We start from the raw sequence: 121,896 nt of genomic DNA, 5'->3' as shown, positions 1-121,896 counted from the left end.
TAACTGAGGCAAAGAATGATGTAGAAACTGAAATAATTCCCCACACTATCGTCAATCAAATTCACAGCACACATTCTAATTCCAAGCTCTCTCTACTAATCAGATCTCAGATGGGGGACGATATTAAGTGACCAGCTCAGAAAACCTTTTTTAAATAAAGCTTCTTTTCAAGTCCATTATGGGTTGCAACATGATGAGTACAAGATCATAAAAATGCAAGTTGCTATATTGAGAAAGTCCGGGTTTTCATAGATGATTATTGTGATATATGAATTTCAAGAGACCTTTGTAAATAACACCTTATCAAGATTATAATATTGCATTTTCAAGATGACAGTTGGTCATTTCAATCAGCAGTTGCTTGATGACAACAGTGACATGAGAGGCCGCAGATGCTGGAATCTGGAGCAGCACACAATCTGCTGGAGGAACACGGCAGCTCAAGCAGCATCTCTGGGGGGAAAAGAACTGTCGATGTTTCGGGTCAAAACCCTGTATCAGGGCTTGAATAGTTACTTGATGTTTGTTCATAAAAAAAACTCTTATAAAATATTTAGCCTTCTGTAACTGACATAGATCTTGGTGAAGGCTTCATCACCTGGCATTGCTTCCATGTTACAATCTACTTGAAATGACATATTTGCGCAGAATGCGTAGCATAAAAATGCACCATATGGCCCAACCGATTTACACTGGTATCTGTGTTCCGTGAAAGTTTCCTCCCAACCCAACTTCAATTAACCTGATCAGCACATCTCTCTATGCCATCCTCCCACATGTATTTAAATGAATCCTAGTCTGCAACAGTAAGCACTTGATGTATTTTAGTACTGTGCACTCTGCTCTACTACTAAAAGTTCAGGTCAGCAGAATTAGACCAGAACCAGAATACAACAAATTACAAATTGTGTTTAACACTAACAACCTGAAATGAATTTCCAGGCTATCTTCTTTACACCTCCAGCTACTAATCCCATTCATAAATTTAAAGACCTCCATTAAGTTGCCGTTCAGGCTTGTACTTTGTTTTTAGGTTAATTTGCCTGCTGTAAATTAGCCGGTGTAGAAGGAAGGTAGGAGAGTCAGAGGGGCTGAATGAACATGCACGTGAGGGTAAGTTACAGGGAAATAAAAGGGGGAATGGGTTTGAAGGGAGTCCTCTGAAAGCCAGCATAGACTTGAAGGACCAACGGCCTCTGCCTATGTCATAAGGGAATATAAGAACATGAGAAGTATTTTCCTTTGGAAAGGGCTATCATCTGATCAACTCTTCCTGATAGGTATATATATTATGCAATCCTCCAGTTCTGATCTCCTGAGCAATCCGTGCATTCATTGACTCACTCATTGCCTTGGTACTAAGCTTTGGGTCTCCCTGTCTCACCACATCTCCTTCTCCAACCACCATTTTGACCAAGTTATCTAGCTTAACCTTTGGTTGTTTGGGACCACCCCTGTGAAGTGCTTTGGGTGACAATATCTCAGTGAAGGTGCTACATAAATGTATGTTGACGATGGTGCTGATGAAAAGTAGTATTAGCCAGAAAACAGAAATAAGTTGAAAGTCATCAATGAAATGTAGTTTTATTTAAAATTTCACAAAATATGATTATTCCTTCAGACAAACAAACAAGTGGAGCATGGAATAAATAAAACTGAAATCAGTCATTTCAATCATGGAACATCAACATCAATGGTTAATCATCAGATTGATTCAATTTGACAAAATAATCAACCTTAATGGTAAATCTTTAATGGTTCATTTCATTCAATAAAGTGTTTTTCATTAGAAACATGATGCATGAAGTAATCACATTAGCGGCTTTTCAGAAAGATTGCATGAAATGAACCAATAAGGAAGCCAGTTCACTTTTCTAGAAAGAAGCCACCTGACAATGCAGCTCTTTAGACTGCATTTATGAGCAATCTCTTAAAGCTAATTCCACTGGAAGTTTCTTGCATCATAGACAGAGGCTGGAACAGAAAGACAAAACCTGTTTAATGATGCAGAGTGTAGCTCAAAGAAAGAACATGGTTCTCTGCACTGCTTTCATAATGATTAAAAGAGTTTATAACCAATAAGCACTTTGAAGTGCAGTCACCCAGTCATTCTTTTAATGTAGGAAGTATCACAGCCAAAATGCACACAGCAAGCTCCCACAAGCAGCATTGAGATAATGGCCAGATAATCATTCATTGTCGGCTGAGGAATAAATGTTGGCCAGGACACTGTTTTGCTCTTTAAGGTGATGCCATTGAAAGTTTTGAGAGACCAGAAGGCACCTCAATGACTTATCATGAAGAAATTCACACAAGTGCCACAGGTAACTAGCTGAGAGCAGTTACTTCCTAAGCACACTTTTTGTTATTGCTGCGATTGGAATAAGACCATAAGACAAAGGAGCAGAAGTCAGCCATTCGGCCCATCGAGTCTGCTCCGCCATACTATCATGAGCTGATCCATTCTCCCATTTAGCCCCACTCCCCCGCCTTCTCACCATAACCTTTGATGCCCTGGCTACTCAGTTACCTATCAATCTCTGCCTTAAATACTCCCAATGACTTTGCCTCCACAGCCGCTCATGGCAACAAATTCCACAGATTCACCACTCCCTGGCTAAAGAAATTTCTCCGCATCTCTGTTCTGAATGGGTGCCCTTCAGTCCTGAAGTCTGTAAGTTCTACATCACTGAGAAAAAAAAAGCATCTTTAGAGACACAGTACAGAACTAGTTTTAAAAATCACTCGGGTATGATTGATGTCCTGGAAACCCACCTCTGGGGCTTTATAAAGAAGGTGTGACTATTCTACTCTCACCTTCAGCAATGGTACCCAGTTCCCCTGGGAGAATGAATGTAGCTCAAAAGATACTGCTCTTCCCTTGTGAGTTTTTACATTAGTTATAAAGCATCAGATTACAGTATGTGCTTTTGTTCCAAATACCAAATCTCACCATCATTAAGTTGAAAAGAATGTTTCGGAATTAAAGTTCACCACTGAATTATGACAGCACTGGCGGCCATTCAGCCTGTTGTTTCTGGCAGCTGCTCATAGAGCATTCCTGTCAGTTTCAATCCCCTGCTTTTTCCCTGTAACCCTGCAAATTTTGCTGACCATGAGCTTACAGTTTAAACTATTGCTTGCCGTTCATATACCATTCCCCATTACCAGCATTTACTGTGAATCCAGGTATAAATTATTCAATAATTAATGTTTTCCCAGCATTGCCATATCTTTGAAACATACATGTGTAGGACAACAAAATATGCATAGAGCAAAATCACAACAATCCACATAATTTGATACAAGGCACAGCAGCAAGCTCTTAGCACAAAACACAGAGACTTTAATAAAATGTGCTCTTATTATTTCTTTAATTCACTGACCAAATGTCATAACTACAGCCTGAGGAGAGAGTTCGATGATTGGTGATGGTGTGGTAGTATAGATGAGTCTTATTGACCCATATATTCATGAACACCAAATTCTGGTTAGGATGGGACTATATACACATTATAAAGACTAGTTTGCACGTGGTAACAATGGGCACAATTTTATTTTAAGAACATGAGAAATAGGAGCAGGAGTAGGCCATTTGGCATTGTGAATTTGCTTCACCACTCAATCAAGGCTAATCGTGTATCTCAACTACCAGATTGGGATAAAATACTTTCAGTTCAGAAATGTCCCTTGGAAACAAAATAAACCATCCTGACCCGATCTGGTCTACATGTGTCTCCAGATCCACCAATGTGATTGCCCTCTGAATTGACCAGCAAATCAGGCAGTTCATGGAGCCAGTTTGGGATAAATAATAAGTACCAGCTGAGCTAGTGAACAAACAAAAAAAATCACTTTCCTACCTAATCCCTATGTTCCTTGTATCCCGTCGTTCCAAAATTTGATTGATCTTAGCCTTCTGAATGCTCGACTACTGAGCACGCGTTACCTGGGCTGGAGAATTTGAAAGATTCACAGCACTCCCAATCCGGATGACAGCAATGGACAGAGTTGCTTCATCTGTAGAGTGAGTTGGGGATTGGTAGCAAATTTCATGTCTGCATTGTAAAGGCAGCAGCAGGAGTAATTGCTCTGTCAAATATTAGTTAATTTCTATACTTATTTAAATTGACCAGCTAACCCGGGTTTGCCTAATGATCAGTTATGACACAAACTGTTTTGGTTTTATGTTCTAAACAGGTTAAATATTGATGAAGGCAAACTATCCCATAATTTGCCTTGGAGAATGCTGCTTGACAAAGATGTCCAAATCAAGGTATTTGTAAAAAGAACTTGCACTAGTTTCAATCAATTTGAAAGAGATCCATTGATTTAAAAGAAAGCAACGCATTACGGACAGGGCAACTTTGGTGTTGTCAAAGAATGCAGAGAAGGGATAATGATCAAACCAGAAAACTACTCAACATTTTAGGGAACATCTGTGGCAAGAGAAAACTCTGCTCCTTCCTCCACATAGCAACTGAACTGTTGAGCATTTACAGAAGCTCCCGTTTTAATTTAAAATTTCCAGAACCCACAGTATTTTGTTTTTGAAAATAAAAGGTACGGTGTCCAGTTTTGTTTTCCAATGTTTTGCTTTTAAGTTGACGAAAATTATTTTTCACTAGATAGAATTTTTATGTGGGAGATTCACGATTGACTCCCTGTCTGCAATCTGATTACAGCCCCAGCTCCCAAGTCTGCATTGGTTGCCTGGTTCTTTCTAAATTCATCCACAGACAACACTAAAAGCCTAACCTCAATGCACTCCAAAAAGGCCTATAAATGGAACATTATTGCTACTGCCCAGCATAGTGGTTCTGAACTAATATTTCTTTTACAAAGATGATCAAATATCAAACCTTAACAAAAATGATCATAAATCTACAGACAGGGAAAGATTGGCTACAACACATACAGCAATTAAGAAAATTAAATCTTTCCATGCAGTTGACTTCAGACTATGATACAAGCACAAATTAATAATTTAGTTCTTTTGCAGCAATCTGAACCTATTTCTGTCTACATGGGGTGTATTTGCCATTCAGTGAACGTAGTCTAAAAATAAACAAACAATCATGCAGTACTAGAATCCATCATCTGCAGGGAATCATCATTTAAATATGATGCATTAAAATCTCTATCATTAGCTGGCTAGCAAGCGAATGCATGGTAACACAAAGGAGAGGAATTCCCACTGGTTTTAACTCCATGCAGTGAATGGTTATAAATAAGCCATTGGCTAGATTGGAAAATATACCCTGGACTATTATCAATGCTTCTTGTGATCTGTCGTAGGAACGTTGCAGGAGAAACAACAGGACAGTTCACTTCTCCTGGACATTGCTCGGACACGTAATGCCATTTGGCAGCTTTGTTGAGGGTTGACTGAACTTGAGCAAAAGACTTGATGTGGCAGGAAAGTTTGGCAGTCATCAGATGGATGAAGAATCTTCAACAGCTATCTTGACTGCTGCAGGATGTTGAAACAACCTGCTCAGTTGCATGAATCATCTTTAAGGCCCATCTGATCCACTGGTTTCATAATAAAAAAATACAGGTGCATCCTATAGATTAGAATGCCAAGCATCACAATGACCCATTTGCTGGACCAAAGATTCACCCTATTCAAAGTAATTCTCCATCTCTAAAGCACTGCAAGTCTCTGAATGATGCGATACTACATAAACTGAAGAACATCTTTTCCTCCCTAGATGAGTTAATCTCTCCTCTTTCTCTTTTACTTATCACTTAATCACATAGCATTACATTTCTCAGAACAACGTGACCGAAGATTGACTTAAGCCAGAATAAGTCGCGTTTGCAAACATTTACAAGTCAAATCACACCGATCGGGTAATTTGATGGCCCACTTCCAGTTGTGAGGCACACTTGCAACTGCGGCGCAATGTCGACACACGTGATGACGTCATTCTCACACAACACTGGACTGCGGTGGGCCTTGGACCACGCGTCCTGCAACTACCCATCCGTGGGCATTCCCAGGAGAACTAGTTGGTAATCTCACAGCTCTGGTCTGGGAGGCCTACAGGTAAACTAAGCACTTACTCAAATCCTCAGGCCATCCAATGTGTCATCTCTGAAACAAACACTCAATTTGCAGCCTGTTGCTTGAATTGTTGATCCATACCCCCATCAACCCCGTGATCCCTTCCCCCAACAAATCCTTTACTAGGTCACCCCCTTCCCCTTCATCTGCACACTAGCCTTGTATCTCAGTCACATGTAAATTTTGATGTGATTGGACAATGACTACAACAATCATCTCCAGCCCCTCTGCTTCCGAGGACCGAAATATGAAGTTGATGAGTAATCAGTCTATTGAACAATTTGGAAAATTATTACAGCAATTACATCACCTCACTTGAACAAAACCTTTGCGTAATCTCATTGTCTGAGCAGGTAATGGGTAAAGTTAGCTGAGGAGTTTTTAACGTTATCCAAAGCGTCATGATGCCCTGGGAATCAAATCAGGCAAAGGTGAACTGGATTGTTTTGGTGACATTTAGAGGCATTTATAACCCTGATCCTGAGTACACAGGATAAAAGGCAGTGTGAAGAATTGTGTTAAATAAAAGCTACTATTTGGTGTAACTCTGTAAAAGATGGAAGAACAACAGGGCTAGCTTGTTAGTAATAGATGTGCTGTTGAACAAAGGAGTGGGGGCAGGAATCTTTAAGCTTCAAAATAGCACCATATCAGCATAACGGATAGTTTCTATCAACACAAGCTGAAAAATAAACAAGATTGGATGTGCAGTTTTTTCTTCCCAGGACTAATGCAGCAATATCTGGAGTTCAGCGTTGCAGGAAAACATGTGAGCTGTCCTGCAAAATCAAGAAGATAGCTGGAAGGCGAATGACACAGGTCCTTTCAACCCAATGACTGCATTTTCCACACACCACTCACAATCACCTGGACTCTATTCCAATGAATCATTCTCCCCTGAGGAAAATTTCTGCAGAGGTATTTCTTACTGCAAGATATTTTCCTCACCTATACATCCACTATTTCCCTGCCACACTTCATTGACAAGTTGGAGGCGATAAGTTGAATGGCCTCCTTTGTAAGAATTGAAACGAGGGCTCAGTGGACGGTGGATGCTCAATTGCTAAAAATATTCAAAGCTAAGATCAACATATTTCCCAACACCAAGGAACATATGGGAATCAGTGAGAAAACAGATGGGTATAAGGATCAGCTGTGATCTTATTGAATGGTGGAGTAGGTTCGAGGGGCTGAATGGCCTATTCCTGCTCCTATTTCTTATGTTTTTATTCCATTGCAACTTTTTACTTGGCCCTCATTTGACAAGAACCACCATGGTCTTATGGACTACATGATCTACTTGTACTCAGCATGCAATTTACAACAACATATTTCTACTGGGCTTTGTTAGACTTATCTTTCACTGATATAGCTTACTATTGGAGCAGAGGAGATTTACCAGGATACTGCCTGTTTGGAGAGTATGGATTATGAGGAGAGACTAAGGGAGCTAGGACTTTACTCTTTGGAGAGAAGGAAGATAAGGGGAGACATGATAGAGGTGTACAAAATATTAAGAGGAATAGATAGAGTAGACAGCCAGCACCTCTTTCCCCGGGCACCAATGCTTAAGACAAGAGGGCATGGCTTTAAAGTAATGGGTGGGAAGTTCAAGGGAGATATCAGAGGAAGGTTTTTTACCCAGAGAGTGGTTGAGGTATGGAATGCGCTGCCTGGGGTGGTGGTGAAGGCAGGTACATTGGTCAAATTCAAGAGATTGCTAGATAAGCATATGGAGGAATTTAAAATAGAGGGATATGGGGGAGGTAGAGGTTAGATAGTCTTAGGCAAGGTTTAAAGGTCAGCACAACATTGTGGGCTGAAGGGCCTGTATTGTGCTGTACTGTTCTATGATCTATGATTAGTTTGCTAAGAAAGTTCACACTGTCCTACATGATGCATGTATGTGTTGAAATGTGTTTAATATTTTGTTATCAGTTTTGACAGTGGCCAGATTCAAGTTTATTAATATTGATGGTGGTCTCCTTGATGAATCCTTGGTATTTCTTTTTGAATTCTTGTACTATTTAAATATTATTTCTTTTAAAGGAAATTAAACTAGTAGCATGCAATCAAAAGCTAAAGTTTCTTAAAACACAAATGGTCACCAACTCTAATTACATGCACAAAACAAGGAAAAGATTGTCAAAATTCTAACCTCAGTTTATATAATCCTAAACTATATTTGTACATCATATTTTTCCATTAAAATAAAACAATGTTCAAACTCCATCGAATTTCATTAATATGTAAAATAGATTTGACTCACTAAAGAAAGGAAACTATTCTGCACATTTGAGTCCTGTAAGTTCAGTCTGGAAGTACAGCTCTTGATTTCTTTACAAGTTTCAAAACTCCAAAGAATCAGAATGGATTTTCCAAGATGGTGTCAATCGACTAATTTATCCCAAATTTAGAAAAATGTTCATTTTGGATTTGCTTATGTATAACGTAAAAAACTTTTGCAGTGTCAGTGAAAGTCTCCCTTCTTGATCCAATGCTCGCTTATGCTTTTTGTTTATGATTTGCTATTTGTGCATCCTGTTGTTGAGCATTATAATTTACTGAAGAGGCCTAATATTTTCACTTTGCAGTGCTTAATGCTTTATGTTGAGGATTCTCAAAATCAGAAGAACAAATCTACTCAAAGAAAGATCTGGACACTGGATCAACGTCCCAATACTGAGTCCACATGTCTTTGCACTAGACAACTTGGAAAGCAGCCTGAGAAATAAGAGCATGAGACTATAAGGCCCATCTGGTCCACAAGTCACTTGTTATCTCCTGGGCTCTATTCCATTGAATCACTATCCTGTATTTTCTATGGTAGTTTGCCCAAGTGATGGTTCTTAACTCGTAAGCAGTGAATATAGGGATCACGTATGATGTGAGACTATGAAGATGACCCCACCCTAGGCACATCACGATTATGCCTGATTTTAACCTCACCAAGTATACACCGGAGCTTTCAAGCAAAGTCAATTGATGCTCACCAGATCTCTCCATTCTAACTCTGCTGTCTTTGGTTTCCTAATTTGTTCCAACAAAGATCAACATGAGTTTGAGGAGCAGTATTTCATCTTCTGACTGGGCACATTGTAGCCCTCTGGATAATATACTGAAAACAATTCTAATAATCAGCATTTTTATTTCAGATTTCCAGCCTTCAATGTATCTTCCTCCATTTACCCTTCTCTGCACTGAATTTTTGTTCCCTTACTCTTAGTACTCCCTTCGTTCACTGTGCTATGCAATCTCTCCCACTTTCCACCCCATCATGGACATTTCCTTTTGTACACTCCTTCTCTCCCCTTTTTCTCTGCATCTTAAAACTTTATCTTTTTGCAGTTCTGTTGAAAGCACTCCCCCCCCCCCCCCACAGACCTACTAAAGATTTCCAGCATTTCTAGTTTTTGTCTTGGATCCCAATCAGAATTGGGAATCCCAGATCACCCCAGTTCAGTGGAATTGAGACCTGTTTGTAGCACTTAAGTTGCCACCTTGATTGCAATAAGTTTAATCATCATGGGCCATGGACTGAATTTGACACATTCTCAGTTGAAAGAACATTGGGGATAGAGATAGGGTAAATCAGCCTTGCTGGTCTTCTCTGCTATTGAATTAGATCGTCGCTGATTTGCACTATAGATCAATTTGCCTTTTTGTTTTGCATTCATATCCCTTGATTTCCAATTCTAACCAGAGCAGACTAATCTCAGTCTTGAAAGTTTTCACTGTCTTTACTGCCTAGGAATTCATCCCCAATTGGTATAGTAAAAATGCTGTACAGTTGTTATCAGAAAGCAGTCTGAGATCAAATGAGATTAGGCCATTTTGCCCTTCTCGTGCCCAATTCACTCACTAACTCAATTGCACTGAATCACACCCCTGAGTGGAAGTCCTCTGATTTCAATTTTATCTCCAATCTTAACTCCAGAACTTTTATCCATTCCCATATTTACAATATTTAATGCTGAACTACCACCAACCTTCTCTTTTAAATTGGTGTTAGCTCTTGTTTCAAGAATAAGTCCAGGTAAGTGATAGACGTCTGGAGATAAATTTGATTATTTTTCCAAACCTCTCCTTCAATGGAACTGATGAGACAAAGTGCAAGGTGCTGTCATTCCTATATAATGCTACCGACCAGAGATGAATTTCTAGGGAACAGTGTTTTGTAGCAGAGAAATGTAGTGTCCTTTCATAGCGTTTCCTAATTTGACTCTTAAGTGACCAAGCTCTAAGATTACAAGTCCTCATTTGCCAATGATCTTCCTTCAGGAAAAATAATTTCTCTGTATCTACCATTTCAAATCCTTTCAATATTTTAAGCTGTCACATCTCCCCCTCAATCCCTAATAGTTAATGGAATTTACCTTGTTAATGGCACCATTAGAAGACATGAGGTCTCACTGAAACTATACCTTTAAATGTTAGTGGTATTATGCCAAGCTGCATTTACTGTAGACTGCTCCTATCGTGTTCATTTGTTGCTGGGCTAACCTCATTGAAGTTGAAATCCATTTTTTAAAATATAATGATCACTGCAAGATTATGATCGAAAATTATTAACATTACCCAATTGCTCCTTATTCAATAATATGAACCTTCTCACCTGAGGTGGACTTTTGCAAACAAGTATATCAAGTCTTCACCTGAAATTTAGAAATACTACCCAAAGTATGTCAAAGAAGTACCCGCAAGATTAATAAGCAAGATGCAGTTACTCATGGAGACATAATATGGGGTTCAGATCATGTGTGTAGCTTATATTATCTGTTTATATTTAAGTATTACTACAAGGATCTCTTTCTGTAGTGAATCCTCTAAATGCTGGTGTTCTTTGCAAGGGTTGGCAATAAAGGCTCCACCCAAACTCAGCCAAGGATCAATGGGGATGATATCAAAAGGTTTCTATTTTGGTGATTGGAATTATGAAGACAAGCATGGAAACATAGCAAAAGCACATGTTAATCTATCCACTCATGCTAATCCATTCACATACAATGTCATATAGGAACCTGAGCAACAACAGGTAAGCACAGCCCTTTCCAATGGCCACCTCTTCAAACCAGTTCAGCATCAAGTGCCCTAAAAGCAATGTTTCAGTTTAAGAACTTTAAAACACTTAGAAAACCATTTACAGATACTTGTGATAAGGGAATCTGAATTGATGAGTGATCTTATTGAATGGCAGGGCTGGCTCAAAGGGTTCTATAGCCTACTCCTGCTCTTAAATCTTTGGATTACGCCATTTAGTGAGATTGAATTGCTACTTCGCATAGATTACGCCACGGAGTGTAAAAGGGATACTGAGTCATTAAACCCCAAATGTAAATCATTATTTCTCTCTCTCTATTTTCCACACTCTCCTGCTTCTGTTATGATTCCTTGGAGTAGCTATCTTCCTCGTCACTGATATGGACCTTCTCCTCTGACAGGCCACTCTCATCAATGTTCTCCAGCGAGGAAGCATGTTGCAGTGATAGGTCTGAGAGGCTGACACTGGGCAGGGTGTTCTGCTCTGGGTAGACCCAGGGCTTGAAGTGTGGGTTGTGTTTTTGCTTCCAATCAGGATACTTCAGACAGGCTTTATAAATCCGTTTCATGGCCTGAATAATACAGAGAAAAAAAATTAAGACAAATAGGCTGGGCACAGTTGACCACTTCCTTCAGACTAAAATGGAGCATCTGCAAATTGAGTGTGGGTATGGTTTGGACCAAGCAACAGCATAGGTCTATCCATCAGAATTATTTAACAATGATGTATTATGAGTTATGTGTCCCTTCAAAATCTGGAAAATATTATTTGCGGCACACATCCATTTCTGACACCGCCTGTTTTATCATTCAGAAGGAATGCAGGTTGATTGATTAAAAAATAATTTAAAAAATAACGATGAGTTAATTTTGATTTTAATCACACAAAAAAAATCAAAAATAGAGTGCCAATATTCTTTGAATGGTCCGAAGTGCTTTTCCCTTTAATTCTAGATGGTCCAATAGTACATGCTTTGCCTTAGTAACTTCAAATGATGTACTTTAAAGTTCTTATGTGTCCAAATTGCTCCCTGGGTTTACTGCTGCCTCTGTAACCTCTTCCAGACCTCTAAGCCTGAAATTCCTCCAGTTCCAGCTTCTTGCATATCCTGAATTTTCTTACATAAAATTCTATTATTATGGTCACCAATTTCATTCCCTCTTCCACTATTTAATGGGCTGTTCCTCAACTTGAGGCCACATTTCAGTACTGTTCCTGACCATTGGCCATCCAGAGCTGAACAGAACTCACAGGTCAGAGAAACTTCCCAGGGTACAGACAAGGTGGCCAACTACGCAGGGTGGATGTGACCTGCGGATCATTCTGCTTATTTGCTTCTCTTTTTCAGTCTTGTCCATGTACAGTTATCTCTGGAGAGGGAGCATGCTGTGTTCACCCTCACAAATGAAGCCTGTGGTAACTAATTGCTTCCACAGGGACTGGACAATATAGTGAATAGTAGTCAGAATATTACTATCCAAGTTTTACTCTGGCCTTTGTATCATCCATTTTCAATCGTATTACCATGGTCAGCCATGCCTTTGATTGTCAAGTTTCAAAACTCTGGAATTCTCTCCCCTTTCTCTCCCTTGCAATTTCCTCTTCTTCCTCTAAGCCACACCTAGGCACCTGCTCTAATATCACCTTGTGGATCAGTATCAAATTTTATTTGACAATGCCCGTAGGTGGTGTATAATTGAAAGCAAAATAAAAAGCTGTTTGAGGAACTCAGTGTGGGTCAGGCAGCACTTGAGGATGGAAGTGGACAGACTATGTTTAGGGTCGACACCCTTTATCTAGACTCAAGAAAGACCAGATGAAGTCAGATCCGAGTCCAGATGAAGTGGGTCAATCAGAAATGTCGACCATCCATTTCCCCATACAGATGCTTCTTGACCCACTGAGTTCATCCAGCAGCTCATTTTTTTTGCTCCAGATTCCAGCATCTGCAGTCTCCTGTGTCTCAAATATAATTGAAAGTTGTGTTCTGAATCTGTTGTGTTTAAAAGTAGTACTTCATTAGGCATTTGAGGAGATTTGGTATGTCACCAAAGACTCTTGTAAATTTTTATAGATGTACAGTGGAGAGCATTCTGACTGGTTGCATCTCCGCCTGGTATGGAGGCTCCAATGCGCAGGATCAAAAGAGGCTTCAGAGGGTTGTAGACTCAGCCAGCTCCATCACGGGCACAACTCTCCATGGCACCGAGGACATCTTCAAGAAGTGGTGCCTCAAGAAGGCGGCATCCATCATTAAGGACCTTCACCATCCAGAACATGCCCTCTTCACGTTACTACCATCAGGGAGGAGGTAAAGGAGCCTGAAGACCTGCACTCAACATTTCAGGAACAGCTTCTTCCCTTCCACCATCAGATTTCTGAAAGGTCCATGAACCCACGAACACAACCTTGTTATTCCTCTTTTGCACTATTTATTTAGTTTTGTAACTTATAGTAATTTTTATGTCTTGCACTGTACTGCTGTCACAAAACAACAAATTTCATGACATATGTCAGTGATAATAAACCTGATTTTGATGGTGCAAGGAATGCTTCTGTTTTGTAGCTGGCGACATTGGGGCAAATTCAAACCCTCCTTGTATTATTTAGGAAAAGGATACCCGTTTCCTTCTGATGAATCTTTCACTGTCTCCAGATGAGTTCAGCAGAAGGAATCACCACAAAGTGCTCTGGAAGTTTAAGAGGGGCATTACACAATGCTTACCTTGGGAGCTACAAACTGCGAAACTCTATTCACAACCCATTTCGGTAACGACCCTGAAAAACATGAAGAGCATCATTTAGTAGAAACAAGATAGTTAATTTAGTCATCAATGACCATGTACTACCTTTAACAGCAGAATCATTAAATCCTTCCACGTACCCGTGTTTGAAATGAAATTCTGCTGGCAAAATAAATGCATAAGATTAAATTGAAAAGTTAATAGCTCGGAAACTGCAATGAAAATCTGTATACTTTCCCCAGCTTGGTTTCACGGTGGACATAAATTAGAAATATGCAGTGGGTCCAACTATCTGAAGGAGAAAGGAACAAAAGAGATTATTAAACAGTTATAAAACTGGAAACACTCAGCGGGTGAGGCAAAATGTTCTTACAGAGAGTCTCGGACCTGAAATGTTAAGTTTATTTCTCTTTCCACAGATGCTGCCTGACAAACTGCGTTTCCAGCATTTTCTGTTTTTATTTCAGATTTCCAGCATCTGCAGTTTTTTTTAATTTTCAGAATATTAAACAAACCTGGAACTCATGGTATTGGAAGTAACATACTGGTATGGATAAAATCTCTGAAATTCTCTACCCCACAGAGTTGTGGAGGCTGGATCATTGGGGGTACTTGAAGAGAAGCAGATAATTGTTAACTATTGGTAATTGGTTTATTATTGTCACATGTACCAAGATACAGTGAAAAGCTTTGTTTGCATGCCATCCAGACAGATCATTCCACACATAAGTATATAGAGTTTGTCCAAAATAAAATAAAACAAAATGCCGAATATAATGTCATGTTATAGAGGAAGTGCAGTGCAGGGGGAGAAATAAAGTGCAAGGGCAATGACGAGATAAACTGAGAGATCAAGAGTTCATGTTCAATGAATTGAGGGCTGTGGGGAACTGGCAGAGGAGATGAGGCCTGGGGCAAATCAGCTACTATCATTTTTAATGGTGGGGCAGGCTTGAGAGGCCGAGTGGACCCTTCGTGCTCTATTTTAGAAGGAAAATAGAGAATAGGAACAGAGAAACAAAGAACTGCAGATGCTGGAATCTAGATGAAAAACACAATATTGCTGGAGGAACTCAGCAGGCCAGGCAGCATCCGTGGAGAAAAGCAGGTGGTCAACGTTTCAGGTCAGGACCCTTCTTCAGGACAAATGGGGAATAGGAACAAACGGAGACCTGAAATTTTGACAATTCCTCCCCATGCCACCACCACCCCCCCCCCCCCCAACAGATGCCGTTTGACCCACTGAGTTCCTCCACCAGATTGTTTGCTGAGTAGGAATAACTGGTTCACTTTTGGGTTGAAAGGCTGTGAACAGGGGAGCGCCATAGGGATCAGCGCTGGTGCCTCAGCTGTTCACATGCTCCATCAACAGTTTGGATTGGAGGGGCAGTTGGGGGTAGTGTTCAAGTGCAATATTTCCAAGTTTGTTGAAGATACAATGGGGGACGGCAATATTGGTGATGAGAGGATGCAGGGAGGCTCCAGGAAGATAAAAGACAGGTTAAGTTAATGGGCAAGGACGTCACAGACAGAACATCACCTGGAATAATCTGAGGTCATCTACTTTGGAAGCAATGTGGAGTTGTTTTTAAATGGTGAGAGGTCAAATGTTCAGCTGGGTCCTTCTACAAAATCACTAAAAGCTGACAGGTAGGTACAAGCAACTAGGAAGACAAATAGTGAGTTGGCCTTTATTCCAAGAGGATTTGAGAACAAGAGTAGGGACGTCTTGCTCCAATTATACAGGGCCATGGTGAGACTGTTTCACGAACACTACGTACAGGTCACATCTCCCAACCCAAGGAAGGACATCCTTGTGATTTTGGGAGTGCAATAAAGGTCCACCAGACTGATTTCTGAGTTGGCTGTTTTATCATACGAGGAGAGGTTCAGCAGACTGGGTTTATGTTCTCTAGAGTTTAGAAGAATAAGAGGTGAAGCATACAAAATTCTTCTCGGGCTTTACAGGGTAGATGAAATGACATTTCCCCTGACTGGACTTTTTAGCCTGATCAGTCTCATAATAAGGGGTCTGTCCCTCTGGACAGAGAAAAAATATTTTCACCAGAGAGTAATGAACCTTTGGAATTCTCGACTCAGCAGGGCTGTGGAGGCACAGTCATTGAGTATATGCAAGAAAGAGGATGATAAATTTTTAGATATTAGGGGACATGGTACTACTGCAGGAAAATGGTGCTGAAGTGAAAGAACAGTCACTTCATGCCAAATACCCTTCTCCTGCTTCTATTTCTTACATTCTTAAAGGCAGAATGATGGTTTAAATGGATCAGAGCTTCAGTGGTCCCAGGTTAAACTTTCAGAACTTTTTAAAATGTTTCCTTTCTCTGGCTTGCATTTTCTTTTCTCTGCCCTAAGATTTCTGTTGTCCAATGTTCTTTTTTTGCTGTTTAATTCAACCAGTCAATGCCTTTTTCCTATGTTCCAGCACACAACAAGATCCCATAGGGATGACACATTCAGGCAGGATGGATTGACAGCATCTGTCTTGTGATGATTGCTGTGGTTGCTGAGAATCTGGCCATGTAAAAGATTGTTACCATGGAATGAAATGCATGCCACGTAATGATGCTGGAATGGCTTTGCCTGAAGTTATTTGCATACTTTAGGCTTATTATTGTCAACATAATAGTGAAGGCTGCAGTCTGTTCCAAAGCTGACTTACTCACATGTGGGATGTGTTGCGACTTCTGATGTGAAATTGCCCGACTGCAACTGTATACTTTGAGGTGGAGTCTTCATTTTGTGTTTTATTGTGAGTTTGAATTCAGTGTTACATGACCATCAAAGTTAGAAGAAGGTGGACTACAGTTAAGAGTCACATAACCACACAAAGCACAGTATAAGGTACATGAAACTTGTATCTTACCACAGGCAGAAGTTTGTGCCAATGCAATTGGAAAGTAGCACGATGAATAACTCACCCATCAAGGGAACTGTGCAAACCCTGGCAGGGTCTCATGAGTATTTCTGATCTGTAGTTTTGAATAATTTTGTAATTTTGAGGATAGTGTTCAGGTCGATAAATAGGATGCTGGCACCATGACAGTGCAAGACGAGGAATTGCCTTCAGAAAATAGCAACACAGCAAAGATACCAGTCCAACCACACCCGTGCACAAGCTAAAATCCACATGTGCTAATTAATGTAGAAAAATCACTGGCTATGTTTTCCCTCTTAGTTTTGCTTATGTTGTTAATTCCCAGCCATAGATGCTTTGTGTTAGTCTAATCAATAATACAGAAATATTTAATGCTGAAATTAATGCAGTGCACTTGTTGCATTCCGTGTATTGTGTGTGTTTGTGGTTCATGTGTTTTGTGAAGGTGCTTTCCCTTTGAGTTAGTGGCTTACATATGTTGCTGACTACCTCCTCTATGAGGTTCCACTATTGAAGAAAGAAACAAACTGGCTGCTGGGTTTTACTGACCCAACATACCGGTTTTAGAAGAATTAGAAAAATTTACTTCAATGGAATCAAATTTCAGAAACAGAGTTCAGTGAGCATATATTACATTGTGTATTTAGTGCTGACAACTGGGGTGAAATTCTACCCTAGGTTGTCCATGGCCTCTCAGAGGGGCACATGGAGGAACACTTTTAATTTGTAAGTCATTTGAGTCATGAAACATTTGTCTTAATTGCAGGGTTAGTGAGCAACACATTTGCGATATGTAAACTGAACGAAGGCAAAGTTCCATAAAGCGAAACACAAATATGTCAAAAATTTGAGTGTAAGATTGATTAAATGATAAGAAAAAACTGCAGAGCCCAACTCAGAATTCATTTGTAACTCATGAGGAAGTGGAGTGTTTGATATCAGGTCTGATGTTGGTCTCCCACTGCTTTTTTATAGTCTTGGCTGCCCTGAATTAGCCTTTAAAATGTAACCAATGACATATGGGAATTGCATGGAAAGAGACAGTTCTGTGTTTCTGTATAATTTACTCACCAAGGTAGAGGTTGTCTGGGTTAACAACCATGCTTCTTTGAGGGCAGATTGAAAGACAAAAGAGAGGGAGGCAAAAGCTTGCCTCATAAACATTGCTTTGTAAGTTCAAAACTTGATGATCAATTTTAATTTTAAGTGTTTCTCGGCCAGATGGAGTTTGAATGGTGTGTAAACAAGAATAAGAGAAGCTTTGAAATCGAAGAGAGTTTCACCCCTTTGGTAGGTTGAATAACTGCCTGGTGGGCAGTACTTCAAATAACAGAGAATCTACAGAGAACAATGTGCGAGGCCATGACTGACAGATGGTCCATTGTCACCTTTGTTTCAACTGATGAGGTGGGGTGGATGTATAATAAAATGTGCAACAGTTTAATTGTACACCAAAGCCAATTTGCGGAGAAGGCAAAGTCCGATAAATGGCAGAGGGAACAACTTACTACAGAAACTATCACAACTTCTCCCAGCAAAGCACGATGATTTAGGAGACACAAGAGACTGCGGACTGTTAACCCAGCCAACCTCTACCTTGGTGAGTAAATTATACAGAAACACAGAACTGTCTCTTTCCATGCAATTCCCATATGTCATTGGTTACATTTTAAAGGCTAATTCAGGGCAGCCAAGACTATAAAAAAGCAGTGGGAGACCAACATCAGACCTGATATCAAACACTCCATTTCCTCATGAGTTACAAATGAATTCTGAGTTGGGCTCTGCAGTTTTTCTTATCGTTTAATCAATCTTTGTGGAATCTGGATAATTTTTCCCGTAAGAAGAAGCAGTAACTGGGGAATGTAGATTATGTCCACAAAGTGAATCCTCGTCATTTACAGCAGTGCGGGCAATAGGCTTAAGGGATTGAACCATTATTTCCACACTGCTTACTTAATGAAAATACCTAAGCTTTCTGTCTATTAAGTTTCTATTTAACAAAACAGACTAATGCATTATAAACCGAAAGTATCAGAGAAACAGACCAGGGCAAAGATCACTAACCATGGAATTGAAACCTTGACTTTGATATTTATTAAACCACAAGAGAAACAGTGAAGTGAAAAGTTTTCATTTTGCAATGCTTAATGCACAGCATGAAAAATGAATAGCTTTGAAGAAGCATCAGCAGTTATGTAGAGCAACACATGCAGCTGGCAGATAGCCAAATTTCCACAAAAAGATGAAAGACCAATTAATTCACCTTTTGAAGGTGCTGGCTGAGGCAGATTGTTGGCTAAGTGTTCTGGAAAACTTTCTACCTTGATCTTCCAGAAAGAACCCAAGAAAGAAATGGGATTTCAGCTTAACAACTCCTTCGATGGGCAGTGTCCTCTTCTCAACACACTATTTCCCCTGCCCCGTGCTCATTTGTAAGCCTAGATTATATACTGAAGAGATAATTGGGACAGAGATTCATCTGCAATCACTTGCCATATGTGGTTGCATCTGTGAATAAAACACCTTTGACAGCAATCAAATTGAATTTCAGAAGTATATCCATGTAAATACTGTAGCACTGTAAACACCATATATGCAATTAAGGATGAGTTTCAAACTCAATGCATGAAAAGTGATGGAAACCCACAGACTATGGGAGAGATTCATGTCACCACTGCTAAATACATGGGAGAATATCGACTGCTGGTTGTCCTCAGTTCCGCCAATTTAGTTTGAATAAATTCAATGATATAAAGGTGAATACAAATCAGGAACTCATTCCTCAGAATGTTGTGGAGCATCATTCAAATGATATTCCCATCATTTAGTTTGTTAGTTAAGAATAATGTTGAGCTATGATCTAATTAAGTGATAAAGGTTGTAAACAGCTAAACTGGTGAGTTCAGATTGCAATGACTTTTAATTGGCCGTAGAGTAATACGCTATGGAAACAGGTCCTTCAGCCCAACTCATCCAGGCTGACCATGGTGCCTATGAAGTTAGTCCCACCTTCCGCCATTTGGCCCATATCCCTCTAAACCTCTCCTATCCATACCCTTATCCAAATGTCTTTGAATGTTGTTATTGTACCTGCCTCAACCACTTTCTCTGGCAGCTCATTCCATCTACACACCACCCTCTGCGTGAAGAAGTTGCCCCTCAGTTCTCTTAAATTTTTCAGCTCTCACCTTAAACCTATGCCCGAACCTAATTGTCAGAGAATGAGTAAGGGTTCAACAACCAAAATCTACACAGAAAACTTAACCTTCAACAGGTAATGTTTCAACTTCACCTCTAATAGGTAAAGTCTCAACTTTGGTGAAATTCTCTCCAGAAGGCAAGAATAAAATGCAACCTATATTTGGTGCAGTGTTTTGACTACTCTCTTCTTGCTTGTTCAGGAGATGCCAGCTGAAGGCAGTAGTAGCCACATTTCATACTACAGACCTTGTTTTGTTAAAACGACGGTGTTATACAAATGACGGATACCACAGTGGATGCTGGACATAGACACTGTCTTTGTTAACTGGAAACAATTAGAATTTTGCCAGTCACAAAGGAACACATAGTCAGTTTATCGCACCAATGGAGAGTGGAGCCTCAGAGGTAAACTTTGTACCTGTGTACTATGGATCAGAAATAAGGTTTGCTGGAATACACACTTCGTCCACTGATAATTCCAACAATTTTTCCTCTCGAGTGCAGATCCAGTGATCAGGCATTCCAGTGTTGTCCCTATTTTCCATATCCTCCATATGACTGTAACAATTGGACAAATTATTAACAACAAATAAAAGGCATCTGGACAGGTACATGAATAGGAAATGTTTAGTGTGATATGGGCCAGACATGAGCAAATGGGAATCTTGGTTGGCATGGACCAGTTGGGCCGAAGGGCCTGTTTCCATGCCGGATGATTTTGCAATCTAGGCCACTGTGACATAAGTGGTTCTAAGGTTTAAAAAATGTATTACATACACAAAACAAGAGCATGTCAGAATTGGATATTTTGCACAAAAAGCCTCAATTGGCTGGAATGTGGAAGTAACCTCACTGCCTCGATCTTTGGCCATCATGAACATGATGGACCAAATAACCTCTTCCTGCACTGTAAAGTTCTAGCATTTAATGAGTCTATCAACTACTGGCTCTCCAAAACCAGAATATCAGTATTAAGATGAGATTGTCTCCACTTCCCTGAATTAAGACCAATCCAACAGATCTCACTAAGTTTAGCAACTTCCAAGAAAAAAATAATTCTCTTAAATGGCTTCCCATCTACTACCCAAAATATTTGGTCCATCCACCCACTGACACACTGTGGCTGCACTGTTCACCATCTACAAAATCCATTTGTAGATCAATCCATCAATTTGCCAGCCCCTCTCACACCTATGATAGCTATACCTCTTGGAAGGACAATACAATAGGTGTTTGGGGGTACTATCAACTTGTAGGTTCCCCCTCATCTCCACACCAAATTGGAAAAGTATCACAGTTCCTTCATTTCTGAATCTTGGGGGTTCCGTACCTGACAGTAATATGACAGTGTCCGCATCACAAAGACTACAAAGTGGTTCAAGAAGCCAGCTCACCACCAGAAACTTCTCAAAGGCAATAAGCAATGCATGACAGACACAAGAGAGACTGAAGATGCTGGAATCTGGAGCAACACACACAAAATGCTGGTGGAAATCAGCAGGTCAGGCAGCATCTCTGGAGGAAAAGAACAGTCAATGTTTTGGGCTGAGACCCTTCATCAGGATTGGAAAGAAAGAGGGCAGAAGCCAGAATAAAGGGGAGGGGAGAGGGGGGAAGAACACAAGCAGGTGGGTAACAGGTGAGTCCAGGTGAGAGGGGGAAGGTAGGTAGGCGGGGGGGGGGGGGGGGGTGGGGGGAAGGTTGGAATGATAGGAGAAGCTGGGAGGTGATAGGTGGAAGAGGCAAAGGGCTGAAGGAGGTGGAGTCGGAGAGGACAGTAGATCATGGAATAAAAGGATGAAGGTGGGGAACCAGAGGGAGGAAGGTGTGGGTGATGGGCAAGTCTGAAGGTGGAGTAGGGGAAAGAGAAGGGGTAAAGGGATAAGGGAAAACAAAGGGGCAGGTGGGGGGGGGACAGAGGGGAGTAGTTAGAGAAATCGATGTTGATGCCTCAGGTTGGAGACTACTAAGAAAGAATACAAGACGTTGTTCCTCCAATCTGCATCTGGCCTCAGTTTGGCAGTGGAGGAGGCCATGGACAGACATATCAGTGTGGGAATGGGAACTGGAATTAAAATGGCTGGCCACCAGGAGATCCTGGCTGTTATGGCAGATGGAGTGAAGGTGCTCATGTTAATTGCTGGTCTTGCCGACAACGCTCATGTCCCACGAGAGAGTAAAAGAAATGTTCACACACAAAAAAAAACTGCATCAGATCTTCCAAGGATGAGGAAAATGAGAAGAAATTACATTATTCCAATAAAGAATAGTACCATAACAACAAAGGCAATTAATCACAGAGATTAGATTAAAGATCTGGCAAATAAAAGGAGGTAGAGAAAAAAAACAAAGGGATTCAATAGACAATAGGAGCAGAAGTAGACCATTCAGCCCTTCCGAGTCTGCACTACCATTTTGAGATCATGGCTGATCCTCAACAATCAATATCCTGTTCCTGCCTTGTCCCCATATCCCTTGATTTCCCTATCTATAAAAACCTATCTAGCTCCTTCTTGAAAGTGCCCAGAGAATTGGCCTCCAATGCCCTCTGAGGCAGTACATTCCACAAACTCACAACCCTCTGGGAGAAGAAGTTTTTCCTCCTCTCTGTCCTAAATGGCCTAGCCCTTATTCTTAAATCATGCCCCCTGGTCCTGGACTTCCCCAACATCTGGAACATATTTCCTGTCTCTATCTTGTCCAATCCCTTAATAATCCTGTATGTTTCAATCAGATCCCCTCTCAATCTTCTCAATTCCAGCGTGTACAATCCCAGTCTCTCCAACCTCTCAGCATAAGACAGTCCCGACATCCGCGGAATTAACCTCGTAAACTTACGCTGCACGCCCTCTATAGCCAGGATATCCTTCCTTAACCCTGGAGACCAAAACTGTACACAATACTCCAGGAGTGGTCTCACCAGGGCCCTGTACAAATGCAAAAGAATCTCTTTGCTTTTGTTCTCAATTCCCCTTGTAATACAGGCCCACATTCCATTAGCCTTCATCACTGCCTGCTGCACTTGCTCATTCACTTTCAGTGACTGATGAACAAGGACTCCTAGATCCCTTTGTATTTCCCCCTTACCTAACTCCACACCATTCAGATAATAATCCGCCTTCCTGTTCCTGCTCCCAAAGTGGATAACCTCACACTTATCCACATTAAACTTCATCTGCCAAGTATCTGCCCACTTACCCAACCTATCCACATCACCTTGAATTCTCCTAGCTTCCTCTACACATGTCGCACTGCCACCCAACTGTGTATCATCAGCAAACTTGCTAATGTTATTCACAATGCCTTCATCTAAATCATCAACATAGATCGTAAACAGCTGCAGTCCCAGCACCGAGCCCTATGGCACCCCACTAGTCACGGCCTGCCATTCTGAGAAACATCCATTCACCCCTACCCTTTGTTTCCTATCCGCCAACCAGTTTTCTATCCATGATAATACCTGCCCCCCAATTCCATGAGCCCTAATTTTACCCACCAATCTCCTGTGCGGCATTTTATCAAATGCCTTCTGAAAGTCGAGGTATACAACATCCACTGAATCTCCCTCGTCTATTTTCCTGGTTACATCCTCAAAAAACTCCAGTAGATTAGTCAAGCATGATTTGCCCTTGGTAAATCCACGTTGACTCGACCCAATCCTATCATTGCTATCCAAATATGCCGCTATTTCATCCTTGATAATGGACTCTAGCATCTTCCCCACCACAGATGTTAGGCTAACTGGATGATAGTTCCCCGTTTTCTCCCTCCCTCCTTTCTTAAAAAGTGGGATAACATTAGCCATTCTCCAATCCTCAGGAACTGACCCCGCATCTAAGGAACATCGGAAAATGATCACCAATGCATCCACAATTTCTAGAGCCACCTCCTTTAGTACCCTGGGATGCAGACCATCTGGACCTGGGGATTTGTCAGTCTTCAGCCCCATTAGTCTACCCATCACCATTTCTTTCCTAATGTCAATCCACTTCAGTTCCTCTGTCACCCTCTGCCTTTTGTCCATCCCTACTTCTGGGAGATTTCTTACGTCTTCCCCGGTGAAGACAGATCCAAAGTACTTATTAAATTCGACTGCCATCTCCCTGTTTCCCGTAATAATTTCACCCGATTCGGTCTTCAAGGGCCCAACGTTGTTCCTAACTAACTTCTTTCCCTTCACATACCTAAAAAAGCTTTTGCTATCCTCCTTAATATTCCTGGCTAGCTTGCCTTCGTACCTCATTTTTTCTTCCCGAATTACCTTTTTAGTTAAATTCTGCTGCACCTTAAAAATTTCCCAATCTTCTATCTTCCCACTCAGCTTGGCTCTGCCATACTTCTTCCTTTTTAACACAATGCTATCTCTGACTTCCTTTGTCAGCCACGCTGACCCCTTTCCCCTCTTTGAGTCTTTCGTTCTCTGGGGAATAAACTGATCCTGCACCTTGTGCATTATTCCCAAGAATACCTGCCATTGCTGTTCCACTGACAATTCTGCTAGGATGCCCGCCCAGTCAACTTTAGCCAGCTCCTCCCTCATGGCTCCATAGTCTCCTTTGTTCAACTGCAAAATTGACCCTTCTGATTTGCCCTTTTCCCTCTCCAATTGCAGATAAAAACTTATCATGTTATGGTCACTACCTCCCAATGGCTCCTTTACTTCAAGTTCTCTTATCAAATCCTGCTCATTACACAGCACTAAATCCAGAATAGCCCTCTCCCTGGTCGGCTCTCGTACCAGCTGCTCCAAGAATGCATCCCGGAGGCACTCTAAAACTCCCTTTCCTGGGGTCCAGTACCAACCTGATTTTCCCAGTCCACTTGCATATTGAAATCCCCCATAACTACTGTGACATTACCCTTGCCACATGCCAACATTAACTCACTATTCAGCTTGCACCCAATATCCATGCCACCGTTTGGAGGCCTGTAGATAACACCCATTAGGGTCTTTTTGCCCTTACAGTTCCTCAGTTCTATCCACACTGACTCTACTTCTCCTGATTCAATGTCCCCCCTTGCAAGGGACTGAATCTCATTCCTCACCAACAGGGCCACCCCACCCCCTCTGCCCACCTTCCTGTCCTTACGATAGCATGTATACCCTTGAAAATTCATTTCCCAGGTCTGATCTCCCTGCAGCCATGTCTCCGTTATCGCAACAACATCATACTTACCCATTCATATCTGAGCTTCAAGCTCACCTACCTTATTCCTGATACTCCGTGCATTCAGATATAGGATTTTTAACCCATTTCTCCTCTCTCCATTCGTATTAATGTTCCGAAATTGTGTAGTTCCTACCTGTCCTCTACCCTCTATCTCACTATCCTCTCTCTCATTCTGGATCCCCTTCCCCCGCAAATTTAGTTTAACCCCCCCCCGAGCAGCATTAGCAAACCTTCCTGCAAGAATGTCAGTACCCCTCCAGTTCAGGTGTAAACCATCCCGTTGGAACAGATCCCACCTTCCCTGGAACAAATCCCAATTATCCATAAAACTGAAGCCCTCCCTCTCGCACCATCCCCTCAGCCACGTATTAATCTGCCTAATCTTCCTATTCCTCTCCTCACTCGCATGTGGCACAGGTAGCAATCCTGAGATTGTTACCCTGGATGTCCTGCCCCTCAACTTAGCACCTAACTCCCTGAACTCCTTACGCAGGACCTCCTCTCTTTTCCTGCCCACGTCGTTAGTCCCCACATGGATCACGACATCTGGGTTCACGCCCTCCCTCCTGAGAATAACCTGAACCCGGTCTGAGATATCCCGGACCCTGGCACCAGGGAGGCAACAGACCATCCGGAATTCCTGATCATCCCCACAGAATATCCCATCTATCCCCCTGACTATAGAATCCCCTATCACTACCGCTCTCCTCTCTTCCTTCTTCCCCTTCTGAGTTGAGGGTCCACTCTCGGTGCCAGAGACCAGACCTCCGCAACTAGTTCCTGGTAGGTCATCCCCACCAACAGTATCCAAAGCGGTATACCTATTATTGATGGGGACAGCCACAGGGGTGCTCTGCTTTCTCTGCCTGCTCCCTTTCCCTCTCCTGACAAGTTACCCAGTTACTCTCCTCCTGTCTTATCGGTGTGTCTATAATTGGGATTCTGCTGGTACTTCGGTATGGAGACAGCAGTTAGTGTTGCTGGCTCACAGCTCCAGGGATCCAGGAGCAAGCCTGACCTCAGTTACTTTCTACGTGGAGTTTGCACATATCCTTGTAAATCAGTTACATTCTCACTGGGTACTCTGGTTTCCTCCTACATCTCAAAGGTATGCTGGTAGGTTGATTGGCCAGAGTAGATAAATAGTAAAAGAATCAAAAGGTATGAGAGACAGTACAAGTTGTAGGACTACAGGGGAATAAGGAAAGGGCGATTGGGCCTTGGAATTGAGCTACTGGGAGCTGTCATGGGCCAGTGGGCCAAATGGCTCCTTCTGTCATAATAAGTAAACTTAGGTTTCAGCTGAATACTGGGATATTTCTGTACTTCAGGAAAAATGTGAGGCCCTCGAACGAGTGCAGAGATTTACCAGGTAATCCAATAGAGGTCGTCAAGATGATTCAGAGGTTTTGATAATGATAAACAATTCCTTCTGGCAATTAGGTCAATAACCAGAGGCTGTGGTTTTAAAACCATTGCAAAATCACTCGGCAGAAAATGAGGAGGGATCTTTTCACTGATAGGTGTGTCAGGATCTGGAATGCTTTTGCTGAAATGTTAGTGGAAATTGATTCCATAAGTAATTTTAAATGCGAGTTAGAGAGATGCTTTGGAAAGGGGAACACGTGAGTCACAGACGAAAAGCAGGGCTCAGCACAACTGCTTTTTCAAAGAGCCAACATAGGGCCAAAGGGCTGAATGGCCTCTTGCTGTACATTTCAGTGACCCAATGAAATGTTTATTAGTATTGGTTTATTATTGTTACTTGTACTGAAGTACAGTGAAAAACTAGTCTTGCATACCGTTCGTACAGATCAATTCATTACACAGTGCATTGAGGTAGTACTGGGTAAAAACAATAACAGAGTACAAAGTGTCACAACTACAAAGAAGTGCACTGCAGGTAGACAATAAGGTGCAAAGTCAAAGAAGGTAGATTGCGAGGTCAAGAGTCCATCTCACTGTACAAGGGAACCGTTCAATAGTCTTATCACTATGGGGTTGAAGCTGTCCTTGAGCCTGGTGGTACATGCCCACAGACTCCTGTATCTTCTGCCTGATGGGAGAGGAGAGAAGAGGGAATGATCTGGCTGGGTGGGGTCTTTGATTATGCTGACTGCTTCACCAAGGCAGCGAGAGCTATAGACAGAGTCCATGGAAGGGAGGCTGGTTTCTGTGATGTGCTGGGCTGTGTCCACAACTCTCCGCAGTTTCTTGCGGTCCTGGGCAGAGCAGTTGCCGTACTAAGCCGTGATGCATCCAGATAGGATGCTTTCTACGGTGCATCGATAAAAGTTGGTGATCGTCAAAGGGGACATGCCAAATTTCTTTATATTCCTGAGGAAGTAGAGGCACTGAGAGCTTTCTTGGCCGCAGCATCTACGTGGTTGGACCAGGACAGGCTATTGGTGCTATTCACTTATATTCTGTGTATACCATACTGGATACAGAGTATTACAATTACAATGGCACCAGGGATTTAGGAGCAAATTCAAGGTCATTCTGGTTGGAAACTCCTGAACATCATCTCCACATTTGTGCACCTGACATTGTAGCATCATGTCGTCCACAATGAATTCTGTGGCCCAAGAAGTCTACTTTTCAAATAAATGTACCCTGGCTCAAATTTCCATTAGGATAACTCTTCCAAGATTCACCAGAGATTCAGTATTTTGGTTGGCACAAAATACCTTTGCATAATGTTCTTAAAAAGCATAGGTTTATAGAAATTTACAGCACATGAAGAAAGACAAGAGGCTCATCATGTCCATGCCAGACACAGATAGAATATTCATGTCGAAGTGGAGCAGAACTTGCCTGTGCATGGTTTCTTTTAACTTGGGCTACCTTTACACACCAGCTGTCATACTGGCTTCACCTTGCAAGGTCTTGATCCACAATGTTGCATCTCACCTCCAACAAACTTTCTGTGGGAACAGTGCTAATCTTCAGAGCTAACTGGACACCTTTCAACCTACGGTGACAACACCCCAAAACCAGGGTCAGCTCAATCTCAGCAGCTGAGCTGCAGAATGCAGATGTGCTTGTGTTTGGGAATGTTCAGCAGCTGAGCTCCAAGATATTGTCAACTCATTCACCAAAGTGTACGACAGGATGGACCTTATACACGACATCCACAGGATCAAGATCCTCTCCCAACCTGCCTCCACTGTCCTCCAACAATAAAGATTCATGGGAAATCAAGGCCAGTCCTGATGTAAGGTTTCGAGCCGAAACATCGACAATTCCTCCACCCCCTCACCAACAGACACTGCTCAACCCGCTGAGTTTTTCCAGCAGATTGTTTGTTACCCACCCATCCATTTTGTCTGCCACCTCCTGGAACAGTCAGCAGTCCCCATGTCATCAGCCACCTCACATTTCTCAAGTTCAGGGTGGACGTAACTCAACCTCGATCCTGAGGGATTATGTAAGGAGAATTTAGTCACTCCCTCTTCCTCGCTCTTGGCCCACAGCCCTGTCAGCTTATATCTCTTCAATTCCTCATACAGCTCTTCCCCAATGTGATAAGGATGTCCGCCTCCATTACCCCTTCAGAGAGAACTCCATACCCCCACCGCTCTTTGGGTGAAATTATTGTTCCCTCAAGTCCTTCTGCCAATTAACCTAAATCTACGTCCCCCTAGTTATTGTAATGCATGCCAAGAGAAACAGATCCTATCTGCTCCCCCTGTCCAGCACTCTCATAATTCTATTGACCTCATTTGTACCTTGATTTTTATTTTGTGTTCAAATGTCTTAAATTTGGTCAACAGGTTTAATTAAATGCACTTGGCTCAATGAATTCAGCTCCATAAAGTGCACCGTCACACCATCTGGACATTCACCTAGTGAGCAAAACACCTATAGCTCCACCTAGAGGTTATCAAATAGACGACAGAGTTCGGGATAGATGGAAGGACCGAGAAGAATTCTCCACTTCACAATTTCAGTAGTATTAAGGGTGCTGGGAGACGGGTGTGGGGAAGGTGGTTAGAAGCAGCAGCTTCGCCATAAGGAGGTGTAAAGGTAAGAATCAGGTAAGCTTTAATAGACAAAAATAGTCCACAAATATATAAATATTGCGGATCTAACTACAGAAGAACAAATGGAGACACGGGAGACTGCAGATGCTGGAATCTGGAGCAATAAACAATCTGCTGGAGGAACTTAATGGGTCGAACAGTATCCGTGGGGGAGAAGGAATTGTCGACGTTTCAGGTCAAAACCCTGCATCATCTGGAAGGTTAAGCTGGAAAGAGTGCAGAGGAGATTTACGAGGACATTGCCGGGACTCGAGGGACTGAGTTATGGAGAGAGGTTGAGCAGGTTGGGACTGTATTCACTGGAGCGTAGGACAATGAGGGGTAATCTTAAAAAAGTGTATAAAATCATGGGGGGGGCATAGATAGCATGAACGAGCATAGTCTTTTTCCTAGGGTTGGGGAATCAAGAACTAGAGGACATCGGTTTAAGATGAAAGGGGAGTGATTTAATAGGAATTGGAGGGGCAACTTCTTCACCCAGAGGGTGTTCTGTATATGGAATGAGCTTCCAGAGGAAGTGGTTGAGGCAGGTACATTAACAACATTTAAAAGGTACTTGGATAGGTATGTGGATAGGAAAGGTTTAGAGGGACATGGGCCAAACAAGGCAAATGGGACTAGTTTTGATGGGAATCCTGGTCGGCATGGACCAGTTGGGCTGAAGGGCCTGTTTCCACGTTGCATGACTCTAGGACCCAAATCGTTGATAATTCTTTCTCCTCCCCCCACAGATACTGTTCGACCTGCTGAGTTCCTCCAGCAGATTGTTGGCTGCTACAGATTTTGGGAATGCTGGAGTGATTGGGGGAATTTGCCCCTCTCAGTACTGGAGGAGGAGTGATGGGCAGAGTGGGGGTTTAATAGTACCCCTCCGACAGCACCTCCCAAACCTGTGACCTCTAACCCCAAGGAGGTCAAGTAACGAATCGCTGGCATCCAACTGCCTGCCTGCTGGTGAAGCTGGTCTCTCCACCATCTCGCTTGGAAATGAATCTACCATCCTGTGCGTTGTTGGGCAGCCTCTACTTCCAGGGATCCAGGCTCTACCAAGGCATTTGCGGCACTCCCAGGCCACTGAGTGACACCCGGGAAATGCATGGGGTTTCTGACTCACTTTGAAGTCTGAGTTGGGGTAAGTTACTTTCATTTTAGTATTTTATAGAACATAGAAAACCTACAGCACAATTCAGGCCCTTCGGCCCACAAAGTTGTGCCGAACATGTCCCTACCTTAGAAATTACTAGGCTTACCCATAGCCCTCTATTTTCTAAGTTCCATGTACCTATCCAAAAGTGTCTTAAAAGACCCTACCGTATCCGCCTCCACCACCGTTGCCGGCAGCCCACTCCACACACTCACCACTCTCTGAGTAAAAAGCTTACCCCTGACATCTCCTCTATACCTACTCCCCAGGACCTTAAACCTGTGTCCTCTTGTGGCAACCAATTCAGCCCTGGGAAAAAGCCCCTGACTATCCAAATTTACTTCATGATTCCATTTTATATTTATTCATTTTTATTTATATTTATTTAAGTTAGAAAGTAAAAAGGTTGCAATGGCAAAGACAGTGTTAGTCAACAGCTCTGTCTATCAGAAGACAGCAAGCACACTGCCCACAAATTTCCATTTATTCATTTCACCATCTACAACCACACAATCAGAAAGAAAATGTCTTGAAACCACATGTTAAAAGAAATACAACTAATAGAAACAGCCCTTGCTCCACAGTACTGAGATTGTTCTTATTGATTGAAATGTGAAGCTTATGGATCAAGCTGGTGAGCACAGGGGATACATTACTGTTCCGTGTGGCTCCAACAACACAACAAAATAGGTGGAGTAGGCCACTCAGCCCCCAAGCCTGTTCCGCCATCCAACATGATCATGGCTGATCAATGCTGCCCTCAACTTCTCTTGTTCCCCACAGCCTCAATTCCTCAAGCTTATCTATCTTCACCTTAAATATATCTAATGATCTCCACTACCCTTGGGGGCAGAAAATTCCAGAGATTCACTTCCTTCTGAGAGAAAAAAAATCTCTATGCACTTCTACGGCTCCTCATTTTGTAGCTCTGTCCTATTGTTTGTGACTCTCCCACTGTTTGAAACATCTCAACATCTACCCTGTCAAGTCTCCTTCAGATCTGATATGTTTCAATAAGGCCACCCCTCATTCTTCTAAGCTCCAAGGAATGCAGACCCAAACTGTTCTAACCTCACCCTGGTAAAACATTCAGGGTTGCTATAATGGTTTTGTTAAATTAATGAATCCTGCCTGAGAAGTTCAAAATTACATTTGTACTACTTGTACTGTATGAGGGCTGTCAGTGAGTGACAGTTGTTAAGGCAGGCACACAAGTAAACAGATAATAAGAGATAGAGTGGATTCTTGAGTAAGCAGCATTTGGTTTACTGGCTTGCCGCTAAACATGTACAGTGCTTCAAAGGACTGTACTTTCAGTTCAACAAGTCTGTAATTCTCGGATTAAAAGCCCATCTGCAGAGAGTATGACAGGAGTACATTAACTGCAAGAAGAGTACAGTAATTGCACATTAAAAGTGATTAAACTTTTGAAGTTTTTTTGAAGCTTATTTACACAGCTGATCTATATCCTAACGTCAAACTTCTGTAAATGTATGTGCAAACCTCTGTCAACGGAAATGTGTGGTTTCCACACACAGAGTGTTTGAGAAGCTATAAAAAATGTAACACTGCAAGACAACTTGCAATTGAACAAACATGACCAATTATTTAAATAAACAAAGAAACAATAACCTAAGTACTGCATAACTTGTTTGATGCTATTTAATATGTTTTTCATTTTCCAGATTTTTGCATCATCCATGGAGGGACTCCCCTCCATTAACTTGGCGATGGGTGGATGAAAAAGGACTGATAAAAGGAAAGTCTACTCAACACATTTGTGGTGTTTGTGGTGTTGGGACCTTAGGACTGAAGTGCCAGAAAAGTTGTATGTCAAAATTCTAAGGCAAGTCATGATTATTATGTCTTTGGAGGGGTACAATATAGAACAGTACAGAATAGGAATATCAGCCCACAATGCCTCCACAATATCATCTGATATTATTTGTTTCAAGACAGATCTCTGGTCCCTGAAACAGAGGTTGCCTTATTGATCAGGATGGGTAGAACACAAACAGCTTGGCCCTTATTTGACAGTACGCCTCAAAATCATTGGGATTGAATGTTGGCTGGTTGTTTGATGGGCAACCTGACAATGGTCAAACTTGAGAGTCCAGATATTCTGCTCATTATTGGGAGATGAGGTAAAAATACCCTGTCACGGGGAACAATGCACCTGTTTGGCTCTGGTCATTTTCTATATACAATTCCTGGACATGCAGCTGAAGACAAATACCTGCAACTCATTTAGAATTCTCTACACAACTCTCCGCCCTGGCGCCCTGTCCTTGCCGTTATCACTTCCCTACATGTTCCCTGCAGAGAGGTGTGGACACAGCTCAGCACATCACGAAAACCTGCCTCCTCTCCATGGACTCTGTCGACACTTCTCGCTGCCTTGGTAATGCAGCCAGCATAATCAAAGATCCATCCCACCCCAGACATTCTCTCTTCTCCCCTCTCCCATCGGGTAGAAGATACAAAAGCCTGAAGGCACACACCACCAGGCTCAAGGACAGTTTCTATTCCACTGTTATAAGACTATTGACCTTATTGGTCTATGCACCTTATTGTCTGCCTGCACTACACTTTCTCTGTAACTGTAACACTTTATTCTGCATTCTGTTGTGGTTTTACCTTGTACTACCTCAATGCACCGTGTAATGAATTGACCTGTATGAACAGTGTGCAAGACAAGTTTTCACTGTAGCTCAGTACATGTGACAATAATAAACCAATTTACCAATTTTAATTTACCATTTTCCTGGAGTTACAGACCCACAAGTTGATTACAAACATCCATGGCACTGTTGTGGATAGGCCACACTTAATAAGGCATACAATTTCTGTATAGAATGCCACATTGATTGATATAAATGGTGATTCATAGCAATAACTTTTTTAATGTGTTATTATTTTGTGAAGTGACTTTGACACTGATAAAAAAATAAAGGGAAATACAGGTGTCTGCATCGCCTGGGAAGTTGAACGACCCAGTTTTTAGGAGGGCGTGTGCTGTGCCTCTAGGCTGACATCATCAGCAGGGGCCAATTATATCACCTCCTGTATGCACCAATGAGCACAGTGAGGCATAGGATTCAATGGGTAGAGGGATCACTGAGCTCCAGCAGCAATCTAAACAAGGCCACTTCACTGACTGCTGCCATTCCACAGGGAGTCCTGAAAACATGAAAAGTACTTCCCAATTGACAGACTTCCTTTCATTGTATCCATGTAACCCCCTTGAATCATGGTCTCACCCCTACCAAAGATCTCCTCTGACCCATGCTCCCTCAACCTGCAATAATTCTCCCCCCCACAACATATGGTCTACCGATGACTCTCGATTTTCTTTCCAGTCGTAAACCTCGCTTTGCCAGGTACGTTCACTCTCTGGTCCATGGTCTGAAGCTCCTCCCTCTCCCTGCTCACCTCCACAACCAATGATCCACAATATTCTCCAAGCCAAGATCCGAACATCTGACGTCACCCTGAACTGTGACCTGACCCATCCCACACATGATGTCTTTTCCTTTTCCATGCCCTCTTCCTTTTTCTTTTATTCCCCAGCCTCAGCCTCCTTGTTTAATGACTTGAACGTAAGTACGGTAGAATCTAACCTGAGGGTCTGAGCTTATTCACTTGGGGACAGAATCAGGAATCACACAAAAAACATAAGGACATGAAGCATGAGCAAGAGCAAGTTACTTTGTCCTTTAACTTTGCTTTGCTAGTTTATAATATACAGAGTAATGCAGAGTTGGAAATATACAGAGAATAGAGGGAATATGGACATTGTGCAGGGAGAAGGGACTAGTTTAGTAGGATTTTAATTTCTAGTTTAATTAGTTCAGCACGGCATCGTGGGCTGACAGGCCTGCTCCTACGTTGTACGGTTCTATGTTCTATAAGGTCATGGTTGACCTCTGTCTCACCAGCTCTTATAAACATTGTTGTCCCACATCTTTTTCTATAACCCTGAAGGCCATTTGATCCATCAAGTCTATGCCAGCTCTCAAGAGTATTCCCGTCAGTCCCACTCCCTCACGTTTCCCTGGAGCAAATTCTCACATGCCCATGAACACCACCCCTCACTATACTAAAAGCCACATACAACAGGGATAATTACAATATCCAATTAACCTTGCAGCCACACTGGCTTTGGGATGTGGGAGGAAACCTTAGCACCTGGAGCAAGTACAAATGGTCACTGAAAGAACGTGCAAACTCCACACAACCAGCACCAGAGGGCAGGATTGAACCCAGGTCACCAGAATTGTGCAGCAGCAACATTACCCGCTATGCCTCTGTCCTGGTTTCCCTCATTATCTAAAATATCTCAGTATCAGTCTTGAATATGCCCAATGACTAAACACCTGAAGTCCTCCGGGATGGAAAATTCGAACGAAGGTGGAAACGATTCCTTTTCACCATCTTAAATGGCCAACTCCTTCTCATATATTTGTAACTACCATTGCTGGACATTACAGCGGGGAGAAACATATTCTCATCCACACTTTAATTATTCCATTTGCTTCAATGGGATCACCTCTCATTCTTTTAAATCCTGGAGAATATAACCCCAATCTGCTCATTCTCTCCTCTTGGACTCCAGAGTAATGGAAATTTGGAACTTTCTTCTGACTGTTGACAATGAAGCTTTCGAGACAGGATTGACAGGCTAGTGTCTCCACTGCCAGATTTTAGATGGGCAAGTATATAAGGTGGTTGAGCAAAGGTGAGAAACTTGAGCTGAGGTAGAGATCAGCAAAGATCCATGGACTGGAGTCACATTCTTTCTGCTTTCGTCATCCAATGCTGCCTGTGCCCAAGACCAGTGGTTCCCAACCAATGGTGTGCAACCCCTTGTGGAGGTAGCACCGATTACAGATAATCCATGAGGCCTTCTGAAGTTTGAGGCAATTTCAATAAGAAAGTTCACAATGGAAATAGAAATATACCCATTGTGCTAACTGCCCCAGCTGTAGGGCTGCTAGTGGTCCTTGGGAATACACAGGACAGCTCCATCTCCTTATATGGAGGTCTGCAATACCACTGGGAATTTATAAGGTGCTGAACATCAACAAGTGGAGTTTTCATTCAAAGACTTTGGGAACCATTTCACTAAAGCCACGGAGGAAACAGGTTTTCAAACCAATCTGTTGAAGAGGATCTGGAGAGATCTGGCCGTACAGTTTAGCTAAGTTGTTGCACTAACCTCGTGGGTCCACTTGGGTCAGGTAGTACAAGGTACAGCTGTTGGCTCCATTGGATTTAATGAAGTATCCAGTCTGCAGTGAGACAGCCCGTACTATGTCCTTCTTTGGAGGATATTTCTGCAAATAAAGCAGCACAAACAAGATGAATTAAATGCATTCCGAAAAAATAAGACTGACATTTATGTGGTGCTTTTCGCATCCTTTCAGAATTTCCCAAAATTATTTACAGCCAACCATGAAGTATAGAAACTATTACATGTAGGGAATGTGATGCCTAGTTTACACGCAGTAAACTTCCAATAAAGGAAGAATGAGCAAATAGTCTGATTCTTAAATAAAAAGAAAATAATCATTCTGGAAGTGTGAGCAATTGATGGAAATCTGAAATGAAGGAGAATGCTGGGAAGACATTCTGTATCTCACAGTTCCAGCACATCTTTCCTTTTCTCATCTGCTCATTCACTATTTACACCTCCTCAGGCAGATTAGCTGTTTATAACAAGTCTTCATCACCCTCTCTGTGTGTCATCCACCTTCTCTTGGTCTCCACTATAACGCAGGTATTCCCATTGTTCTTCCTACTCCACTCTCTCTCTGCAACTTAAAACTTGTCTGTGAAGGCCAGTTAAAAGCAGCTAATCTGTCAGAGGTAGAGACACAGGTAGACAGGATGGTGAGAAAGGCATATGGCATGCTTGCCTTCATCGACCGAAGCCATGTGTACAAGAGTTGGGACATCGCGTTACAGTTGTACAAAATGTTGCTTAGGCCGCACTTGGAGTATCGTGTGCAGTTCTGGTCACCACAGTACAGGAAAGATGTGATTAAGCTCAAGGGGGTGCAGAAGGGATTCACAAGGATGTTGCCTGGACTGGAAGCGTTGAGGTATCAAGAGAGATTGGATAAGCTACGTCTGTTTTTCCTGGAGTGAAGGAGGCTGACTGGTGAATAACAGAGGTATATAACATGAAGGGAGGCATAGATAGGGTAGATAGCCGGAGTCTGTTTCCTAAGGTTGGGGTGTCGAGAAGGCAAAGGTTTAAGGTGAGAGGAAGGAAGTTTAAAGGGGTAAATTTTTCACAAAAAGTCATTAGTTGAGCTGCCAGAGGAGGTGGTGGAGGCAGGAACAGTAATGACATTTAAGACACATCTGGACAGGTACAGGAGGGAATGGAGGGATATGGAATTAATGCAGCAGGTGGGATTAGTATAGGCAGGCATGATGGCTGACACAGAAACAGTGGGCTGAAGGGCCTGTTTCTAACGCTGTACAACGCCATGATTCTATGAATAGAATATGAGCAGTTGAGAGACAAATGAAAACCATACTGGAACTGTGAGATACAGAATGCCTTCCCTGCATTCTAACTTCTCCCAGTTCTGAGAAAAGGTGATTGATTGGAAACATCAACATTCCCTCTCATCACAGGCGCTGCCTGACCTGCTGAGTATTTCCAGTATTTGTTAATTTCAAATTTACAGCCTCTGCAATTTTTTGCCTTTTGATTCTTAAATTGTGCGCTAATTATTGACAGGACACCAGGGGCCTATGGCTTTCTCCTAAGTAATGCTACTCTTGTGGTCATCTGAGAGAACAGATGGGGCATTAGTTTAAAATTTCATCCAAAAGATAGCATCTTGCCAGTATGGCACTTCCTCAGTATTTTATTAGGACTTCAACTTTGATTATTGTGCTTTGATCTCAGGGGAGGGACTGGAATGTGGATCATGTTAACTGAAAGGCCACCAAGTGATCCATTGTACATGAGAAAGAGAACAGGGAATAAGTTCGACGGAATTTTTCTGTGAACCGGCATGGATTTGATGAGCTGAATGGCTGCCTATGTTGTGAGAAATATTAATAAAAATTGATCCAGAGTTGAAAGAAAATATCTCTGGCAATCAGTGAGCTGTTCATCATCTAGGAGACAAACACTTCACATTAAGAGCTTACCCTCATGCCCACGAGTCACTGAATAGTCGCTTTCTCAAACTGATTCCAGATTCTTTATTTAGCTGCAACAACAAGGTGCTGGAAGAATTCAATGGGTCAGGCAGCATCTGTGGCGGGAAATGGACCATTGACCTTTCGAGCTGGGACCCTTCATGTGGACTGGATGATAGAGGAAAGGTAGCAGGAATCACATACTCAACGACACAAGGGAGTTGCGAGGAAAATAATTTGCTTTGGCAAAATGGTTTTGATCTGGGAACTCTGATTTTGTTTCTGATTTTGATCTGGACCTCTGATTTTGTTTCCACCACCTGAAAGGAAATCAGAGCTTTTGAAAGGTAAATGGTCAATCACTTGAGGTAAAAAATAGTTTACAAGGTCATGGAAAAGAATTGGGGGAATTGGGCTGAATATATTGCTCAAGCATTCTGGCTGGTTGCATCATGAAGGCTCCAATGCACAGGATTGTAAGAGGCTGCAGAGGGTTGTAGACTCAGCCAGCTCCATCACAGGCACAACTCTCCCCACCACTGAAGTCATCTTCAAGAGGTGGTGCCTCAAGAAGGTGGCATCCATCACTAAGGACCACCACCACCTGGGACATGTCCCCTCCCCTGTTACTACCATCAGGGAGGAGGTACAGGAGCCTGAAGACCCACCCTCAATGATTCAGAAACAGCTTCTTCCCTTCTACCATCAAATTTCTGAATGGTCCATGAACCCACAAGCACTACCTCGTTATTTCTTTTTTTTGCACTATTTACTTATTTTGTAATTTATAGTAATTTTTTGATTTTGCACTGTACTGCTGCTGCAAAACAACAAATTTCACATCATGAGACAGTGATAATAAATCTGATACTGATTCAATAATATGGACTGAATGGACCAAACAAACTCCACCTGTGTCATATTGATTCTATGATTCCATATTTCTATAACCAGCTGTTAGCCTGTGAAACATTAAATATTCCATACAGTTTCATGGTTTCATTGCATTTATGTTTAATTGGCCATAATTTACTCACTGTAAAATATCCCTGAGCTGAAAGTAGCCATAAAATTTAGGGCAAGAATCAACTATGTTGCACTTCAAGTCTGCTCTGTCTTTTGTTAAGACCATGGCTACCTCAAAGCCATTTTCCTATACTATTCCCATATCCCTTGATTCCCTTAAACTCTGCTTTGAAAAAACTCAATGTCTGAGTTTCCACAGCCTCTCAGGGTAGAGAATACCAAAGTTTCACCACCCTTTGCATAAAGAAATGTTTCCACATCTCAGTCTTAAATGGTCCACCCCTTACTCTGAGACTGTGAGACCTGGGCTTAGACTCCTCAACCAGAAGAAATATCCTTCCTGCATCCATTCTGCTGAGCTCTGTAAGAATTTTACAAGTTTTTAAATAAGGTCTTCTCTCATTCTTCTAAACTCTGGAGATTACAAGCCTAGTCCACTCAATCTCTCCTTATGTGACAAGCCCACCATCCCTGGAACTTGGCTAGTGGATCTTCACAGCATTCCCTCTACGGAAAGTGTAAGGAGATCAGTACTATACACAATACTTCTGGTGTGGTCTCTCGAAGCCCCAATGTAATAGCAGTAACACATTTTTACCCCTGTAGACAAATCCTCTTGGAATAAAAAAACTATTTACCATTTGTCTTCTAATTGTTCAGAGTCATAGAGCACTACAGCACAGAAACAGGTCCTTCAGCCCAGGACGACCTGATCTTCTGCCTCGTTCCATCTACCTGCACCTGGACCAGATCCCTCCAAACCCCTCCCAACCATGTACGTTTCTAAACTTCTAGAACATCAAACATAGAACTACAGCACAGTACAGGCCCTTCGGCCCACAATGTTGTGCCAACATTTTATCCTGCTCTAAGATCTATCGAACCTTTCCCTACCACATAGCCCTCCATTTTTCTATCATCCATGTATCTGTCTAAGAGTCTCTTAAATGTCCCAAATGTACCTACCCCCAACAACTTCTGCCGGCAATGCGTTCCACGCACCCACCACTCTCTGTATAAAAAAACTTACCACTGACATCCCCCCATACCTTCCTCCAATCACCTTAAAATTATGCCCCCTCATGTTAGCCATTTTTGCTCTGGGAAAATGTCTCTGACTGTCCACTCAATCTATGCCTCTTATCATCTTGTACACCTCTATCAAGTCACCTCTCATCCTCCTTCGTTCTAAAGACAAAAACCCTAGCTCGCTCAACCTATCCTCATAAGACATGCTCTCCAATCCAGGCAGCATCCTGGTAAATCTCCTCTGCGCATTCTGAAGCTTCCATATCCTTCCTATAACGAGATGACCAGAAGCAAACGCAATACTTCAAGTGTAGTCTAACCAGAGTTCTATAGAACTGCAACATTACCTGGCAGCTCTTGAACTCAATGCTCTGACTAATGAAGGCTAACACACCATACGCCTTCCTAACAACCCTATCGACCTGCACGGCAACCTTGGGGGATCTATAGACGTGGACCCTAAGATCCCTCTGTTCCTCCACACTGCTAAGAGTCCTGCCATTAATCTTGTATTCTGCCTTCAAATTCGATCACTTCACACTTTTCTGGTTGAACTCCATCTACCACTTCTCAGCCCAGATCTGCATCCTATCAATGTCTTCTTGTAACCTACAGCAACCTTCTACACTATCCAAAACACCACCAACCTTCGTGTCATCTGCAAACTTACTAACCCACCCTTCCACATCCTCATACAAGTCATTTATAAATATCACAAAGAGCAGGGGTCCCAGAACAGATCCCTGCGGAACACCACTGGTCACCGACCTCCAATCAGAATACGCTCCATCTACAACCACCCTCTGTCTTCTATGGGTGAGCAAATTCTGAATCCATGCAGCCAAGTTTCCCTGGATCCCATGTCTCCTGACTTTCTGAATGAGATTTCATGAGGAACCTTATCAAAAGCCTTACTAAAATCCATGTACACCACATCCACTGTTCTACCTTCATCAATGTGCTTTGTCACATCCTCACAGAATTCAATCAGGCTTGTGAAGCACAACCTGCCCCTCACAAAGCCATGCTGACTGTCCCTAATCAACCTATGCTTCTTCAAATGCTCATAAATCCTGTCTCTAATAATCTTCTCCAGTAATTTGCCCACCACTGAGGTAAGACCCACTGGTCTATAATTCCCAGGGTTATCCCTACTCCCTTTCTTGAACAAAGGAACAATTTTTGCCACCCTCCAATAATCTGGCACTACTCATTTGGCCAGTGAGGATGCAAAGATCATTGCTAAAGGCACAGCAATCTCTTCCCTCACTTCCCATAATAATTTTGGATATATCCCATCCGGCCTCAGTGACTTATCTATCCTAATGTTTTTCAAAAGTTCCAGCACATCCTCTTTCTTCATGTCGACATGCTCTAGCGCATCAGTCTGTCGTACCCCATTCTCACAAACATTTAGGTCTCTCTCACTGTTGAATACTGAAGCAAAGTATTCATTCAGGACCTCCCCTACCTCTTCCGACTCCAGGCACGTTTCCTCTTTTATCCTTGATCGGTCCTACTCTCAATCTAGTCATCATCCTATTCTTCACATACGTGTAGAACGCCTTGGGGTTTTCCTTGATCCTACTCACCAAAGACTTCTCATGCCCCCTTCTTGCTCACCGGTCCATTCTTAAGCTCCCTCCTGGCCACCTTGTAACTCTCCAGAGCCCTGCCTGATCTTTGCTTTCTAAACCTCAGGTAAGCTTCTTTCTGCCTCATGACAAGATATTCTACGTCTCTTGTCAACCATGGTTCCTTCACTCGACCACCCTTACCCTGACCTATCCAGAACCCCATGCAAGTACACCCTAAACAACCTCCACATTTCTGTTGTGCACTTCCCCAAAAACACCTGTTCCCAATTTACGCTCCCGAATTCCTGCCTAATAGCATCATAATTCCCCCTCCCCCAATTAAATACTTTTCCATATTGTCTGTTCCTATCCCTCTCCAAGGCTGTGGCAAAAGTCAAGGAATTATGGTCACTGTCTCCAAAATGCTCTCCCACCAAGAGATCTGAAACCTGATCAGGCTCATTGCCAAGTACCAGGTCCAGTAAGGCCCCTCCTCAAGTTGGCCTGTCCACAAAATGTGTCAGGAATCCTTCCTGGACACTCCCTACAAACTCTGCCCCATCTATCCCCTTTACACTAAGAAGGTGCCAATCAATATTTGGGAAGTTGAAGTCACCCATGACAACAACCCTGTTATTTTTGCACCTTTCCAAAATCTGCCTCCTGATCTGCTCCTCAGTGTCTCTGCTGCTATTGGGGGAGGGGGGGGTGGTCTGTAGAATACTCCCAATAGAGAGATCACTCCCTTCTTGTTTCTGACTTCCACCCATATTTACTCAGTGGACGATCCCTCCAGGACGTCCTCCCTTTCTACAGCTGCGATGCTGTCCCTGATCAGCAAAGCCACTCCCCGACCTCTTTTACCTCTATCCCTGTCCCTTTTGAAACATCTACACCCTGGAATATCCAGCAGGCATTCCTGCCCTTGTGACAGTCAATTCTCTGTAACGGCCACAATGTCATGGTTCCATGCTCTAAGTTCATCATTCTTGTTCCTGATACTTCTCACATTAAAGTAGACACACTTCAGCCCATCCAACTCTGCAATTTTGCCTTTTCAAATGCCTATCCTTCCTCACAGTCTTTCTACATGCTATATCTACTTGTACACTAAATGTACCAACCTCTGACCTATCACTCAGGTTCCCATCCCCCTGCTAAATTAGTTTAAACCCTCCCCAACAGCTCTATCAAACCTGCCCACAAGAACTTCTTGTAAATGTTACAATTGAACCTGCATCCACCATTTCCGCTGGCAGCTCATTCCACACTCGCACCACCCTCTGAGTGAAGTAGTTCCCCCTCAGAATCCCCTTAAATATTTCACCTTTCACCCTAAAACCTATGATCTTCTAGTCTCACCCAACCTGAGGGGACAAAGCCTGCATGTATTCACCCTAACTATACCCTTCATAATTTTATATACCTCCCATCATTCTCCTGCGCTCCAGGAAATAAGTCCTAACTTATTCAACCTATCCCTGTAATTCAGGTTCTCAAGTTCCGGCAACATCCGTGTAAATTTTCTCTGCACTCTTTCAAGCTTACTGATATCTTTCCTGTAGGTAGGTGCCCAAAACTGCACACAATACTCTAAATATGGCCTCACCAACATCTTATACAACTTCAACATAACATCCCAAATCCTGTACTCAGTGCCCTGATTTATGAAGGCCCATGTGCCAAAAGCTCTCTATACTGCTCTACCTACCTTTGATGCCACTTTCAAGGAATTATGGATCTGCATTCCCAGGTCCCTTTGTTCTACTGCACACATTAGTGCCCTACCATTTACTGTGCGAGTCTTACCCTGGTTTTCCTCCCAAAGTGCATCATCTCACACTTGTCTGCATTAAATTCCATCTGCCATTTTTCAGCCCATTTTCCCAGCTGGTCCAGGTCACTTTGCAAGCTTTGATAGCCTTCCTCGCTGTCTTGGTGTCATCTGAAAATTTGATGATCCAGTTTACCACATTATCATCTAATAGAGATGATAAACAACAACAGGCCCAGCACTGCTTCTATTGGCACACCACTAGTCACACAGGCCTCCAATCAGAGAGACAACCATCTACTACCACTCTCTGCCTACTCCCGCTAAGCCAATGTTGAATCTAATTGACAACTTCATCCTGAATGCCAAGCAACTTAACCTTCTGGACCAGCCTGCCATGCAGGACTTTGTCAAAGGCCTTGCTTAAGTCCATGGAGACAACGTCCACTGCCTCTTCTTCATCCACCTTCCTGGTAACCCCCTCAAAAAACTCTATAGGATTGGTTAGACATGAGCTACCACGCACAAAGCCAGGTTGACTATCCCTAATCAGGCCCTGTCTATCCAAATACTTACATATCCTGTCCCTCAGAATACTTTCCAATAATTTACACACGACTGACATAAGGCTCACTGGCCTATAATTTCCCAGCTTATTCTTAGAGCCTTTCTTAAACAATGGAACGACATTAGCTGTCCTCCAGTACCTTGCCCGTGGCTAAGGATGTTCTAAATACCTCTGCCAGGGCCCCTGAAATTTCTGCACTAGCCTCCACAAGGTTCTACGTTTTGTTGCACCTATGTTGGCTTCAGTAATTTCTGCACACAAACACTCAAGTCCCTTTGAACAGCAATCTCACCCAATCTCTCTATTTAAAAAAATACTCTGCTTTTCTATTTCATATGTCAAGATGGATAACCTCATATTTTTCTACATTATATTGCTTCTGTCATGATCTTGCCCTCTTAACTAGTCTACACCACCTTTAAGCCCCTTTACACCCTCCTCCTTACTTACAGTCCCAATGAATGATTTGTATCATTCGTTGGTGTTATTGAGTTTTACATTTGTTACAGTTATATACGAGTTCTTTTCAAATCAATGATCACTCCATCTTTCACAATGACAGGCAGATCTCCTCTCACAGCAATACTCACCGGGTGCTTCACCGAGTAGTTGACAATCATGTAGTCATTACCTAGGGGAAGCCAGGATCGTAGGGTAACAAAGTCTCTGTTCTTCAATGGACTTGGACATCTCCCTAACAGATAGAAAGAGCACACAGCTCATTAATATCTGTTACATGTGGACAGTACATTAAACAGCACTTTAATTAAATGAATCTGCTGATCGATTCTGCAGCTCTTGCAGAATAAATGACACTTAGCAAGGATATTGTATGTGGAATGTATATTTACCTGACTACAGAAATTACTCATAATATATCTGCCATTCCATATTGCTGCAAAACATCATTAGCCATTTTCAATAGCATATTTTTTTTGTGAAATTTGTTTCACTCAAATCAAACTTAACTCTAACACAATCACCAGCCATCCAACAACTAACTGCCAGCAGCAGGAACCATGTTTAGAATTTATCAAAAATTTCAATTGTAATTTTTATGGTATCAGCATACAGATGGGGCAGTCATTCTGAAATAAGAAGGGGTCCATAAAAAGTCAATAGTGCAATATTCAATAGGTCTTTCATCTGGTTCCTGACATTGAAAGAGTTATTACAGTTTTCATTTATGAGGGAACTATTCACTCCCTCATAATATATCAGTCAAAAAGTCCTCAGGCTGACCTTTCAGCAGAAAAGTCTTTGACCTGAAATGTCAACTTTGTCTTTCTCTCTCCACACATTGCCTGACCTGCTGAGTATCTCCAGAGTTTTCTGATTTTATTTCATCTTTCCAGTCAGAGAGCCTCAAACAAGTAAGGGTCCAGTCATTTAAAATAGAGGTATGCCGAAATTTCTTCTCTCAGAGGGTGGTGGATCCCTGGAATTCTCTGCCTCCGAGAATGGTGAGGGCAAGAACATTAGATATATTTAAGGTGGAGATGGATAAATATTTGAAAGATTGAGGGCTATGGGAAATTGGAATATTATTGTCACTTCTACTGAGGTACAGTGAAAAACTTGTCTTGCATATTGTTCATACAGACCAATTCATTACACAGTGTATTGAGGTAGCACAAGGTAAAACAATAACAGAGTAAACTGTCACAGCTACAGAGAAAGTGCAGTGCAGGTAGGCAATAAGGTGCAAGGTCATAACAAGGTCAAGAGTCCATCTTATCGTACTAGGGAACTGTTCAATAGTTTTATAACAGCAAGATAGAAGCTGTCCTTGAGCCTGGTGTTATCTCCTGCCTGATGGGAGGGGGGAGAAGAGAGAGATTATCTGGGGTGGGTGGGGTCTTTGATTATGCTGGCTGCTTTACCAAGGCAACGAGAATTGTAGACAGAGTCCATGGACGGGAGGCTGCTTTCCGTGATGTGCCGAGCTGTGTCCACAACTCTCTGCAGTTTCTTGCAGTCACAGGAACTGACACAGAAGAGGATTTGAGGCATGATCATATTGAATGGCAGGGCAGGTTTGAAGGGTCTGGTGACCTATTCCTGCTCCTATTTTCTTGTGTACTTATTTTCATATTACATTTCCACACATTTGCAGACCATTTTTACTCTCCACTTCAGATAACTTTTTACACTGAGTTAGTGATTAAGCTGTTTCACTATGCTAGTTTACACGCAAAATAGTTATATCACATGGTAAAAAAATATCTGGTCTTTGTGGTAACTCACAGGAGTAATACCCAACATCTGCATTCACCGTTAGTCGGCCAATATCGTAAGTCTCAATCATATTGGTATCCCATTTCTTTCTGTAGTGCGTGTCATGAAGAACATCATACAGGGTCTCTGCTGGAACATCCTTGCAGTTAATTCTCATCTGGAATAAGAAATATTGACAGATTAGCAAGATGTATGGCAGGTTTCTAAAATCAACACAGAACCATGCAAATCATAAAGAAAGACTTGCAATTATTTTCCAACTTCCACGGCCTCTTTATTCGAGGTATTTTGCAACAGACAAGGTGAAGCCATTATTGTTATGCAGAAAACATGGCAAGCTCCCATAAAGTGCAACATAACAGTAGTCAGATAAACTCTTTGCAGTGGTGATTGTGGGTTTAATATTGGTCAAGACACCAGATATCATTCCACTCTTCTCCTGCAAGCTAGTCCTATGAGATCTTTCACGTTCACCTCAAAGAGCAGCTGACGTCATGGTTTAGTTTAAGGACAGCACCTTCACTAACGCGGAATTCCCTCTGTACTGAACTTTATTTTTGAACTCAAGTCTATGGAGCAGAACTTAAATCCCACAACCATCCGACTCCTAGGTGAGACTCCTACCATTAAGCCACAGCCAAAATTAAAACATAATACCAATTTTATAGCAGTAATTTTTTGATATAGTTGTGTCTGTACTCATAGTAACATAATTCTGATCAACACTGTTTAAACCTCTTCCAGCTTTATGCCACCATGAGAAATGGGTGCTCGAAACGGAAACATAATGGAAGAACGTTCAAGTGTTAGTCCCTCCTGTGATTATTATGTTGCTCACTATCACATTTTAAGTGACCGAACAATGATTCTGAGGTTGAAAAGCACAAGCCAGGCAATCCGTCACCACCTTTGCAAAATAAAGCTCACATAAGCTGTTTGTTAATTGGTTTGTCTTTCTCAATGAAGCTAATTAATAATATTTCACCATTAGATAGCTGTTTTTTTTTTAAATCAGTGGGAGATTCTTCAACAAATATATTTAGATTTGCCTTGTCTTAAATTCATTTGGAAATTACAGATTATTTAAATAATGAAAAACAGACTGGCTATAATTCTTTCTAAACTCAAAACAAAACAACTGAGATATTGCTCCAAATAAAACTATCTTATTGTCCTATTAAATAAAAGACTTGAGTTGGCAAGTTCAGTTCATGCAAACTGGGGGTTATTGATATATTCCTGCCATTAATAATACAAACTATGGTCTGATTCCATGCACAGCTAAGCAATATAATTTACTGAGTTTCTCTGTTGATACACGGAAAGTAACTAATGTCTGGAACACAAGCTGAGACTTCCATCATGAAGCACAGTTAATAGTTAATAAAATAACTGGAGTTTGCTCAGTGGAAAACATTGCCTTGATCAGTATTGAGTAAAGCTCAAGTCACTGCAAAGATATTCTTCGATAAATAAATAATATTGCCATGGCGACAGGGAGAACTCCATGTGGCGTTGGGACTAAGATTCACTCCAGCTAGCCCGCTTGGGTTTTGATCTCAGCTGCACCACCACAGGTGGCATGAGCAAAGGGAGGGCTATCACTTGGCTGCTGTCTCACACATCCTTGCATCCTGCTGCCCGTGGCAATTAGATTGGAGGAGGCACTTGCCAACTGCTGCCAAGTTCACCAATGGTCCTGCTGGGTTTGTATCACAGAATAAGGTGGAGGGGCAGGGGAGGAAGTCATAGAGTCGGACATCACAGACAGGCACTTTGAGTCCACACCAACCATCAAGCACCCACTTGAACTAATCCTACAATAATCCCATTCTATTCTCCCCAGATTCCCTATTCTTAATCTTAGAGAAACCTGGCCTGCTGAGTTCCTCCAGCATCATAGTGTTTTTCATCCTAATCCTACCTCAGCAACAGAACACTACAGACCACCTTTTGCACTACCACAGACTTGTCTCTGATTGTGTTTTTCACACTAATGTCTTGTTTTGCTGTCTTTTTCTTCCCCACTATCTTGTATAATTTATGTTCTGTGTGTCGTTGTCTAAATCTTTGTACCCGTGATGCTGCTGCAAGCAAGCTTTTCACGGTATGTGCACCAGTGAGGTGCAGATGACAATAAACTCGACGTGACTTCAGATTCTACTGTTCATCAACAATTTATAGTGGCCAATTAACCTACCAACCCGCAAATTTTTGGGATGTGGGAGGAAATTGTAGCACGTGGAAGAAAGCCACACGGTCACCGGAAGAATGTGCAAGCAGTACAGCACCGGAAGTGAGAATTGAATCCAAGTCACTGGAGCTATGGAGTGAAGGAAACATGTCAGGGTTATCATTCAATTGTAAGGGGAAAACTTCTAGAATTAAACCACAATATAAAGTGAATCCATCATATAAAAACCTGGCTGCCACTCCAGGAATGAAGCACATAAAGATTTTTTTTGTTATTTCACATCACTCAGGATTTATTTGTTCCCGGGATGAAGGCCAGTATTTATTATCCATCTGTAATTGTCCCAGACTGAAAAGGCAGGTAAGAACCAATTTTATTGGCAGGTCTGGAGTCACATATAGGATAGGCAGGACATGAGTGAATGGGCAAAGGGCTTTTATGATGACACTTAAACAATACACGATGAATCTTTGACTTCAGTGCAAGTAACACTAGATATACTGCGAAGGTGACAGAGAGTTTGGACACTGATAACTCAATTACATTTGCACAATGTTAAATCATTTTCTTCTTTTAAAAAATGGCACAGAGTGTTGTACACGTCATGACTGTTACTTCAAAGCTGATTTCCCCTTTAAGGATTGAATTATGTGACAGACTGCTCTCTGGGTTGAGACAATATTTTGCAGGAAGTTGCAGAGAGGTGGCCTCTGAAGACCTGTTGAATAAATACACACCTTGCTTGAGCTTCACTTGTCTTGTGTACAAAGTCTTCGATGGACTTTGTTAGAGGTTATGAACTCACTGAGCCACACTATGAAGAACAATATCTTCCAACTTCTACCAAATCTATTCGTGCCTTAGAACAGAAATATCATCTTTCAGAACCCAGGCACTTGACAAGCTTAATTACATACTAGTTAATCACCAAATAATAAGGGTACATTTGTGTTTCATTGTGTTAAGAAATATATTTACCTTGCCACTGGAATGAGGAATTTCAGAAAAAGGTTACATCTGAGAAGCTGAAATTAGATTGAAGCAAAGAAGCTTGAGAGAGGCCTTGATGGAGGTGTGAATGATCAGGCAAAGTTTGAACAAGGACAGGAGTTCCAATTAGTGGATGGTTCAAGGATGAGCGGAAATCGATTGAGAGTTAGAAGCAAAAGATACAGGGATGCTGTGAGACAAACTATTTTGTGTGTAGTGAGTGGTGATGATCTGTGGCTCACTCCCAGCAAGTGTATAGAAACAGCCTGAGGGTTTTCAAAAGGAGAATTGAATAGGTGCTTCAGGGAAAATAATTTTACAAGACTATGGAGAAAGAACAAGCGGATAGAACTGAATTTCTTTACAGTGCACCAGCACGGAGGAATGAGTCTGCTGTGGCAAAATAATCCTGTGATTTCTCTGGCAACATATTTGATGCGAATGCTACATAAAACAAATTAAAAATGAACAAAAAGCATCAATAACACGAACATCCCTATTCCCAAATACATACCACCTATTCTGTTCCTTATTGGTTGGTGTATCTACTTTGACACTTTTGATTTCCCCCAAGTGAGTTTTGGGTATATCTGGATCCTATAGTTATAAAACCCATTCAATGTTTGTTTTCACACATTGTAGCCATATTTTTAGATACAAGAGGGCCAACTAAAGACAGGTAGATATAGAGAAAGTGTGGGTGAAGTGGAATAGACCACAAGACATAGGAGCAGAATTGGGCTATATGGCCCATCAAGTCTGCTCTGCCATTCGATCATGGCTGATCTATTTTTCCCTCTCAACCCTATTCTCCTGCCTTCTCCCTATAACCTGTGATGCCCTTACTCATCAAGAACCCAGCAACCTCTGCTTTAAATATACCCAATGACTTGGCCTCCACAACCATCTGTGGCAATGAATTCCACAGATTCACCACCCTCTGGCTAAAGAAATTTCTCCTCATCTCTGTTCTAAAGGGACGTCCTTCTACTCTGAGGCTGTGCCCTCTGGTCCTACATTCTCTCACTGCTGGAAACATCCTCTCCACATCCACTCTATCCAGGCCTTTCAATATTTGGTAGGTTTCAATGAGATCCCCACTCATCCTTCTAAACTCCAGCGAGTACAGGCCCAGAGCCATCAAACGCTCCTCACACGTTAACCCTTTCATTCCTGGGATCATTCTATTAAACCTCCTCTGGACCCTCTCCAATGCCAGCACATGAAGGATGGGGTTTCAGAGGTCTTAGATATGGGGCCCAAAACTGCTCACAATGCAATGTTAACTGTGATCTTATTGAATGGCATAACAGGCTAGAAGGGCCTTGTGACCTCCTCTTACAGACTGAGTTCTTTTTTATTTGAATTTTAGTAGCTTGAAACTACCGTTTGTTTAATAATTCTGAACTAGTGTGCAAAATTGGACACCACAGGAATACGGACATCACTTTTTCCAGTTGCTGATTCTTATATCACACCTGACTATGTGGAAGAATTTTTATGCTGTCGTTTAGTACAGGAGCAGGCCAGGCTATTTTACATATTCCCAGAAAAAATGGCAGGACTTCAGTTTAAGTTCATCTAACAGTGCAACACTCAGTTTTACCCTTCTAGAGATATTCCCCCTCCCTGACACTCCTGAGAGCTTCATGAGCTTCTTTTCTCTCCTTCCCAGTTCTGATGAAGGGCTTTTGATCTGAAATGTTAACTCTGTTTCTCTTTCCACATTTACGGCTCGACATTCTATGCATTTCCTGCATTTTCTTTTTTGTATTACTCCCTTTTCATTGTACTCTGGAGTGGACTGGATTTTCTGCTCAAGACCCTGGAGTGGGTTTTGAACCTGCAACCATATGTTGCAGAGGTAAAGGCATTGCTGCTGTGCCATGCCTAAAACTGGGCAGAGAGTAACTGCTTAACATACTTAGAACTGGTCTTACCTCTAGCCAAGCCACTCCAATGCATTGTAACACCAGCAGCCACCTGAGAATGGGGGAAATTTTCTTAGTAGGTCCAGTCCATGAATGATAGAAAAATAAGGGGATATGTGGGAGGGAAGGGTTAGACAGATCTTAGAGCAGGATAAAATGTCGGCACAACATTGTGGGCCAAAGGGCCTGTACCGTGCTGTAGTGTTCTATGTTCTAAGTCCACTAAGTAAACAGGCACTCCACTCTCAACTATCAGCAATATGATTAAAGGTGTAATTGTCAGTGCCATCAGGCACTTATTCACCAATAACTTTATCATGGATACTTATTTCGGGATTTAGTCAGGAACATTCAGCTCCAGTTATCATTATGACCTTAGTCGAAACACGGGTGAAAGAGCTATATGCCAAATTAAGCTACAAGTGATTGTCACTGGCATCGAGGGAGCATCTCTTCGTAGGCGGTTCCAAGAGCTCTGGTAAAATTGAAGTCAATGAGAGCCAAGGAGAAATCCTCCACTGAGTCTGACAGAGGCATTTAAGAGGCTCTTAGATAGGCAGAGAATGGAGGGATATGGACCTTGTGTAGGCAGAAGGGATTAGTTTAGTTAGGCATTTAATTACTGGTTTAATTAGTTTGGCACAACATTGTGGGCCGAAGGGCCTGTTTCTGTGCTGTACTGTTCTATATTTTAGAAGTCAAATTACAAAGGAAAATGGTCATGGCATCTTAGACATAGGAGTTCCTTAGGTGCCTCAACTAGGACATTCCCTTCATCAAGTCAGATGTGAGATGGTCACTGAAGACTGAGTTTTCATTAGCAAAACTTCAGGCAATTAAGCTGTTAATTCTGCAAGACCTTGGCAACACTGAGGCTTGTGCGGATGCAGCAAGTACCTTCACACCAATCAAGTGCCAGGCAGTGTCCATTTCCAACAAAAGGAAGCCAAACCACCTTTCAATGGCATCACCATCACTGAATCACAATAAACACCCCAAGGATTTCTGATCAGTCTCTTTCCGATGCTTAAAATACTATGGCAACATGATCAGGCCAGAGGCTGGGCTGCCTGCCGTGGGCTACTCATTTACTAAATCTCAAAGTCTTTCATCATATGCAAGGCACAAATCAAAGGTGTGGTAGAACATTCTCTAACACCCTAGATGATCCCAGTTCTAGCAACACTCAATATGTTTGTTATCATCCTGGATAGGGCACCTTAAGTGTTTACAATGGAGACACTAGAGACTGCAGATGCTGGAACCTGGATCAACAAACAAACAGGGTTTTGAACCGAAATGTTGACAACTCCTTTCCTCCCACAGATGCTGCTTGACCTGCTGAGTTCCTCCAGCAGATTGTTTGTTATATTACATACTTACTCCAGCACGGTGGCAGTCCTTGATATTACCTACATGTACAATGTATCGAAACTTCTTTGACTACACTTCCCAAACCCAAGACCCAAAAACAAAGGCACAGTCCACATGGGAACACCTGCAAATCCCCCATCCTAACACTGAAATATATCATTGATCCCCAAAGTCACTGGATCAACATCCTGGAACTCCCTACCTAAACAGGAAAGACCAGGGGAAAAAATTGGCTGAATCCTTCCAAAAGCTTTATAAGTACATACAGGCTTTACATCTCCTGTGCTGTATGATCTTCCTGGTGAGGTGGGCTGGACTGGACTGAATTTGCTTCTGACTGTACATTCCATAGGAAACCACCAACAGCATTTCCTTGTGGTCAGCCTGACCTTGACTTTGAAACATGGAAATTAGAAATGAGATGCTCTGCCACTGAACTCATTGGTAAGTGGGGTGAGGGGTGACGTTATAGAGGTATATAAAATCATGAGTGGCATAGATAACAGGGATGATCACAGACTTTTTCCCTGGGTAGGGGAGTCTAAAACTAGAGGGCATAGACTTAAGGTGAGAGGGAAAAGATTAAAAGGGACCCGAGGGAAACTTTTTCACCCAGAGGGTGGTGGGTATGTAGAACGAGTTGCTAGAGGAAGCTGTTGAGGTGGGTACAATTACAATGTTTAACAGACATTTAGGTAGGTACATGGATAGGAAAGGTTCAGAAGGATTTGGGCCAAAAGCAGATAAATGGGACTAGCTTGGATAGACATCTTGGTCGGCATGGATGAGTTGGGCTGAAGGGCCTGTATCCGTGCTGTATAACTCTATGACCCTAAGAGGGAATGGAACACTGATGTGCTGGGCAGAACATCTGGATGCATTATGTCTGGATTGAATGGTATTTGAATGTGGTCTCTGAAACTGAGTAAGTGTGGATAAATGGTCTATTTCATTTTGTTTTACTTTATCATGATATTTTGCATTTGTTTTAGTATGATTTTGATTAAATTTAGAAATTAAAATAAAACTTTAACGTAAAAATGTTTGAATTTAAAAAAAAATTGTTTCTGAATGTTAGGAACATTTAAAAATGACTCAAAGGGCAGTGACAAGCTGTCATAAGATGGATAGGGCACTGTGGAGCCAAGTCTTCAGAATCCATCACCTGCGGTCTAATCACTGCTCTCTGCATCATGGCACAAAGATCAGATCGGCTGGCCTTGTGTGAACAGATCAGGGTAGCGTCTGTGGGCAGGGACCATGGGTGGCGGGATAGATCAGCCTGATCCAGCCCACTACTTCCATTGGGAGAAGGCATTACACACAGGGCACAAAATGAAAATGCTCACAGGGCCAGTTTTAAGACATGGAGAATTTTTGTTTTGACAGTGTGTTTGGAGTGGTAAAAGTAGACCATTCAGTAACTTAAGTGAGAATTATATTTCAGATGAAAAGGAAAATAGATTGCAAGACTGTGGGAATATCATGTGGATATGAGAGAAACAGGTAACCGTTAAGGGACAGCAGAACATGTACATGGATTGGAAAAGTTTAGAAGGTTATAGGCCAAACAGTGGCAAATGGGACTAGCGTCGATGGAGCATCTTGGTTGGCATGGACCAGTTGGGACAAAGGGTCTATTTTTGTGCTGTATAACTCTATGAACTCATTGGTGATATAAAAACTGAAAATGCTGGACACACTCAGCAGGTCAGGCAGTCAAAAAACCTCAACCATTAACTTTATTTCTCCCTCCATAGATACTGACAGACTTGCTGAGTGTTTCCAGCATTTTTTGTTTTTTTTTCACCCCCCGCCCCCCCAGATTTCAAGCAATTTTTGTTTTCAATTCCCAATTCTTTTGGTGAGGTACCAGAGATTCAAAAGGCAGAATAGACTCATTCTGTGCTTTATGATTTGATGGACCATTAATTTAATAAAAGTTAGCATGCACAGGAGGATGGCTTTCAATACGATGCATGAGCATAGCCTTAACATCACTGTGCATGATCCTGGCTGGAAGTCAATCAGTTTAACGTGTGCCAGTGAGTGCTTTGCTGGGTTTAAGAACGAGCTCAGGAATGACAAGTGAGGAGGAGGGGAGGTGGGAGCTGCCCTTTAGTAATCCTGATGGAAACCTAGGCAGCTTTATTTTTGTAGAGCGATGGCAGTGACAGCAGTAATTAACTCCTCGCTGCTCAGATTATAGGGAGCACATCGCTCTTTGGGGAGCTGTCAAAGTGCATAGTGGGTGGATGGACAAACCAGGCAGCTTAGCTGTGATTCACTAATAAACTAGCTGCAGCTGGCCGCTTAAAGATCTCACAGCTCACACCACCTGTGGTGTTTCTTTCAGTGAAATTCAGACACAAATTTTAAAAGGATTATGCACTATACTGTCATGTCACCTGGTTTACTATTACAAAGTGAATGGGGAGAACTAACTGATTATAACCCTTTTAATTCTTTCTATCGTCACTTGCTCTTATATTTCTGGTTGTTATTTTCACCTTTTTCCCAGTGAAGAGCAAAATTCAACACAACTTTGTAGAGAAATCATTTTAATGAACAGTGGCCAATGAAGGATGCACTCTTTTGATGTTGATTGCTAGACAAGCCTCAACTCTTTCCATTTCCCTGTGGTTCAATCTATCACCTTTTGATAAGCATAATCCACCTGTACCTCTTAACACACTATGATTTCTGGACCCACACGATCAACAGCCAGCAAGGTGATTTCATCCCTGGAAAGTCAAATGAAACTCAAAGGAAGTCACAAATGAGCATTCGGCAAATGGAATGACACAGCAAGTTCATGGATTTGATCTTCAACGTAGGTTTATGGGTATTTCTGATCTGTATCCACAGATAGAAAATATGGATCATTGATGCATAAAAGGAAAATTAAAATCTTCTCCAGCATTTGATGGTGGGAAAAGAGGGATGGGGTTCATATGAACTCAGATCAATGTCCTAGCCAATAGAATAGCTGTAGATAAGGCTTAAAATTAAATAGTAGATAAGAGGAGATTTAGAGAGCTCAAGAGAAAGGACAAAGCAATACCGCAAGGCAGCAAAATAGGGAATGATAATCAGAAACTCTCAGAAAGGGACAAAGAATACAAACAAGAATTTATCTCCATTTAGAGTCAGAACAGTGAAAAAGGCTAAACAACAACATTTTGGGCTGTTTACCTGAATGTAGGCTCCATTCAAAATAAGACTGATGAATTAATGGAACAAATTGAAGTAAGTGGTTATGATCTAACAGCTATTGCAGAGATGTGTTTTCAAATTGACCAGGGCTGGAAAATGAACACTTGCCTTCCTGAAGAGATTGGCAAAATGGGAAAAAAGAGGAGATGTGATTCTGATAATAAAGAATGGGATAAGGGCAGTAGTGAGAATGGGTCATGGCTCAAATCGGTTTGTGCTGAGTTAAAAAACAGTAATGGGCAAAAAAAAACATTCCAATTGTCTAGGACTAGTGGTATGTAGGGCATAGTATAAATCAGGAAATTAGAGGTACATGTTACAAGGTTAATATAGTAATCACTGGGGACACAATGTATAAATTAGGCAAAGCAAATTAGCAGTAATGCTATGAGAATGAATTCATGAGTGTAAAAGAAGATGGTTTTGTTGTAAAACTATCAAGGAAACATTTTTTTTAGATCATGTATTACACAATGAGAAAGGGTTATCTGGAAATTGAGACCTTTAGGTAATAGTGATCTTATGAAAGAACTTTATCAAAAGATTTACGTTGATTTAACTCAGTCTGAATCTCAATAGACTAACAATGAGTTGGCAATGGCAGATTGGGATACTACATTAAAAGGAATGACAGTAAGCAATCAATGGCTGGCAATTAATGAAAACATACATGACTTGCAAAACAAATATATTCCTTTAAGACACAAAAAACCCATTTGGAAGCAATGATCTGACTGTGGATGAGTGGTGAAACTAAAGGCAGTATTAAGTCCAAGGAAGAGGCTTACAAAGTTACCAGAAACAGCGGTAGATATGAGGATTGAATGCATCTTAGAACTCAGCAAACAACCATAAAATTGATTATGGGGAAGACAGACGATGAGAATAAACTGGTGAAAAACTTAAGCAAACGCAGACTAGGTGACCATTTCGCAGAACACTTGCGCTCTGTCCATAACCTCCATCTGCATCTCCCCACTGCCAGTCACTTCAACTCCCCCTCCCACCCGATCACAGATATGTCAGTCCTCGGCCTACTCCACTGCCAGGAGAAGTCCGACCGCAAACTGGAGGAACAGCACCTCATTTTCTGTCTTGGAACCTTGCAGCCTAACGGCATGAACATTGAATTCTCCCACATTAGGCAATCCTCAACCCCCTCCCTTCCTCCTTCCTTTCTCTTCTTCCCTTTCCTAGCTTTTTTTTCTACCTTTTTTCCCCTGTCTCCTTACCTTTGACCCATCCCCTGGTGGATCTGCTCTCCCCTCCTCCCCCACACCTGCCTATCACTATCTCTTAATTGCATCTACCTATCACCACCCTGTGCCCACCCCGCCTCCCCTCTTTTGTCCGCCTATCACTGCTCTGCTTTTCCCTCCTATATACTGGGCTTCCTCTTTTCCTATCTTCAGTCCTGAAGAAGGGTCCTGACCCAAAATGTTGACCGCCTGCTTTTCTCCACAGGTGCCGCCTGGCCTGCTGAGTTGCTCCAGCATCATCGTGTTTTTGTTCAAGCAGACAGTAAACTCTTCTACGGACAGGTAAAAAGGCAAACAAGAATTAATGTGATTGAAACAGAGGAAATTGTATTGCAGAATAAGGAAATAGTAGAGAAATTAAACAACTCCTTTGTGTCTGGACAGGAAACCTCCCAGAAATAGTGAAGAACAACAGGCCTCGAATGAATGAGGAGCTGAGAAAAATTAGTATTGATTATAAAAGAAATGGTAGAAATTAATGGGACTGAATGTCAATAAATCCCTAGAGGACTGATATCCCAGAGTTTTGAAAGAGGGGGCTATGGAGATACTGGATGTCACCTGGATGTGCCCTGGACAATTCTCCCCTTCACTCCATCTCCCTCCCAGTTCCAGCCCCTGCTATGTTTTCACCATCTCTTCTGAACTTCCCCTCTCTGACCCTGAACAATCAATGCTCAGCAGAGCCCTCAGCTTCATCCCTTCCCATCCTCACATTATCTGCACTGTGTAATGAATTGATCTGTACAAACAGTATGCAAGACAAGTTTTTCACTGTACCTCGGTACAAGTGACAATAATAAACCAATACCAATACCAACACAGAACAGGAACAGGTCCTTCATTATTATAGATATCCCTTCTGGATTATAGGGATATGGACTATGTGCAGGCAGAAGAAAGTGATGCTGGGGTTAAAGTTCAGCCGTAGCAAGCATGGGAGGCAGAATAGCCTGTGCTGCTTCTACTTTTATCTGCATTGCCTGATGCGAGGAGATTATTGTAGTCACAAACTCTGCTGTCCCTTACACCACTATTGAGCTTAAACATCTAATTATAAAAATGTCGTCACTGCTCCAAACGTGCAGAAGACTCCATCACAAATTTTTATCAATGTTTTGGGAACTGAAGTGAACACAGAGGGTATCAGCATTTTCAGCCCATTGCAGCTTTTTGATTCCTTTACTCTTTTTAACTATTGTTTTTACTCCCTCAGGATTATCTGTCCTTTTCACCCAACGATCAATTTTCTTAAGCATACTACAGTAGAGATGATTTCACTTAGATTTCAACACTGACCTGGAAAGTTTGGGTCAAATACATGCCTCCATTCAGTGTTTTTTTTTAAAAATGGAACTCAATATTTGTTTTCATTTCATTCTCAGAGAATAATTAACAATTGCACCAATCCCATGACCAGGACTACTCCAATTCTCTATCCTGACAGTGGACAAAATTAGCTTCACTGAAGAATTCTGTCCAGTCTTCACACCGGAGGTGGCCCAATTGGGTAGCTTGCTCTCAGTAGGGTTTTCAGTAAATAGATTGATGCCTACAGGAGGCCTGGTCAACCCTGAGGCCCGGACTTCAGTACCACTGGCTGCAAGTGGAGCACAAGAACCACCCAGGACACCAGGCCTACTCCAGACTTCCAGGGTTGGAATGTTATGTTGCAGTAGTACACAACATTGACAAGGACACATTTGGAATATTACGTTCACTTTTGGTCACCCTGCTATAGGAAAGATGGCATTAAGCTGGAAAGAGCGCAGAGGAGATTTAACGAGGATGTTGCTGGGACATGAGGGACTTGGTTATGGAGATTGAGCAGATTGGGACTTTATTCACTGGAGCATAGGACAATGAGGGGTGATCTTATAGAGGTGTATAAAACCATGAGGGGCACAGGCGGGGTGAACGCACAGTGTTTTTCCCCAGTGTTGGGGAATCAAGAACTAGAGGGCATAGGTTTAAGGTGAGAAGGGAGAGATTTAATAGGAACCTGAGTGGCAACTTGTCCACTCAGAGTGTGGTCAGTATATGGAATGAGCCATATGGAACATATATGGAATATGCCAGAGGAAGTGGTTGAGGCGGGTACACCAACAACATTTAAAAAGGTACTTGGACAGGTGCACGGATAGGAAAGGTTTCGAGGGATGTGGGCCAAACGCAAGCAAATGGGACTAGCTTAGATGGGAGCCCTGGTCAGCATGGACCAGATGGGCAGAAGGGCCTTTTTCCATGCTGTATGATTTTATGAGTGGCAGGTGGTGTTGCCTGTCAGTGTGATTTGGGCCTTGGACAGGCCAATGGGAAACTGGCTTACTGCAAAGTGACAGCAGCCTTGGTCTTTGTCCAAAAACTAGTACATCCAGTCTGTAAAAGTAAGTTAAAGTAAATCTCTGGGCTCCTCTTCAATCCATCTGAGATTGGCAAGAAACTGCATGGCGCACAATGCAACCCAAGCATATTATAGAACCCAGATTTGCATGTGGTGCAGGTCTGATTCATACCATCTATCCTGGTCACAACATTTTAGTGGTCAGTAACAGGACCTGCATGTTCTATTCTGGACAGTCTGTGTCATTCTCATTCTGTTTCGTATACCTGGGAATCCCAAATAATAATTCTCACCAAACTATTGAACTGTAGAAGGCAGTGCAGCTGAGTACAGTCTCGGCCTTGCCTGATTACGGTGTCTGAACTCTATCTGATGGGAAACACTGGAGACCAGGGATCAGGAAGGAGAAGCCACCTTGCTTTATCCCACTGGCCTGGAGACATTTTGGTGAATTATAGCAACCACATGGCTCCCCAGTGTGCAATCTGCCAGATCTACACAAACTGGGTATCGTACCTGCAACATGAATCTGACTGAGCCCTGCACAAACTGCTACATTAATCTCCTGCAACACACACACACACACACACACACACACACACACACACACAAAATGCTGGACAGGTGGCATCCCTGGAGGGAAATAACCAATCCACGTTTCGGACCGAGACCCTTCATCAGGACTGGAAAGGAAGAGGGCAGAAGCCAGAATAAGAAGGTTGGGGGAGGGGGAGGAGCACAGGCTGGCAGGTGATAGGTGAGTCCAGGTGAGAGGGGGAAGGTAGGTGAGTGGGGAAGGGGGGATGCAAGGGTGATGCAAGCTGAGAGGTGATAGGTGGAAGAGGCAAAGGGCTGAAGGAGGAAGAATCCGGTAGGAAAGGACAGCAGACCATGGAATAAAGGGAAGGAGGTGGGGAATAGATGGGCAGGTAATAAGATCTCATTATTAGCCACATGTACATGGAAACACACAGTGAAATGCATCTTTTACGTAGAGTGTTCTGGAGGCAGCCCGCAAGTGTCGCCACACTTCCGGCGCCAACATAGCATGCCCACAACTTCCTAACCCGTATGTCTTTGGAATGTGGGAGGAAACCGGAGCACCCGGAGGAAACTCATGCAGACATGGGGACAACATACAACCTCCTTACAGGCAGTGGCTGGAATTGAACCTGGGTTGCTGGCGCTGTAATAGCGTTCCGCTAACTGCTTCACTACTGTGGAAGTGACGAACCCTCACTTCCATGGTAGTGTAGTGGAACATGAGGGCAGGGAATGGGAAAGGGAAGGGGTGAGGAGGCCACAGAAATGAGGCAAAACAAAGGGCAAAAGAAAAAGGGGCAGTGGGGAAAAGAGGGAAGGGGTTACTGGAAGTTAGAGAAATCGATATTGAGGTTATCAGGTTAGAGACTACCAAGGTGGAATATGCATTGTTCCTTCAACCTGTATCTGGCCTCAACGAGGCAGTAGAGGAGGCCATGAATAGACATGTCGGTATGAGAGTGGGAGGTGGAATTGAAGTGGCTGGCCACCGGGAGATCCTTGCTTTTGCGGCAGAGGGAGCGAAGGTGCTCGACAAAGCAGTCTCCCAATCTGCGCCAGGTCTCACCGATGTAGAGGAAGTCTACTGTCCTCTCCTACTGGATTCCTCCTTCTTCAGCCCTTTGTCCCTTCCACCTATCACTTCTCAGCTTCTTACATCACTCCCTTTCACCCCCTACCCCACCCACCCCCACCTACCTACCTTCCCCCTCTCACCTGGACTCGCCTATCACCTGCCAGCCTGCGCTTCTCCCCCTACCTTCTTAATCTGGCTTCTGCCCTCTTCCTTTCCAGTCCTGATGAATGGTCTCAGCCCAAAATGTCAACTGCTTATTTTCCACCATAGATGCTGCCTGATCTGCTGAGTTCCTCCAGCATTTTGTGCATGTTGATCCAGATTCCAGCATCTGCAGAATCTCTTGCGTCTCTGCATTAATCTGACTGCCAAGAACCTAATAGACATTTTTTTCTAAATCAGCAGTTACCTCTGCATTTGCAGCAATTACATTCAGTCCCTGAAAAGATTTTTCCAACATTTCTCACAACGTTAAATCACAAAGCAACTGACCCATTAACCAAAGGAGGGTCTCCTTCAGAGCAATATTTTTAACTTAATGACTGGAAATTCATATGTGAAATTAGCTGGAGCGCTGACGTCCATCTCTGATGCCGTGCTCCCATCAAGCAAGATGCCATAGCAGGGATGAAGATAAACAAAAAAAAAACTGCAGTTAGCAGTTTGGGGGCCCTCTGTGGAAACAGTTAACACTTCAGGTCTGAGACCCTTTACTCGGTCCCGAGTTAGTTTTACTCGGGAAGTATGTTGGAGGCAAGGTGCAACATTGCAGTGAAAAACTGGGAAGAGTGTCAAGGGCAACGATGCAGCTTTTTTTGACAGCTCTCTTCACTGACATTTTTTCTGTCATAGGCCATTGTATCATGGCTTGTGTGCTGTCACAGAGCAAATGCAAAATGGAGATGAATTTCTGTGGGCAGCCAAGATAACGGAGGATATTCAACCACCCCTCCAGACTGATGGAGTTGACAGCTTCAGTGCGGTGGAAAGGGCCATGTACGGTGGTTCACAATGTTCCCTCCATTTTTCTTAGAGTTATTGTGTGTTGAAGATCATGCCCTGGTTGTAATTAATCTTGAGCCCAGAGGTCTTGAAATCAACTGTCAAAATGTAAATCTTTTCTTATTTCTCAACCAAAGATTCAATCAGTTCCACTCCACAAAACTTGACCTCAAATGTTAATTTCCTTTTGATTTACACCCTCCCATTCTGTTCCATTTCCATGTTAAGGGTGATGCACAAGAGCAAGCAGTCATTACCAGAACATGACTTTGCAGACACTTCACCAAATTAATTCTTTTTGAAGCAGAGTGACTTTGACACACATCTCAAAGTCACTGGCCTGCAGTGTCTTGTATCTTGTAAATAACTTCCTTGTTGCATGGATCAACAATTGGCAATTCTGTGTAAATAGCTTGGTTATTTATTTATTTACATATTTTTGATAACCAGTTTCTTTAAAAAAATACTCAGGGTACTTCCACTCAATTTTCCAAAGCACAGAATGAAAATTGTGCCATCTGAAATTTATCATCTCAGTCTACTTAACCTGTACAGTAGACTTCAGAGCAAAATACAATGGGGACCCCTAGCTAAAGCAACTAAATGCAGTGTACAGCATAGTAAAAGCACATTCACTCAACTGCTCCCTCCAGCATACAGTCCAAACAAGCCTTCTCCCATCTTTTTTGTCTAACAATCCTCCTGTTCCTATCTCCTTCATTTGTCTGAATAATTTAGCCTTCAATGTGACAAGTTTAATAATAAAAATACCTTCAACCATTTAGGAGCTGCAGCAGCAGTTATAGACTGTTGGTGGCAATAATAATTACAGAACAAATTATAATGCTTCTATCCAGCACTTCAGTTACATGTTAAGATTGGAGAAGCTGCGATTGTTTCCCGGAATTGTGATGGATAACAGAAGCTTCACTGGAGATGCTTAAACAAATAAATGTTGTTTTTGACAGATTGTGGTTCTCTTCTGAAAAGAGCCTAGATAAAATACTTAATGGCGAGTGTAGAGTTATCCAAAGAATGGGGTCAATATTCAATGAAATATATTGGTTCATATTTCTCCTTGGACTATGGGATTGATACCTTCAATGTTGAAATAATGAATAGAGAAAAATAATGATGGTGAGGGGGAAAGATTTCTGTACTAGTGTACCTTTCAGGTGCTGGGATAACATGCCATGAAGTCCAGCACCACCAGCCCTCCATTCCCCACCCACCTCTTTCATCTAACCCCACACTTCCTCCTGACCATTAAATTGAATAGGTGACAAAAATTAAGAGCTGGGATGTGTATAATTTCCCAATATGTTCCCTGTCATGTTCATGAGGCTGTGGACAATCTTCAGCAAACTGTTCAAATATCTTGATTTAAAATTGTGGCTTCAGTGGGATTTACTGTGCAGCATTTGTTAGGGCCAGAAAGTTACTCTATGAACGAAAAAAAACAAAAACAAAACTCCTAAAGGCATTCTTTCAATTAAAACTGAGCCTACAATAAACATCAACCAGGCAGAATTCACATTTTCATTCATTTTGCATTAAGATGCCACAGATTGCTATCAAAACATTCAAATAAGTTAATCACCTATCCCATTTGTCAGTGGGACATGCTTGTCAGGGGTATGGTGGCTTAAAAAAGGCTGTAAAAGTACGGGTGGAAATGAGGCAAAAAGCAAAAAGTGCTCATGATTATATGAAAGAGGATGAAGATTTTATGGAAGCATTATGACAAAGGTTGAACTGGCCTGTCACCATAATTATCATTATTGATTTTGATTTATAGGGACTGAATCTTGATGTATTTTTGAGTGTTTTTTTGTGTTAAACAAGCAAAAATAGCTGATTTTGCTGAATAATGATAACTCTAAAATACTGAATGAAAAAGATTCATGTTTTAAGCATTGAATAATATTCATTAATTTGACATTGTTCTTAACTTCCTGATTTTTTCACAAAACGGAGACTTATGTCAGACACTGTTTCATTCCACACATTCCTTTCCTTTGAATTTGTACCATTCCATAAGTCAAAATATCGAAGCACAAAAATACCAAATTTCCTCTCAATCTCACCCTCATACTCATCATAATTGACCTATTTCCCTTATTTTACAGGAATCTATTGAGAAAGGCAAAAAAAAAAGTCTGCAAAACAAAATCTCAGGCTCAACATGGAGGAGAAAAACAAAAAGTAGCTCTGGAAAATTCCTCTCTGACCTAATCAGTCACTTGAGCAATTTAGATGAGATGCAATTCTTAGAACTGAGAGCAGTGGAGAAGGGACATCAGTGACCGCTGAATTTGAAGAGAACTACCCACAAAGTTTCAACAATTTCTACGGTGTGGATTTTTGTTGTCAATTTCATTCAATTCAAGATAATCGCTGGCATCTAACAGCAAAGTCATCAAGCAATGTGACAAGCCAACCACATTGAGCCATTCTCATGGACAGAAAACACGAACTATTGTTAAACAAATATTTAAGTGAAATAAAGACTGAGGCATACATATACAATTAAGGAAGATGCTGAAATATCATAAGCAAACTTAAAAAAAATTGGCAGTTTTAATCACTTTAAAACACAAGAGATTTTGAAATAATTATTGGGGGATTTGGACATCACATGGAAAATTAGATTTTAGGCTTGGCGCACCATTTAACACTTCATTTTCAAGGGTGTTCAAAGTGAGAACAGTGCATCTGTAGGAATTTTAACAACACATTCTTCAGAGGAAGGAGATATACACGATGGTAACTTCTCCATTTTGTAATTATGAATACTTAGACTTCAAAAGATGCTTTCACAGTATGATAACAGCAAAAGATGGCAGTTTACCACAGCTCAAGGAAGGCTGTATATAATATATTAAGTCGAGCTGTAACTGCCTTTATTTCTATTTTATGTGCTCTGTATGGAAGGCCAATGTTTGAGGGCTGTGGAATTATCTGCCAATTCCCATTATCTGCTGTGGGTAATTACAATAATGTCAGTGTTTACAATTGTGAGCTGAATATATGCCAAAATAGGATTCTTCTTAGTATGCTACAGGATAGAAGGAAACCTCGCACTGGAATACACATCCTGTTCTTTCATCTCCTCCACCATCAGGATGTCATTAAGCTGGATATGGTGCAGAGGATGTTACCAGGACTGGAGTGCTTCAGTTATAAGGAGAGGCTAGATGGGCTGGGACTTTTTCCCCTGGAGCTTAGGAGGCCGAGAGGTGATCTTATAGTGGAATGTAAGATCATAAAGGGCATAGATAAGGTGGATGGTCACAGTCTTTTTTCCATAGCAGGGAGTCTAAAACTAGATTTAAGAGGGAAAAAGTTTAAAAGGGGAAATTTTTCCACACAGAGGGCGGTAGACAGTGGAAAGAGCTGCCAGTGGAAGCTGTGGAGGCAGGTACAATTACAATGTTCAGAAGATATTTAGACAGGTACATGGATAGAAAAGGTTTAGAGGAACATGGGTCAAACGCAGACAACTGGGACTATCTTGGAAAGACATCTTGGTCAGTGTGGACAAGTTGGACCAAACCCCATAAGCTCAATGACATTTTCAGACAGAATATTCATCTGCCTTGACTACTGATTTAGTTCTACCTTATCGTCGACATTGCAATACGTTTTCAGTTACATGCGGAGACCTGAGCAAACTGCACAACGTTGATGAGAGTAAATTTAAATAAAACATTTTCCATTACTTGAATGAGGAACATCTATTTGGTAGCTGTCTGCATCAGAAAATTTAAAAGTTTGACCACTGTTTTCTTTAATTATTAATTAATTAATTATTTTTTTAAACAGTTGTATACAAGTATACTCACTAACCTTTTTTAGAAGCCCCAAAAGGTTTGAGTGGTGGTCAGGTTAAGTTTGTACATCAGTCTGACTTGCACAAACATGAGTTTGTCTGATAAAGTAACACTTAGTAGGACATGACATTTATTTTTAATGTTTGTTCATATTTTACAAAGCTTTACTTGAAGTCATTAAATTATAAAACATATGACAGGACATTATGAATGAAATAAATAGGGTTTCAAGATTTGATTTGATGTTTTACATTAGTAAACTAAAGCTTTTGGGGGAGAAACTAAATGTACTTCAGTCCCAAGAAGGTTGCTCTCCTCGAACTGATGTCCGCTAAAGGGGGAAGGGACATATATTAATGCTGTTTACATTCTAATTTTTATGGGGGTATATGTATTATTTTTAAATCAGATGGAGCAGGAACATAAGAAAGTAGGAATCAGAGCAGGCCATTCAACCACTTACAGCTTGCCACTGTTTAATCTGATCATATCTAATCTGTTCTGGGCCTCATCTCCTCTTCTGTGCCAGTTACTCATTACCCTCAATTCCCTTATCTTTCAAATATTTATCCACTTCTTCCATAAGTACCCTAAATCCACAGATTTCCCGACATTCACCACCCTCTCCTAGAAGATGTTCCTATGTACCTCAGTTTTAAATGACTGCCCTTTAGTCCTGTGACTATGTCCCCTTGTTTGAGATTTTCCCATTTGTGGAAACATTGCAACATCAACCCTGTCATGCTCCCTCAGGATCTTATATGTTTCAATAGATATCATTTTCCAGCCCTCCAATTCTTAGAAAATGTTCCATTTACTTCTCTCTGGGTTTTTGTGCAGTTCCTACCTCCCAATGTCCAAATTTGAATCCCATTTCAAATGCCTTTCATTTTACTCATCTATTGTGACACCGAAAACAGGATGTTTTTGTTTGTTGGAGGACAAACATCTCAGTTGCAGAATTCCGCTGCAGGAGTTAGTGATGGGAGTGAACCTGGCCCATGTATTACCATCAGCTTCACCAATGGCCATCTTGTCAGGATTGAGCTTCGTTGATAGTTCCACAGTGTTGAAACATTTTGGTAATTCTTTTGAAAATCAAGATATTCATGTCCACACATAGTAAGACCAGGACAATATCCAGGTTAACTCGGAATGACGTGTAACATATTTCAGAGAAATGAGCCGATCATCTCAAACAGTCCATTCCGAATTCATATACCTCAAGTCTCTTCCCACACTTCCTCATCCAACACCATCACCAAAACCCTCCATTCCTTATTCTGTTATATGCTTATCTTGCTTCCCTCGAAGCTACCATATTTTCCCCAACCACTACCAGGAGCGAGTTCCACATGTACACCTACTCTGCATAAGAAGTTAAGAAAGAGATATGGGGTGATAAATAAGGATTTGTATCAAGTACTCCCCAGGAAATGAAACTCTCTGATGAGAGATAATCTAATCACTTACTTCACAATGAATGGTAATAATAACAGAAATCCTCTACTATCAATATACTAGACAGTCTTTAATTGGATTAGGCAAAAAGCATTGGCACAGCAACAGATCAGGTCTGAGACTGGATGTTCTGGGTAAGAGGGACTTCTCTGAATCCTCCTAGCCTTTCCACCAAGAATTTGAAGGCATGCCAGGAGTTTGATGGAATACTCTCCACTTGCCTGGATGGATGGACAATGAACGCCAAATGAACAACTGTATCATCTAGAGCAGAACAGATGACTAATACCCCATTGACAAGCTTAAACCCCCCCACATTCTCCACTGCTGGTGAACTATGGCTACAAGTCACCAAGCACTGCTGAGGCCCAACACAACACTAGGTTAGTGAAAGCACCATCATCTCCAGGTTACTTTCCACCCTGAGCTGGAATGATGACATCAATCTTTCATACACCCCGCTGACTGCAGCAGTACAAAAACACGGATTGCCACCACTTTCCCCAAAGGAAATCAGGAATGAATATTCTCTATTCCAGCAATATTAAGACTAGAAGCATGATCAAAGAACAAAAAAGTGCTGTGCCCATAAACTTACCATCACTTGAACCCCTTCCCACCCAACACCCATCATTGCCCCTATATTTTCATCAAGGTTAATCCTTCCATTACTGTTAAATAATCCATGTTCTCCACAGCAGGGGGGAGTTTATTTTGTTTCCCACCCTGGCTGTCAATAGTTACTCTTTTATGGCATTAATATTGTTTGTAATCTTTTAAGTTTCTATTGTTGTAATGAATATACAGCCAATGGTAAGTTTCTATGCCCAGTAGGATGACAGAAGCTGGCATAGAGGCCCTTCTCTGTACCATCTTGCCACCACCATTACATGTGGCTTTCAACTGTGCCACAACAGTTAAAATGTCAGTGCAGGTAAATGAGACACTAGGAGTTGCCATTTTATTACACTACACTGAGGCTATTACCTGAAGCTCAGTTGGCACCAATCTTGTGCCTCTGTGCTGAAAGATAATGTGTACAAATCCCACACCAGGTATTTCCACACACACAAAAAATAAAACTAGCCTGACAATTCAGTGCAGGTGTGATACTACTGGAGCAAAGTCTTGTGAATGGAATGCTAAACCAAAGCGCTCTTTGCGTCTTGAGATGGCTGCAAGTAAAACAATCCAATAGCCAAATCTGAAACAAAAGCAAGAGAACTATTCCTGGTAATGGGAACCCTAGTTATCCCCCCAATAAATATCAGATTACTTGATCCATTCAGCAAAACTTCATTAAGCATAAAAGGTTTCTGAGATGACCAGAGACCAGAAAAATACAAAATACATTAAAATCTGATAATCTGGCATGTTCAGAAGTTGGTGGTGCCAGACTGTCAGATTTTCCAGACTATTGGATGCTACTTGCATTAATACCCAAAGATACTTTTATTTCACTTTCTTTTACATGCTACACTGCAGTATAATACATTTCCCAGTGAATTTAAAGAAAGCAGAAAACCAACAAGCACTCCAGATCCCACAAACCTACCCAGATTCCTGACCCTGGTGTTCAGACCCGAACCCTGCCACAACTGCTCGTTCAGCCCACTGCCCTAACCCTGCCTGGACACCCCGTTTCCTCTTTGGAGCTCTGGTTCTCATTCTGGACCAATGAGCGAGCCAGTTGCCAGACCGTCAGGATTTCTGAACGAGCACAACAAACAATCTGCCGGAAAAACTCAGCGGGTTGAGCAGCATCTGAGGGAGAAATGGAATTGTTGGCATTTATTGAATTGTCAACATGAAACATTGACACTTCCTTTCTTCCCACAGCTGCTGCTCGAGCCACTGAGTTCCTCCAGCAGATTGTTTGTTGCTCCAGATTCCAGCATCTGCACTCTCGTGTCTACTTCCGTACAATCGAATGCTGGATTACTGGAGCTTAACTTTATATCCTTGCCATTTTCCCCTCTGTTTTTAATAGAGAGGTTACATGATCGCACAAACTACAGTGTAAGCACAATGTCAAAAATGATTTCTGATGGGAGCTTTAAGTTGCATTCCTGAGCTTACCTCAATGGTAACACACTGGAGTGCCATACAACACGAGATGTACTGATCTGACAGTAAGCCATTTACAATTGTATAGTACACAAACTTGACATAGGGGTACAAAAACAACCATTGTTTTGTGCTGCTCTTTAAGGCTCCTTCCCCCAATCACACATGAAACAGCACACAGTATGTGCTAAAGATGCAGGCAATGAAGATTAATAATAGATGCATCTGTCACTTGTTAATACCAAGAATAAAAAAATCCCTTTGAAGGTTTATTTCATTTGCATTAAAATTCAAACAAGTTTCCGGCTGTACGTCAGCTGTGCCTGACCTCAATTGTCACTGAGCTGGGCAGATTGGTTTTCAGTAACACTGAGTGGACACAATGTTAATGAAACCTTAGAACAAGGCATGATATTGTGACACCACAGAAGAATGTATCATTGATGAGGCTTCTGTATAACTCAATGTGACTTAGCAGCATTTATTAATGGAAAGGTTTGCAATATCTTTCTTCTGCATTCAATAGGGGTTGAAATATTCATTAATGAATAGATGTCTCATTCCAAAAAAAGCCAAATTAATAATAAAGCCCCATTGTTTCTCTTTTGTTTAACATGTCAGAAGCTTCTCATCTCTCCTGGGGGTCAAATTAGGATCATCTGTTGTGAAGTGTGAAGGGTAATTTATTCCTTCTGTGTTTAGTCTCTGGGCTTTTGAAAGAAAACAAAGATTGGATTAGATTGATGAGTTAATTTTTTCCTGCCAGAAAGCATATTCAGGTTTTCCAGATTTTATGCTGCACTTTAACTACTTAACTAAAGGAAGCATCTAGTTGTCAACATTAAGAACCTACATTTATTGCCTTTAAGAAGGTGGTGATGAGGTCAACTTTTTTGGTTAACTACTACAGTCCTTCTGGTGCTGTGCATTAGGGAGTTCTAGGATTTAGATCCACCAACAATAAAGAACTGGTGATATATTCTGCAATCAGGATGGTGCAGAGTTCGGAGAGGAATCTGCTGGCGATGACATTCCCATACACCGGTTTCCCTTGTCCTTCTTGGCGTTCGAGGTCACGGATTTGGGAGATGCTGTTGGAGTAACCTTATGCAAGTAACTGCAGTTCATTTTATAGATTGTACACAATGCAGTTACTATGTGCTGCTTGTGGAGGGAATGAATGTTTACAGTGATTGATGGGGTGTCAATCAAGACGTCTGCTTTGTCCTGGAGGTTGTTGAGCTTCTTGAGAGTCATCAGAGCAGCACTCATTCAGGCAGGTGGAGAATATTCCATCACGCTTCCAACTTGTGCTTTGTAGATGGTGGAAAGGTCTTAGGGTATCAAGAGACGAGTCACTCATCACAGGATACCCTGCCTCTGACCCGTTCTTCAAGCTATGGTATTTATTGATCTGGCTGGTCCAATTGAATTGGGTGCTTGATGGTCAATGTGGACTCAGTAATCCAAAGCACCTCTTTCAGTGATGTACAACTCCATGACTTGACTAGCTAATGCAACCAAGCCAGTCTTGGTGATGGGTATTGACATCCTCCACCCATTCTGTGCCCTTGCTACTTTGAATACTTTTTCCAAGTTTTGTTCAACATGAAGGAGCACTGATTCACGAGCTGAGGGAGGATGGTGGGTTTTAATCAGGAGAACGTTTCCTTTACCATGTTTGATAATGTATAAATTGAGGGTCAATAAGCAACCTGCTGGACGAACTCAGCGGATTGACCAGCATCTGTTGGGGGGGGGTGGGGTGGGGGGATGGGGGAAAGAGAGGAATTGTCAACGTTTCGGGTCAAAACCCTGCAGTCCTTTGACAATTTGTTGATAATTCCTTTCCTCTCACAGGTGCTGCTTAACTCAGAGATCCTGCAGCAGACTGTTGCTCCAGATTCCAGCATCTGCAGTCTCTTGTATCTAAACTGTGGGTGTCCGTCATCAATATTGAGGATTCCAAGAGCTTCCTCCTGCTGTGCAGTCCAGGCTTATTCTTTCTCTGTGCAATGCAGTGTTGGAACAACTGAATGGTTTGCTCAGCAGTTTCAGAGTCAATTAACAAGGGGTGGGTCTGGAGTCACATATTGGCCAGACTGGTTAAGGACAGTAGACTTCCACCTGTGAAGGGCATGAGTGATGGTGGGTTTGTGTAACAATTTTTGTGGTTATCATTGCTAAGACTGATTGTTGTCTTCCAAAAACCCCCATCATGAACTACATTTGAATTCAAAGGTCTGGATTACTAACACAACCACTCTAATACCTCCATGTCCTCTGGTGATGGATGCAGATCCAACAGTAACTTTCAAAAGGGAGTTGCACCTACAAAGGACAATTTTCAAGGATGTGGGAAAGGGACAGGAAAGCGATCCAGCCGGTAGAGCTGCTGCCTCACAGTTCCAGTGACCCCATTTTGATCCCGACCTCCCGTGTTGTCTGTGTGGAGTTTTCATTCTCCCAGTGACCGTGCAAGATTCCCCTGGGTGCTCTGGTTTCTTCCCACATCCCAAAGGTGTGCGAGTGAGATGGTCAGTTTATTGGCCACTGTAAAGTGTGGAGGTGAGAGTGGTACAACTGGGGAAAGTTGATGGGACCGTGGGGTGAGAATGGAGATAGGTGTAAATGGATGCTTGATGATCGGTGCAGACTCAGTGGGCTAAAGCACCTGTTTCTGTGCTCTAAAATTCTGTGACTCAGTAGGGAAGAGGCCTTAACTGGATAGCTCCATTGTTGGCTTCCTTGTCAGTCTTTGATAACTTTTAATAAATTTTACTCCACTTACTTTCATCTTTCCTCCCTTTCTTCTGAATAATTCTTACTGTGATGTGCTTCACTAGGCACCTCATGCAAGTGACAATTTTCAACACATCTGACAGGAAAGGCTAGATACCCACAGGCTGCATCACAGCCACTGCCCAACACCACTCTCTCCTTTCTATTAGACTGTAGAACTAGGAAGTGTGAGGAACAGCCCGTCCCATCTTATCTTTCTAAACTTAAATGTGGGAACCGTATTGTTCCTTCATTTGGGATCACCAAGTTCAGTATAGTCCTGGGATTTAAATGGGGGCTCTTCTCGTTAGTATGGCTCAGTGGTTCACTGCATTACACAGGGGCTAAATGTGTTTAATCAAGTTAAAAGGTACAGAAAATTGCATTTAAAGTGATTAAGTGTGTTTAACCTAGTTAAAGGGTACAGAAAATTTCTAATAAAAGGTTGAAAGCTACTTGAGCTTGTACAGTGCAATTCTCACGAGGCAGGAATTCATTCTCTACAGTATTTGTTTAATATGAAATGTTGTAATCCAAACAAAGAAACAGGAGGATTAAACCATCTGTCCCTCTAGCCTGCTCTGCCATCCATCAAGATCATGGCTAATTTTCCTCAGCTCAATTCTCCTATCCTTTCCCCTTACCCATCGAGTCCCTTGATGCCCAGAAATCTAACGATATCTGTCTTGAATGAACACAGAAACAGAGCCTCCACAGGGGGTGTCGAATTCCAAAATGAAAACAAAATAAAAATGATGGAAAAACTCAGCAAGTTAGGCAGCATCTGCAGAAAGAGAAGCAGGAGGTACACAAAGTTTTCCCCACTCTTTTCTGCTTTTGTTTCAGATTTCCATTGTCTATAATTTTTTTTTGTTTTCAGTTACTGGAGAACTCTCAAGGCTCACAGACCTCTGAGAGAAGACATTTCTCCTCATCTCATTCTTAAGTAGCCAACCTGCTATGTACACGTGTTCAACTCTGTTTCAGAAATTTAGTTCAACTGTAGTTAATGGAATTGAATTTCAGAAGTGGAATTAAACATGCAGACACTAAGTGCACAGCAAAAAAAATTCTATCCCACAGAAAAGAATATTGTAAGCATTTTACGAGTGGGTGAGTCAGATGGGGAAATTAAGCAATTTAGTGTTTTTAAATAGGTTTTAAAAAGGAAGAGAGGGAGTAAAGTGGAATGTTTGGCACTTCTTTACAAATCCTCAGCCCATTAGCATTTCTCTTTCACAAAACATGGAGTGAAAATTTAATACACCACACATTACAGGGACAATCATAGCAATCTAAGCAGTACAAATTCATTTTACTTCTCAGTAATACTGATGTTATGAAGCAAAAATATCCAATGAAAGAATACAACATAACTGCATTACGTTGTGACAGTGGGAGCAATTTTTCTTCTGCAGTCGAAAGTCTTTTGGTTCACACTCCATAAACCTGATGACAAAATTTAGGCTGGCACACAAGTACAAAGCTGAGAGAGGTTATTTTTCAGATAAAAGATTCAGAGATCCAACCTGCCCTTTCAATTGGATATAAATGTCCCATTGAGTTAATTTGAAGAAGGGTGGGAGATCACCCTGGCGTCTTGGCTAATGGTTATCCCTCAGCCAACATCACTAAGACAGTGTATCAAGTCATCACATGACTGCTCCCGAAGTTACAGTAGTGGCCACACTTCACTGGCTGTAGAGCACCAGAAAGAATTCTTTTCACAAATTGTTTATAAAAGTCTATCTTTATGTTTTTATTTTTTAAAATGTTCATAAGACATTAATGCATCTTTTCAGCAGAATTCACAACAATACAAAAACTGAAAATGCTGGAAACACTCAGGTCAGGTCAGGAAGCATTTGTGGAAAGTCTAACAGAGTTAAGAGCTCAGGTTGAAGACTCTTCATCTGACATTAACTCTGTTTCTCATTCTACAGATGCTGCCTAACTTGTTTGCAGCATTTTCTGTTTTCTGTTTTTATTTCAAACTTTCAGATTTTCACAACATATTTCTAGGCTAGGCTTTAGACAAGATTTATGCATTGCCTTCAAAACAACTATGACAACACTTCATTGGTAGTGTGCAGAAGTGTAATTAGGTTTTGGCAAGACATGTAATCAGATGGAACTCTAAGCAGACCAAATGAAAAGAATTAAGCAGCTGTAATAGCTGCTTCATGACCCTCTGGGTTATATGCATACATATTCTGGAAAGAAAGCTTCCTTGAATTGTATGTGTGTTGACTTAACACCAGATTAAGTCTGCGGTATTTAGTAAAGTTGAGGCCTTAAAATAAGCTCAACCAAACTTTCTGCAAGATTGCTCCTACCTTGGGATATCTTCAAAACACATCAGGCACTTTGTAAATATAAGCTCTTCTTAACTCTCTGTGAACCAATGTTCTTGATGTAGCATGGTGTTAGTATTGGCAACTTGAAGTCAGTGAACTCCTCAGGACCTCTGTACTAAAATTAAATCAAAACTGATGGGGAGAAAATTTTGCTTACGAGCTGACCCTAGACTCTGACCCAGAAAGCAAATGACCAAAAATTTTACCTGAATGGATGTGGTAATGTAGAATCAATTTAAAATCTAATGAAATCTATGATTGCAACATACCTCAAGGAAATAGTAAAACTGCACAAATCCACATCGGAAAATAAAACATTTCAGCAGATGTGGGAAGTCACTTGGGGTGTTTCTAAGAGATATGGTATGTATGGGGAAATAAACACAAGTCCTTCTTCTAATTGGAGTATCATGGCAGGTGTGATAAAACAAGAATATGCTGGAAATACGCTGTCGGCCAGGCAACGTCTGTGTGTGAAAGTCAACCCGCACTGTAATAAGTCAGATAACAGCAGAACCAAAGAATGTATGATTAAAACTTTATTATTTTAACGCTAGCGGGAGTGAGGGATACAGAGAAAGAATAAATAATGTAACCTGAGCTCTGTACTGATCCCCACTTGGAGATTTACCGGTTAGTGTCCCTACTTTTATACCCACTTCATGGGAAACCTCCGTGGGAAGTTACACTTACTAAGGCAGTTGCTTACAGCAAACTTGTAGCAAAGCAAGATATGCCTTAAACATTTCTTTGTTTCTCACCAATGTTTGCAAACTTGTAGCCATAACTATGGTCACCCCATGGTTGAAGCAATATCACGCCATGGTAAGAATAGCTGCACACCATCAACCCTTACATTTCCAGTCATTAACCCTTACATTTCCAGTTATCTTTTACATGTGGAAAGAGAAGCAATTAACTTTTCAGGTCTGGGACCCTCAACAGAGCTGGATAAATTAGCTTTCAGTAACAGAAAAGGTGGGGGAGGGATGGTTAGAACAAAGGAAATATCTCTGATAGGGCAAGACCAAGTGCGTAAATATAGCAGTTAAGTGGCAGTTAGGATCAGTTTGTGCTTCTTTGTCTGTGTAATGTGTTGTTAATACCAAGATTACGGGACAGACTCAGCAAGCCACAGATATACAAATGGAAAAAGAAAAACTGAGCCAAATTGATTACAGGCAGAAATGACCAGTTCTGATACAGACAGAAAGAGCAAATTACCTAATGTTAGAGAATTCAATATTGAGTCCTGAAGGTTGCTTGGAAGAAAGATGAGGTATTGTTCCTCAAGCTTGCATTGGGCTTTGTTGGAACTGCAGGAGGCCACAGATAGGAAGGTCTGAGGGGGAGTGGGATTGTGAATTGAAGTGGTGGGCAACTGGAAACAGGTGCTCTGTAAAACTATCACCAGTTCTTTATTTGGTTTCTCCAACATAGAGGAGACCACATTGTGACCTCTGAATGCAGTGCGCTAGATTGGAAGAACAGCAAGCGAATTGCCACTGCACGGGGAAGAACTATTTGGTTCTCTGGATGGGGAGACGGAAAGAGGTGAAAACACAGTTGTTGCGTCTCCTGTGATTGCGTGGGAAAGCACAAGACGGGGAATGGTGGGTGGGCACAGAAGTCACAAGGAGTGATACCTTCAAAATTTTGAAAGGGAAAGGGAAGGGAATACGTGTCTGGTGGTGGAATCTTGTAGGAGCTGATGTCAACATTGCTTTGCTGAATGCAGAGGCAGTCAAGGAAGTTGTCCATTATTTTCTGCACCTCCGCTCTCACCCCTTCTTCTCCTGGACAAAGCAAGAACAGAGTTTCCCTGGACCTGAAAAGTTAACTGTTTTTCTTTCTGCAAGTGTTTCCAGCATCTTCCGTTTTTATTGTCAGACTTGCATCTGCACTTTTTTATTTCTGATTGTTACATTGTCCGGTATAACTTTTGCATGTTATTTCCTCCTGGAGAACAGTTTCCTCCAAGGGACATCTGAAGTAAAAAGACAACAGCCGGATCAGTCTCAGCGTGAAGGTCTCCAGAAGGGGATCACAATGCCTGAACCCCACCATAAACCTTATCAATTCCAAGGCAATGAGCTACATCCAAAAAAGTTCCAAGAATGCAAAGTGGCATCTTTTGCTTTTCCTGAATGAAACCACAAAAAACAACTATAAAACTACCAATTTTCAGCACCTAATGTATTCAGGCACCATAAATTAGTGATTATGGGGACAGCTGCATTTTATATACTACACACAGGTGCTTTTCCCTCTTCCGAGACAAAGCTCAGAAAAAAATGTCATCTCAAAATAATGTGAATAGGTAATGATACTGAAACTTGACATTCAATCACTCTAAACCAGTGACCCTCAGATTAATACATATCATAAAGACAAAATACAGAGTGGAAAAAAACTGAGTTTTTTGTTAAAGAAGCAGTGAAGATTTGTTTTTATTTAAATAGGATCATAATAATTAATTATGTATCAAATGAGAAAGAGATATGAGGGGGGTGGGAGAGGGGGGGGGTGAGAGGGGGGGGTGAGAGAGGGGGGGGGTGAGAGAGAGGGGGGGTGAGAGAGAGGGGGGGTGAGAGAGAGGGGGGGTGAGAGAGAGGGGGGGTGAGAGAGAGGGGGGGTGAGAGAGAGGGGGGGTGAGAGAGAGGGGGGGTGAGAGAGAGGGGGGGTGAGAGAGAGGGGGGTGAGAGAGAGGGGGGTGAGAGAGAGGGGGGTGAGAGAGAGGGGGGTGAGAGAGAGGGGGGGTGAGAGAGAGGGGGGGTGAGAGAGAGGGGGGGTGAGAGAGAGGGGGGCTGAGAGAGAGGGGGGGCTGAGAGAGAGGGGGGCTGAGAGAGAGGGGGGCTGAGAGAGAGGGGGGCTGAGAGAGAGGGGGGCTGAGAGAGAGGGGGGCTGAGAGAGAGGGGGGCTGAGAGAGAGGGGGGCTGAGAGAGAGGGGGGCTGAGAGAGAGGGGGGCTGAGAGAGAGGGGGGCTGAGAGAGAGGGGGGGTGAGAGAGAGGGGGGGTGAGAGAGAGGGGGGGTGAGAGAGAGGGGGGGTGAGAGAGAGGGGGGGTGAGAGAGAGGGGGGGTGAGAGAGAGGGGGGGTGAGAGAGAGGGGGGGTGAGAGAGAGGGGGGGTGAGAGAGAGGGGGGGTGAGAGAGAGGGGGGGTGAGAGAGAGGGGGGGTGAGAGAGAGGGGGGGTGAGAGAGAGGGGGGGTGAGAGAGAGGGGGGGTGAGAGAGAGGGGGGGTGAGAGAGAGGGGGGGTGAGAGAGAGGGGGGGTGAGAGAGAGGGGGGGTGAGAGAGAGGGGGGGTGAGAGAGAGGGGGGGTGAGAGAGAGGGGGGGTGAGAGAGAGGGGGGGTGAGAGAGAGGGGGGGTGAGAGAGAGGGGGGGTGAGAGAGAGGGGGGGTGAGAGAGAGGGGGGGTGAGAGAGAGGGGGGGTGAGAGAGAGGGGGGGTGAGAGAGAGGGGGGGTGAGAGAGAGGGGGGGTGAGAGAGAGGGGGGGTGAGAGAGAGGGGGGGTGAGAGAGAGGGGGGGTGAGAGAGAGGGGGGGTGAGAGAGAGGGGGGGTGAGAGAGAGGGGGGGTGAGAGAGAGGGGGGGTGAGAGAGAGGGGGGGTGAGAGAGAGGGGGGGTGAGAGAGAGGGGGGGTGAGAGAGAGGGGGGGTGAGAGAGAGGGGGGGTGAGAGAGAGGGGGGGTGAGAGAGAGGGGGGGTGAGAGAGAGGGGGGGTGAGAGAGAGGGGGGGTGAGAGAGAGGGGGGGTGAGAGAGAGGGGGGGTGAGAGAGAGGGGGGGTGAGAGAGAGGGGGGGTGAGAGAGAGGGGGGGTGAGAGAGAGGGGGGGTGAGAGAGAGGGGTGTGGAGAGAGGGGTGTGGAGAGAGGGGTGTGGAGAGAGGGGTGTGGAGAGAGGGGTGTGGAGAGAGGGGTGTGGAGAGAGGGGTGTGGAGAGAGGGGTGGGGAGAGAGGGGTGGGGAGAGAGGGGTGGGGAGAGAGGGGTGGGGAGAGAGGGGTGGGGAGAGAGGGGTGGGGAGAGAGGGGTGGGGAGAGAGGGGTGGGGAGAGAGGGGGGGAGAGAGGGGGGGAGAGAGGGGGGGAGAGAGGGGGGGAGAGAGGGGGGGAGAGAGGGGGGGAGGGGGGGGGGAGGGGGGGGAGAGGGGGGCTAGAGGGGGGGAGAGGGGGGGAGGGGGGGAGAGAGGGTGGGGAGAGAGAGGGGCAGAGAGGGGGGGAGAGAGGGGGGGAGAGAGGGGGGAGAGAGGGGGGAGAGAGGGGGGAGAGAGGGGGGAGAGAGGGGGGGAGAGAGGGGGGGAGAGAGGGGGGGAGAGAGGGGGGGAGAGAGGGGGGGAGAGGGGGGGGAGAGGGGGGGGAGAGGGGGGGGAGAGGGGGGGGGAGGGGGGGAGAGGGGGGGAGAGGGGGGGAGAGAGAGTGATGGGGAGGGAGAGTGATGGGGAGGGAGAGTGATGGGGAGGGAGAGTGATGGGGAGGGAGAGTGATGGGGAGGGAGAGTGAGGGGGAGGGAGAGTGAGGGGGAGGGAGAGTGAGGGGGAGGGAGAGTGAGGGGGAGGGAGAGTGAGGGGGAGGGAGAGTGAGGGGGAGGGAGAGTGAGGGGGAGGGAGAGTGAGGGGGAGAGAGAGTGAGGGGGAGGGAGAGTGAGGGGGAGGGAGAGTGAGGGGGAGGGAGAGTGAGGGGGAGAGAGAGTGAGGGGGAGGGAGAGTGAGGGGGAGGGAGAGTGAGGGGGAGGGAGAGTGAGGGGGAGGGAGAGTGAGGGGGAGAGAGAGTGAGGGGGAGAGAGAGTGAGGGGGAGAGAGAGTGAGGGGGAGAGAGAGTGAGGGGGAGAGAGAGTGAGGGGGAGAGAGAGTGAGGGGGAGAGAGAGTGAGGGGGAGAGAGAGTGAGGGGGAGAGAGAGTGAGGGGGAGAGAGAGTGAGGGGGAGAGAGAGAGAGGGGGGAGGGAGAGAGAGTGAGGGGGGAGGGAGAGAGAGTGTGGGGGGAGGGAGAGAGAGTGTGGGGGGAGAGAGAGAGAGTGTGGGGGGAGAGAGAGAGTGTGGGGGGAGAGAGAGAGTGTGGGGGGAGAGAGAGAGTGTGGGGGAGAGAGTGAGAGAGAAAGAAGGTATTGGGAACATTGAACAGTGAGACAAATAATGCACAAAAGTTTCCAGTATAGTACTGAAAGATCAGTCCTTTGCCAGATTAAATGGAGGCTGTGCCTGCCATCAATTGGAAAAGTCATGCACAAGATATTACATTTGTTTGTGGTACATGCCCAAGTCCTTAAAGGGCAAATATGTGTATGCACGGGCCTACAACCCCATGTAAATTACATCTATTCTTTTAGATGATTACCAGGAGGTGTTGCATGCTTGTCAACAACCCAGCCCCACCCCATGTTAGAACAGATGCATTTAAAACATTGAGTGAGATACAACAAAGACAAGCTCTAGCCAAGATTTATCTCTCAGCAGTTTGTGTCGTTTCCACATTGGTGTTCGAGGGTGCTTGCAATACGCAGATCGAACAGCAAAACGATTTCATTTGCAGTGGAGTGTGCAATAATGAGACAGGGAGATCAAAAGCGCTGTATTAATGCACATCCTTCTTCTTAGTCTCATGTTGCTACACATTTGCTTTTAGATGCACGAGTCTGGCACTTACACTGGACCCAGGGCCGTGGAAAGGGCCTCTTTTATGCTGGGAGAGCCGCTACTCTTGGTGATATTTGCAGACTGTCCCCAGAATATTCTACACAAAGATGCATTTCACTGTGTGTCTCGATATACATGTGACTGATAAGATATTGTAGCGACTCACTGCACCGGCATCGAACCGGCTCCCGACAAGCTGCACACTACAAAATGAAGACACGTCGTCGGAGGCCCCGATCCAAGAGGGCGCGGGGCCCTCCTTCTTCCCCATCGTCGGGCTAGGAAAGCCCGTGTGCGGGAAGGTCAGGTGACCCGCATGTGACGTCAGCGCGGGAAGTTTTGGGATATTAAAGGCGCACCACGCCTGTCGTTCATTCGACTTCTAATTTCGAACCAGCGACTCTGTGTCTTCTTTTTGTAGTGTGTAGCTAGCCGCTACAATATCTTATATTTGTCAAGATACATTCTCATAAATAGGCACAGAAAGACATGAAAAAGATGTTTGGAACTTTCCTCTGAATAAGGTGTGGCTGGTGGAGTTGATGCCTCACAGCTCCAGTGACCCAGGTTCAATCCCGACCTCTGATTAACCGTCTTTATGGAGTTCACACATTCTCTCTGTGACCATGTGGTTTCCTCCCACATTGTAAAGACCTGCAGGTTAGTACATTAAGTGGCTACTTTAAATTGTCCATAATGTATAGGTAGGTGGTAGAATCTGGTGAGAACTGATGGGAACATGGGAGAATAAAGTGTAGGATTACTGTAAAACAGGTGCTCGATGGTCAGAGCAGACTTGGTGGTGGGTCAAGGGGTATGTTTCTGTTCTCTATGACTCAATTACCCTATAACTGGTGACTAAATAGCATTAAGGAGCATTAGTGACATGGGATAACCTATTAGGCCAGTGTAACCAGAAGTGTGCACCAGATGGACAAGCAGGTGTTGCCCACCCCCTTCCCCACCAAGGATCATGTAAACTAAACCTACAAGGTTATGGATGCACATGCACAAGATCACCCTATTACACATGTGGAATTGGAATATTATTGTCACTTGTACCGAGGTACAGTGAGAAACTTGTCTTGCATACCGTCCATACTGATCAATTCATTACACAGTGCACTGAGGTAGTACAAGGTAAAACAATAACAGAATGCATAATAAAGTGTAACAGTTATAGAGAAAGTGCAGTGCAGGTAGACAATAAGGTGCAAGGTCTTAACGAGGTAGATTGTGAGGTCAAGAGTCCATTTTATCATGATCGCCAAAAACTGTAAAATGCAAATTTCTGCACATGCCCAAGTGTAGCATAAATAATTTGACAAGCCCTCTTCAACAGATCCCAGTCATACATTTGTGAAAATCAAAAAAAGACTGTATGTGCTGGAAATCTAAAATGAAATCAGAAAATGTTGGAAGCACTGAACAGCCCAAGCAGCATCTGTGGAAAGAAACTGATGAAGTGCCTCAGACCTGAAACGCTAATTCTGTTTCTTTTTCCAGCGTGATCTGCTGTTTCCAGCATTCTCTGTTTTTATTCCAGTAATATTCTCATAGAATACACATCGAAAGGACACAGCACAGCATCCAATCGTGCCTGTGCTGACTCCTGGGAAGAATTTACCAACTACAGAAGACGACAGACTTGGATTAATTCCATGCAATCCCAGAGGACCCAGCAGCCAACGAAGCACCTTTGAATTGCAGTTACTGTTGTAACCTAGAGCCAATGTGTATCCAGTAAGATTTCACAAACAGGTAATATAGGCTGTCCCCGGGTTATGAGCATCTGACTTATGGACAAGCCCTACATACTAATGAGCTCCCAAAATATTGTTAAACTCTAGAGGCTGATGTACGTACCTATATTTGTTCCTATGAACGGCAGAACTAGTTTCCCCTCTCTCTCCCCCCACTTTGAGTAATTGTTCTTTCTTATCTGTTTATGATGCCATTCATTACATTATTGCGGAGGTATGGTTACCATATTGAATGAGTTTTGTTTATTTTTCTAAATTACAGACAAAATCAACAGAGACATCTATAAAAATAGAATCCATTCATTATCCAGGCATGGCCTGTAATCAGACAACCTCTTTCAGCAATGTTAATTGGGAGTTATGCATTGGTCAGTACACCAGAAATAACTCCCCTGTTTTTATTTCAAATAGAACTGTAGGACTTTCTTTTACATCAGAAAGTGAGTTATTTTAAGGTCACGTCCAAATGCAACCATGAGAGTGCAAGTCTCTCTCAGCAGTACACTGGACTACTGTTTTTGTGCTCAGTGGGGGTTGATCCCAGATAATCTTATTCAGAGGGAAGGGTGACCTACAACTGACATTAGTCCGATCCATTTCTTCCCCTCCAGGTACTCTTCCAATTTCCTTTTAGAAGTTACTTTTGAATCCATTTCAACCTTCCTTTCCAGCAATGAATTCCTGTTGACAGCAACTCACTGCATTAAGACAAATATACATCATCTCACCTCAGATTCTTTTGCCAATTTCTTAAATCTATAACATTAATTATGAAAATAATGTAATTTAGCAATGTGAAATATCCTGTTAAGATTATGTGACAAACAAATTGATAAAATCCCTCTCTCAGTAGGTCAGTGACATGTTCAAATCCAGTAAATCAATCTTATAGCCCCTAATGGTATCAAGGTCAGAGAACATCAAGCTATGGCTACACAAGAGACTGCAGATGCTGGAATCTGGAGCAGAAAGCAAACTGCCAGAGGAACTCAGCAGGTTAAACAGTGTCTTTGGAAGCAAAGGGATCAGTCATGATGCAGGATCATGACCTGACCCTGTAGATAGATTTCCTCTTTGTCACTGATACCACAATGGTATCGATAGTAAATCCATGATGCAAAAAAAGATAAACTGTTCAAACATCCCCACAGCCAACAACATTTGAAGATAGCAGCTAATATCTGTAAAGATGACCATAAATGAATACAGCTGCCAGTAAACATACAGTGATGAAAATATATACAGAGGTCTTTCAATAGCCACAAAAATTTGGATGTGATATTAAACTGTGGTCTGGAACTCACTGCCTAAAAGGGTGATGAAGGTAGAAATACTCATCACATTAAAAGAAACTCTCTTCACAATGTAAGACATAGCTTAAACAAATAGCACAGCGTTTGAAATGCACAAGCTTACTTAAAAATGTTTCTGCAAAGTCTTGGTGTTTTAATATCATTACTGTCATGGAGCAGTGTTCAAAAGATTGTTGAAGCAACCGCAAGGTGTACAATAAAAAGGCATAATGATAGAACTACTCATAGGTAGCATCTATGGAAAGGAAAAAAAAGTTAACATTTCAGGCTGAGTTCAGGTGATAAAGAGACATTGACCTGAATATTAACTCTACTCCCCTCCCTACAAATGCTGCCTAACCTACTGAGTATTTTCAGCATTCCTTTTATTTCAGGCTTCCAGCATCTGTAGTTTTATTTTTTGCTTTTCAAGTATAACACGTACTAATTCAGTTTTAACATGGTGTCAGGTCAAGAAGTCAAAACGATGCTCACTGCAAAGAAGGTGCTGAAGCAGGAATATGTTTAAAACTTGCAGATAGTGAAGGTCAGGGCACTAAACATAGAACGTGCTAAAGCAGTGCTATCTTTGAAACAGTAGATAATCAGAGACAGAACATTAATACATTCCTTGCAGAATTAATTAATGTGGTATGATTATTGAAATGTAGATTTAGGGCAGAACATTGATTATGCAACAGAAGGGTTGATATATTATACTTATTATGACACAGCCAACTCCTGACAAACCAATCCTGTCAGTCTCATTATTTCCCTGTATCACTGCAACTTATTCTCTCTCACGTGCCCACAAATTCCCCTTTGATTCTTCTACTATTTACTTACACTAAGGTTAATTTTTATTGTATATTATCCCTATCAGCAAGTGTTTGAGATGTGAGGGGAAACAGGAAGCCAACATGATGATATGGAACGTGCAAACTCCACATAGGCAACGCCTAGGGTCAGGTTGAAACCTGGGTCTCTAGAGCTGCAAGGCAAAAGCCCCAACTATTACGCCTTGCCACCCTATAAAGTCTTAACATGGGGGAAAGAAACATAGGTACCAGGATACGAGAACGGTTATGTGCAAAGTCACCGATAAGAAGTAGCTCAAGATGGAAGGGAAGAAGTAGGTTTGGATTGTTGAAGAGTAGAAATGACAAGGGTCACCATGCAAGATCAATGAAAAGCAAAACACAGAAGCACAGAGTCCAAGGGAGGGAATCTTCAGTCAACAGAATACAGCAAGAGACTAAGTCACAGTTACTCAGAAGGAAACCATCAAGATTGCCCAGTAAAACTGTGACTACTATATTTGTTAACTATTACTTCCACGTTCTGAATGTAAATTACTTAACAAATCTGTTGTGCTTCTAGCCAATATATCTGTACTCACAGTGATTTGTTGTTGTCATGAACAAGTGTCACACGTTTGTTTAAAGTTAATCTTCAAATCTGAGAAATTTAAGATTGGAAAATCTTACAAGTTGAGATGCCATAACTAATATAGATGGATATAGATGGTTTCACACCTGAATCACGTGACATTTTGGCTTTGTGTTGATATAAAATAAGATTCAAGGTATTCCCTACAGATGGATACATTTAAACTAATGAGTGCCTGGGAACTTCCAGTCTCCCTCCCATCGCCAATCACAAAACCCAATCTTTATCTTTATTGCAGTCACAAGGTGGAGGAGGCTGGCTACTTTTGATAAGTCACTTTAGACAGAACTCCCATGATTGAAACTAGGCATTACTATAGCCTCAGGTGAGAGAACAATTATCAAAAGCAATTACTTGAGCTGCTCCATCCATTATCCATTGGGCTCCCAATATAGCAATTTATGATGCGTAATAAGCTATTATTAGAATAAACTCATTTACCACAGATCAGAGAACCATGAGAAACAGTCCTATTTATTGCTGATGCAGTCAACCTTTCCACTGTGAAAATCCTTACGCAGCCAATGTGTTCTATTATATCAGTTACAAAGATAGCTTCTTCATTATTGGCTGGTCACAGAGGTAATTGTCCTGACATTTAGCTTAATGTCACCTCTAACATGCTCCAGAGCTGCTCAATGGACAAGAAATGTTGATTGCCAGTAGACGAGCAATGGACATGATTTTCATTGTTCTGATACCAATACCCAAGCTTCATAAAGACACTGCACATAAACGGTACTGTTCCTTTGAAATTCATTAGCTTACTTATTACAAGACGGAAGGAGGCCATTCAGCTCATGCTGGCTGCCAGCAGAGCAACTCCATCAGTCCCATTCCTCCCCCTTCTTAGTTCCCTGCAGCACTTCAACTTATTCTCTTTCATAAGCCCATTCTTTTACCACTTACCTATGTGAATTAGTAGGTTCCAGTAGCCAATTGATCTACCAGCACAGAATCAGAAACGTACAGCACCAAAATGAGCCCATACAGCTCATCTCATCCACCCTGACCACGATGACTATCTACACTAATCCCAGTTGCCCGTATTAGGCCCATATCCCTCTACTTCTTTCCTATACAAATACTTGTCCAAATGTCTTTTAAACATTGTAATAGTATCTGCCTCCAGCACCTCCTCTGGCAGCATGTTCCAAATATTCACCACCCTCTGTGTGGAAAAACTTATCCCTTCGATCTCCTTTAAATTTCTCCCCTCCCACCTGTGCTCTCTAGTTCAAGATTCCCCTGCCCTGGATTCTGACTATCTATCTTATCTTTGCCTCTCATAATTTTGTAAACCTCTACAAGATATCTTTATTAATCACATGTACATTGAAACACAGTGAAATGCATCTTTTGCGTAGTGTTCTGGGGGCAGCCCACAAGTGTTGCCATGCTTCCAGCGACAACATAGCATGCCCACAACTTCCTAACCTGTACGTCTTTGGAATGTGGGAGGAAGCCGGAACAACCGTAGGAAACCCATGCAGACACGAGGAGAACGTACAAACTCCTTACAGACAGTGGCCGGCATTGAATCCGGTTCACTGGCGCTGCAATAGTGTTGCGCTAACCACTATCATCCCTCATCTTTAGGATGTGGGAGGAAATCACAGCATCCAGCAGAAATCAACACAATCACAGGGAAAATATGTAAAACCCCATATACATAACACACCAGGTAAGGATAGAACCCAGGGCCTTGTAACTGTGAGCCAGCAAGCTGCACCACATTTCCAGTACTGCATCTCATTATTCCTTAAGCATCCAGTTTTGGTCTGCAATACTGGATGTTAAAATTCCTCACTGGAGATTTAATATTTAATTTTTTTGTAACGTAACTGAAACAGAGGAACTTATTCAGTTCTATTTGTCCATGTTTGTGTTTAAAATCTACATGACTGTACTCGTTCTCCACCTATTTCTGAGATTACACTTTCTCTGCTAGCAACAAAACTTACCAATTTGGATGTGAGTTACCTTCCCATAATATTAATTCTGTTTCTCCTTCTCCATCATTACTGCTTAATCTGAGTCATAGAGTTGTACAGAACAGAAACAGGCCATTCAGTGCATCACATCCATGCAGTTGCACCCAACTACACATCCCATTTATTAGCTACACAATGTTGTTGGGCATTTCCTACAGCTCTGACTTGTACTTCACCACTTTTACGTGTTCCTTCGTTAAGATTTCCTCATCCCTCATAAACCTATCAACCTTCATCAACAAGTTATCACCCAGGTAACCCTGGTCTCACCCTATCAGAGGTATTGCTTTTGTCTCATCCATCCATCCCTGCCCCGTCCCCTCTTCAACTTAAAACTAATTTGTTTTCTCTACCTCTCAGTTCTGAGAAAGATCTTCAGTCTGAAATGATAACTCTGTTCCCACTACCTGACGTGCTGAGTGTCCCCAGCATTTTCTGATTTTATTTCAGATTTTCAGAATCTGCAGTTGTTTGGATTCCAGCTGTTTCTTTCCCCCTTGCCCCAACTTCCTTCTCATTGAGGTTCCCCTTCAAAAGTAGTGCTGCTTGCCATGTTTACATGGAAATATATCACAGCCAATATATCATTCTTGCTTCATCTAAACAGTGGAACTCACCACCCAACAGCACTGTCGGGGGACCTTCACCATAAGAAATGCAGCAATTCAAGAAGGTGATTCACCATCACCTTGTCAAAGGCAATAAAGGACGGGCAATACGGGCCTTACCAATGACAAACAAAAATGAACGTGGAAATAAATAGATCAACCAGAAGATGCATTTTAGTTAATTTGCAGTGGACCCTGGAACAAAATGTATTGTATGATCAAAGGCCTTTTAATAAAGAAAGCCTCCAAGAAAGCAAAGCTCACTTCATGCATTGAGCTGGTAACCTGATCATATTCAATTCACATGCTGAAACTGAGCACTGTAAGTATAAACCCAGTTGGATCACATTCACGTTATGTAGAAATGAAGTCAAATAAAATGAGGTCAATGGATGGATTAGTGTCAATTGTTAATTGAAATCATCGCAATCAAAGGCTGAGCAAATCAGTTACTGCAAAGGTGCTTAAAATGCAAGTTTCTGGAAGGTTAAGTTCCTATGTATAAGATTTAGTTTGCTTGACAGCAGTCTCCCCTCTGGGTTAGAAAGCAGTGTGCTCAAGCCCTGCTCTATTTGCTTGAGCACAAAGTGTGGGTTGTTACTTCCATCAAACTAAAGGGGACGTTAACAAGACAGACAGAATATCAGTTTAACTATTAGCATGGAACCCATTGGTCCTGCAAAACAGAACAGATAGCACCCTCCTACCCATCAATTCAGCCACCAATCTTTATCTCACAAACATTATCAAACAAAAGGATTAGAATGGGTTGTACAAGGATTAGTATAGTTTAGTAGATTGATATAGCTGCAACAGTCAACGTAGATGTGCTGGGCCAGAGAGTCTGTTTCTGCACTGCACGACTCTATGACTCAAAATGATTGAGTCAGCATCTCATTAGTGTTTGTGGAACCTTGCTGTGTCCCAACTGATTGTTTCCTGTATTAAAACTTAAAATGCATTTTAAATTGGCTGCAAAGACCTATGCAAGTCAAATATTCAAGTACTTTCCTGATGTCTGAAGAACTCCAAATTTCTCAAAGATGAAAGGTGCAAGTAGTACATAAATCATTCATTGTGAGCCGTGTGCAACTGTAAAGAGTAATTGTGTCCTATGGTACAAGCCCAAAGTTGACTCCACAATAAAGGAAGAAGACAATGCAAGAGATTGTGCTTGTTTCTATTTTCTTCTAATTCATGGGACAGTGAATTGTTTAACAGCAGAAGGAGGATTTACAGTAAGCCATTGTCTGCCAAAAGTCACATCCAGTTGTCTTTATACATGCAGGGCAGTGCAATTACATGAAACCAGCCAAAAGGCAATTGATCTTAACTTTGTTACAAGTGAATTAGTAGAAGTCGCTGTGTGACATTGCTTTGTGCCGTGTGTTTAGTCAATTACGTGCCATTTGTGAATAATGCAAACAGTGAGACATTACTCACCATGTTAGATTCCTTGCCAGTAAGATAACTGGATACAACAGGTATTTAAAGTGAATGTTCCTTCCTTTGTCTTTGTACATCAGGAAAGAGGATACAACAGTGGATGTGTGAGTGCAGTGCAGTATTTCCGTGTGAAGCATCTTGAATTGTCAGGAAAGGGATTGTGTGCAAGGCCTGAATTCCCAATGGCTAAAATTAAAAGCAACACACAGATACCTGTAGATTGCAGGTGTTGCTGAAAATGCAGAAGTGGAAAACCTAATGCTGCTCATTCAATTGAGAGCATAATGGTATTACTAATACTGGTTTGTATCAGCTGAAAGCCATGAGCAATCAGCATTTATACAGCTGGTTCTGCATTGCTGTCAGACAAAGGCATTCCTTGAAGCATAGGAGACTGAGAGGTGATCTTATAGTGGTGTTTAAAATCATGAGGAGCACAGAAAGGGTGAATGTACACATTCTTTTTCCCAGATTTGGAGAATCAATAACTCGAGGACACAAGTTTAAGATGAGATGGGCAAGATTTAATAGGAACTTGAGGGGCAACTTTTTGTGTAAAAAAAAATGTGGTATCTATATGGAATGAGCTGCTAGAAGTGGTTGAGGCAGGTGCAATAACAACTTTTAGAAGGCAGTTGGACAGGTACTTGGATTGGAAAGGTTTAGAAGGTTATGGGCCAAATGCTGGCAAATGGGACTAACTTGGATGGGGCATCTTGGTCAGCATGGACCGGTCCATACTGTATGACTCTAAGGGGGGGGGGAGAGATCTGATCATGAGGCAGGCGAGAACAGGGCTGGAATGTGCAGACAAGAGAGACAGAGATGTGATCTGACAATGGGAAGTAAAACCAATTACTGTTTTAAGTGACAACAGAGGAAGCAGAAACCTGTTCACTAAGAATTGGGCCACATCCAACGTACAAAAGCAAGTGTTTCTTAGCAATAATGTGGTGTTCCTTAGAAGAATTTGCTGTCACTTTTATAAAGTGAATAACCCTGCTTCCGAATAACCCTGCTTTGTTTGCTCAATTTGATGTGACATACACACCTGCAAAAATATACATATTTATGTGGCTGGTCTAATTTGCTTCTTTCACTCATTCTGCAACAATATAGGGAGAGAATGGAAATGAATCTACTGAAGATATCCTTCAGAACTTTGGGCCTGAAGTTGGGATAGGTTCATGGGATGGGTGGTGCTGGCTACTGTGGGTAATGGTGAAGGGGAAGGGAAGTGTTCAATGCCTCACAAGAGCTTTCCAAGCCAGTTCAGATTTAATTTTTAATTTGTTGCTCAACATCTGAAATTTACCAAGGATGGTGTGAAGTTTTGCACCATTTTGTAAATGAGGACAATGATCTTAAGGTTGAAAGTCCGGTGTTCTTCTGAAGGGCATTCACAATCCTAGAACACCCCAAAGTACTTTATCATCAATGAAGTAACTTTGAAGAGTTGTGATACAGGAGACAATGCAGCCGGGTTGCACAAAGCAAGATTGTATAATCACCAATATGATAATGTGGCCAAATAATCTATTTCTGCGATGTTGGTTGGAAGAATTAAGTATTTCCCCTGAGACACCTGGTTAATTGTCCCGTTCCACTTCAGAATTGTGCAATGGACCTTCTGCATTTCCCTGAGAAAGCCTTGGTTCTGCATTCCCTTGAGAAAGCCTTGGTTCAGCACATCACCTGATCAACAGCCCAAAAATCAGTCAGCACTGAAATGGTACAGGAGATGGTCAGCAGGAATAACAATCATTATACACATCGGTGACGTGCTTGTCTGTGCATACATATGGATCAATTCACCATGCCTCCCCAATTTAAATTTCTTGAGACATCTCTGCACATATGTTTAATTGTTGATTCTAGATTCATAAAGCTCAAGTGAGACCCTACCCTTCCGATTCAAAGGTGGAGATCTTTCTAACTGAGCCTTAATTGACACAAGAGAAAAAAAAAGGTTTTCTTGGTACTTACTCATGAAGCCTCCAAAAAATGAACAGGCTTTAGGTTTTCTTTCTGTTGCTAATCAGAATCAGATTATCACTGAACTTTGTTGTTTTGCGGCAGCAATACAGTGCAAGCCATAAAAATTACCATAAGTTACCAATAAATAAATCGTACAAAAGAGGGAAAAACAAGGTAGAGTTCATGGACCGTTCAGAAATCTGATGGCGGAGGGGAAGAAACTGTTCCTGAAACATTGAGTGTGGGTCTTCAGGCTTCTGTACCTCCCCCCTGATGGTAGTAATGAGAAGAGGGCATGTTCCAGATGGTCAGGGTCCTTAATGATGGATGCCACCTTCTTGAGCACCGCCTTTTGAAGATATCCTCAATGGTGGGGAGGGTTGTGCCTGTGACGGAGATGGCTGAGCCTACAACCCTCTATAGCCTCTTTCAATCTTGCACATTGGAGTCTCCATACCAGGCGGTAATGCAACCAGTCTGAATGCTCTCCACTGTACATCTATAGAAATTTGCAAGAGTCTTTGGTGGCCTACCAAATCTCCTCAAACTCCTAATGAAGTAGAGCCGCTGGCATGCCTTCTTCGTGACTGCATCGAAGTGTTGGGCCCAGGATGGATCCTCTTAGATGTTGATGCCCAGGAACTTGAAGCTGCTCACTCTTTCCACCGCAGTCCCCTCAATGAGGACTGGTGTGTGTTCTCCCTATTTCCCCTTCAATCAGTTCCTTGGTCTTGCTGATGTTGAGTGTGAGGTTGTTGTTGTGACACCACTCAACCAGCCAATCTATCTCACTCCTGTACACCTCCTCATTGCCATCTGAGATTCTGCCAACAACAGTAGTGTCATCAGCGAATTTATAGATGGCGTTTGAGTTATGCCTAGCCACAGTCATGAGTGTAGACAGAGTAGAGCAGTGGACTAAGCACACATCTTTGAGGTACGCCTGTGTTGATTGTCTGCGAGGAGGAGATGTTATTACCGATCCGCACTGACTACAAAGTCAAGGATCCAGTTGCAGAGGGAGACACAGAGGCCCAGGTTTTGAAGCTTGTTGATTAGTACTGAAGGGATGATGGTGTTGAACTCCGAGCTGTAATTGATAAACAGCAGCCTGACGTATGTATTGCTGTTGTCTAGGTGCTCCAAAGCTGAGTGAGAAGCCAGTGGTGCCAGACATTCTTTGATACAGTTTAAGGTAGTTCACAGGACCCATACGTCAAAAAATAAGCTAGCTCGTTTTTAATCAACATATAAATCCTATATGTGACAGATGTAAATCAAATGTGGCTTCTTTGACACATATGTTTTGGTCCTGTCCTCTTTTGGAAAAATATTGGAAAGATGTTTTTAACATTATTTCAAATGTATTGAAGATTGATTTACAACCTCACCCCATCACTGCAATTTTTGGATTACCAAGGATAGAGGCTGGCCATTTATCTGCTTCCGCTAACCGTATGAATTGCCTTTGTTACCTTAATGGCCAAACGATCCATTTTGCTTAAATGGAAGGATCCAATACCCCCTACTACTTTTCAATGGTTCTCTCAAACTATATCATGTTTAAACTTGGAAAAAATTAGGAGTGGTACTGTTGATCTTTCGCTTAAATTTGAGGAAGTTTGGAGTCCATTTATTTAATATTTTCACATGATATAGATCCCCTTGTAATAACCTTTCAACTTAGAGGAATGGAGTTGATGACATAATATTGCTGTTTCTACTGAGAAATTTTAGTCCAGTTCTTTTTTTCTGTTTGTTTTTTTTTGAATTTATTTTTCCTTAGCTTAGTTTGGTCTGATATACTGTTTATAAATTTTCTTATTGTTTTGGGGATTTTTTTCTTTCTTTTATATTTTATAATAAATCTTTTTCTTTCCTTTCTTTTATATTATATTCATTCACTAAGAGATCGATGGATCTACAGATTTTTTTTTTATATACTTTATTGTTTTTTATGATTATCCATGCCATGATTGTTCTCCCAATCTCTTTGTATTACATGTACAAACATTGATGTTATATATTAATCTGTATTAATTTGAAAACTAATAAAAAGATTGAAAAAGAAAGAGGAGCCAGTGAGATTGCATTCACCGTAGACCTGTTGTAGCGGTAGGCAAATTGCAGCGGATCCAGGTCCTTGTTCAGGCAGGAGTTAATTCCAGCCATGACCAACCTCTCAAAGCACTTCATCACAGCAGATGTGAGTGCTACCGAGTGATAGTCATTGAGGAAGCTCATCCTGCTCTTCTTGGGCACCAGTGTGGTTGATGCCCTTTTGAATTCTCCTCATAAACTCGATCAAAGCCACAAATCAGCAGCAGTTTGTTGCGGTATTCCATGAAAATGAATCTAAATTGCTGGACTTGCTGCATTAATTACTCATTATCGGGCCTACTTACTGCACAAATGGGTATGATTGGCAGTCGTTAGCAACTGTCACTTATACTGATAATTACTAGATGTACCCTTCTGTTGCATCTTCAGTAGTCAAATGCAACCATTTCACTATAGGGGGTGAGAGAGCGCAAGGCCAGTGCTGTGAAGCAAACACTGCAGCGGTGCAAATTGGTGGTTCGTAGCACATATGTCATAGCACAGAACAGGCCTTTCAGCCCACTGAGTCTGTACTCACCATCAGACACCTACATTAACCCATTTTGTTCTCCCCACATACCTATCAACTGCCCCAAATTTTACCACTCACCTACATACTGGGGAAAATTTATAGTGACCAACTAACCTACAAACAAGGACATTTTTGGGAATATGAGAGAAAGAAACCCACAAAGTCAAAGAGAACCTGCAAACTCCATATGGACCGTGCTAGTAGTTAGGATTGAACCTGGGTCACTGGAGCTGTGAAGTAGTAACTCCACTAGTTGTATTACTGTGCCACATAATATCTTTCTCATCAAAAGTTGCTGGATAGTTTAAGAATGCAGAACATAGTTCACATGCTGTTACTTTATTCAGCAAGGTCAAGTCCATTATGTTCTGCTTCCAATTACTAATCTCACTTTATGACAAGATATTTCTTTCACATTAAGACCATTTTTATACTTTGGTACTGCACAAAATGAACAAATTCCACATGGTATGGTCTGGAACCATTCCCCAGTAACATCAGATTATTTCAAATATTCATCAGAGAAAGCACACAGTGCGCGAGTTAGATGACACAGTGTTGACTACATTTGTAGATGCAGGAACATTTGGTATTGAGTTCCATCCTTATTGTTTCTTCACAAAACTAACAACATTATTGTGCATGGGCATCCAATGACAGAGGCACACACCACAAGCTACTGACTGATATTGGGTTAGTTATGAGGCAGAGGAGCAAGCTGTAAATTATGAGAAGTCAGGTTGAAATTAGGATCAATTCCAACCAAGACAAAGCGAGGCCTTCAGCAAAAATAGAGAAATATCACAATAGAAATTCCACAAGTCTCACCCAGAAGGACAGTACATTTAAGTGTTGCTGCAACTGCCAGTGTTGACTTAATTTTAATTGTAGATGTCTTCTGAAAATTTATTTAAGCGTTTCTTAGAATCAGAGGAAAGTCTTCTGTAAATAAAATTAATTACGAATCTTTTCACAAGCAATTATTTGGAATAGGATCACAGAATGTCACAACATGGAAGGCAGCTGTTTGGCCCTTTGTGTTGGATATTCCAAAGTGCTTTGGAGAGTCCATTCTATAAGGTTTCATTGTTAAGGGTAAACAAAAACTAATATCACAGATTGTATCTTTATTGTCTAATACTGAGTAATTAACATTGAAACACATTATACATGGAACATTATGGATATAAAATGGGCATCAATACGTAGCATGTTATTTCCAATCACATTTTTTGACAAGAGAAACATCCTCATAGAACTTGGCCCAGGAGCCCCTGAAAGTTGGTATTAGCTGCCAATCAAACTCACTTGCCCAGAAAGTAGGCATGATAATGGGGAATGTAGCAATGGCATGAAATTCACAGGGAGTCTGAAGGATGAACTGAGTTTCCTTAACAACATGAATTTCACTATTTTGCACATGGACCCAACCCTGCTAAATTCATGCCTACATTTCTGGATTAGCAGTTTGATCACACCACAACAAGGAATCAAAGTGCTGTTGACAATCAATCCTGGTAAATGGAGGAGATGTCTCTTATTTCTTATTGTCTGGATCCTATTTTATCTGGCTCATTGCCTATGCTCATCTGCCACACTTAGTCTTTGTGGCCCTATGGGACTGATTGAGGTGGAGGTGAATTCCATGACTGTCCCTGGAGGCAAAGTGTATTAAATAAGCCTCAGCTAACAGATCCTCAGGCCCCAGCCCGGAATGTCAAAGGCTTTTTAATTATTTTTACAAATATAACTATAAAAGATTAAAAAGTTTTACTTAGAAATGATTTTATCAACTGGAACTTAACAAAACAAAAAGATAAAGTAAAAGAAAAAAAACACATGACAACACTTAACTTTTTAATGAAGACAAGAGCCTGCTGAAATCCAGAGTAAAAGAAGTCCACATGAAAGGTCTCAACTCGAAATGTCGATTGTTCATTTACTTCTGCAGAAATTGCCTGACCAACTGAGTTCCTCCAGCAACTCGTGTTTTGTTTAACTTTTTAAAATAAATTTTGGCAACTGCATTCAAGTGAATGGGGTCATGCAATGTACAGTTCATCAGCCATAGCTGGAGGAAGGTAGAGGGGACAGATGTAAAGTGCATTTGGTATTAGTTTATTATTGTCACTTGTACCGAGGTACAGTGAAAAACTTGTCTTGCATACCGATCATACAGGTCAATTCATTACACAGTGCAGTTACATTGAGTTAGTACAGAGTGCATTGAGGTAGCACAGAGTGTATTGAGGTAGTACAGGTAAAAACAATAACAGTATAGAGTAAAGTGTCACAGCTACAGAGAAAGTGCAGTGCAATAAGGTGCAAGGTTGCAGTAAGGTAGATCTTGAGGTCAGAGTCCATCTCATTGTATAAGGGAACCATTCAATAGTCTTATCAGTGGGGTAGAAGTGGTCCTTAAGTCTGGTGGTATGCGCCCTGAGGCTCCTGTATCTTCTACCCGATGGAAGAGGAGAGAAGAAAGAATGACCCAGGTGGGTGGGGTCCCCCAACTCGAGGGTTTTGTGGTTTGCTGCTAAGAGCACATTGGCATCAGAACTCCAGCTCGTCTTTTCCTCCCTCATTTCAATGCACAGGCGTGGGAGTCAGAGATGAGGTGGCTTGTGAGGAGAATATTGCCAGTGGTTCACTAAAGAAATGCCAGTCAGATATAAACAGTGCTTGATCCATTGTGCCTCAGACTTCTCCTTTTGCCCCTGTTCACTATACAACTTTATTTGTTCACATTTATCCACCACTACACAGAATGGATTGTGAAGTCACTGATCTCCAGCATAATTAAATATTAAACAATATAATGTATGACACACATTTTGAATCAGGCTGGGGTGTTTAGTTATAGCAGGTGATTTTAACACTGGGTTGTAATCAGAAATTCCAATTGTGTTTTTACCTGTATGGTAATTCACAAAGAAAGTTAGAAATATATAACAATTAAAAGCTTGTCCTAAACTAGTTTGTTTAAAATCCCGTCTGCCTCCCCGTACTCCCTCAGGTATAACGTACTTAAAGCTGATGATTCTATTCTCAAATGTATTTTTCAATGGAGTAATAATTCACCCAATCATAACTTTACAAACTAAAGAATTTGATGCTGTACAGAGAGAGAGCAGATAAGGTGGTATGAGCAACAAGGGACTTTGTTGAAAGCACCCACACAAAATCAATGTGGTCAGATTCAGAACGTTGAAATTCAAGTAACGACCCGAGTCTTTCACTACTTGTGAATAGTGCTTACAGTCAGCAGGAAGACCAGTGTGTGAACTATTGATCTACAGACACAAGTTTAAGTTTCTTTATGGCAACTGGGGATTTTAGATTCAAGTAATTAAATAAACCTGTAAAATAAAGTCCAGAAAATAATTACCAATGGTGACAAGAAAAAATAGTGGATTCTCTTTTTGGAAGAAGCAACATTTTATTCATTACTGGTCTTTAAGGGATGAAACAGCTATCCATGCCAGATCTGGTCTCCAAGTGAGTCACAACCAACAATGTGGTTGAAGTGATTAAGCATGCCACTTAGTTCAGAGGCTACAATGTTTGCCTTATTGGTAATATCCACATTCCAAAATAAATTAATAGAAAAAATAGAAAATGCAGACAAACTATTTTTCACATACTGTATACTGTACCAGTGGGAGAATTAAATTAAAAACATAAAATGCTGGAAACACTCAGCAAGTCAGGGAGCAGCTGTGGAAAGAGAAAAAAGTTAACAATTCAGGTTGAAGACCTTACATCAGAACGTGGAAGAGTTGGAAGCCAAACATGTTCTAAGTTGCAGAGAAGGGTGATATGCAGAGAGAACAATGACGCCTGTGTTGGGGTGGAGACCAAGGAGGACTGAATGATGCAGATTGTGGTGGTGCTCGCTGATAGAGAGTGGTTAAAGCTTGTTATTCGCAGCTGATATGTCTGGAGGAGGTGTAAATAGAAGATGATAAATAAAAATTGAAAGAGGAAAGGAAACATAGTGCAAGTATAGTGAGATAAAAAAGCACTGTAGTTGCTGGAAATATGAAATACAAGAGAATGATCAGGAGGTCAGGCAGCTTCCATGGAGAGAGTAAATAGAGTTAATATTACAGGTTGATTACTTTGTATCAGAACCGAAAGGGTTTATCAGCTGAATTTTTTGAATTCAACATTGTGTCCCAAGGACTGTAATCTGCTTGGTCAGAAGATGAGATGCTTATGTTGAGTTTCATTAGTGTATGAAGCCAAAGACAGATGTTAGGGAGAATTGAAGTGATGGCTCAGGGTCAACCTTGATGATTAAAAGGAGGTATTCGACAATGCACATCATCTAATCTACCTTTGGATTCTTCATTTTAGAGGAGACTACATGTGAACGCAGAATGGAATTTGCAAATCTGGAAGTACAAGTAAATCGCTGTCTCACCCTGGACAGTGGGAAGGGAAGAGTTAAAGGCCCAGAGTTGCATTGCCTGCAGTTGCATGGGAAAATGCTGCGAGAAAGAGAGGTGTTGTTAGAGGTGGAAGAGAAGACCAAGAAGTGCAAGGGGAAGGCAGAGGAAGATGTCAGAAATGATCAAGGATGATTCTTTGAATGTGGAAGTCGGGGGGGGGGGGGGGGGGGGGAGTTGTGGGGAGTAGGCAGAGGTGGAAGGTGAGGACCGGGAAACCCATTCCTTGCTCTGTGTGAGAAGAGAGCGTGAGAATTAGTCATTTCCTAACATTGTCACAAAGTACGTTTCATAACAGAAAAATAAAGAGAAAATGCTGGAGATACTCTGTAGGCCAAGCAACATCTGTGGAGAGGTTCTGCCTGGCCTGAGTATTTTCAGCATTTTCTGTTTTTATTTTAGGACTCCAGCATCAGCAGTGTCTTGCATTTTGAACCAGATAATTGAGAGCTGCAGAATCCCAAAGCACCATCAGCAGTTGCACTTTCTGTCACAAAGGTACTTTAGACATATTCATGAAAGCACTGTTTGTGCACTGAACTGCTGACCAAGTTCTTTGTTCCTAAATTTCTGCCAATCATAGAAAGATCAGATACATACTCCTGAAGAAGAGATGCTGGTGGGCTCCATTGATCATAAGAGGCTAAAGATGAAGGTTAGTGTAGGAACTGAATGGAGGATTAACAAGATAGGCTGAGGGACATCCTCACAGACTCAACTTTCTTAGAAGTTTAAGGAGATTCGACACGTCATCGAAGACTCTGACAAACTTCTACAGATGTACAATGGAAAGCATTCTGACTGGTTGCATCACAGCCTGGTATAGAAACTTCAATGCACAGGAATGCAAGAGGCTACAGTGAGTGGTGGACTCAGCCAGTTCCATCATGGGTACAGCTCTCCCCACCAATGAGGACACCTACAAGAGGCAGGGTCTCAGGAAGTTGACATGCATTATCCAGGCTATGCCCTCTTGTCATTGCTGCCATCAGGCAGGAGGTACAGCAGCCTGAAGACCCACACATCAAGGTTCAACAACAGCTTCTTCCCCACTGCCATAAAGTTTTTGAATCGACCTGAAAAACTCTAATTCTACCTCAGGCTATATTTCGTCAACTTGCGCTAATGTTGTTATATCTATTTTAGTTTATTTTGTTATGCAAGTTATGTTTAATTTGTGTTAACTTAAGTCTATATAATTCATGTTTGTAATATACTGTGCTGCTGCTGCTTCAAAAAGCTAATTTTCATGGCATTTATACCCTGGGTATGTATGCCCATGTCAAGTTCAAGTTTATTGTCTTGACATGGAACACAGCTTCACATTGAGCTCATGTACATCTCTCAAAAGCTGCCAAGAGGTTTCTCTCAACATAATTGCATCTTAACAGTTATAGTTGCAAATCAAAAACTAATTGCTTTCCATACTTATAGGGCTTTTTAATCTTCATATACATGCTCACACCCAAGTGTGATCTGACATTGGTAAGATTAAGCCAACCTTCGCAGGTTGCTGACGCAGAATTCGCGAAGCTGGACTGAAGGCTCCTCAGATTTCTGTTACATTCACATGTTTCTTTCACACCAAGCAATTTAAGGGCATAAACTTAGTTTTCTGTTTGTGAGGCATACCAAGCCTCCCCATCAGTGGGTCAGATACTAAAGCTCTATACTTAACCTTCCGTCTATAAGATATCTTTATTAGTCACATGCACATTGAAACACACAGTGAAATGCATCTTTTGCTAGTGTTCTGGGGGCAGCCCGCAAGTGTCGCCATGCTTCCAGTGCCAACATAGCATGCCCACAACTTCCTAACCTGTATGTCTTTATACCCAGAGGAAACCCACGCCAAACTCCTTACAGACAGTGGCCAGAATTGAACCCGGGTCTCTGGCACTGTAATAGCATTACGCTAACCGCTACACTACCATGCCTGCCTTAACGATATTTTTGTATGCAGTGATTCATGGATTTCCCTTTCTTTTTGGCCTCTAATCTTCTTTCTTGTGTCCAGCATATAATTCTCAAAAGTTGGACAAACCATCTGAAGTGAAAAAAACCTTTATGCATTCATGTATGACTGGAAGTCTCACAGGACAATATTTTCATTCAGATGCCAGGCCACTAAATAAATTTTGTGCAAATGTTCATAACTTCATATTCAAGGATCACGTAGGCTTTTAATGGAGTAAATAAGCAAAGCTAGAGCAACAAATGACTGCAGATGCTGGAATCTAGATGTAAAAACATGATGATGCTGGAGGAGTGCTGAGGCCTGCTGAGTTCTTCCAGCATCATCATGTTTTTCAAATAAATAAGGTTTCTTTTTACTGCTCCTGTAGGGTCAGTAATCAGAGAATACTGATTTACCCTAACTGGCAAAAGAACTAGATTAGACATGAGGAAAGAGCTTTTACACAGCAAGTTGTTTTGTTCTGGAATGCCCTACCTGGATGGTGATGGGAGTAGATTCAATAATAACTTTCATAAGAGAGCTGAATAAATATTGAATTAGGGAGCATTGATGTCATGGGAAAAATCAAGGGCACAGGACTAACTGGGTTAACTTATTCAAAGAGCCAGCAGAGGCAAGATAAGCTAAGTGGATTCATTCTGTGCAGTATAATTCTGTAAGTTTGTGTCAAGCAAACTATGTGGGATACGTCAATCCAATTAATATTTGGCATTATAATTTTGAATGCCAGAGCTACAAAACTGATAGGAATGCAGTAAAACTTCAACATGGAATGGGTAGTAATATAACAAAACCAAAATATTTTCTTGCACATGTTATCACTTATTAGCTCAAAAAGCTGCATTTGTTGTTGTTTTATGTCACTGAGACAGACCCTGGAAAAAGTGTCCAGAAATAGTTATTTTTGCTTTTCTAGATCAAGAGTTGCTTTAATTTCAGTGTTGTTTATGGAGTTTGCTCTTAAGTTCTCCGGGCGTACAATTTGTGGCCATTTTGGAGCGGCCATTGTGAGAGTGGGCCAGCGTAGGAGTGGGGATATGAGGTTTTGGCTCAGGAGGCTCCAGCGAGGAGGCACAGGTGAGTAGCTGGTAAGAACAGGTAAGAGTTTTTTTTAAAACAGTAGTTAAATAAAAAGACACCAAATTACAACTGATAAAATGGATGCAGGATCAGGTGATGCGTTGCAGCTGCATGATGTGGGAGCCAGTGGACCCCCCCCCCCATTGTGGTTCCTGGTGACCACATCTGCATCAAGTGTTGGTTGTTCGAGGAACTTGGGCTCAAAGTTGAAGGCCTGGAATCTGTGCTTCAAACAGTGCGATGCATCAGGGAGGGGAAGAGTTACCTGGGTGCTGTGTTTTAGGAGGCAGTCACCCCGTTAGATTAACTACTTCAAATTCGGTACGTGCTCAGGGACAAGAGGGTGCAACTGCGAGTGAGGCAGGTAGGGGAACCCAAGAGGTAGTGCTCAAGGAGCCTCAGCCCTTGAACTTGGCCAACAGGTCTGAGATTCTTGCTCCCTGTATGGATGAGAGTGGGGGCTGTAGGAAGGATGAGCAACCGAACCATGGCACCGTGGTTCAGGGAGCCATTCAAGAGGGGGGACAGAAGAGAAGTTGTAATTGGGGATCGTATAGTCATGGGAATAGACACACAATTCTTTTTTGCAAGGATCGAGGGTCCCGAAGACGGTGTTGCCTGCCTGGTGCCTGGGTTCGGGGCATCTAATCTGACCTGCAGAAGAATTTGGAGTGGGAAGGGAAAGGTCCAGTTGTCATGGTCCATGCGGGCACAAACGACTTAGGAAGAACAAGGTAAGATGTTCTGCTGAGAGAATTTGAGCAGCTAGGGACTAAATTAAAAAGCAGAACCAAAAAGATAATAATCTATGGATTGCTACCTGAGCCATGTGCAAATTGGCACAGGGTCAATAAGATCAGAGAGTTAAATGTGTGACTCAAAGATTGGTGTGGAAGAAGTGGGTTTGAATTCATGGGACATTGGCACCAGTATTAGGGAAGGAGGGAACTGTTCCGATGGGACAGGCTCCACCTGAACCATGCTGGGACCAGGGTCTTGATGAATCGCATAACTAGGGCTGTGGATAGGGCTTTAAATTAAATAGTAGGGGGGTGGGTTCAACAGATTGGAAAAGTATGGATAAAGTAAAAGGGAAGGAGAGTGCAGGAGAGGTATTTGAAGTCTCCAGAATAAAGAATAAGACAAAGTTTAGAAAAGGATAAGAATTTAACTTCAGGCAACATGGAGACAAATTTGTGAAGAAGGGTGTTGAATACAGGACTCAAGGTGTTATATTTGAATACACGCAGTATGCAAAATAAGGTAGATGAGCTCGTAGTGCAGTTAGAAATTGGCAGGTATGACATTTTGGGCATCACAGAGTTATGGTTGAAAGAAGATCACAGCTGGGAGCTAAACATCCAAGGATACACATCCTATCGAAAAGACAGGCAGGTGGGCAGGGGGTGGGGTGGCTCTGTTGGTAAAAAATGAAATCAAATCCTCAGCAAGAAGTGACATGGGACCAGAAGATGTGGAATCCTTGTGGGTAGAGTCCAGAAATTGCAAATGTCCAAAGACCATGATGGGAGTAAAATGTGGGCCTCTGAAGAGTAGCCAGGATGTAGGGTACAAATTACAACAGCAGATAGAAAAGGCATGTAAAAAGGGCAATGTTACAGGAGTCATGGGGGATTTCAATATTCAGGTAGATTGGGGGAATCAGGTTGGGACTGGATACCAAGAGAGGGAATTTGTAGAATGCCTACGAGATGGCTTTTTAGAGCAGCTTGTGGTCGAGCCCACTGGGGAAAAGGCAATTCTGGATTTGGTGTTGTGCAGTGAACCAGGTTTGATTAGCGAGCTTAAGGTAAAGGAACCCTTCGGAGGCAGTGATCATAATATGATAGAATTCACCCTGCAGTTTGAGAGGGAGAAGCTAAAATTGGATGCATCAGTATTTCAGTTGATTAAGGCTAACTACAGAGGCATGAGGGAGGAGCTGGCCAAAGTTGATTGGAAGGGGACCCTTGCAGGGACGATGGTAGAACAGCAATGGCAGGAGTTTCTGGGAGTAATTCGGAAGACACAGGATCAGTTCATCCCAAAGACGAAGAAACATTCTAAAGAGGGGATGAGGCAACTGTGGCTCATAAGGGAAGTCAAAGACAGCACAAAAGCAAAAGAGAGGGCATACAATATTGCAAAAAACAGTGGGAAGCTAGAGGATTGGGAAGCTTTTAAAACCAACAGAAGGCAACTAAAGAAGCAATAAGGGAAGAAAAGAGGAAATATGAAGGTAAGCTAGCCAATAATACAAATGAGGATACCAAAAGTGTTTTTTTAAAGATATATAAAGAGTGAAAGATGCAAGAGTAGACATCGGACTGCTGGAAAATGATGCAGGAGAGGTAGTAATGGGGAACAAAGAGATGGCAGATGAACTGAATAAGTATTTTGTGTCAGTCTTCACTGTGGAAGACACCAGCAATGTGCCAGAAATTTGAGAGAGTCAGGGGGCAGAAGTAAGTGTAGTCGCTATTACTAAGGAGAAGGTGCTTGGGAAACTGAAAGGTCTGAAGGTAGATGAGTCACCTGGACCGGATGGACCACACACCAGGGTTCTGAAAGACGTAGCTGAAGAGACTTTGGAGGCATTAGTAGTGATCTTTCAAGAATCACTAGATTCAGGAATGGTTCTGGAGCACTGCATAATTGTAAATGTCACTCCACTTTTTCAGAAGGGAGGGAGGCAAAGGCAGGAAATTATAGGCCATTTAGCCTGACTTCAGTGCTTGGTAAGGTGTTAGAGTCCATTATTAAGGATGAGGTTTCGGGGTACTTGGAAGCACAGGACAAAATAGGCCGAAGTCAGCATGGTTTCCTTAAGGGGAGATCTTGCCTGACAAATCTGTTGTAATTCTTTGAGGATGTAACAGGCAAGATAGACAAAGGAGAGTCAGTGAATGTTGTTTACTTGGATTTTCAGAAGGCCTTCGACAAGGTGCTGCACATGAGGCTGCTAAGCAAGATAGGAGCCCATGGTATTACAGGAAAGGTACTAGCATGGATAGAAGATTGGCTGACTGGCAAAAGGCAAAGAGTGGGAATAAAGGGGGCCTTTTCTGGTTGGCTGCTGGTGACTAGTGGTGTTCTGCAGGAGTTGGTGTTGGGTCCACTACTTTTCACGTTACACGTTAATGATCCGGATGAAGGAATTCATGGTTTTGTGGCCAAATTTGCAGATGATACAAAGATAGGTGGAGGGGCAGATAGTGTTGAGGCAGCAGGGAGTCTGCAGAAGGACTTGGACAGGTTAGGAGAATGGGCAAAGAAGTGGCAGATGGAATACAGCATAGGAAAGTATATGGTCAAGCACTTTGGTAGAAGGAATAAAGATGTCGACTATTTTATAAGTGGGGAGCGAATTCAGAAATCAGAGGTGCAAAGGGACTTGGAAGTCCTTGTGCAGGATTCCCTAAAGGATAACTTGCAGGTTGAGTCGGTAGTAAGGAAGGTAAATGTAATGTTAGCCTTCATTCTGAGAGGACTAGAATATAAAAGCAGGGATTTAATGCTGAAGCTTTATAAGGCATTGGTCAGACCACATTTGGAGTATTGTGAGCAGTTTGGGCTCCATATCTAAGGAAGGTTGTGCTGGCATTGGAGAGGGTCCAGAGGAGATTTACGAGAATGATCCCAGGAATCAAAGCGTTAATGTATGAGGAGCGCTTGACGGCTCTGGGCTGGAGGTTAGGAGTTTAGATCTCATTGAAACCTACTGAATATTGAAAGGCCTGGATAGAATGGATGTGGAGAGGATGTTTCCAGTAATGGGAGAGTCTAGGACCAGAGGGCACAGGCTCAGAACAGAAGAATGTCCCTTTAGAACAGAGATAAGGAGGAATTTCTTTAGCCATAGGTTCTTGATTAGAAAAGGCATCAAATGTTAAAGGGAGAAGGCAGGAAAATGGGGTTGAGAGGGAAAGATAAATCAACCATGATTGAATGGCAGAGCAGACTCGAAGGGCCGAATGGCCTAATTCTGCTCCAATGTCTTGTCATTTTATATCATGAAAGTGAACTGGGAGTATAATGAAATTTTAATTGATAATTCTGTGCTGAAAAACATCACCCTCCCATAGATATACCGTGTTGGTTTACATTGTGCATCTCAGAGTCCATATTATCTTTACAAACAGACATGCCACACAGAAGTTTAAACTGCAACTTGAGGCCTGTGGAATAAATGGCAACATGGATAAGAAATTCTCTCAAGGCCAGAAAATAAACTGTCCTAGGAAACGTCTGTTTGTTCAGTTGGAGGAGTGAGTAGTGATGCTCCCCAGGAAACAGTGTTTTTTGTGCTATGACTTCAATATGGGTGTGTGATGGGCTGACTGGCCTCCAAATGTACTGTAATAAATCAATGAATCATGATTCATGAAACCAATAGAACCTTACAACATAGGAGAAGGCCATCTGACCTCTTGTATTATTTGAAAGACCAATTAGATGAGATACAATCCATGCCTTAATGCCATTGCACTACAATTACTTCCCTTTTAGTACAAGTCCAATTCCCTTCTGAAAGTTACCACTGAATGTCCCTTCCACTTTCCATTCAAGTATTCCAGACCAATCCACTGGAGGGAAAAAACCTCATCTCTCCAAGATTCTTCTGGCAACCAACCTTTTACCAGATGAAGACCTCATTGCTTGCTTTGGAAAAATTGCTACCACCTGCAGGACTCATGTTCCATCTCTATGATTACAAGGAGATAGTGATTGAACTGCTGTTAATTGTGCAAGAATCTGATTTGGGGATTTAATAAATCAAGACACGAGACCAGAATTCATTGTTCTGAAACAGTATTACTTGACATTGATTACAATAATGTTAATGTAACAGTTGACACCACAATATTCTCTCTCTCTAGCTTCTGATGCTGGGAGTCTTCCCAGGGGTCAATCCTTTAGTTAGTCTTCTAGCAGACCAACTAAAGGACTCACCACCAAGACCAAAATGAAATTATGTAAAGCTTCTGTGCTCAGCACTTTCATGCATGGTGAAGAAACATAGAAAACCTGGTCATAGAGAGATACAGCATGGAAAAAGGGTCTTTGGCTCATTGTCCATGTCAACCATCAACCACCTATTTACATGAATCCTCTTTGTTTTTATTCTCAAGGCACTTTCATCAACTCCCCCTCAGTTTCTACCATTCACCTACACAATCAGGGCAACTTAAAGAGGTAAATTAACTTCCCAACCCACATGTCTAAGAGATACGGGAGGAAACCAGAGCACCCAGAAGAAATGTACACGGCCACAGGGAGAACATAAAAACCCCACACAGACAGCATCCGAGGTCAGGATTGAACTTGGGTCTCTGATGTGCTGAGGCAGCGGGCTCTGCTGTCTGAGCCACTATACTGCCATATGGAACTTAAGCAAACCAAGAGCAAAGATTAAACTGTTTTGGTCTGTGTTGCTTACACTGCACATTCCATATCAAATGGAAAGGTGAAGTCACCATTGTTGTGAGGAGCAAATTTATTAAACTCAACAGCTCTACTCAAACAGAGATCATTGCACTGGTTGGGCCACCTAAACAGATTGGAAGTTGATTATATGTCTAAAGGGGGAACTATCAGTGGGAACAAGAACAAGTGCATACCTCAAGTTCACTGTAAAGACGTTACCAAGATATGAAGGCATTTGGAATTGCTCCTGAACTATGGGAAACCCTGGTAAATTTTTAGAACATATCACCTTATTGTCTTCAGGACAGTATCAAAGGACATGAGTCTTGACAGGAATTGGTTCCAACAACTTGATGAGTAAAAAGATCTTTGGAAGCATGTACCTTCAAGTATCCAAATATGACACAAATATTCCAACTACAGGTCATACCAATTTCAAATGGGGCAATTCAGTCATGAGCCATTGCCCATCATTTATGGCTTAGACCACAACATCCATTGTGTTCTACAAATGAAATAATGCTAAACCACAAAGTCTTCTTGCAGTGTTCTTATATCTGCATCCCCAATTAATAACCAGTGGAATTAGCTTTCCCCATAAACAAGAAAAAAAACATTTAAAACTTTGAACTCCTCTACAAAATCTGTGTTAATCTTCCAAATCTAGCATCCATAGCATAAAGATATTCACTAATGAATCCAATCAAAAATCCCAAAGAAATGTCTTGACCCAAACAATGGAAATCACTATTGCAAGGTCCAGCAGTTTAAGGGAGATGATAAAAATGCACATTGTAGATGTTGGTAGAAGGATAAGTTTAGTTTAACTTAAAGGTGAGCGAAGGCTTCTGTGGAGTGGTTCAACACTACATATTCTTAACTTTCTCAGAACTGGACTCTCCAGATCTGGTTATTTCAGCACTTTGTACCACAAGATTCAGTTTGTTCCACTCTTCTCACATACTCTCTCACTTGCATCTTCTGCATTGTCACATAGAAACAAAATATACTTTTAAAAGCAATTTTGTTCATTTTAAAACTTTATGCAATAAAACCCACAATGAAAGTTGATGGAAGAGGAAGAGAATATCTTTCAGTAGCTCATGCTGTCACATAATTGACAGTATAATAGTTTATGTGACTCAACAACCCTTTTTGCTGAATAGAATCCATTCCCCAGAAATCAGCCATTCAACCCTTCAATGGCCTCTGCTGCAACTTGTGCTTCCGCTGAGCTACCCTACACCAGCAAACCTCATCAATATATCCTTCTTGTCTTTACTCCCTTCTATGTATATTCTGGCTTTGCATTCAGACTGGACACCACAACTACTCACTGTAGTGGTGATGGCCATATTTTAACCACTCACTGTGTAAGGTTTCTCCTGAATTCCCCACTAGATGTATTAGTGTCTTGTTGTTGTTGTTATTATTATTATTATAAGGTAGTCCATCAGGATCAATGACGACTTGCTTTCACTACAAGTTTGTGCCCTTTGAGGTGGCCGCCTTAAATATTTCACATTTTGTTTAGCTCACCCTCACAAGTCAAGCTACCTTATCCAAGGTTGCCCTGTCAATCCCTTTAATAATCACAAAGATCTTTATCAAGTTACCCACTATTCTGGAGAGCAGATGGCCAATCTTTCTTTAATGGCATAACCTATCAGTGCAAGTGCATACCTTTTGCATCTTCCCCAATGCTTTTACATCCTTCATGTAACAGGGTTCACTGTGCAGTTTGACCATGCAGATGTATCATTACCTCATAACTGCAACTTGAACTGTAGATAGTTAATGATAGAAAAATAGGGGGCTATGTGGGAGGGAAGGGTTAGATAGATCTTAGAGCAGGATAAAATGTCGGCACAACATTGTGGGCTGAAGGGCCTGTACTGTTCTGTAGTGTTCTCTGTTCTTTGTTCTATGCATTTCAGTGCTGGGTATGTGATTAACATATAGTAGTACTTTCAATAATCCTTCCAATGGAGTCATTGCACTGAAGCAATAATTCCAACAACATGAAAAACAGACATCACCAAACACCAAAATAAAATCAGAAATACAGACAACAGTAAGCCATTTTATCCTTTTCGTTACTCCACCATTTAAGATAACAGCCCAACCCCCTCTCTCTCTTTCTTTCTCCATGACTCTACCTTTTAACTTACTGCCACTGTGTTGTGCTAACCCAATATCCCCCGATTCCTTTAACATCCAAAAATCCATTGACCTCTTTTTCGGACATACTGGGTGGTTGAGCTCCCACAACCCTCTTGAACTGAGAACTCCAAAGATTCACTATTGCTGGGTGAAGATATTTTTTCTTCTCATCTCCAGCCCTTATTTTAAAACTGGGACACTCTGGTTCAAGACACCACAGACAGGGGAAACGTCTTGTGATCTTTTCCTGGAAATTCAAAATCACTTTTCTGTGCAAAAGTAATTGGGCTTCTTCTCATCATTTACACCGAGGAACACAACAAATTGGTAAAATTGCAGGAAAAACAAGCTATCTGATTACTGATGTAAGCAACTTTAATTGCCTTGAACCTTAGTGAACCATAGATTTTAAAATGCAAAATATACAAGTTTTGACTAGCTAAGCCCTGCAATAACTGCAGCTTGTTTCACATAACAAAGATACTAGCACTTTATACATATTGAAGTATAGTCATTGTACAGCAGGAAACGCAGCAGCTAATTTGTGTACAGTAAGCTGCCACAAACAACAAACTGATGGAAGGCCATGAAACAAGTGTTTCTCTCTCTAAAGATGCCACCTGACTTCTGAGTGTATCCAGCATGTTCTGTTTAACACTTTTTCTTGATTAAAAGACAGGCTTGCATTTCCATAGTGCCTTCCTCATCATCTCAAAGCAGCAGCTGGTTTCAACACATTCTTGCCAAACAGCCATGCCATAATTGATGAAATAGCCAGTTTCTGCATTAGAATACTGCACAGAGTGCCAGGAATAACACACATTTTATTCCCAAAATAGTGGAATGGGATCACATTGAGGTTGGTGGAAAATATAGATGTAGATTTTTATTAGTCATATGTACATCAAAACACACAGTGAAATGCATCTTTCTGTGTTACCGAGAATATGCTGGGGACAGTCCACAAGTGTCTCCACTTTTCCGGCACCAACACCAGCATGCCCACAGCTCCTAATTTGTACATCTTTGGAATGGGGGTGGAAACTAGAGTACCCAGAGGAAATTCACGCAGACACGGGTAGAACGTACAAACTCCTAACAGACAGCAGTGGGAATTGAACCCGGGTCTCTGGCGCTGTAATAGCGTTACACTAACCGCTACACTATTGTGCCGCCCTCAGACATCAGTGAAACAATTCATTATACAGAGACATACAGCACAGAAACAAGCCCTTCAGTCCACTGTGCCGTGCCAACTATCGGCTACCTATCCATACAAATTCTATTTTCCAGAACTCGGGCCATAGCTTCATGGTGATTCAAGTGCTCTTCCTCAATGTTGTTTAAGTACCCGCCTCGTCCACCCCAGTGCATTCCAGATCTCAGCTACCCTTGGCGTGAAAAAAAAATTCTTCCCACAAATCCCCTCACCTTAAACTTATGCCCTCTGGTTGTGAATTCTTCTACCAAGGGGAAAAGTTTCTCAGTACCTACTCGATCTGTGCCCTTCAAGATTTTTCTATTCCTCTATCAGGAGGGAAAACCCAGCTTCTCCACATAGCTCACAGTAGCACTTCCACAGTGAAATCCTGCCAAACTTCTTCCCTCATCTCTCTGCAGAGAGACTTGAACTCAGAAAATAACCTGATTGGAGTTTATAAAATTATGAGAGGCATGTTTAGCCTAGACAGAATCTTTTCCCCAGGGTAGAAATGTCAAATACTAGAAGGCATGTTTTTATGGTGAGAGGTCAAAAGTTTAAAGGAGATGTGTGGGGCAAGTTTTGTTTAGAAACGCAGGGAGTGGTGGGTACCTGGAACTCGCTGCCAGGGATGGTGGTGGAAGCAGATACAACAGTGGCGTTTAAGAAGCGGGGATATGGATGGGAACGGGGGTGGGCGGGGATATGGACGGGAACCCAGGGGATGGGGATAGGGACGGGAACTGGGGTGGGGGGGGGGGGAATAGGGACGGGAACTGGGGTGGGGGGGATAGGGACGGGAACTGGGGTGGGGGGGATAGGGATCACATGCAGGCAGAAGAGATTTAGTATAATTTGGCATCATGTTGGGTACAGACATCATGGGCCGAAGGGCCTGTTCCTGTGCTGTTCTATGTTCTGACTCAGAGGCTCGTCTACTAAGCTTCTGATGTATAGGGGCCAGCAATCCCAAACAATTCCCTTGCAAGTATTACGCTGGGTTACTGTTACATTCACCGGAGAGGGCTCTTTAACGTTTCATCTGAAAGACCGCACTTCCGACAGTGCAGCATTGCTTCAGGCTGTGACCAAACCACCCTCCTTACCTTTAATTTCTGAACGGTTTTGTTCTCCTCCGGCTGCCGGTTCCACACGGTGGTGCCTCCTTTGCTGTATTGAACCGTCCAGCCTTCGTGGCGCTCGCACTGCTCCCTGAACGAGGTGAAATGCGCATCGTCGGGGACTTGGACTATCTCTCCCCGGGACATCCTGCAACGAGAAACCGGGGCAACCTTCAGCTCAGAGCGCTTCCAGCGAAATCCACACACACGCACCGAATCCCCAGCCCTCGGGCACACCAACCCTGCTGGATAACCAGAGATGCGCGCTGTCTCCGCTTTCAGATCTTCCCCTCAGTCTATCACCTTGCCCACTTTACTTTAGCTTTCTCTCTCTCGCCTGGTCCTACGCCGGCCGTGCCTTGTGAAGCTGCATCAGTTTTGGGTTGGGGTTTGGGAGGGGGTGTGGGGAGGACGAGGACCTTGGGATTGATGTTGTTTATCTATGATGCAAACTCTCCAGCTGGAAGCGGAAACTGACCAGGCGCCGGCTGAAACCGAACCGAACAGTAAAGTCCCGCACAAGATGCAAACTGACGCTTCCAACCTCCTGCACTCCGCATGAAACAATCCCAGCCAAGAACTAGCTCCCCTGCAACTGGGAACCGGGAGGGGGCGGGAGGGGGGGGGGCGCAGATTGATACAAACCTATCAGGTCTGTCCAAACTCCCACCGAGTGTTAACGACGCTCTCAGGCCGTGCGAAGCTGAACCAATGTCGAATAGCTTCCACTATCTCTGGGAAGCGAATGGCTCTCTCCAGAGTTTTTTTTCTCTCTCGCCCTTGCTTCTGCTCATGAGTTCATAGGGAAAGTCCGGAAATGCAGCTGATTTATCAAGACACATTTTTTTCAAAGTATCTTTTTTTTCCGTTTACAGCAGGAAGACTGATTAATTTTTACTAAGAGTTTTCACCAGATTAGCTTGCTGGCCAGAGAAGTGTGATCCTTGGGTTGGGCAATGTACAGTAGCAGTCACGGTCATATGGGAACTATGTTGTCATATTGCAGATGGTCGGATTCCAGTTCAAAAGACAGCACTGAATAAGTCACAGTATCAGAAAATGCACATAACAGATTGAAAAGCAAAGGAAATCTGAAAATGTTGGAAATCTGAAATAAAAATAGATAGTTCTGGAAACTTTCAGCAGAGCGGGCAGAATCAGTGGTGTGAGGCACTGAGTTAATGTTTCAGGTCATTGAGCCTTACTGAGAATTGATGAATATTTAAGATATCTTTATTGGTCACCTCGACATCGAAACGCACAGTGAAATAAACCTTTTTTTGCGTAGAGTGTTCTGGGGGCAGCCGGCAAATGTTGCCACGCTTCCGGCGCCAACATAGCATGCCCGCAACTTCCTAACCCGTACGTCTTTGGAATGTGGGAGGAAACCAGCGCACCCGGAGGAAACCCACGCAGACACGGGGAGAACGTACAGACTCCTTACAGACAGTGGCAGGAATTGAACCCTGGTTGCTGGTGCTGTAATACTGTTATGCTAACCGCTACACTACCATGCCTGCCTACAAGCATTTCTTTTTTTGTTGTTGCTTTTTTATTTCAGACAACCAGTTAACCATTTAGGCATTAGACTCTGTCAAGGTCTTTCAGCCAAGGTTCATTGAGTTGGATGGAAGTTGTAGATTCAAGTTCATATCCAGAGACAGAAGCACAAATTCCCAGATGTACCACTGGAGACTATGCATCTTTGTCAAATATGACGTTAAGCCGGAGTTTCACCTGCTTTCTTGGAAGATTTCACAGTGCTGGTTGAAGATAAATAAGGTGAGTTTTCTGAGTCCTGGCCTAATATTCATGTCAGCTAATGGGTTGGATTGTCCTGGACCCAGTTTACAAATGGCCCAGCTTGGCCATTTCCAAGTGGAATGGGTGGAGGGATCCCAATGGGTGGAGGGATCCCAATGGGTGGAGGGATCCCAATGGCAAAAAAGCCTGAGAAACTAGCACCCAAAATGCCCTGATGGCCCTTGGCAACTCACACTCAAAGGCCTTTGTATTTAATTCACGTTAGTCAAAGATATTTTTAAAAAACTATTCAAATTGATTTAAAAATAAAAATTATTTGAAAAGTAAAATACATAATCAAAGACCCCACCCACCCGGGTCATTCTTTCTTCTCCCCTCTCCCATCAGGCAGAAGATACAGGAGCCTGAGGGCACATACCAACAAGCTCAAGGACAGCTTCTATCCCAAGGTGATAAGACTATTGAATGGTTCCCTTATACGATGAGATGGACTCTTGACCTCACAATCTACCTTGTTATGGCCTTGCACCTTATTGTCTACCTGCAATGCACTTCCCTGTAGCTGTGACACTTTACCCTGTATTCTGTGATTGTTTTTACCCTGTACTACCTCAATGTACTGTGTAATGAATTGATCTGTATGAACGGTATGCAAGACAAGTTTTTCACTGTACCTCGGTACAAGTAACAATAATAAACCAATACCAATATATTCAATCCAAAATCTTTAAATATTAACAAGGAAATACAAATATTAAAATAAAATAACTTAATAACATAAATAAAATAAGTTCAAATAAAATAATACTTCTTTTCAAAGTCCACAACTGGCATCATGCTTAGCATAAAGTTGAGGGTTGGTTGGTGTGTTTTGTGCCCCTCTCTCCAGCTCCTTCTTACTCTGCCACTGAGCTCACTGGTGAATCCAGCGGTGGAAAGGAAAGTCAAACGTGCTTGACCTTCTGCCTTTTAATGTACATGCGCAGAAGTCCAAGATGTTCCAGACATCTGGATATAAGGGTTTTGTGAAAAGAATTAAAGTATAGTTAATTGATTGACAGACAGGAAATATAGGATAAATGGGACTGTTCCCAGGTGGAGATGGGAACTAATGGCATACTGTGGGGATTTGTGTTTGGGCCCAAGCTCTTCACAATATATATCAACGATATGAATGAGAGAACTGAACATATTATTTGTAAGCTTACTGACGACTTGACAAAGGTGTAATAGGGAGTTGTGAAAAGGACGAACAAGGTGATTTTGGAAGGTTGAGAGAAACAACAAATGCCACATAATGCCGAAAATGAAGTTTCAACTTCAGTAGGAGAAACAGAAAAGCAGAGTATTATTTAAACAATCAGAGATCAGGAAATGTTGATGTACAAAGAGACCAGGGTGTCCTTGCACATGAGTCAGTGAAAGCAAACATGCAGATGCAGTATGCAGTTAAGAAGGCATGTGGCACGCTGGTCTTCAATGAGTACAGGAACCTTGCTGAGTCCACACATGGAGTATTGTGTGCAGTTTTAGTCTCTTTATCTGAGAAGCGATATATTGCCACAGAGGGAGTGTTGCAAGTGTTCACCAGACTGATTCCTAGGGTGGCAGGATTGTCATACAAGGAGAGATTGACTCAAATTGGCCTGTAGAGTTTAGAGGAATGAGATCTGATAGACCTAAATGGATTGGGTGTGGGAAGAATGTCTCTTTTGGCTGAGGGTTCTACAACAAAGGGGTAGGTCATTGAAGACTGAGATGAGGAGAAATTTCTTCACTCAGACAGTGGGAAACCTGTTAGATTACAGAAGGTGGTGGAGACTAGGTCAGTAAATATGTTGAAGAAGGAGGTAGATAAATTTCTGAACACAGAAAGCAGCAAGAAGTATGGGAGAGAATGGGGATATAGGATAAAGGATCAGTCATTATCATATTGAATGATGGGAGCAGGTTCGCTGGGCCAGATAGGCTACTCTTGCTTCAATTTTTGATGAAGAATAGATAGCTGACAATTGTCTATAGAACCAATGGTAGTGGGTCAGCAATACTCAGTCCATTATCTAAATCTGATGGAACTCTTTGGTGGAGGCAAGTTGCCGTGTTACATTTGTTTCAGCAGCATTGGCTGGGAACCCTTGTGGAATGTCTTTAGACCACTGAAGGACTCGTACGTTCATCACCACCTATAACAGGGAGAAAACACTTTATTTTAGAAATAATAGCCCAGATTTTCCTGGGTGTACAAATAATGGAAAATCAAAGGGGTGAGTAGATGGGTCATTCCTGCAGTTCACCTGAGCCTCCCCCTTTCAAAGGAACGGACAGGTTGAGGTATACAACATTATAAGGCACAGATAAAACCTACAGTGGGAAACTTTCCCCCATCAGCAGAGGTGTCCAAAACTGGAGGGCTTAGGTTTAAGGTGAGGGGTAAGAGGTTGGGAGGAGATCTGACAAAGAACTTTTTCAGCCTGAGGGTGATTGGTATCTGGAATGCACTGCCTGAGGGGTTGATGGAAGTGGATACTCTCACAACAGTTAAGAGGTATCAGGGCGAGCAGTTGAACTGTAAAGGCACAGAAGGCTACAAACCAAGTGCTGGTAAATAGAATTAGTTTGAATGGGTACAATGATTAATGAGAACATTGTGGCCAGTTGCTGAGCTGCTTTGTTCCGTCGTTCTATGACATAATATCAGTTATTCATTTCGTGGCTCTTGTTTCACACACTTATTGTGCCCGGGCAATCCAATAGCCCTGGGTATGGGCAGAAGAACACACAGCTGTTGAGATGTCACGTGAGATCACGCAAGATCAGGTAGAAGATACAGGAGCCTGAGGGCACGTACCACCTGACTTAAGGACAGCTTCTACCCCACTGTGATAAGACTATTGAATGGTTCCCTTATACAACGAGATGGACTCTGACCTCACAATCTACCTTGTTGTGAACTTGCACCTTATTGCACTGCACTTTCTCTGTTGCTGTGACACTTTACTCTGTACTGGTATTGTTTTTACCTGTACTGCATCAATGCACTCTGTACTAACTCAATGTAACTGCACCATGTAATGAATTCACCTGTACGAACGGTGTGCAAGACAAGTTTTTCACTGTACCTCAGTACAAGTGACAATAATAAACCAATACCAATACCAATCTCATATCTTGGGTTGGATGGGGAAGAGCCACACATGAAGATGGCCCATTCGGGATTGCCGCAGGATGTGGCCTTTGTCTGCAGAACCATCACTCAACCATCAATGGGAAAGAAAGAACTTGAAAGAGTTGCATTTACAGTGCAATTATCACATCCCTCTTAGAATGCCCCATAACACTTTACAGCTAAGAAAATATTTATAAAGTTTGGCAATGTAGGAAAAGCAACAGCCAACTTGCATACATCAAGCTGCTGTTGACAACAATGTGATAATGACCAGATAATTTGATTCAAGGACAAATACTGGAAGGTTGCTAGGGAAACAGTGCCACAGGATCTGTTACGTACACCTGAGAGTGCAGACAGCACTTAGATCTAACTTCACATCTGAAAGGGAGTGGAGTGACACTACTTCCAGGGAGTGAAGCTCCTTTGATACTGCACTGAACTGTCAGCCGAGATGCAAGTGCTCAAGCGCTCAAGCTCCTGGAGCGCATCTTAAATTCAGACACTTTCAGAGATGAAAATGATGCAACTGAGTGGCAGCAGACAGCAGAGCTGGAGTGAGACAACAAAGTGCTGATAACATTCCGCAAACAAGCAGCACTTGCAGAGAAGAAGAGAAACAGAAATAAGCAAGAGTTCAGGTCACCAAAGCTTGAATCTCGAGAAGAATACAAAGATTGATGGATGAAGGAAATGAAACAAAGTTAAACACATTGTGTGCACTTTAAATATGTTCACTCCCAATCAAGTAACAAGACAACGATGAGCGAGACATTCCACCTTGTAGGATGCTTTTCACTTTCAGAGGATCTTCCATATGTCATAGTCATATGTACAGCACAGAAACAGGCCCTCCAAATCTACACCAGCCATCAAGCACCTGTTTACACTAATCTCATTTTATTCTCCCCTCAATTCCATCTGAGGTCAGGATCAGACCCAGGTTACTGCAGCTGTCAGGCAGCAGCTCTACTATCTGCACCACTGTGCTGCCCCTGAGAGCTGCAGTACGCTCACTGTTGATCACTACTGCCAAACACCTTTGAATTGTTTCACTGAGATATTTAAAAAGAGGAAAAATAGATTTAAATAAGATATCAAAAAATAAAAGCATTAACATATTAACAATATTGTAAAATGGTAACGTAATTAAAAACATAAAGATATTGGAAAATAGAATATGGAATCTACTTCATCAACTCTTCATTAATATGGAATATGGAAACATTAACTCTTTAACTCAAAATGGTCTCGCAGATGCTGTCTCCAGTACATCAGTACTCTGATGTTGGATTCAATGATGAGTCCAACACCACAGTGGTAGGTCAGATGCATTGACCGCTAACCTGTAACTTGTCTCTACGCCTTGTTTTAGTTGCAGGTGTTGTGGACAGGCTGAACCACAAGCCGCAGATACCCAGCAGTTCGCTCTGGATCCACTGGCCAAAGACAAGCTCATGCATGCTCCTGTTGCAGGGTCTTGACCCAAACTGTCAGCAATTCTTTTCCCACTGCAGATGCTGCTTGACCCACAGATCATTCATTGCTAAGGACAAGCTCTTTTTGGGCAACTGAATATTTAAGTGTGAACCTGCTGTCAGTTTCAGCATCTGTGGAACCAGCCTCAGTCCAAACAACATTTGTTACACTCTGCTGCTGATACTTGATGGCCTGTTCGCATAATCCCAGATGATACTGGCCTTAAAATATTTTGATTACAAATACTACCTGCCACAGGAGTTCACTTCAGCTATCCTGATGGCAGTCTACATCCCACCCCAGATGGACATGAAGCCTGCACTCAATGATCTGTACTCTGTGGTCAACAACCTTGAGACAGGATACCCTGAGGCCCTCTTTATTATTGCAGGTGACTTCAACCAGGCCAACCTCAAGAGTGTGTTACCAAAGTACTACCAGCACATCTCCTGTCCCACTAGGGGCCCTAACACCCTTGACCATTGCTATACAACTATCAAAGATGCCTTCCAAGCCACCCCTCGCCCTCACCTTGGTAAATCAGACCACCAGGCTGTGCGCCTCCTCCCTGTATACAAACAGAAACTGAAATGGGAGGATCCAGTACGGAGAGTCGTGCAGTGCTGATCTGAGGAAATAGATGAGCTTCTACGTGACTGATTTGAGTTAGTGGACTGGTCCATGTTCAAAAATTCAGCTGCCAGCCTCGATGAGTATGTCACCACCATCACGGATTTTATCAGCAAGTATGTTGAGGACTGTGTACCAAAGAGGACAAAATGAGTGTTCCCAAACCAGAGACCATGGATGAACCAGGAGATCCACTCCTTACTGAAGTCGAGGACTGCTGCATTCAAATCAGGTGACCCTGACCTTGACAAGAAATTGAGATACAACCTTCGGAAAGCTATTGGGAATGCCAAGAGACAATACCGTCAGTTGTGGCAGGGCTTACATGCTATAATGAGCTACAAAATGAAGTTGGGCCGCATAGTTAACAACAGCGCATCGCTTCCTGAGGAGCATAACATATTCTATGCATGTTTTGAACAGAAGGGAGTGGATTGTCACCACCCACCCTGACAGCCTCCAATGCAACTGAACCTGTGGTCACCATTGAGGATATAAGATCAGTCTTCCGGAGAGTGACTGTAAGGAAAGCATCTGGCCCAGATGGTGTCCCTGGCCATGTGCTCAGAGTTTGTGCTGATCAGCTGGCAGTGGTATTTGCAGACATATTTAACCTCTCCCTGCTTCCATCTGAAGTTCCCACCTGTTTTAAGAAGACCACTATCATCCTGGTACCTAAGAAATACAAGGTAATGTGCCTTAATGACTAGTGACCAGTGGCTCTGACATCCACCATCATGAAGTGCTTCAAGAGGCTGGTCATGGCATGCATTAACTCCCAGCATCCCAGACAACCTTGACCCACTGAAATTCGCTTACCACCAAAACAGGTCTATAGCGGACGCCATCTACCTGGCCCTATATTCATTTCTGGAGCACCTGGACAGTAAAGATACCTACGTTAGTTTATTGACTACAGCTTTGCCTTCAGTACTGTAATTCCAAGCAAACTCATCATCAAACTACGAGACCTGGGACTCAATACATCCCTCTGCAACTGGATCCTTGACTTTCTGACCAACAGACCACAATCAGTGAGGATAAGCAGCAACACCTCCGGCACGATTCTTCTCAACACTGGTGCCCCACAAGGCTGCATCCTCAGCCCTCAACTCTACTCCCTATATACTCATGACTACGTGGCCAGATTCTGCTCTAACTCCATTTGCAAACTTGCAGATGATACCACCATGGTGGGCCGTATCTCAAATAACGATGACTCGGAGTACGGGAAGGAGATAGAGAGCTTAGTTACATGGTGTCATGACAACAACCTTTCCCTCAGTGTCAGCAAAACAGAAGAGCTGGTCATTGACTTCAGAACTTCATTGACTTCAGGAAAGAGGGCAGGGTACATACACCTGTCTACATCAATAGTGCTGAGGTTGAGAGGGTTGAGAGCTTCAAGTTCCTTGGAGTGAACATCACCAATAGCCTGTCCTGGTCCAACTCATCTTCTGTCCAGACAAGTCACTACCTGCAGGACTCAATAACAGATTGTCCAACTTTAGACACCTTGCTCTTTCTTTCTGTTTGTATCAGGACTGGACATTTTTGCCTGTCACCTCTTTCTTCCTTTAATTTTCATTTGTATATTCTGGCCACTGGGCTTGTCCCAGGAAGCCAGATGACACAACATTGTACAGGTATGAGAAACACTTCCAGAGTTCCACTGTCTGCGTTTTTTTGTGATTTTCAATTCTTGTTTACAAGTACTTCTGATTTCAGTGTAGTGGTAATGGGTGGATTGAAAAAAAATGAAATTGAAGGGACAATAAAGACCTGCAACCTTCCAATTAATAATCTTGACAGTATCCCCACTACATTGGACTGGAAGACAGAACCATTTATGAACACTGAATGATAAGAAAACTGTTTAATTTTCAAACAAATGGTAATATTAAATGACATTAATATCCAACCACATACATGGCCAAGAAAGCTCACCAGCACCTCTACTTCCTCAGGATGCTAAAGAAATTTGGCATGTCCCCTTTGACACTCACCAACTTTTATCAATGCACCATAGCAAGCATCCTATCTGGATGCATCACGGCTTGGTACGGCAACTGCTCTGCCCAGGACCACAAGAAACTGCAGAGAGTTGTGGACACAGCCCAGCACATCATGGAAACCAGCCTCCCCTCCATGGACTCTGTCCATATTTCTCGCTGCCTCGGTGAAGCAGCCAGCATAATCAAAGACCCCACCCACCCGGGTCATCCTCTCTTCTCCCCTCTCCCATCAGGCAGAAGATACAGGAGCCTGAGGGCACATACCACCAGGCTTGAGGACAGCTTCTACTCCACGATAAGATGGACTCTTGACCTCACAATCTACCCTTTTACCTTATTGTCTACCTGCAATGCACTCCCCTGTAGCTGTGACACTTTACTCTGTATTCTGTTGTTGATTTTGCTCTGTACTACCTCAATGCACTGTGTAATTAATTCATCTGTACGAACAGTATGCAAGAGAAGTTTTTCACTGTATCTCAGTACGTGTCAAAAATAAACCAATACCAATAGCAATACCATTAAAAGTAACAGAGGCAAACATATCCTATGTGTCAAAGCATATCATAAACATGGGACATCTGAAAGGAAGCCACAAAATACTAAAAGTGCATCAAGCTGTTTTTCAGCAGCTGATGAAGTGCCATGCCCATGATTTTGCTGTACATTTCCTGTCCTTCTCGCATAAGTTGCAAGAATCCACATTGCCTGTTGAAATGGGTGAAAATGCTTCAAAGGCACCTTAATGAACAATTGAGATGGGAAAAATTACCACTTGGTAATTGCCTACTACAACTTTGTCAGTCCATTTAGAACAGAGTCAGATATAAGGCATGTGAAACTGCTGTGGTGAAGAACTTTGGGAAGAACAGTCACTACTACTTCCCAATCACATTGCACGCATCACATTACTCAGACACTACCTCCCTGAAAATTACTTCCCTGAAAAAATATAATTAGCATTTAATTGAAGCCACAGTACTTAGGGTATATCATTGAATCGTTTGGCAACCTGTTCCACAGATCAACCATTTAACTGACTGAAATGTGAAGAGAAGGGAGTGCTAAGTCTCCTGACCAACAATTTCCCTCCAAAACTGAAATGGATTGATTTTAATTGGCAAAAGCGTTAAGGGTTACGGAATCAAAGTGTGCAGATGGCGTTGACTACCACCTCAGGCAGTGATGGGTTTTGAAATGTACTTGTCTCTTGAAAGAAATATGACATGTTGGATGGAAACAAAAGAGAAAACAATTACTTATTAAATGGCAGAACAGACTTGAGGAGCTGAACAGTCTGCTCTTTTGTTCTTATATCAAATGCTCCTGAAAAACACCAGCAGAAGTGCTTAAAATAAAAAAAAACTGTTGGAGATCTGAAAGAAAAAATGCATTGGCTGATTATTTATTCATTTGGTGCTTGCACACCAATTGGAAGTCACACTTGTCCCACACAACAACGTTCACTGGTATTAAACAAAAGTATCACGTTGATCATAAACTGGCTTTGGAACGTGCTCAGGATATGTTCTTGCTTTATAACACTGCACGCTTCAGTTCAGCAGCATGTGCAGGCTGGTAAGGAGGAGGCGTGTGTCAGACGAGCAACCAAATAGAGATGAAATTAAGGAAAGGAGAAAGGTTGTCACAAATCTTTTGAAAAGTAAACCAAATATATATGCAGCAGTGCAGAGCGAGAGAACATTTCCACAGGGATCCCTTTTGATAGGCATCACTGAAACACCTCCACACTTCGGTTTTCCACCCAGTTATATTCAGCAGTATTCACTTTGTGCTCTCAAATCATCCTTGCTCTCAAATGATGTTTCTTCCAAACAGGTGGAGCCCAGTGCACAGAGAAAATTAAAGATGGATTGTGGCGGAGAATATTCCACTCTGCTCCATAGCATACAGTTTGCTCTGATACAAAGCAGACTATTTTAAAATTATGTCATGTTACACAACGAATTCACCATGAATTACTTCTGGCTGATGGTTTAAAGAAACAACTCATTATCAACGACTGAGATTTTGTGGACCAATTTGTGCTTATATACCATGGAGCTTAAAATATCCAGGGAATTATTAATTGGAAATCCACAAATTATGGACACATGTCATGCATATGTGTGAATGCAATGATTAACAAAAACAGAAAATTCTGGAAACACATAGCAGGTGAGGTTGACCTGCCGACTGTTTTTGGTATTTTCTAACTTTTCTAGATTTACGGCATCTGAAGTCTTTTGTTTTAAATTTCATTTACTCTAAAGTAATTTTTTAAACATGACTAACAAACCACATCCTGACCACAAACTTAACACACAAGCTACATATCAATATATCCTCTTCAAAAGGACATGTGCCAATGCGAAGGGACTTCACAGTAACTGCACAGAACTGTTCACATTAGCTGGGTTTGAAGTTTAAATTTGGCACATTATTTATTGATAGGATCTTCACTTGCTGTAAGCTAGCACAGCACCAAGGCAGCTGCTTTTGAAATTAATTA

At 42.4% G+C, this 121,896-nt stretch overlaps 1 protein-coding gene across 2 annotated transcripts; it reads right to left on the bottom strand.

Moving 5' to 3' along the window:
- Nucleotides 1-1,587: 1,587 nt before the first annotated feature.
- On the bottom strand, nt 1,588-110,998 carry LOC127569867 (START domain-containing protein 10-like). 2 transcript variants are annotated; one of them, XM_052014854.1, is made up of 7 exons: nt 110,976-110,998; nt 110,316-110,478; nt 45,705-45,852; nt 44,048-44,151; nt 35,538-35,655; nt 13,837-13,889; nt 1,588-11,682 (listed from the first exon to the last, which is right to left on the bottom strand). In XM_052014854.1, exons 2-7 carry the CDS (start codon nt 110,475-110,477, stop codon nt 11,452-11,454), a joined length of 816 nt encoding a protein of 271 aa, XP_051870814.1. In that variant the 5' UTR covers nt 110,478; nt 110,976-110,998; the 3' UTR covers nt 1,588-11,451. The 2 variants fall into 2 exon arrangements, with proteins under 2 accessions (XP_051870814.1, XP_051870813.1); XM_052014853.1 differs by lacking the exon at nt 110,976-110,998 and adding an exon at nt 110,809-110,882.
- Nucleotides 110,999-121,896: the final 10,898 nt, after the last annotated feature.

Source organism: Pristis pectinata, chromosome 4, assembly GCF_009764475.1.
Source record: "Pristis pectinata isolate sPriPec2 chromosome 4, sPriPec2.1.pri, whole genome shotgun sequence".
Lineage (NCBI taxonomy): Eukaryota > Metazoa > Chordata > Chondrichthyes > Rhinopristiformes > Pristidae > Pristis > Pristis pectinata.
Note: the sequence above shows the minus strand (reverse complement) of the source record. Positions and strands in the feature narration are given on the sequence as shown.

Coding starts and splice junctions, on each gene's coding strand:
- LOC127569867 (XM_052014854.1), bottom strand. CDS start 110,477: ATGTCCCGGGGAGAGATAGTCCAAGTCCCCGACGATGCGCATTTCACC. Junction 45,853..110,315: donor AAACCGTTCAGAAATTAAAG/GTAAGGAGGGTG, acceptor TTCTTATTCCAG/ATGAGAATTAACTGCAAGGA. Junction 44,152..45,704: donor AGATGTTGGGTATTACTCCT/GTGAGTTACCAC, acceptor TCTATCTGTTAG/GGAGATGTCCAAGTCCATTG.